Source organism: Mya arenaria, chromosome 17 (assembly GCF_026914265.1).
Source record: "Mya arenaria isolate MELC-2E11 chromosome 17, ASM2691426v1".
In the NCBI taxonomy this organism is placed as follows: domain Eukaryota; kingdom Metazoa; phylum Mollusca; class Bivalvia; order Myida; family Myidae; genus Mya; species Mya arenaria.
Window position 1 is genome coordinate 5,901,865 of NC_069138.1, and position 106,927 is coordinate 6,008,791.

Here is a 106,927-nt window from a genome sequence, read left to right on the forward strand (position 1 = left end):
ATTAGCCTATACTTTTATATGTTTTATTTTATGCTTTAGGTTTCATTCGACAACGTAAATAAATATTCGAACTCCGAAGTTGAGTGGTTTCGTCTTTGTACACACCCACTTCATATATATATTATTTTATATTTTAACATTGCTGTTTCAATAATTTGTCGACGTTATACAATGTTTGAATTTTAATTACTAATGTCGAGTACGCATATAATTCACTTTACAAAATAACAACATGACCGTCCCTAGGTGGTTACTCCAGCATTTAGTTATAACAATATGGGATGCGTGTTTTTTTCTGTGTTGAATTGTACGTTACGTGTCCCCGTTAGGTCTCTGTGAGTCATAAGCATTGGACAGTGTCTTCGTTAATATTTTGACTACTTGGATTGTCCCCGTAGTATCCTATCGTAAGATGCGTCTGAAATTTTTAGATGTTCTATGGAAATAAGAATCAGCAAAGAATAATTGTTTACAGGGTAAACTTAATAAATGTGATTTTATTTTGACGGGTTAGGGAGATAACTTTTTAATACTATTTTGTTCAACGCCTTTAAGAGTCCTTTATGTTTGTTAGATAAACATATATAATGTATTTAAAGATAACATACTCCGGCGTTCTTTTATTATATTCAAAATTTAGGGTTAGCTACAAATTTACTCTAATATTTATACTTTGCTTGAGATAATAAGCACTGGCTTAAATACACCAGTATATTAACCACTGTCGGTCAACAACGCTAAGTTTGGGCGCATTTGAAAAATCGTTCAGTCATTGGCGACAGGCATTCTAGGTTATTCAGCTTCGTTTCCTCTCCAATTCCTGATCGCTAACATAATAATGAACGACTGGTAACTTCAGGGGGTTCGTATCTTGTCAAACTGGTACTTTCTCTTATACAGCGTATTTCCAGCCCTTTTCATCGTCGTAGGCTACGAGCAAATATAGAACGGATGCTGTACTCTTAATTGACGTATAAGTAGGATCCGTTTGAAGAGATTTGATACATAGGATAGTGAAGGTATAGGTTCGTGCAATTTGTGCTTTCAAGATATATTGCTTTTTATGCCATGGAAACCGCGTTTTCTAGTACCATCTATCGTTACATCATCGACCTCATGGTAGATTTGCACTTTGTCTGTGTATTTCGATTTCGTCTTTTTACATGCTGAATCTAAATAGAGCTCCCGTAGGTTATGTTGCCTGTCCAGAAGATTTCGTCGTGTCGTCTCCCTCGTTTCGTTTCCATGAGAGTCGGCGTGCATTGATCTCTTATGCCGCAAACCATTATATTGTCTACTGAATGTTTATAGGCAAAGTTCAGATGTGAACATATTTATATTTCGAGGGTGAATGAACATTAAGAAGTAACGAGGTTACAATTTATAACCGATTTGGCTTCATGTGGTTACAATTTGTTTATACAAAAAAGACTGTATATCGCTATGTAACTTGTCATTTGCGGCCTTACTGAGGTAGAACACTTTTATGTTTTGTGATAAACATTAATTTTGTTTAACGTCATTAGAAGGCAGATCACGTTAAACACAATACTTTAGAGTTATAACCTCCTATTTTGTAAGAAATACGTTATCATCACTTCAATGTAAAACATAGATTTAAAGAAATTAAACACTTAATAAAATATTCGATACATCAATTCAAGATGGTGTTATTCAAGCAACGTCAAATGTTTTGAAACGTCAATCGGCTAAGCGAAATATTGCATCAGTGTTCTACATAATGCCTAAATGGCATGTAAAATTCATCGCAACTAGTAAATATCATAAAAGAAGGCAGATTATAAAGTAGAGGCTCTTATAATGAAACCCTTCTGAAAATAAAATGAAAAACATTTCAAAGTGGTAATTAAGACCTGAATCAAATTTTATAGATATAACGATAAAAAATGTGAGAAATAAAAAAATACATGTTCTGCAAGCTTCAGGATATAGACTCGAAAAAAATAGGTTTGTAGTTGGGAACCATATCTATAACTCCACAGTAGATATTTAAAAGTAGAGAATGTAAGGCAACATATCAACATAATTTAAAAATAAGGCTCAAATTGTCAGCATTTAAACGAAAATTGTCGCGTTTGAATGTTGATTGTCATTGTTCACTGTTTCATTGAGATTATTCAGGGTTGTTTTGACATTTCTTAGAACAAAGCTGTCATTATTGTTGACAGGTTTTGTTGTCCGGTAGTAATGTAATGAGATTTCAAGAGGGCGCATTTAATCTGCTTTAAATTATCTTAATCATCAATATAAATTAGGGATGAAAGCAAAAGGGTTCTAACTTACGTATGTTTGTATACCTACTGGAGGGATGAAACCAAAAGGGTTCTAACCGACGTATGTTTGTAGACCTACTCGAGGGATGGAAGCGAAAGGGTTCTAACTGACGTATGTTTGTTGATCTACTCGAGGGATGAAAGCGAAAGGTTCTAACTGACGTATGTTTGTTGATCTACTCGAGGGATGAAAGCGAAAAGTTCTAACTGACGTATGTTTGTCGACCTACTCGAGGGATGAAATCAAAAGAGTTCTTACTGACGTATGTTTGTAGACCTACTCGAGGGATGGAAGAAAGGGTTCTAATTGACGTATGTTTGTTGACCTACTCGAGGGATGGAAGCAAAAGGGTTCTAACTGACGTATGTTTGTAGACCTACCCGAGTGATGGAAGCAAAAGGGTTCTAACTGACGTATGTTTGTAGACCTACCCGAGTGATGGAAGCAAAAAGGTTCTAACTGACGTATGTTTGTAGACCTACTCGAGGGATGAAAGCGAAAAGGTTCTAACTGACGTATGTTTGTAGACCTACTCGAGGGATGAAAGCAAAACGGTTCTACCTGACATATGTTTGTAGACCTACTCGAGGGATGGAAGCGAAAAGGTTCTTACTGACATATGTTTGTAGACCTACTAGAGGGATGAAAGCGAAAAGGGTTCTTACTGGCGTATGTTTGTAGACCTACTCGAGTTATGAAAGGGAAAAGGTTCTAATTGACGTATGTTTGTAGACCTACTCGAGGGATGAAAGCAAAAGGCTTCTTACTGACATATGTTTGTAGACATACTCGAGGGATGGAAGCGAAAAGGGTTCTAACTGACATATATTTGTAGACCTACTAGAGGGATGAAAGCGAAAAGGTTCTAACTGGCGTATGTTTGTAGACCTACTCGAGGGATGAAAGCGAAAGGTTCTAACTGACGTATGTTTGTAAACCTACTCGAGGAATGAAAGCGAAAAGGTTCTAACTGACATATGTTTGTAGTCCTACTCGAGGGATGAAAGCGAAAAGGTGCTAACTGACGTACGTTTGTAGACCTACTCGAGAGATGAAAGTGAAAGGGTTCTAACTGACATATGTTTGTAGTCCTACTCGAGGGGTGAACGCTAAAGGGTTCTAACTGACATATGTTTGTAGTCCTACTCGAGGGGTGAAAGCTAAAGCGCTCTAACTGACATATGTGTGTAGTCCTACTCGAAGGGCGAAAGCGAAAGTGTTCTTACTAACATACTCTGAAGAAGCAGATAGAACAGTTTCGTTTTGACCATCGAAAAAAAGTGCCATGGATCCATGTATGTATGTGTGTCTGTGTGTGTGTGTGTGTGTGCGTTCGTGTGCGTACGTGTGCGTGCGTGCGTGCGTGCGTGTGTGTATGTGTGTGTGTCATTGAAAGAAAATAAAACACTTGGAGTCAATGCCCTTGTATTAGCAAGATTAGATTAATTATGCCCATTTAACATGGTTTAGGTCATAATTTAACATTACTTGAACAACTTAATTATCAATGCGCAAAACAAGAGGAGAAAGGAAATACACACTGCATACAGAATGTGAAGATAAATCCCAACTTCCTACGTCGCGTTTCGAGTGTTTCGTTCAATAACACAACGTAATCTACAGAGACAAGTCTAGATATCACACCATGCAATATGAACTCGGTTTAGAGGCACATGGTACGGACCCAAACGGAACACAACGAGATTTATCAGAGACTTCATGGAATTATTTCATTTCAAATGATGGTACTATTTATTTACCTCTTCATTTGCTTCTTTTTGATGCAGAGGTTCAGATAGACTGTTAACACACTTAACCCAAATTGAATATGAGTACAGGTTAAAGTGTTCACCTCAGATTTGCATTCTAATAAATTATTCTAGTTATTAGTGATGATCAAACATCTTTAGACACTTAACGCAAATTGAATACGAGTACAGGTTCAAAGAGTTCACCTCTGATTTGCATTATATAAATGATTCTAGATATAAGTGATGATCAAACATCTTTAGACATGTTTAAAAGATACTTATGTCAGTAACAATATTTTTGTAAGATAAATTCATGTCAGTGTGATAGTATTAATAACATTATGGGGGCGATATCCTTTTGTAGCACGCGCTTCATCCAACGTATGACAATACAAGTTATGGTTTCATTTAAATTGTTCATTGACAGCGTTGAAAGGTCAACAACTGCCCAAGAAGCGTGTAGGCTGCTCCAAGCGAGTTCAGAGACCATGATTATAAACAGCCTAAAGTTTGATTTCAGACTGAAGTTGCAAAACTGCAAATCTTCATTTCATTGTAAGATTCTTTCAAGCAGAGTTTCGATGATGACATATGCCAAATTTTATTTTTATTCGAATATTCAACTACTCACATATCAGTTTGGACAGAACGACGATTCTTTGTAATTTAATAAAAGTGTTTTTTTAAGTATGTACATTATGTTAAATTAACACTGAATTTTTGCCCACCGTCTCCGTGGCCTAGTGGATAAGCGTCCGCCTACGGAGCGGGAGGTCGTGGGTTCGATCCCTGGCCGCGTCATACCAAAAGACGTTAAAAGATGGTAAAAGTACTTCCCTTGCCTGGCACCCGGCATTTAAAGGGTAGTGCTTGGAAAATTGGAGTACTCAGTACTGGTGTAACCCAGGAGAGTTGTCCCCCGTGTATCGATGCTTTACACCGAGCGCGTAAATGAAACAAGGGTTCTCTTCGAACAAGAGCTACGATTAAGCACCCGGACTTCCTTGTATCCCTACACTGTCTCTTTAGCGTGCTGTCCCTTCAGCAAAAACAAAGGAGCCCGTTGGAAATAAGTGCTTGCCCTTTCATGGGTTATCCTTGACCGTAAGGTCTGAAGAAGTTCATATAAATACACGCATACGATTTTGCTGCTGCCTCCCTGTCTGCCTTTGTGACCCCAGATGCTATACGTATGCAGCCTGATTGCAGCTCATCAAGTTGACATGTTTCAGCTATCACTCAATGCTGATATACCTTACTACAGCTACCGGGAGAAGTAGGGTCCTTCCATTTTATCATTTCCTTTAACAGTGCGGTTTTCAGATGGTCAACCTTGTATTCGTTAGCGAGATAAACGACTTCGTAAACATTTTCCACTGAAAAATAAGACACTGACCGTTCCAAGGCGGTACCTAACAATTCTTGATAAACATACCTTTTATATATATATATATATATATATATATATATATATATATATATATATATATATATATATATATATATATAGTATGTATACACTGTGTTGTTTGTGGAGTTTTGTGCTGTTCTTCAATGTTTCATGTTTGTGATTTTTTTGTGTTCTATGTCTTTGGCGTTTACCCAGTGCAACTAAACCGGGTTTGTGTTTAAACTTTTTGCTACTGAGCTTGTTTCTGTAGCTTTTTGCATAAATATCAAATGGTAAATTAAATGTAGCTATATAATCTACACGGTGGATAAGCCGTTTAAAAACGTGGAGCAGCATATATGTAAACAGTGTTATTTATACAGACCGAGACGATTAACAATGCGAATGATTTTTTTTGATAATACTTTCAATATGTTACATTTAAAGCGTTAGTGAATAGTTAGACTCTAGATGTCGGCGTTGTGGGTAATATATTATTATTATCATTATTATTATCATTATTATTGAATTTTCTTCTTCTTCTTCTTCTTCTTCTTCTTCTTCTTCTTCTTCTTCTTCTTCTTCTTCTTCTTCTTCTTCTTCATCATCTTCTTATACTTTTATCATTATTATTATTATTATTATTATTATTATTATTATTATTATTATTATTATTATTATTATTATTATTATTATTGGTGGTGGTGATGATGATGATGATGATGATGATGATGATGATGATGATGATGATGATGCCAGGAAAACGGGGGACGCTAGCTCCAATACGGCATTTGTAACTGCAATCCTCCTATCTTCCATAACTAGTGCAACGTCCGCCAAGCCTTTTGATTCACCAAAAATAGACACGTCCAATACTGAAGTTGTTTCTAATAGTGCCTGATTCTGATTTGTACTTTTAAATGTTATATCAACTTTTTCCGTGATTTTCTTGTCATTGTTATCTATGTGCGCAATGTTTAAAGCCGCGAGGGCCATGTTAAGAATACTAAATTCAAACAATTGTCCGAATTGATAATATCACGGAAACTGATAATAAAATACGCTTAAGTCTATAATTCGTTTTTTTCAAATTAACACAATTCCTATGACATTTTAACAAAGTGAGTCCTTTACTCTGGACAAGACATTTGACTCAAATCACAAGATGAGCATTTTCATAAAATTTGAAATAGCAAACACTTTATCAACAAGGAAGTTTAGAATACTGTAAAGATCATTTGTCGTTCAGCCTGTAATTAACGCGCATTTAACATATCCGATTCAACTCTTTACATTCAAAAGACATCTTTATAAACTATTCTTCAGTTTCATATGTCAAAATATTCAGTATTTAATATAACTGATCCTTCAACGAGATAAATCTAGCATGTCATATAAATAATTAAATATAAAGTAGTAGTATAAGTATCTAATATTTTCAGCTATGTATTGATAATCTGTTGGTTTACATTCTTTGCATCAAAACACAACACTGTTACCCTTTAGTTTCGTTATATATATAAGAAAAACGGATAACAGAAATCCTTAATTTCATTGTGTTGTATAACACATATAACTTACAGCTGCTGCTATGGTCCAGGTTTAAAAACATATATCAATTAGGAACGGAGGAGCGTTGAGAAATGATTTTATAAGCGATGAATCTATATTTTGTGTCTCAAATCTTATCTTGCTTACCAGTTAGTATGTCACTTATTAAGTGGAATTCGCATACCATAACTGGATAACCTGTTAGTGCCTGAATCTATAATGCATTTATCGGTAACTGGTAACACGAATCTTAGTTAACCACTTTCTAAGCCACGTATAAAGTTAAATTCGCATATCATAACCAAATAGTTGTAGAAGCCAGAAATATATGAATTGATAAGTAGTAACCCGAATCTTATCTAGTTAACAAGTTATTATGTGTCTTATTAAGTGGAATAAGCAAACCAAATTTGGCAGTTCTGGTCACATTCAAGCCTGTGTTTAGTCTCATGATATGTATCTTACCAAAATATTCCGCAAATATTTATTGATACCTAGATAATTATTGTGAAAATTAGGTGGTTAACCCGAAACAATGCGCGAACGGTATAGGCTTCGTTTACGGCAGTAATATGCCACAATATAAATCGATTGGCGGAAAATTATTTCGATTTAAATAATGAAACAAATGAGTATTCAAAAAAAATAAGAAATATTAGGACTACTGCATTTAATTGAAAAGAACAACACTAAACTAGCATATAATAAATGTTAGATTAAAAGACGATATCAAACAAGAAGTTAAAACATATCATTACAATTTTGTTTGTTCTCATATCAAACACACTTGGTAAAGATTGATCGAAGATTAAACTTGCTATATTGCGGGTTGTTAACATTAAAACGGTTATTTCATCGCCTAATATTTGGCTGATATTTATTTCGTAATCTCAATATTGAAATGCAATGAAGTAAAGTCTGGGTGGAATTATTATATTAACCATTTTGATACCATAAATTGTCAGCTCACAGAGCTTTCATCTGTTTATTCATAATTTTGGGAATTCCACTTTTACCCATTTAAGTTGGATCGTCCATATGTTGCTCTATCTGGATCTGTATTTGTGAAAAATGGGCCATCATATAAGGTCTTTTGTTACGAGCATGGAACACGCGGATTTTGTGTTCGTTCTACACAATAAGTATGGTATAAAACCGTCACGCCGTAATGTAATAGTTTATGACATCACTTCCACAATATCATCCTTTTGACTGTTTGCTGAAGGCGAAATGCCAAAAAGTTGTGATTTTTAAAACAAAAGAGTTTATGTGATTTTAAAATAATATTTACAATGAATCACATTTCAAATAGCTACTAAATAATGGCTTTCTAAAAATAATCTATTCGTTTTGTGAAGAACAAAATATGAACAGATACTGCATAATTCAATCCTATGCAAATTCCTAAATTGAAACAGAAAAATTGAAAATACAATAAGACAAAGAAAAACAACATCCTCACAAAACTTTCCAAATGACAATTGAAAATTACTGTTAATGCAATAGTTTTAAAAATAAAGTTTCTGGTTGAATTAATTAAATTTATGAAACTGATTAAAAACAGATGTACTGTCACCGGGTTGCTCCTCGTCCCCATTCTATTAACTAATTAATACAAAACTCCGAATACATTTTCCATATTTATTCATTTATCAACTCGCTTTACTGTGAGAGCATCTTAACCTTTTTCTTTCCACTCCCAAACAAGAACTAACTACACTACAACATACAATTTCTCTTTAGGCCACGCCCATATAATTATTAACCAACCATCCAAAATACTTTCATTCATACCAGCCCCTAATGTAACCTTCTATTGTCTTTACCTTCCGACCAGTACTCATAAGAACCAATATTTATGCAAATAGCTGCATCAACAAGCTCAGTAGCAAATATTTTAAACATAAACCCGGTTTAATGGCACTGGATAAACGCCGAAGACATAGAACATACAATCACAAACAAGAAACATAGATGAACAGCACAAAACTCCACAAACAGCACAGTGCATACATACTATATAAAAAACTAGGTATGTTTATCAAGAACGTACCGCCATGGAACGGTCAGTAAAGTGTAATTTTACTGGGGATTCAAACCAGTTAATTTGCACAAACCTCACTATTATCCCAACAATCCTTAATAAAGATAAAACGCAAAAGGTAAAGACTTATCAAAGTATGCATTAACTTGAGGAAACTTATCAATAAAACAAATAATAATAAACGTATAGGTAAACCCCAAGTATTTCTATGATTAGAGATTCCAACTCTATCTGCAGACGGAGGAATACAATTCAGAGCACCTAATGCAAAAACATTTCAAAGAAACGATGCAGTTATTGTTTGAAACTAATAACATCACACAGAGTCTGCCTAATAACATAAAAACACACATTTATGTTATATGCTTTGATCTAAGTAGGACAACTGCTTGTCAAGTTTTTTTTTTAAATTAGTTGTGGAAGACACAGTATGTCCAGCAATTAAGAGCAAGTCTAGCAGATGGCTGTGCCTATAATTCCAAAGACTATCAATTACTACGAGGCCATACTAATATACAGTAATTAGTAACTATGATTTCTACATGTGGTCTTGCAGACAAATGCTTAAGTTCATATTCCTAATTCAATTCAATTCAATTTGAGAAAAATATAAATAATCAACTTTGATATAATGAACTGTTTTATAACTCTATGACAGAACGTTCACATTGCATCATTGGTGCATGCCATGATCAATTAGGCATTTTGCCTTTATCCAGATTTATAAAAATGCGACAAATCATTCTGCACCAACAACTGACTCAAATAACGCAGTTTAGTATTCCATGACTTCTCTTCCTCTTATATCATGTTTGATCTTTTCTGGTAGAAGGTCAAACTCTTCCTTAAAGGAAGTGTTCAAGACTTTCGCGCCTTTGTCTTTTCTCACTGCCTTAATAGCTACTCTCTTCATATCCTTGGATGCTGGAGCATACTGATACAAAAGTCGTAAATTACGTATGTTTTCTGCCCAAGGTTTAGAGGGAGGTGGAGATGATCTAAATGAAAACGGAAAAGGAATTGACTGACCGAATTGAGGTGTTAGTACATGGGCGAAACCTATTTCATTTTGGGCTTTGTTTTGAGGCTTGGTATTATTTATTTCAAGAATAAAGTTTTTCACTGTTTCAAAGTTATCCCCGCCTATGCCTTTCATGAGAACTTTCAAATCGGATGTGTTTATTTCAAGATTTCTAATTGCCTTCTTATCAATTATCTTCTCAGACTTTTCTGAAATTGCATGGACTTTTGCCGCTGCCTCTCTGTCTGCCTGTGTACCCTCAGACGCTATACCAATGCAGCGTGCTTGCAATTCCTCAAGTTGCAATGTTTCAGCGATCACGAGATGTCGGTACACCTCCATACAGCAGTCAGGAGTAGTGGGATCTTCCCATTTAGACATTTCCTTCAAAAGAACCTGCTCACAAACGGTTTTCAGATGCTCAACTTGGTATTCGTTGGCGAGATAAACGACCTCGTAAACGCTTTCCGCTGAAAAGAGGAAAAACATATTTTACAAAAAGGGAGCTTTATCATTAAAATTGTATAGTAAAGCAATACGGATTAAAAGATAAAGCTCCGTACAATGTCCAGTTAAACTAAAATGTTTGCCTAATCGGAACAGCGCGAATGTACGCGTTGCTTCAACAACTCAGGTTCAGATCATGTTACATATCAAAGTCGTAACCGTGAGTGTATACACGTTGCAAATACAACTTGGAACAATGAGTGGTTTTTTCATTGTAACGAGTTTGTACACGTAGCTAGTGCAAGTAATATCTGAACACGTGGAACATCGTTGCCAGTGAATTTGTTCTCTTAAACGAGGGCAAAGCTAAGTTTCAGATCTTAACATCGAATAATGCCTACCCCCGGTCCATAGACCTGAAGATTCAAACCCAATTACATTCGCGATTAGCAGAATCCTAACCAGAAGCCGACTACTTCTCCCAAAATAACTTTTTATGCTCCCTAATTGGCCCCAATTGTAGTTGACCATTCCGAAGTTTTTCTTTATTCCCCGTAATAGTTTAACGATATCATGTGATACATTCAATCTCACGTGACAATAACCAAAATATTTTACTGGTTATCGCCACAAAAAAAAAGAGCTTTTCAATCAAAATAAACTAGACCAAACCACTTTAATAGAATTTTAGTATACAAGGTAATTATACTTATTTCTGGACAGTAATTAAATTGGCCATTAGCGGTTGACCTTAGCCGTAGCCGATTGATCTTCGATGGTACCAAGTAACGTATGAGTTTAGCAAAAGGCAGATCCTTTGATAATTATTATTCAAGTCTAAATGCCATTTTTAGCATAATTATGCTAAAGCGATTAACTGTTCCATTTCTTCTCAGAATATCCAATCGACACCTGCCGGTAACGGTAATGAATCTACAATGAAAATAAACGCTATGACATTTTGACCACTTGTAGCAAAAGAAAGGATTGATGACCTAAACAGCGATAAATTAATGTTGGCGAGGGTCATTGTGTTATAATAGTGCCCGCGCCGAAAAAAAATAGGCTCGGGATTTCCCTCGAGTATTTAATCTTGCATGTGAACAATATATCGTCCCATACTGCAGAGTCGACACGGTTAGAGATAAGGGTCCTCGGACTGAGACAATTTCCCACCACCATATTCATCAAATTTGCAACTTTTGATTTTGCCATCTGTTAAAGTCGTTCCGACGTATCCGAAATGCGCCGAGTCTTCGTTAGTGTCTATGTTCAAAACCCTGTTACTTATGTTCTTTACATTCTATTGCAATATTGTTTTAGTATTTGCAGTGGATGCTATCCGCGTCGTGTTAATGTACATTTTGATATATTTTATGAAATATTACATTTCATATGAGAACAGTCCTGTCAGTTTACGATCATCCCTCGTATACAAGTAACTTATATAACTCCCAATCGTAGTTGCAAGTGCACGTTACTTATGGCAGTGACTGTGTATAAAATGCTCATATATCTCACTGTCGAAACAGCGAGTGTGATTACGTTGCCAAAACAACTTGAACACGTTGCTATTACAAATCACAGTCGGACAAGGAAGTGTGAACACGTTGCTATTACAAATCACTGTCAGACAAGGGTGTGTGTACACGTTGCTTATTCAAATCACAGTCGGACAAGGGAGTGTGTTCACGTTGCTTATTCAAATCACAATCGGAAATGTGAATGTGAACACGTTGCTATTACAAATCACTGTCAGACAAGGGGGTGTGTTCACGTTGCTTATTCAAATCACTGTCGGACAAGGTAGGGTGTTCACTGCTTATTCAAATCACTGTCGGAAATGTGAATGTGCACACGTTGCTATTACAAATCACAGTCGGACAAGGGAGTGTGTTCACGTTGCTTATTCAAATCACAGTCGGAAATGTGAATGTGAACACGTTGCTATTACAAATCACTGTCAGACAAGGGGGTGTGTTCACGTTGCTTATTCAAATCACTGTCGGACAAGGTAGGGTGTTCACTGCTTATTCAAATCACTGTCGGAATTGTGAGTATGTACACGTTGCGATTACAAATCACTGTCGGACAAGGGAGTGTCTACACGTTGCTTATTCAAATTACAGTCGGAAATGTGAATGTGTACACGTTGCTATTACAATTCACTGTCGGACAAGGGAGTGTGTTCACTTTGCTTATTCAAATCACAGTCGGACAAGGGAGTGTGTTCACTGCTTATTCAAATCACTGTTGGTAATGTGAGTGTGTACACGTTGCTATTACAAATCACTGTCGGACAAGGGAGTGTGAACACGTTGCTTTTACAAATCACTCTCGGACAAGGGAGTGTATACACGTTGCTTTTACAAATCACTCTCGGACAAGGGAGTGTGTACACGTTGCTATTACAAATCACTCTCGGACAAGGGAGTGTGTACACGTTGCTATTACAAATCACTGTCAGACAAGGGGGTGTGTACACGTTGCTTATTCAAATCACAGTCGGAAATGTGAATGTGAACACGTTGCTATTACAAATCACTGTCGGACAAGGAAGTGTGAACACGTTGCTATTACAAATCACTGTCGGACAAGGGAGTGTGTACACGTTGATATTACAAATCACTGTCGGACAAGGGAGTGTGTACACGTTGCTTTTACAAATCACTGTAGGACAAGGGAGTGTGTACACGTTGATATTACAAATCACTCTCGGACAAGGGAGTGTGAACACGTTGCTATTACAAATCACTGTCGGACAATTGAGTGTGTACACGTTGCTATTACAAATCACTGTCGGACAATTGAGTGTGTACACGTTGCTTTTACAAATCACTGTCGGACAATTGAGTGTGTACACGTTGATATTACAAATCACTGTCGGACAAGGGAGTGTGTTCACGTTGCTTTTACAAATCACTGTAGGACAAGGGAGTGTGAACACGTTGCTATTACAACTCACTGTCGGACAAGGGAGTGTGCTCACTTTGCTTATTCAAATCACAGTCGGAAATATAAATGTGTACATGTTGCTTATTCAAATCACTGTCGAAAAAGGGAATGTGTACACGTTGCTTATTCAAATCACATTCGGAAATGTAAATGTGTACACGTTGCTATTACAAATCACTGCCGGACAAGGGAGTGTGCTCACTTTGCTTATTCAAATCATAGTCGGAAATGTGAATGTGAACACGTTGCTATTTCAAATCACTGTCGGACAAAAGAGTGTCTACACGTTGCTTATTGAGATCACTGTCGGAAATGTGAATGCGTACACGTTGCTTATTCAAATCACAGTCGGAAATGTGACGGAACAGCGAGTGTGTACACGTTCAAATACAACTCACTGCCGAAACAGAGAGTAAATAGACGTTGCAAATACAACTCAATGCCGAAATAGCGAGTGGGTACTCGTTGCGAATACAATTTACAGCCGAAACATCGAGCGCGTTTATATTGTTAATCCGCGCTTGTGTGAAGTTTAAGATTCATTATGTAAAAAAAGAATATTTATCTTTTCAACACTGTTTTTTGCTTGAATACAAAAGTTAAGGCTTCGTGTATGCCTCTATGTGTGAAAAATTCATTTAAAAAGATAGCTGGCAATGTATTATTGCAACGCTGCTTTTTAGGACAGTAACGTAACTGTCACACAATTGTGCTTGTCACTGCTATCATAGTCTGGACAATGCCATCCTCTTGATTTTTACCAGCGTTCTGTCAAGCTAAATCGTGGCAGTGTTTCTGTGAGAGTTTATAAGCGCCACAATATTTCGTGGCAGAGAAACCATATTGAGCTTTTGATCGAAACCCCTTCACGTGAAAGGGACTCGCTCATGCTTTTTCACCGAAATAAGTTTTCCCGGTTATGCGCCTTTAAACATTGACATTATCCTGATTTTACTCTCTGATAACAAAATTGCAGAAAAAATAAAATTAAAGTATAAAAAACCCAGGTTCTAGTCGGGAGCGAACCCACGACGGTACAGTGAAGAAAAAAATAGAAAATTGCTATCATATCCACACTCCCAAAATCACTCATACATAAGCTGACGGATACTTTATATTTATTAAATACATTGGTAACATCAAGTCATAATGTCAATCAAACAATCACGCTACAGCCTTTTGCTGAATCACGTTACTTACGCTTTTCAAAATCGTGAACTTCTAAGACAATATTTTCGCATACTAGTATATCAACATTAGTTGAAGGGTTCCGGCCGTCAGTATCTACGTTTTAACACTTCTAATGGTTTGCAAAATATTTGCATTTTACAAACCATGAAATAGTCACTTTAAACGATTTCGCAAGATAATTGAATCCTTATAAAATGTTACAAGCAAATCTAAATAAAGACATTTACAGAGAAAAGTCTGTTAAACAAATATATGACTATTTATATTAATTTACAAAATTTATTTTTTGTCACGTCTATGTACGAAAACACTATCCATTGGCCATTGGTTTCTCGGATTTTATACCAATTAATAGATATTAGGGATGCAAACGAATATTCGAATATTCGATCAAAAGAATGGTATTCGAATATAAAAATCGGTATTCGAAGATTCGTTTATTTTTTACTTTTTTTCTAAATTTTGTTCCATCTTGAACATTTATTTAACATTTATATTTAAAGATTAAAACGCTCTAATTTACCTTCGTTTCGTCAATACACCCACGCATGTCACCAATTATCGAGGCGCGAGCATCTAGACAATACACAGTGGCGCGTCAAGTGTCAATTAAGGCCCATCATCATGGCGAAATAAACAAATAATTTTACGTGTGCCGTCCCCTACCAATTAGCGGCAATGGGGATTGGAACCTATTTTAAACGATGCCAATTAAGGGTTCGTCATGTCAGCAATAACACAAAATATTTCTTTTGTATGTCAATTAAACTGTTATTTAAAGCAACTGTTTATTATTCTTGTTTATGAATTAAATTCAAAGTGTTTTGTGTAATATAGAATGTACATGTATATAATTTTGTTATCCTAATAATAGCATTATTATTTAAAATATTTCACAATATACTAGTTAAAATCCAAATATGTTGTTTTCTTTATCTTTATTGGTATAAAAACAAGTAACAAACGAAAGACGGGTACAAAATAATAACAAGTCGACGGAAACCAGACCGTTTGCAACGGTGAAGATGCCATGACCTTGACTTTTGATATATCGACGTAGTTTTTGTAATGAAACAATAAGACATACTAGTATAATTCTAGATAACATATGCAAAGTTATTTTGAAATTGCACAATAAAGTTACTACACGTATTACAGACGACGTCATACAATCCGACATCAATAAAATTATTCGGCAAATGTCATACCGGAAGTCATTATTTGGAACGCAAATGATCGATGCAATATAGAAGTTTTTAGACAATCTTGCCTGTGATCGAATATTCGAATATTCGATCAAAAGAATTACCAAATATTCGAATATCAATTTTGCCATTCGTTTGCATCCCTAATAGATCATAAACGGCAACCTACATGTATATTGTCAATACCAAATGGCGATAACAAACGTGTGCAAGAATCACGCTAATTTTATTTTTATCTCGCTTAGAAGTACTTTAAAAGCGCATACATTATTTATCTTGAAACCTTGGCTTGCCTTTTCCACAAAACAAACAGCTCATCGGCTCGATTTAATGCATGAATTCACGTATACTAATTATTAAAAGTATGATCACGTCCGCATCAGCGGGGGTCAATATTAAAGTGTTTTATAACGTTTGAACAATCAAGGAATTAAATGTGCTTCAATGTTACACTTTAAAACAAAACAGTTTACTGTATTCGACTCTCGTCTATATAACAGAACAGAACAGAACAGAACAGAATGTGTATTTAACTTAGGCATATACAGCGCATCTATATAAACTCAAATTGAGAAGAAATGTCATGCATGTAATAAATAATTAATGCATATATATGGATATTTTGGTAACTTTACCAACAATACATCTAGTATGTATACACGAAACTAACACATTTAACAGCAATATATTGTCCTTTCCGATAACTCGATTATCTTTCCCTGAATACTCTTCAAGTGGGCATGCGCAAAAAGCGGAAATTTACTTCCGGGGACTACACAAACCAGGAAGTAAACAGCAACAAGTGAAAATGGAAAGTAAAGATTCAAAACTAATAAAGAAAACGGGCAGGAAAACCCCTAAGTACTGTTGTATTTGTAAAGGAATTTACAGAGGAAAGGTTATTGATGGGAGAAAAGTGTCATTGCACCGTTTTCCTCAGAACAAACGTTTAAAACGTGTGTGGGTGCAGCGATGTAAAACGGTCATGAGATCGTTCCAGTGGAATGAACACAGACGATTGTGTAGTGAGCATTTTGTTGGCTTCAGAGGACCTTCATTCCAGCATACACTTCCATCTATGTTTCCAACTGAGACTGGTGCTACCAAAACCTTCCAGCCAACGGTATTTTTTATTTCTTATATTAGTTTAAGTTCTTCCTTACATGCACCTCAAAATGAATTATGTTATATCAACGGTGCTTAAAAACAATGTCACAGCACTTATTTGTAAATTTTGTAATTTAAGAAATGATTAAAGAATTGTTTTCAAATACAGCCTGGAAAAATGTGTACCATATAGCCTGGCAGATTTTGTACTAAAACATTTATCTTATACAGTTTCATTTGCAATTTCAGCTCCTTGATGAAGACGTAGGTGATGATGATGATGGTGATACGGTCAATGACGATTTAGACCTAGAACTGTCAAATGATGATAGTATACAGCCACAACTGTCATTTGTATCCCCTTCCGGGCATGCCATTGATACCTCTGTCCACCTGCATGATTACTGCATGGGACCAGTACTACAGCCACAGAATCAGTCCTTTAGGTATTGTTCAATATATATATATATTGCTTCTTGTGCTATGAAATCGATCTGATAAGTTAATTACTTCTGATCATTTTTCTTCATTCTTTAACAAAAATAGGAAAATTTAAGTGTTTGTAAATGTTTAAGGCCAAAAAAACAAACATTTGGTTAGGGTTACCAGACTGTACATGTAAGATGTGGTAAATGGGTACATGATCAATTTGTATATGTTTCAGATGTTGTGACACACAGACTGAGAACAACTGTGCAGTGATGGAAGTACAAACTGAAGAAAGTTTCCTGGGAAAAACAGCAGACTTCAGTTCACAAACAGAACATTCTACTAGAGACTTTGGTGTACAATGTCAGCTACCTATGCTCACATATGATGACGTAAAATACAATGACGATTTGGTCAGTTTTTACACCGGAATCCCTAATCGAGTTGTGTTTGAAGCTTTGTTTGATGAAATCAAGGATGAAGCTGAAGTGCGGACATCAAGGCGGAAACTTAACTATAAAGATTCAGATGGAGGACGGCCAAGAACTCTAAGTGTTCTGGATGAATTTTTCATGGTGCTGATGCGCCTACGTCTAGGTCTGTTATTTGAAGATCTAGGTACTAGGTTTTGCATATCCACTTCACAATGTAGTGACATTGTTGAAAGATGGATCAACTATTTACATGTACAATTATCCTTTCTTGTTCAATGGCCATCTCGTGAGGTAGTGAAAAATAACATGCCTGAACAATTTAAAGAGAAATATTCTAACACTAGAATTATTATCGACTGCACTGAAATTTACAGTGAAACATCCAGTTCTCTTTCTTTGAAAAGTTTAATGTACAGTGATTACAAGTCTCACATGACTCATAAGATTTTGGTGGGTATAAGCCCAAATGGTGTTGTAACTTTTGTTTCTGACTGTTGGGTGGGCTGTACCAGTGACAAGAAACTCACAGAAAAATGTGGACTCTTGGACTTGCTTGAAGAAGGAGACGCCATAATGGTTGATAAGGGTTTCACTATTACAGACCTTACTACTCCAAGAGGCATTCATCTCATTATTCCACCATTTAAACAGAAAGGAAAACAATTCTCTAAACGTGAGGTTCTCCTTACAAAAGATATTGCAAGTTTACGAATACATGTTGAAAGGCAAATGGAGAGAATCAAGAACTTTCGAATATTGCATGGCAATATTCCTATAACACAGTCAAGGAGAATTTCTAAAGTGTTCAAAATATGCACATATTTGACAAATCTATGGCCACCACTTGTTCAATAATAACTCATGTGTCAATGAAAGCGTTTGTATATATCAAGCATTAGATTTAGGGATAAAAACTTGTATACTTCTAACTAGAACAATGAAATTACAATTTTGTTTTAAAATCATTTTTTCGAGCAAGTTATATGATAACATATGAGATTACACATTTGATTCAGGTTTGACAAAAATGGATAAGGAAATATGCTCATGTGAATGGATTTCAAGATTTGATTTGAAACATGTATGCATTAACTGATCAATTTATTGATATAATTTTTTGTTTGTGAAACATCTGCTTTGTATTTTGTGGTTTTATTATTTGTAACATTTCTAAGAATAAAAGTCAAAGATCACTTATTAAGTTTGGCTCTGAAATGAGTTTTTTTTTATTTGCCATGTGTAATTGATCTACCACGTACTTCAAATCATTAGTATTGAATTGCTTAAAGGATTTTTCAGTATGAACCATTTTCATATCAGTTTCATAATTGAACTAAGTGGAAATAAGAATAGGCAAGAGTGCCATAGATCAAACTGAAATGCCCGACAAATGTTAACTTTAAGTACATTAGATTAAAAAAACTAGCCCCATGCTAAATATGTCCCAATGTTTAAAGGGACTGTACACCAGATTGGCACCAATAAAGTTTTTTTCTGTAACAAATCTCAGGACAAATTATTTAATAAAATGTTTTACTCTTCTGATATGATAATGGTAAAGAAATACCAAAATGTAAAAGAAAATTGAGCTATGGATTGAACTAGTGTCACCAAAATAGCTGTCCAGTGTTGTATCCACTTTGCTACGAAGGCTTATCCGAAACCATATGAATGCTTAAGCTAATATACCTTACTTGGTTATATCCCATGATATCATCAACTAGCAAATCACGCATAAGAATGAATTCTACTAGGTATACATACCCAGTAAAAAAAAATTAATGGAGAAATATGGAAAAAATAATGCGAAAATAAATTAATTGTATACTACGGTATGTGGTACTTCAGTTAGTTAGTTTCAATGCATTGTACACATTGATACCAAGTTTATGTCAGTTTTTGACAAGTTTCTTTTTTTTTTCGATATTTCATCACACGGTGTATAGCCCCTTTAAGTTTTGCACCCTGCAAACATAAGAAAGTAACACTCATTTGTTGTTTTTAATTAGCAAGTCAGAAAAGGAGAACAACTCGACAGTCTTGAGTTATGGGCCGTGCAGTAGCTACATGCAAACCAATATTCAATTGAACATCTTCAATTGTTTTAGAGTAAAACTCAGCTACTTCTTTAAACAATGGCAATATAAACGCTATCACTATCCTGCACACAAAATGCAATAATAACACACTTGAAAGGTTAAACATATGTCCATTTATTAAGCTCAGAAATACATCCCTGAAAACTAGATAAATGGAAAGGAAAAGTAGAAAAGGTCAAACATAAAACAAGGAAATAATTAAAGCAGATTTACAGCATCGCATAATCACAATATGTTGACAAAAGTACACATACTTTCAAAATACTGCCCAAAATTTAGATTTACAACTTTTTTATTCATGGTTTCAAATTATAGTAACAATACAGTCATTTTGGAGTTTCATTTTGAATATAGTTATGAAAATAACTGAAAGCAAACAAGATATTCACATAAATTGCCATTATTGATCATTCAAATGTACATGTATAAACAACACATAACTAGACGATGTACAAATCAATTGAACAGACTCATTCCCCTTTTAACACGTTGTGCGTACAGTTCAGGAATGTATGATTCAAGGCAAAATCTGTCAAGTTGACACAACATTTTCAGCCAAAATGATTCACAAAATGCAATTCTCTGTATAGAAAGACCTACACATGTCCAAACTACAAAATCACACCATTTCCTCCCGGTGATTCCCATCTGCCCTTGGACCTGGTAGTAATATTTGTGTGTTTCCTTGAGTAACACCTTGCCATTCTCTAACTGACAAAAAAAATCATTGTCTTCACAGCATTCCTCAGGGCAGGCGTTTGCATCCTCCATTTCTTAGAGGCAGGACACTTAATCTCAACCAGACCAACACTTTCTGTACAATGTGAACAGAACACAAGCCCATCTGGACTGGCACCAAGGTAGGGTCTGTCGGCACATACAACTAGACCACTGTCTTTAACTGCTAGTCCTTTGTGGTCAGTTTGCATTGCTTTCGCATACATTCTCTTTGCAGCCTTCTCATGTTTAATTCCATATTCTGTGTACTTGCTTGTGAAATTGGAATACAACATCTGCCGCAGGAGTCCGTCAGGTTCAGTTGATTCTTTCCTACGACAGATGCTGCCAAAGTTTGAAGCTGTTAGGCGTTCTTTTCTGGCCTCTTGCCATTTCCCACTTTTTTGGCCCCTTGTTAAGATTTCAGTTAATTGAATTTCTTCAGCGCTTTGCTTCAAAGAGTCAAAATGATCCAAAAACACTGTCTTACTAGAACTGTCCCTCAAGTTTACACTATCATGGTAGTTGAATGGCACAGAATGTAACACAGGGAGATCTGGTTCATTTTCAGTTGTTTCAATTTCAAAGTTTTTTAACCAGCCTACATTCAACTTCGAACCAACCAGTTTCTGCCTAAATCTGTCAATGTTAACAGTGCATCCATTGATAGAGTTCAGTTCATGGTTTTTGTTTACAGAAACTTTACGTACTGACACGTTGTACAGTTTCTTCTTTGAGAACATAAGATCTTCAGATTTCCTAGGCGACAGCTTACGTTTCCGTGGTGCAGACAGCATGCTGAAGTTGTTCCAGGCACAGGGTTTGGATGTTGGAGCAAGGGTTTTTTTACGCGTCAGGTCTTCAAGTCCATACAGCAGGGCACCAATATGGTTGCAGCATTCACCTTCACTAGATGAAAATAAAAAAATTCATTTACATGTGTGCCTTTTTACTTGTTATACTTACATGTATATTCCAAAACATTAAAGTTTGAAAATGGAGGTGAATACACAGTATTTTACACTTAGTATTTCCTGGTAGGCCATGAACATACAAAACACAAACAGTGCCATAAGTAAACACCAACACGGTGAAGGGAGTTCATTGAATCAATACATAAGCTCGCCTGTTCTTTCATTCAGAAAAAAATAGCAAAACTCAGCTAACCATGAAAGCCAAAATTATGACAGTTATAACATGTGCTTTTTTGTCTCTTGTAACAAGTGTACCAAGTTTGATAAGAAGATATGAAATAGTTTGAAGAATGCCCCAAGTTTAAGTATTTGATAATACTGACAAAATAGCCTAGCGTGTGTGGGTTTGACACCTTTCATCAATGCAGATCAGAGACTTTGATTTATCACAAATTAATTCAACTTACCCAGCTGGACAGTTGCAGAACGCGGAGTGTATGCAGCCAGTCACTTTCGACAGAAGGATCCAGGGTTGGTACTCTGGTGACTTTCTTTTGTCTGCAGTTGGAAATGATGGCAGCACGGAAGCTTGAACATAACAGTGGCTGCACTCTTCGCTTATGAGATGGACCTGAAGAATAAATTATAAATAATATTTTAATTTAAATGACAATAAATAAACAACATACATCATAGAACATATGAAAATTGTACAAAATACATTATTTTTTTTAAAATTAAGATAAGTATATAGTCAGTGTGGTTCGACACATACATGTGCTTGCATCCACCACACCCCCCTTAATTGTGGCTAGCCCCGCCTACATAAAAATGTTGAGTACATTTTTCACACCAAATTATTTTTATGTCCAAGTCAAAATAGTCCCCTTGAGCTAATTATATAACTAGATGAAGTAAACATGGCAGAAAAAACAGCCTCAGACTTATTATAAACTCACTATTTGACATACCTCAACTTTCTGTACATGTCCGTCCACATAATAAGTCCTCGCCTTCAATTGACGTTTCGAGTCTCTTTTCAGTACAATGTAGTTGTATATATCCTTTTCCTCTACAGCAGGAAACAGATCAATAGTGGACTTCCATGCCTTCAGTGTTGATGGCGGTGGAAGACCCTCGCCACATGGGAGGATAAAGCGTTCGGTTGCTCTTCTCTCTCTTTCTTCCCGATCTCTCTCCTCCAGCACGCGTTTGTCAGTTATAGAAAGTCTATATGCGCCTTTTATCCTCTCAATCAATTCGCATTTAAGACCTGATACATTCAATTTCCGGTTCGCAAGGTATCTTTTCAAATCGACGACCTTAAATGGTGTCAACTCATTGTTATTCATACACGCCCCAGTGATCTCATTGTCTACGTCGGCCATCTTGCAAAATGTATTCCCCGGAAGTAGGAAATGGAGTAGCCTCCCTTAGAAATCAGGGGAAGTAACCAAGTTATCGGAAAGGACAATTGTGAGAATGTTTTTTATAATATCATATATTTATGTCTCTTATCTTAAAAACCTAAATACAGCAAATAGCTAATTGTATTAAAACAGCATCCGGATTAAGTTTGCAAATCCGGAATTTTTGCAAACTTATTTTTTTTATTTTTCACCCAATGTTTTTTATTTTTGTATTTTTAAAATGTGTTAGGTAATACTAATAAGAGATATTTTTTGTTTCCTGAAATTTAATTTAGAAATATGTTTTTTTGGCATTTAAAGTCAACTTTTCCAATGGGAGTCCCATTGGAAAATGGCCTTCCCATTGGAAAAATGTTTTTTCCAATTGGAAAATCAGCCCAACATTTTTTGTTGGAAAATTCTCCCACATTTTCAAAAAAGGAATTAGTGATTAATAACAATCATTATCATTAATGGTTATAATGTTATCTAGAAAAAGTGCGTTTATAGTACTTTTTATCATTTTTTGTAAAAAAAAATCCCGTCGACCATTTTTTCCAATTGGATATTTCCCACAATTCAATATGGGAAAAGTCAGGAAATTGGAAAACTCCAATTGGAACATTGTCCCATTGGAATCTTCCAATTGGTAACATTGGCAATGGGCTTAATCCAATTGGAGGTTCTGGCAATAAATTTTAATGGGAAAATATTTCAACTTTCCTAAATCTCTTAAAAGAACACCTATTTATTTATTTAGGAATATATTTGAAGTTTTGTTTTATTGTTTACCTGTGTCCTGACATTGTATCCATCCAATTCCAAGCTAATACTTCTGTGCTGATATCTTAGCGATAAGATTTAAGCATCTTTTAATGAATTTGAATGCAATAAATCATATCAAAAATTACCTGAAGTATTCTTACTCAACCAGTGACACAAATTCCATTTTTTAAATATCTTTACACTAGTTCATCTCCTCAGACGCCATTTTTAATCGATTAAGTTGTGGTTACAAACGACTAAGAACTTATTCATTTTTTCAAAGCTATACTCACTTTTACGCTTGAAAATGTTATTTCGGTTGTCAGTACCTTTACACAGAAAATGTACCATTTTCTTGATTTTTAATGAAGATGTAATTAATTGATGGAAATCCATATGAAATGTTTTACCTAAGATAATAGTTTATTTCATACACACTGTTCTGCAGGGGAGCAGGACCTTTCAACCCCAAGAGGCTTTTTAACCCTTCTAAAAAAGAACACTTTTCAGTTTTCAACCCTTAGACTTTTAAACCCCTATTTCAAAGACTTTTCAACCCCTACCTGTTTGGACTTTTTAACTCCTATAACAAAGACTTTTCAACCCCTAGTTGAATTATTTTAATAACCATATTAAAGACTTTTTAACTCCTAAACCAAAGACTTTCCAACCCCTATTATTTGGTTTTGAGCTGGTCCAAGCTAAACACCATTAAAAATGCTGCAAGGCATTTTAGAATGTTAACATGCATCATGTGCCAATGCCTTCCTCAAACAGTATTACTAGTATATGTTTTAGAAAAAAATATCGAACTGTACAAACATGTAAGGCTGGTGAATTTTGCATTACAAAATAAACGCTATTAATTGGTAATTAATGCCATGTTGTCACTTTACTACATACCCGGTAGTAGTATATAAGCCAGTCATCCTACAAGATAGTAGTGAAGCAAAAATACACATATGATGATTACTTGTAGATCATCTTGTATATGTGGAAAAAATGAACTTGTTATCTAGCTGATTGTAACAACACTTTGTCATTCTTAAAGGGACTCGTACCTCATTGGCACCAAATAATCATTTTCCAGGTAATGTGTCTGAAATAATTAGTTAACTCTTTGATACTGAAATTGCAGAACAAAATACAATGAAAGTATGAAAATAAAGTCTTGTTTTAATCAGGGGTGAACCTACGCTTTTTACGTCATGGACAAATAAATAGCATAACCACTCAGCAAAAGGGACTCATACATAATTTATGGATATTTTGATCATGCATACCTTGGAAGCAACACCTTTTATTTCGTATTTAAAACAAATTTGCTAAAGAACCACATTTTACAAACTACGAGCTATAACTTATACAATAAACTCATACCTGGTTGAGCATTTTTGATGTAGAAATGAGGCACCCAAACTGCCAACAAGTACATATATGCATGCATAAATATTGAAGCAATGGTTAACATCGTCGCTTAAGTATATCCCTCACGCATCAAAATTAATTTTGCAATTGCACTAGTGGCCAGAAGGGGGGGGTGACCCCCCCCCCCCACAACCACAACGTACCGATGTCGTCCAAGTTAACTTTTCGTTTCGAGGCAGGGGATACAGGGTAATCCAGAAGAACTGGAAAAAGGGTTGTGAAATTGCGTAAATTTGTTTATTTTTTTGTTTAGTGACACTGTTATTCAAAATCAATACATACACATATATAACAAACATCAATTGTGACTGATAAACCTTTAACTACATACTAAATAATGCATTTATTGAAAATATTTATTACTGATAACAAGATTGTAACCGTGTTTTTAATAGCAGAAAGCGCAAAAAATATTTAATGATTGGTAAATGCTAAAAGATTTATTGTGGTCTACTATAGTCTCATAAGGTAGAAATACCGTGTGTAATGCTCATTTCTTTCAAATTTAACTCGATATCCTTCATAAGAACCATTGTTTTCGACATTTATTCATTCTTTTAGGAATATTGAAACAACATTATTAATTGTGGTAAACCTTATCTGGCAGTACTTAAGAGTGCATCTTTGACTTTATTACTCGAGTGAATGCACCTTCAAACCGGTTTAACACCAACATGTCACAGTAATCAATACCATCTGTGTTAAGATGTCGGGAATGTGTTAGACGAATGATTTTGTTTTATGGAGCTTTGAAGAGCGATGAATGGCACTAAAGTGGTGCCAAATGGATATCTCAAACACCCATTGGTAATTCATTTATTTTTTTCCATTTAATTTTTTGTCTTGATTTTTGAATATATAAACAGTCAATAAGTAGGACATCTCGTTAAGAACGTTCACTTGAAACAGTCCTCTTCTTATCCACACTTCGACAAGGAGTGGGGCTACTCTGCCTAAATAGCCGTCAACGAGTATTTTAAGAAATATCAAAATAATAAAAAATGGTGTCCCAGTGGTTGCACCAGTCAATTGTTATCATGCCCCCCCCCCCCATAGTCCACCTAAATGACCGTCAATGGGTCTTTTGACGATTTTAAGACTATGGCAGTTACAGGGATACACATGAAATGTCAAAATAATAAAAAAAAAGTATCCCTAATTGCTCATTATTGTAGCTACCCCCCCCCCCCCCCAGTCTAAAATTATAGACGTGCAATACATTCTTCCAATCCTTACTGGTTGACGGTACATTTCCTAACAGGGCACAAATCCTGAACACCGGCTAAAACACGCATTTGTTTACCGTGATCGATTATTCGATGATCTAGATAAATACAGAGGCTTGCCTTGGTCACACTTGCAAAGTTTCATCTTGTTTTGTTAAGCATTTTTCTAAAAAATGCCATTTATTTAATATAGCATACTTTTTAATTATAATTGTATGACCATGTATTTTCGCTTTTCAAGTGTTCGGTATTTGTGCCCTCCATAGCGTATTTTGAAGGGTGATTTACTATCCATAAAATTGAACGATTTTCGACATAATATTGACGAGATCGTGAATCTGTACTTTGACAGCTGTTTTCACATGAACCAAAGATGTTTCATACGAAAGTTTAACTTACTACAACATAAACTCTCCAAGATAATTGTAAAAAACATCAGAAAGTGTTCGGATTTGTGACCTTAGCCAGTAACGTCTAAACGGGTTTGTGCAAAAACCGGGGGGGTTTTGAAAAATATTGAAATTGTATTAAGTGAAGTATTTTATGGTTTAAATTGATCATAAAGGTTTATATTCATACTTTACCATGTAAGTGAAAAGTTATTTTGCATTAAAACACATTATTTACCTTTCCAATAAAACAAAAGTTGACTGACACAGACAACAATTATGCCAAGCGGAACAACTCGACCCAATCGTAATAACTCGGCCACCACTGACAAGCTTCTAGATAGACCTCGAAAATACAATCGTAACAACTCAGCCATGGCCGAAATGTTCCAATTGTTTAAAAATTGTGCCCTGAAGCCTTGCAGGTGCCCTTCATGTATATATCGCTATGTTTTGACAGCAAGAAATGAAAAATAAACGTCAAACTCATAATTATTCATAGGATATGACATTTTTATGTATGGAACTGATATAAAATTACATAATCTGGTAATATTTCTTGTTTTATGATATTTTTGAGATATTAAATGCTTTAACCCAGAATCCCGATCGGAATAACTACCCACTTTTGATACTAAACAATTTGTATGTGAAGGATTTGCCATATCAAAAAAGATACAAAAATCCGTAAACGTACAATTCTTTGGCAGGGTTCGACACTAACAGTAGTCCGGTAGTCCGAGACTACCAGATTTATGGTCGGACTACAAGACATTTTAAGTCAATAGTCCGTCGGACTACTAGAAGAAAGTAAATATCACATCAGTTAATTGAGCATAAAATCTTTATTACGCTTAAACTTGCGTAAAACGTGATGTCAAGAAGCCGATTATCACCGGTAAACACTCATTGTAAAGCTTGCCGAAGATGGCCGGGCAGTTCCGGACAACATGGACTGTTAACCGAATTTCGCGCGCATTTCGTATAGCCTTTCGATTAATGTTTAAACCAGTCAGTAGAATGTCTTTATTTAGAAAGGGAAAAAAACATTTTCACACTCTATGGTGTGTTTTAATCGTCAGACATGTGCACCTCTGCTTAAATGTCAGCAAGGTAGATTTGGGTCCAAGTGGCAGATTTTCTAAATCCCTTGCATTTTCAGTCAAAAACAATGAAAGATACGATGCAGATAAACACTTGACGGTTGTAACTATTTTTAGATTTTCTGAAAATACGTCATGATTATTATGGTTTAGGGTATTGTCAAATGTCGGTGTTTATTTAAAGCAAACAGAAGGAATATTATGTCTGGCTTATGCAATCTTTTAAACTGGCTTTTAGAAGAACAGCTGATAAATTAATCATACTGCCAAAACAGGTATAATGCAGTGTAAGTGCAGACGATGACAGAGTTGTGTGCTTTAATTTTCGCGCCAAAATGTAACATTTTATACATTGAAGCTAGGGCCAATAACAATTAACACCACGCCGATAGCGATAAGGCTACACCTACAGTGTCACATGACCTCCGACAAATACCCAGAAGCAGACGATAATAATACAAAAGTTATAAATGACAATCAGATGAAAAATGCATGGAACATGGTAAAACGTAGCAATAAAACCAAGTATAACATTAAATAAGTTCATTATTATTAATTGTATGCAATGTATAATTCAGGTAGAAAAATGTCTAGACTTTAAAATAATTTATTTCTAAATAACATCGGAATTTTGTTACAGTACAATAACAGTCTCTATTTTAAAACTCAAATAAAGGGAAACAAAACATGTATTAATTTCCTATCCGAAAATCAACAAAAAAAGATGTTTGTATAGATCCATTGTCAAAACTCAATGGATTTCGCTGTTTTTCTTCCTTTTTCGATTCAGAATCACCTGTTTTATACAAGTGTAATGCATTATTATCATTATTTATATAACTACCTTATTGTTTCTCTCAATGAATAAATTTCCGTTTTAAATGACATGCAAAACTGTTCTAACAATAAGCATAGAAATTTTGAAACGACCATAGTCATTATACATGCAAAGGTGTTTACTTTGATTTGCGTCATTTTAAAATATGATTTTGTTTTATCTATACGTATATACTTTTTGTGACCTTAAGCTATATATCAGATATTTAATTAAATTTAATAAAAAAATGTAACTCACATAAATTGAGGTGTCTTTTTCACTAATATGTCAAACAAACTTAAATGCAAATGTATATGCCTCGGTTTTAAAACTTTTCGCACAATAAGGAGACAAATTTCAAAATCAAACTAAATCGCAATATATCATCAATATTGTACACTAATTCTCATAATGATATTTCTTATTTTAAGGCTATTAAAACGGAAATATACGTATATTATGTACGTTTACATTAAGACATTTTGAGAATTGAATTAGTCTACTAAACAGTCCCTTGTTATCAATTATAATTTTAGCGGCATAAAGGGAAAATGTCAGTATTTCGGATTTCTTAAACTGTCTTTACTATCTCTCAATTATGAGACATAATTTGTGTTAAATATATATAACAGCGTAATTACACTACTGTTGATATGTGAGGATTGTCGGAGGTCATGGCGGATAGCAACGGCAACTGATAAGCCCTGCCTAATTTGGACGCTAGTTTGAGTGACAGGCAGCGTCATGTTAATTGTTATCTTACTCCCATACAAAAAATAATTAATAACACTTTCGGAATTTATTTCATCATGTTTTTTTAAGTATTATATGATATGTTGTTTAGATTAACAAAGAATACTGAATAGTAGGATGCCAATAATCAAATATTGTTTATCAGTAGGATGTCTGTCATTTGTGCCATAACTTAGCAACGATCTCAGTCGAGGTGTTTTAGTGTCAAGTGATTTATTGCAACATTTTCCTGAAAGTGACAGATTATGGGGTATTTTAGCATGGTTTTTAGATTTTTAATCTGAGGTATTTTAGCATAGTTTTTAGCATTTTTTTTGGTTTTAAAATTAAATTTAATGGCCAAAAATTGTTTTGAAGAATGTGGAAATTTTAAGATTGAAACAGATAAAAATCATGACCAATCAAAGGGTTATACTGACAATGTTCTAAGAAGGCTAAGTCTCACAAAACACTGAAGGAATCCGTTGCAGGCTTGCATTTTTATGGACTACCATAGTTTTTGCTGGACTACCCAGATTTGGGATCCAGTAGTCCGAGGGACTACCTTGTGAAAAATGTTAGTGTCTAACCCTGCTTTGGTCTACTAAGATTTAGCTTGTGAATGTCATTTTACAGCGAAATCAACAAGTTAAAAAAATACTCATGACCTGTTCCTTATCAATATGAAATATCTTTAAACTTTTAGGAACATTATGCAAAAAAAAACACAACAGTATGTTTTACCTTCGGTATAAGAAAATAACTATTTTCTAATAAAACTACTGTTGAAAAATGTAAGCTAATGAAATGGAAAATAAAAAGATGCTTCCAAACATGCCATATTTTCTTGAGACCATTCAGGGGGATTAATGTTCAAAAGTCTGAAAATTCAGGGGGATTTTGGTAGTATTCAGGGGTTTTTTTTAGCAGGTCTAATTTGACAAAATTTCAAAGTATTTTAAGACGCAAGTACACAAAAACAAATTGCCATAATTTTGAAAGACTCCCGAGGGGATTATGTCCAGAATTTAAGGGGATTTGGGTCACATACCAGAGAATTTTCATCATCGCCATGTAGCATTACGGGCATGACACACGTGCCAATTTACCTTGTCTACCCCTTTTTCCAGCACTTCATCTATATTTTAATGAGACACAGCCATATTGCATAATAAAAGCACTCACTTGCAAAATAGAATACTTCACAGAAAAATATGTTTCAGAGACAATTTAATGGGCTTACCTTCCTCTAAAATTGGATACAAAATCTGCTCATTATGATCATAAATGATGACTTTCAGACTAATAGAGAGAATGGAATGATTTATCAATATTTTTCATTTCAATTCCCAAATAGTCAGATTTGTTTGCTTCTGATAAAAAGCAAATGCATAATTTATTGTTTAAGTTCATAAACATATCATCTTTTGGCATTCATCAAAAAATAAAAAACATCACCACCATAATATTAAAATAAATAAAAGTCATTTCATCCGAATTGTCTACTTTCAGTTTCTCTTCTGGAAGTTCTGTTATTTTCCGATATTTGAGATGAAGGTCATGTCATGTATGTAAACATATTAGTGGGTCATAACAAAGAACAGCATTGTCTATTAGTTATTTTAATCCTTTTCTTTACCAAATAATGTACTGTCACCTTTAAATCATAAATCATTTTGATGACAATGACACATGTTTAAACACTTTAATTTGTTACATCCTCTCTGATTGGATAAAACCTATAGTTTTAACCAATGAAAATCGTCCTTTTATCTGACCAGTCTAATTGACATTTCTTATGCAAATTCTGACAGTTTCAATCAAAACAATGCATGAAATGTGCCCTGCTGACTTATTAAGTGTCACCCAATTGGTGTTGTTAAAACACACCATCAGTTGATAATCCAATTAAGACAAGAAGGGCATTATAACTGCAAACAGGCATATATAATTAAACCCTGTGATAATTTTGCGTAATTTTAAACACACTTTTTTTAATTTCGGGGGATTTTCATCCCCCTCCGGGAGACCGGGGGATGGGTCGAAATTCCGGGGGATTTTTCCCCCTCCGGGGGATATGGCATGTATGTCAGCTTCTGGGTTGCTTTGAAGTTGAACTGCTCACATGAACCCACAAAAGATGTGTAGGTATGTGCTTAACAATAAAGGATAAAACATTAAAATGAAGCATTTCAAGTGGAGGTTTTCATTAGGGTAGTGCTACCTTAAACACACACTTTACAATTATTTTTTTCTCTTTTTTAATCTATTTTCTTTAACCAATGGACTATACAAACAGTAGGGTCAGTCCCAGTATACAGGACAATTATTCAATAAAATGTTTATCCTTTTGATATCATAATTGGTAAAAAAATATCAAAATGTAAAGAAAAAATAACAGAGACCGGGTTCAAACTGTGGTCGCCAAAATTGCAGTCCAGTGTTGTATCCACTGCTATGAAAGTTTACATTTATTTATTTGATTTAATATATACCTAGCTTGGTAACATTAAGTGATAACATCGACTAGCCAATCACACATAAAAATTAATTATACTAGGTATACCCACCTAGTAATCTTTTTTATGGAAAAAAAATGTGAAAAATCAATTAATTGTAAACTATGTGGTACTTCAGTTAGTTAGTTTCAATGCATTGTACACATTGATACCAAATTCATGTCAGTTTTCGACAATTTTCTCTTCTTTCGCTATTTCATCATACGGTGTATAGCCCCTGAATAAAGTTTTACTCTGTTTCATTGAGTATATTTCTTAAAAATCCTTTCTTTGTTCTAATCTGCTAAAAGGTCACAGTCATGTGAGCATCTTTGAGGCCTCTCAGTTATTATAACCAATGCACCAGTCAATTGTACCAATGCACCAGTCAATTGTAACGGTTACTAACCACGCCCCCCCCCCCCCCGGTCCGGGGGTATACTGGGAATAGTCGGGAATTGGCCGTGTTTTTACTTTCTATGTGGCCACGCAGGGCCGGGTGACCGCAGTGGTTTTGTCTTTGAGCCAAATTTAGCCGAGATTGGGCCTTATATAGAGTCTCTGGTGTGCAGGGGCATTTGGCCGGGGTTTTACCATCAGTTCGTTCCCGCAGGGGAGGGGATTAGACCCAGGGTTGGCTGGACCGAAAGTCAAAGTCCCCGCTATTCCCTGGACCTGGGGGCGCCAGGGTTACAATTGACTGGTGCACAACTTATAAGATATTTATAAAATAAATAAAAGTACAGTTAATCAATATATTTTAATTTTAATGTGGTAAATTAACAAAGAATTAGATAGATGCTTTATGCAAAATCTCACAAAGATGTAAAAAATTACTAAAGAGTTCAGGTTTGCTAGTTTGTAAAAATATTTCATGGAATCATGGTAAATTGTTATATTATATGTCCAATGACAGCCCATATATTTTTTAACTACTTGAACCTTTCTTGTTATAATTCTTATTATTATTATTTTTTAGTTGATGTGTGATGCTGATAATACAGAGACAGCTAGAGTGACAGAGTTTGATGAATAAACTTAAATTAAAAAACAGTGAGTACAATAATCTATTTTAACATGTCTTGTGTGTAAAGTGTGATTCCGAAGCAGTAAATATATATATATATATGTATCTTTAAGTTTTGAATCACAAATTTAGATCAAAGATCTATTATCACACAAAACTTAAAGGATATATATGAAAAGTCATGTGAATTGTGCAAGTCATATAATATAAAATTTATATTGATCAAGTCAAGCCATGCCATGTAAAAAAAACTGACATCATATCAAAGATTGTATGAATCATTCTCAGAGCTATTGAAAATATTTAATTGGTTGTAAGCGGACCATGCACGGTAATTTTGAGTAACCCCACCAGCCAATACAATATGGCTAAAAAGGCTTTGATAATATTTTTTATCTAATGTTTATCTTTCCTAAAATATTTATATTTATAAATCTATTTACCAGTATAAATCTGTATTTATTTATTTATTAATGCATTTATTTGCTCACTAATATATACAATACACTTATCGTTGTATAATGTCTAGCTAATACATGTATACAAATATGCATAATATGCATAATTATTGGGGGGGGGGGGGGGGGTCATAATTACCTATGGTGTACTGTCTTGTTCTTACGAAGATATGATTTTGACTAAAATCCTTACTGAAAAGGCAGTGCAGACTGGCCTGTTTAAATAATTAATTAAATCTTAATGGGTTTAAATGTATTTTATTTTATTTTTAAAGATATTTTAGAGTTTAAAAGGAAGAGAGTCTGTTTTAAAGACTAAATGATTATATAGTCAGGATAAAAAATAATTATTTTTCAAAATCAAGTTCAAATAATTTTCCATTATTTGGCAAATGGAAAAAAGCTTTATATATTAAGAATGTTTTACTCGATAGAAAGTAGGCCTAGTATCTTTTGCATTGCAACACTAAGAAAGTAAATATTTATTTTTTGTCTTTTACCAATTCCATCAAAGTCTGTGAGTGGCTCATGATGCTTAGGCCTGCCAATTGAATGGTTTTCGAAATCATAAATTGAGACAACTTATAACTTTTGTATAAAATCTTCAAAGCTTTCAATAACTTAACATGTCATCCACCTTATTGTCTCAATTTAAAAATAGTTTTCACTCAACAACTTACTTATTAATCAGGATAATAATTTGATAATGACTATCACTATCATTCTGTAAGATAATGTACTGGTACATAAATTTAATCCCCAATATATCAGATGAGTGTGATAGTATATGCTCTTAATAGTTGTAGCCCAGAATTATACGTAGGAAACAATAGAGTCATTGGACTGTTACACGAATTTCAATAGCTCGAAATTCGCCTTTTATTTGTACCAGCATGGGAAAACCCTGTTATGTTAATACATATAGCCCGGAAGTAACAAATAAAATGTGAATTTCGAGCTATTGACAGTCCAATGACTCTATTGTTTCCGAAGTAATGTGTGTATATTACAACGGTTTAATTTTGTTTGTACCGGAGGATTAGGTCGGAAAAACTAGAATAGCTATAATTCCGGGCTATATGTATTAATATATATATATATATATATATATAAATGCACGAAATCAATGTGGGATTTTCATTAAGTTTTGGTTAAACCATCTTTGTAACAAATTACAGTTACTTCCAAATTACATCTTATTCTACATAATACAAACTGGAGGACAGTTCTTTTTATTTGGTAATGTTAAGAGACTTGAAGACAAAAAAAAATGTTTAAATTCAGAAAACCTTACACAAAGTAGAAACCTTCTATTAATGTCATTATCTTGAAAAAATGAACATGCCTTTTAGCAAAATTTTTGTATCAGTCTGTGAAAATCTACATTTTGCCTTCGACATGTTATACAATTTAAGTATATTTACATGGAAATTAAGTTCAATTCTAAATTGACAGTCATGTATTTCTTCCAAAATTTTCATAGTATAAGGAACATGAATTTTTTATGAATTTAAGTGCATAACTGCAGATAATGATCATTATCTTAAATCAATTACAAGCCAATTCATAGTCATGCATATAGCCGCCTTTTCAAAATATGATAGTGATTGTCTCAAATGACCAGTCTTTCTCTGTGGGGGGTGGGGGCTGTCAGTCATAAGGAAACCTTTAAAAAGCATATTCATTCAGCCAATCAGATGTCAGGTTCAGTGAAAGGGGCGATGCCAGGTCAAGTAAAAGGGGTGGAGCTAAAATAAATACTGACATTCAATGAAGATAGATCCCCCTTTGGCCTCACAAATATGTATCAGTCACACTAGGGGGTGTGACAGGGTCAAGCCATAATGGAGCCATAGGCAAGCAGACTTTATTAACCCAACAACAGGTGTAATTTTTACCAACTGAGGAAAAAACTTTAGAGGTTTTATTATTGCTCATTTTTTTATACAAATTAAATATCTAACAATGACAAATATAAAATATGATAATTCAAGCATAATATTGACACCAAACATGACACATCTTGCAAATGGTCTTGAATAAAATTCCTACACTTTTTATAATGATAATACATGGGACCAATATCAAAACCATTATCCTGTTAAATAGGACAATGGATTTGATATTGGTAATTCGCAGACAATACAATGTAATTAAGTAAAAAAAATACACAGTATGCACATCTGGCTTCAAACAAAAATTGTTGCTTAGGCCAAAAAAAAGTATTCATAGTTTCCATTTAAATATCAAAAAAGGTAGGCATACGGTAACTGTTGTTTTTTTTAGGACCATGTTTCTTTGGCAAACTGACCTATATCAGGGAATTATTAAGGTCTTTACTAAAAAAGCACATATTGATCAAAACACCAAAAACAAAAAAGGATCAGAAGGATGAAAATAGGGTCAGTTGGGCGGAAACAAAGATTTTTGAATCCTTATTTTGTCAATGATGTCATGTCAGTGATCAAAATGATAACACAATTTAAGCCCTGCATTCTGGAATGTGGGGCTAAATTCTTGATTGTGTTATAGTAGGGCCAAAAATAAAATGATTCGGTTAGGGTTACATCCTTTTTAAAAACAGAAAGAGTAAAAAGTATAAAGGATTACATTTTTAAAATACATAATATATATGCGTTTTCACTTTAAAATACATGCATTGTTACAGTCTTGTTTTCAGTAAGTAACTTTTCCTTAAATGCATTCTTTGGAAAGTAATTTAAGGTTTATTATTCAAAATATATGTTAGTCAACTTGTGTATGTATTGATTTCCAACTTTTTTATTTTTTGTTTAAACTTTATGTATTAGAATTTCTTTGCGTAAATACCTGCTTATGTGATAAAAGACTGCTGACTAAAGATTAGATTTCAGATTTTGATATTTCCATTCCAAATTTAATGTTTTACAGCTTAAACTGCTACTAACAGTTTAAGAAAAATGCATAAAACATCAATTTTGGATGGAAGTATGAAAAGCTGCAATCTGATATTTTGTCAGCAGTCTTTTATCGCTGGTTTGCAGATATTTACGCAAAAATTCGCTTGTTCGAAGACAAAATTTTTAAAAAAAGTTGTCAAAACGTTCAATCTGTGAGGTTGCAGCTTTAATATAAGACTAACATAAATATTAAAAACACATGAGGCCGCTTTAATATTAACATGTCAATATCAAAAAGAAGATGAAAACTGAAAACTATGAGAAAGTGTTTTTATAATTAAAAATAAATTGCTTAAAGCAAATATCTGAAATTAATAATTGTCATGCAAAGCAGCCTGTAATGAATATGAATATTAGATTTTGGCCTTGAACACCTTTTTATGAAGAGTGTTTTGAAGTAAGGATTATCATAATGCTGAACTTAATATTGTACTGTAGCTTTGTAGCAAATCCTTATGATTAAAGTCACTGTGTCTTCCTTATGCTGTGATAAAGATCTCCATAGTAACATTTCTAAACCTAATAAATTAAGTGAAAAAGGGTGTTTATTGGGGGTAATAAAACACATCTTGATAATGGCCAATTAGTTTTAATCTTTCAAGTGTTGGTAGGATGGGAGGGGGGTCTTAACTTTTTGAACTGCCAATATTTTCCTGGTTATTTTGTCCACCATGTCAAAATGATCTGGGTTGTTTTGTCAACCCTGTCTAAATGGGTTGGACGTGTTTTGTCCCCTTAGTCAAAAATGACATGGGATGTTTTGTCCTACATTTTTATAAAGGAGTTCAGAATAAATAACACATTAGTTTTCGTGCTTATGTAAAATAAATGCAAATGACTTTCATTATAAGTTTAAAAAATACTCTTAACGCTGCATTCTCACAGATTTACCATTTTTACAACTTTTTTATTTTTGTCTTGGAAAGAGCAAATTTTTGCGTAAATATCTGGAACCCATTGATGTAAGATTGTTGATAAAAAAACAGATCTTAGATTTTCATATTTTCGAAAATGTTTTAGAGCTTAAAACCTTACTAACGGTTTAAGAAAAATGCATAAAACATCAATTTATGAACTTAAATATAAAAATCCGCGATCTAATTTTTTGTCAGCAGTCTTATTAACTGGTTTCCATGGATTGTAGCGAAAATTGGCTTGTTCCAAGACAAAAATTAAAAAGTTGTCGAAATGTTTAATCTGTGATAGTGCAGCTTTAATTATGGTAGCTTTTCAGTCATTTGCCTATATATGTCTATTTGATTCAGTAAATACTTCATAATATTAAAGCTAGGCTTATTAGGATATGCTTATTTTTCATTGGGTTCTATTTAGCACATAACAGCTTCATTACAAGAATATATTAATTATTATTAAAGCTGCATGCACTCTCACAAATTTACCGTTTTTACAACTTTTTTATTTTTTTTGTCTTGGAAAGAGCAAATTTTTGGGTTTAATAGTATCTGCAAACCAATGATAAAAGACTGCTGACATAGATCATATCGCAGATTTGCATATTTTCGTTTGAAAGCCAATGTTTTGTGGGTTAAACTATTACTAACAGTTAAAGAAAAATGCATGATCTAATTTTTTGTCAGCAGTTTTATATCACTGGTTTTCATGGATTCTTGAAAAAAAAATACTTCCTCTGTTAGCCAATTGAGAACAAAATCAAGAGGTTTTGGGTTTTGCTGTTTATATGTTCTGGAATTTTTCAAAAGCATTTATTTATAGGACTTATGAATTTTATGTACAGCATTCTGTATATTGTCAAGTGTCCTTTTTTTAAATTATATACAACATGTATAAATTTAATGTTTCAGGAAATAACCACCATCTCTCTCAGAGGTCATCTTTCTCATTATTGTGGGAAACCTCAAAGGGCATCAGGAAAACCTTCATCAACCTCTTTGTGCCCAGTGGCTTGTGCAACAGTGTTTCAGAAGTATAAATACCTTTTTAATTTGTGTATATCAATTGTATAATGACTTGTTTTTATATATTAAATATATATATATATATGATTTATTATATATATATAGATGGTTAATCTTATGACTTCCTGATAGTATTTAAGTTGTGAAATATTAAATAATCTTATCATAAAAAATGCTTGGAAATGACAATAAAAAAAAGATATTTGTCGAATAGGAAGTTTCACCTGTCCTGTTTATATTACAAATCATTTTAAATCAGACAGAAAATTCAATATACTTGTTGTATCTCACTGTTGATTTGTCTTCACATTTTGTATTGTCACATCAAGCCTGTTTGAACATCCTAGAGAAGATAAGTGTATAGAAGCGGATATGATATAATAAATATGCATATAAATGTGCTTGGGATTATTTTCAGATTATCATTAAAATGGGGATAATGGATGACTGGCCACACATATGGGGCTATGGACAAGCTTCAGAGCAGGCTGCCAGGTGGTGGTGTTAGTAGTTTATACTCCGGGTCCCGGCGTGAGCACATTGAAGGGTCCCAGAGTGACGGTTCAACCACCCACACCTATCCTGGGCAGAACCAGTACTAGGTGCCTTCACCTCTGCAAGGAACTGACAGCTTCTGTACATGCCAGGTGCAGTGGTACAGTGCGAATGGTCGTAGAAAGGATTTCATAACCAATCACAACAGAGGTCACCTGGTCCGCCCGGGAATCGAACCCGGGATGTCCAATTCAGAGTCCAACGCTCTACCGATTGAGCTGACCGGGCGGACATATTAGCTACATTAGATGACAAGCCATCTATGCTGGACATTCTTCACAATAAAATGTGATGTCACAGGAGCTGTCTATCTCAACAGCTCACACTGTCCGTATTTGACTAAAGGAATGAATGAAGTCACTGCAGAAGTTAGATTGAGGAATGTCCATGTCACTACCCATCATTTGGAAGGAGTTGGATAAAAAAAGTGTGGCCTATGTATTGAAACAGGTCCGATTTCCAGTTACGGACAGTCTTGATTTGTCTGATTACATTTTTGACCAACATGATGGTCTAAAAGAACACTTACTGGTAACTGGTAAAATCATGGCCCAGTTGTTCCAAGAGGCAGGCGAGTGGGAAGTTACTAGACTCCATTTCTTTATGGGTTGATCTGAGGTTCCAGTTCAGTTAAAGTACTGATAGAACACCAAGTGTTTGCCATAATACAGCAACATTTCATTTGTAACTATGTATTTGTTTGAATTGTTGAAACAGTACTGTTTACTTAATAATGTGTATGTATATGAAGAATAATATTATAAATAATTTGTAAGAACCTTTTGATATTAAGTAAAATGTCGATAAGTCTAAATATGTATCTGCGAATCATTTTTGTATATCTGTAAAGATTACATTGCCTATATTCCTCAATTTATATTTTTCTTTTAGCCAGTCAATAACTTTGTTAAGTTCTATCTTCAAAATTGTCGGGACAGGGATTATAGCCCTTAATTAACCCAAATATGTAACATTCAATGCAAAATTGGCTGCAATTAGGCAGTTCAGATGCAGGAACAAACATCACTTGGGTCCTTAATAATAGCTTTCCATCTGACATTGAAGATCCAATAAAAGGAATTTGTCTTGTGACTGTTTATTAACTCTCAATTTATTGAAAGTGAAATTACTTACATGATTTGTAAGAACTAAATTATAATGATATCAAATGATTGTTTAAATTAAATAAAATAGATGATTACATACATGAACTATTTTTATTTCTTGTTTGTCAATATGAAGAGTAATGCAATGGCTTTTGAATTTCATAAAAAAGGATGGAAAAATGTATGTTTATTGTTTAAGCAATTAATTAAGTAATAAAAGTTGTTTTTTTTCTTTTTTTCAAATTGTGCTATCTTATAATACAGATCGTTATTTGTTTAATTTTGGTACAAATGAAGTATATAAGGTATGTCTAATGTTACAAATAGCAAAAATTCAAATGCAAATCATGGTGACTTGACTAAATGTGAATGCTAATTGAATCAAAATAGTTAATAAATAATAATGTTCATTTGAAACAATTGAGAGTATAAGTTTGGTTTGTGTATGCCATATATTCCCAGGGGGGGGGAAGGGGGGGGGGAATGAAAAAATGAAAAGTATATTACTATGCGCAGTGCTATAATAATTAATAAGTAAATGTTTTTGTGATCACAATTTGTCCGGCGTCCGTCTGTCGTCCGTCCGTCCGTAAACTTTTACTTTAAACGACATCTCCTCATAAACCGCTTAGCCAATTTCTTCCAAACTTTACAGGAATGTTCCTTGGGTGGTCCCCTTTGAAAATTGTTCAAAGAATGGAATTCCATGCAGAACTCTGGTTGCCATGGCAACGGAAAGGAAAAACTTTAAAAATCTTATTTTTCAAAACCACAAGGCCTAGAGCCTTAATATTTGGTATATAGCATCATCTAGTGGCCCTCTACCAAAATTGTTAAAACTATCCCCCTGGGGTCAAAAATGGCCCTGCCCCGGGGGTCACTTGTTTTACATAGACTTACATAGGGAAAACTTTAAAAATCTTCTTCTCAAAAACCACAAGGCCTAGAACCTTGAAAATTCTCCTGGGGTCAAAAATGGCCCCGCCCCAGGGGTCACTAGTTTCATTACATAGTGTTATATAGTAAATCTTTAAAAATCTTCTCCGAAACTGTAAGGCCCAGGGCTTAGATATTTGGTATACAGCATCATCTAGTGGACCTCTACCAGATTTGTTCAAATTATTGCCACAGGGTCAAAATTGACCCCGCCTAGGGGGTCCTTGTTTTTACGTAGTGTTATATAGTAAATCTTTAAAAATATTCTTCTCCAGAACCGTAAGGCCAGGAGAATAGATATTTGGTATACAACATCATCTTGTGGACCTCTATCAAAGTTGTTCAAATTATTGCCACAGGGTCAAAATTGGCCCCGCCCTGAAAGTTATTTGTTTTTATATAGTCTTATATAATAAAACTTTAAAAATCCTCTTCTCCAAAATATAAGACCTAGAGCTTTCATATTTGGTATATAGTGTTACCTAGAAGACCTACACCAAAGGTATTCAAATTATTGTCCCGGGGTCAAATTGGCCTTGCTCAGGGGTCATTTGTTTTTACATTGTCTTGTCACTGAACATCTTTTCCTCTGAAAGTAAAGGTCAGAATGACTCCATACTTGATATGTAGCATCCTTACATGGTCCTTTCTCAACTTTGTTCAAATGGTTTTGTTTGGCCCCTTTTAGGGGTCACCAGAGCAAAAAATAGAAAAACCTTTAAACAACTTGATCTTATTAACTGCTTGATGGATCTTCAAGTCTGAAGCATCCTAGCATGGGCCTCTGTCAGGTCTTTCAAATAATTTTGTTTGGCCCCTTTTAAGGGCCACCAGAGCTAAAATTAGTAAAAAAACATAACATTTTCTTCGCATGAACCCCTTGATAGATCTTCAGCAAATTTGGTTTGAAGTGTCCTTGCATGGACCTCTCTTAAATTTGTTCACATAATTTTGTTTGGCCCGGTTGCCATGGCAACCTAAAGGAAAATGTCAACAATTGGTTATAATCATCTTCTTCTCCTAAACCGCTTTGACAATTTTGATGAAACTTCATAGGAATGATCCTTGATTGGTGCTTTTTCAAAATTGTTCAAAGAAATTAATTCCATTTAGAACTCTGGTTGACATGGCAACCTAAAGGAAAAGTGTCAACAATTGGTTACAATCATCTCCTAAACCGCTTGGGCAATTTTGATGAAACCAAGAATGATCCTTGGTTGGTGCTTTTTCAAAATTGTTAAAAAAAATTAATTCCTTGCAGAACTCTGGTTGCCATGGCAACCTGAAGGAAATTATAGGCTGTCGTGTCCGCGCTGTGACTTTCTCTTATATGGACAGATTTTAAAATGAAAATGCCATATGTTTTCAACATACCAAGACAATGTGTCGTGTGCAAGACCCATGTCCCTACCTCTAAGGTGAAAGATACACAAAGTGTTTATTCACAATGGAATGCTGAATATGAGGATATAAAGAGTGTTGGCTGTCATTTAGTATGATTGTTGTTTTTTTTGCTCAGAGGCAATTTAATATAACTTGCAATATGTATTTGACACATAAAGGCAAGATAAACTTTTTATACGCCCGAAGGGTCGTATTATGTTATGGCCTCCATCGTCTGTCCGTCTGTCTGTCCGTCTGTCCGTCCGTTAGCAATTCCGTGTCCGGGCCATAACTTGGTAACTAATAAAGCGATTTTCAAATAACTTTATACAAATCATCACTACATTAAAAGGATGTGTCGCGCGCAATTTCCAGGTCCATACCTTAAAGACTAGAATCACCATGGGGGTGCGTTAGCAATTCCGTGTCCGGGCCACAACTTTGTAAATAATAAAGTCATTTTCAAATAACTTTATTCAAAGCATCATTACTTTAAAAGGATGTGTCGCGCGCAATTTCCAGGTCCACACCTCAAAGACTAGAATCACCATGGGGGGGGGGCGTTACAACTTTGTCTCTAATAAAGTCATTTTCAAATAACTTTATACAAAGCATCATTACATTAAAAGGATGTGTCGCGCGCAATTTCCAGGTCCATACCTCAAAGACTAGAATCACCATGGGGGGGGGGGGTTACAACTTTGTCACTAATAAAGTCATTTTCAAATAACTTTATACAAAGCATCATTACATTAAAAGGATGTGTCGCGCGCAATTTCCAGGTCCATACCTCAAAGACTAGAATCACCATGGGGGGGGGGCGTTACAACTTTGTCACTAATAAAGTCATTTTCAAATAACTTTATACAAAGCATCATTACATTAAAAGGATGTGACGCGCAATTTCCAGGTCCATACCTCAAAGACTAGAATCACCATGGGGGGGCATTAGCAATTCTGTTTCCGGGCCATAACTTGGTTACTAATAAAGCGATTTTCAAATAACTTTATACAAATCATCACTACATTAAAAGGATGTGTCGCGCGCAATTTCCAGGTCCATACCTCAAAGACTAGAATCACCATGGGGGTGCGTTAGCAAATCCGTGTCCGGGCCACAACTTGGTCACTAATAAAGTCATTTTCAAATAACTTTATACAAAGCATCATTACATTAAAAGGATGTGTCGCGCGCAATTTCCAGGTCCATACCTCAAAGACTAGAATCACCATGGGGGGGCGTTAGCAATTCTGTGTCTGGGCCACATCTTTGTTACTAATAAAGTGATTTTCAAATAACTTTATACAAATCATCACTACATTAAAAGGATGTCACATGCAATTTCCAGGTCCATACCTCAAAGTCTAGAATCACCATGGGGGGACGTTAGCAATTCCATGTCCAGGCCATAACTCAAAGACTAGAATCACCAATGGGGGGCGTTAGCAATTCTGTGTCCTGGCCACATCTTTGTTACTCGTCCGTTAGCAATGGGGGGACGTTAGCAATTCCATGTCCAGGCCATAAATCAAAGACTAGAATCACCAATGGGGGGCGTTAGCAATTCTGTGTCCTGGCCACATCTTTGTTACTCGTCTGTTAGCAATTCCGTGTCCAAAAGGATGTGTCACGCGCAATTTCCAGGTCCATACCTCAAAGACTAGAATCACCAGGGGGGGGGGGCGTTAGCAATTCTGTTTCCGGGCCACATCTTTGTTACTCGTCCGTTAGCAATTCCGTGTCCGGGCCATAACTTGGTAACCAATAAAGCGATTTTCAAATAGCTTTATACAAATCATCACTACATTAAAAGGATGTGTCGCGCGCAATTTCCAGGTCCATACCTCAAAGACTAGAATCACCATGGGGGGGGGGGCGTTAGCAATTCTGTGTCTGGGCCACATCTTTGTTACTAATAAAGTGATTTTCAAATAACTTTATACAAATCATCACTACATTAAAAGGATGTCACATGCAATTTCCAGGTCCATACCTCAAAGTCTAGAATCACCATGGGGGGACGTTAGCAATTCCATGTCCAGGCAATAACTCAAAGACTAGAATCACCATGGGGGGGCGTTAGCAATTCTGTGTCCGTGCCACATCTTTGTAACTCGTCCGTTAGCAATTCCGTGTCCGGGCCATAACTTGGTAGCTAATAAAGCGATTTTCAAATAACTTTATACAAATCATCACTACATTAAAAGGATGTGTTGCGCGCAATTTCCAGGTCCATACCTCAAAGACTAGAATCACCATGGGGGGCATTAGCAATTCTGTGTCCGGGCCACATCTTTGTTACTCGTCCGTTAGCAATTCCGTGTCCGGGCCATAACTTGGTAACTAATAAAGCGATTTTCAATTAACTTTATACAAATCATCACTACATTAAAAGGACCTCAAGCCGAATCTTCTTCGGGCGTATAATGCTCCGTTTCGCGGTGCTTTTGTTATGTAGTTGTTCATAGATCAATGTCACATTGGGGGGCATTTGTCACATACTTTGACAGCTCTTGTTCAATATTCTTTGAGAAACAAGCTATATTAATAACAAAGGTTAAACTCTTTTACTCAGGTGAGCGATTTAGGGCCATCATGGCCCTCTTGTTTTATGTATTATTTATTTATCATATGCATTGACAATTGATTATAATATCATAATATATTATTTATTCTTTTATTGTATGTATTCTAGATCATTAAATAAATATAAGTAAATATGCATTCAAATTTCTGTATGTAGTCTTAAATAATAAATGTTGATATTGTTAAGACCAAAATCCGCTGGACTTTAGACCAATATTCCCTGTAATTCAGACTAAAATCCACTGCAAAGCCTCTCAAAAGTATGGTAGCATGTATTTGTGTCTGTCTTTTACCTTAAAGGTTGTACCCACCAGGAATACTTTTTGTATCCTCTCAAAATTCAGACTAGGAAACTGACTTGAGGTTGAATATATAAGATTATGTTTTTCATCATCTTCAGACAAATAGAAAATAGCTATCAGCTAAAATCTTATTCAACAATAAATGTTTGAGAATGCTAAATATTAGCAGTACACATGGTATAAATCTTGTGAAACACATAGCAATAACGTGCTAAATAATGCACGTGAATCTAGGTAACTTGTAGTAGTAGAAGTCAAGTATCATCTTGGTTTATTACAGCAGAAGCAGTGATTACGAACTTCGTAATCACAGCCCCAGAAACAGAAGCGTTTTTGTTAAATCTCCCAGGTTGCGGAAACATGGCACATCGCAGGTGCGGATCCAGGAATTGATGTTAGAGGGGTAGTAACTTAGGGGCGCAACTTTTGACATGTGCTCCTCCCTCAGAACCGAAAGTATATGGCATAAACTGTTTTACGGGAATTTGGGGTTACTCCCTCATGTATGTAGTCGGAAATGGTGCATTATGAGCTTATTTTATTACCTTTGTTTCTCCGATATTGATGAAAACAGTAAACTTCGATTATTTTAGAGGTGGCGCACGCCGGGCGCTTAAACCGCTAGCGCTTCGACCAAATTCCTTGAGCTACACAGTCGGTCCAAGGCCAATTCCCCGCTATTTTGGCGCGAACACAAAACCATCGACTGTCCCCCCGGACCTGGGGTGGGGGATGCTTACCATTGACTGGTGCATTACTTTAGCGACAGCGATAGGTTTTCATATTACTTTTTCCCTGTTTGAATGTAATATCTTAATTGTCTGTTAATATGTTCACTGATAAAACTTTTGCGGCCTGGCACATTGCATCTCATTAGTCATGGCAGTATTCTTCAAGTTCAGGCTTCTTTTTTTCAAAATTCAAAATGTTTATTTTCTAACCCATTCATTGATTTATCAACACCATATTCACACATTCTCATTTACAAGAGGTTTGATAGTGATAAATCAAATGTGTAACGCATGGCACCATCACTCTGGTGAACGAGAATAATTTCATATAGCACAATGTACATGAAATAATGACAGTATGGCGAGTCGTTCCTTCACTATTTTTACCCATAAATACCATAAATTAAGCCTTTTCATACAATAGATCTCCATCACCTCTCCGACTCCTTTATAATTTGTGTAAATATATGAACATAATCATGTGGTCTTTAACAAAGATAGAAGTGTAAAAAAGTTTATATCTTCGACTTCAAAGAACTTCATTAATGCTAATTCTTGACCAAATTTTAGTTGCCTTTAACCTTGAAAATAATCGGTTAAATGGCAAGATGTTTGTAATCAAGCTTAACGACAGCGTTTTTGTGACATTGATGAAAGATGGATTTTTTTGTTTGTCTTTTTTTCAATCGGATAAAAAATTGTACTAGTATCTGATACAGGGTTAATGAAGCAATACGATGGTTAGACGTCATGCTAACCATTGTATAGTATAACAGCGATGAGGAATATGGATAAGTCGACAGTTGACAGGTAAGGACATTGTAAGAAGTGTCATTTTGCTAATTTTTGCTTTAAATATGGCAATATTTTTCTTTATTCCCATTTCCTACATGTTCCCATTACAAAATCTTACCTGTCCTTCCAATTGGAAATTTCCCATTTTAAAACTGAACTTTATTCTCCAATTGGAATTTTCCCATTAACCAAATATTCCAATTGGAATTTTCCAATGTTCATACTTTCCCACTTTGAATGTGGGAATCCTCCAATTGGAAAGATTCACTCATGGGAAGGATTAGCAAACAAATGCCTTAAATGAATCTATCGGTTCTTCATTTTTAATGAATATATTATTTTTCATGTAATGAGTGTAAAATATTCTTAATTAAACAGTCAATTTCAATTTTAAAAATTATGTTCCAAATTCTCCCACAATTTTAATAGAGCCAGTTTTCCAATTGGAAAAGCTTGAAAAAGCCATTTTCCAATGGGAAGGCCATTTTCCAATGGGACTCCCATTGGAAAAGTTGACTTTAAATGCCAAAAAAACATATTTCTAAATTAAATTTCAGGAAACAAAAAATATCTCTTATTAGTATTACCTAACACATTTTAAAAATACAAAAATAAAAAACATTGGGTGAAAAATAAAAAAAATAAGTTTGCAAAAATTCCGGATTTGCAAACTTAATCCGGATGCTGTTTTAACATACATTTTATAACATAAAATAATAATTAAATTTCGGAAGCATCATGATATTTAGGGGAAAAAAAAGGTGAAGTGGATTTTTGCAAATATAATTTTTGTCTAACTGAAACCCGTAGGTAGGACATTTGACGTACATGTTAAAAATAGCGTAAGGTGTACCTACCTGTCACTTGCTCTTTGGTGTTAGGATAGATGCATTTGAGAAAATGTACGAATGTTTGCAACTTTTTATCAGGAAGAGGTATTTCAGATTTTTCTTTCTCCTGGAAGTCGCTTTGAAACATAGCCAGGAAAACTGGAGACGAAAACGCCAATACGGCCTTGGTAACTGGAATCCTGCGATCTTCAACAACAAGCGTTACATCCGCCAAGCCGTTTGATTCCCCAAACATAGACACATCAATGGCTGAAGTTGTTTCTGACAGTGTATGATCTAAACCTTCAGATTTTAGAGAAGTATATTTATTCTGTAGATCATTGTCGCTGTTATTCACAAGCGCCATGGTTAATGTTAATTATTGTTTTCTTAAAACAATCCGAATAAATGTGACTATAATTATTATAACCGAATAAATGTCCGCCTTCTGGTGCAGTTAACAATATATTAATGTACAATAGCCCAATATTTATTTGTAAAGCTACAGAAATAAGTCCACATAAACAACGTTCAATAGGCAAACTAAACTACATTAGATAGGAAGTATCAACTCGTATCATGAGATAGCCTCTGTTGTCAAATAACAAGAATTTGAATTGTTTGAAAAACGAAACCGAAAGTAACATTTACATTTACTAAAACCCGGGTCACCGTACACTGTATCGCGCTCCTTGTTTGCCCGATTTGTTGACAAAATGTTGACTGAAAAAATGTTCTGAAATTAAGTTTGGTTTTGCAAATTTGCTGGACTTAACAGATAAATGCGAGTTGATATAATCATGTAAAAATAAATATATACAAATACAGTAAGCCCTTTTAATCTGCAAAACTGTGTAAATGTTATTTTTAGATGCATTGATGCATTCAAGGACAAACGTACGTAGTACAAACGAAACATAAAGTGTAAAGCTACTTAATGTGCAACCTAAATATTTTGGGAGTTTGAATTGAAAATGTACATGATATGGTTAAAGGTAAGCCTTATCCAATATTTTATTCACCTTAACAATTACACATTAGAAATGTTAACGTAAAATTAAACAAGGTAGATACTTGAGGTATCATATGTTAGACTTTACAAAATTGAGAACTAAGTAAAAAATAAAAGTGACAAGGTGTACGAATTATAAATTTATTCATTTTAAAAATGTCTTTGTATTTTACATGATTCTGTTCGCATGGCAGAACGGCATGTTTCTAAAATAATAGTATAATGTAACCTGAATTGTCTACAACACCGGAACCTGCACACTAAATCACACTTATTTGCGATACCAATTGTGAAAAAAAAATGTTCAACCCTTTCCTCTTCACCACAACTCAATTCAACGCTCGTCTTCATAATGAACTTTTATTAAAACTATTTTTTATGTTGTTTATGCCAATGTTCTAAGATGTTTGAACAACTTTATAGGACTGCTATTAAATGAATACCATTTAAATGATAATGACATGTTATTTAACATCAGTCCTTTTCCATCCAGTACTCGTTATGTTATTTTTCCCATAAATGAAGTGGGAGAGGACAAAAGCAACTATTCTCACATTCGTGTTTGTCTCTTTTCTGGCTATAATTTCATATCTGCAAAAATACTTAGTTTATAATAGGATACACATAAGAAGTGATAGGTAGTAAAGGAACAAACAATATTGTTAATCACTTTACATGAATAAAGCTTTGAAATAGATACAAACGTTGCTTAACACATCATTGTTGATTCACATTTTCATGGAATACTTATAATAAACAGTTCATAATAACTAACACGGACTAAACGAATGCACAAGGCGTACACATCAACACAGACAAAACAAACACACATCAACATATGTATATAAGTAAACGTTTGGTTTATTGTCTTCGAACGGCCATGTTGTCTTATTCCAGCAGTGAATACTCGGCAAAGTTAACACGACTACTTATATTTTAAAACATGGCATAACCCTTTAATGGGTTTCGTACCCACTATTCATTGTTTCCAAAATATACCGAAAACATGCACATTTAATTAGGATAACAGCTTCATATGACGATGTACAAAATAAATGTAATCATTTGGTCAAAATCAATTTATAACACGATTTATAATAGATAATTTGCCATTTAAACATTAATGATCTACCATGGATTAATTTTGACTTAATCAAGTAATATCCGTTTTGCTCCGTGACCTGAAATGCATTTTATTGCGTGAAAATCACATCTAAGTTCAACGTTCTTTGGCTTCGCACTAAGCATTCTCATTTTAAAATGGAACTCATAGCCTATGTGTCCGCAAAAACAGATTATAGAATTGTCTTTTTGAGCAACAATAAAGAGCTACCATTTAAATATTAAAACCGGGAAAGTCATTTTTCAATAGATACACCATTATAAACTTAATAAACGCAATTTGTAAGCAAAAACAAGTTCAAATTGAACGAAAAAAAATCTTTTGAAAATCAATCCTCTGTTCGCATTATGTCTGCTCCTGCTAATATTCGCCCAATACCCGATCACATGTGTATAAGATGCGGATTCCGATGTATGGAATAGACACAGCATAATTCAGCTTACACATGTACGTAAGCGGCTTGCAAATGTCGATGTGTACACATGGGCCACCAGCCTTAAAATAGACTATTTCGAAATGTGTGTGAAACATATTCAGTGTAAATAATACTACTCAAACATGATTGTTCTTTTTTTATATTCCTTTGAACACCTTTGATGGATAATGAAGAAAAAAAAGAAGTAAAAACAATCTTAGTTCTTCTTTTTTTCTTTTAAGTATGTAATCACAGACACTCTTTGTAAAGAAATAGACTGCTGTTAGAACTACTGAGATTATGATATAATCTTAAATATAAACGTTTTAAAGTAACCGAGAGAACGCATGAAAACAGCTTACGATCAGTTTACTGAATCATAGGGCTTAAGGTGTTTCCAAATACTTGGCCCAGGATATAATTTAAAAGTTGGTCTTCATTTAAGGTACCATAATTATCAATGCAATCGTAAATACCCTAGTTTAAACTGGTGTTATGTGTTTGGCTTTTGCTAAACAGTCAGCCAAATGGTATTAACACAACGGCAGAACTCTTCGTCTGGACATTTTCATCCAAGGTACAAATAGGTATTGACGAACCGCCATTAAAGTCTTCAGCTTCGTTCAACAACGGCTAAAGAATCGTGCGTTCTTTAAAATTAGTTGCTTTTAATACGTTTAAAATGAAATTAAAAAGTATTAATGAAAGGACCTTTCCCTTGTTTGCATTGTAAGATATTATATTATGTTGTGTGAAATGCTAAAATTGTTATTACAAGAATCTTGCTTGTACCCATATTCTCTAACGTCTTGAATATCATTTTATGACGCTGGCATATAAAACTTAACTTTTAAATGTTTCAAATTTCAATAACATAACCAATGTTGAAAATAGATGTGTGCCTGATTGTAGAATATATTTTTATCACATGCTTACCCTTGTTTTCCGTGTAATATACCCATTACGAATATTTTTATCTTACACATGTGTAAGATAACCTATCAGACATTTCTATTGGCCAGACTAATCACACGCAACCTAGATATCCCTCCGCATTGTTTGTAAACAAAATGGTTTAAATGCCAACAAATACTTACCGTATAATGAAGCTGTAAAACTTCCGGGAGAGAAATGGCTGACGAATCATAGTGCCAGAAAGCATCTTGTACAAAAACTTTCTGATAACAATGTTCCGCCTACCAGATAATGCAGATTACTAGTCACAGAAATATCCAATTAGTCAACAAATACAGCCACAATAGTGACAAACACCACAAGAACATTTCAAACATCTCCATTTTGACCAACACAAGCAATATGCAATCAATGCCATTTGCTTGCCAATTTAATCAGCTGTCGGTTACCGAAAACACAAATACGAATTCCGCAACACAGACATCTCATTACACATCCCATGGCAGCTAGAACATCATGTTCTCTGGAAACATTCCTGGTGGAAATTAACATCAACATCCATGCAGTACAGAGTAAGGCTTCGCCGTTATCATCTGCATGTTGTGAAACACCATGTACACCAAGAAAACGCTGCAAAATCATCGTAGAAAGCGACAGCGAATAACTTTTAAATCCGTGCACAGTAAAACTTGACAGACCGATGTAGGTCACATAAACCGCGTAAATGCATGTACTCTGAGTGTGACGTCATCAAATTGTGTACTTATTGGGGTTTTTTTGGTTAAAATCGTTCGTTGATCATGTTGTTGGATATTTTACTACACATTTTTATATTTGCGACTTGTTAAGCGCTTAATCAGTTTTTAAAACTTGATAACTGCTAGTTACTTTTGTCATTTTAATTTGGAACTATTTATATGGCGCATCGTTGACATTCTACTCTGAGTACTTTGGCTGTCAAACAATCGGTTCAGAAAGTGGAATTTAATTGGTAATAAAAACATCGTTTGAAGCATGTGATAAAAAAGATCTGACACTCGTTGTCATTTAATTCAAGAATTTTATTAAACTCGTCCATGAAATTTGTTAGTAAGCTCGCCAGAGGCTCGCTTACTAACAAATTTCATGAACTCGTTTAATAAAACCTTGTATTAAATGACAACGAGTGTCAGATCCTATATTTGTTACGAAACATCATTTTATACATCCTTACTTCTTTTATAGCATTTTAACAAATAAGCAAAGTAACATTTCTGTAGAAATCAATCGTTTACAAAGTGAGAAAATACAGTTTAACTTCCTTAATGAAGATTTATCAACTATCTGCTATCTTGCGGGCGGTTAACTTTCAACCGTGTTTTCTTGCTTAAGACGTTTTTGTCTCAATATAAAAATTCAACGATATTTACATTATCTATAGTCGATATGAAAGCATTTAGGTAAACTGAAAACTTTACATTAAAGATTTTTTTCCTTTTAATAGTTTAATACAAAAACAATAGCGTACTTAAAATGCCATATAATTGTTTATGGTATATGTTGTTACCAATTCGTGAATCAGTTCTTTAATTTGACAAATATTTAGAATATACATGTGTGTAGTCTTACTCGAGGGTGAAAGATAAAGGATTGAAAATGGCATGAGGGCAAGCTATTCAGATATCTGTCTTTTAAGGACTTTATCGAACCTGTTAAGAGCTATTACCAGTGCTCTGGATTGATTTTTTCGTCTACAGGTGATGTTTATATAAAATAGCACTTAACATAAAAGCAATACATTTAATGATTTAAAGACAACCAACTTGTAAGATATGCTTATTAATACAATGAACAATACAGGAACAAACCCTGTAGAAACAAAACAACCTTTTATAGGGGCACCAGGCTATGGTCAAAACGAAAATGAACTATAGACACCTACTCATTAACATAGCACACAGACAAATATAAAAACCAACAATAACCATGCAACGTTTTCTCGAGATACATAAATCCATAAAATATGCGCCCATATTAATGTCAATATCAAGGTTATCTGTGCCAAGTTAAGTGGGTAAATATAGAAATAAGTCTCGTTCGATCAAAAATACAGACAGGCGCGATAAAAGTCATAACACACCTACAGCTCCGTCGAGTTTTAGTATTTCATGACCTCTCTTCCTCTTATATCGTGTTTGATCTTTTCTGGTAGAAGGTCAAACTCTTTCTCACTAGTGGTTTTCCATTCTTTTTTCAATTTGTCATTTCTAACGTTCCGAATGGCCTCTTTCTTCGCGTCTTCAGAATCTGGAGCATATTGATACACCAATCGTAACTTTTGTAGGTTGTTTGCCAATGATGAAGGGTCGATATCAAAAACAGCCGGTGAAGTAACGACCGACGTTGTCTGGCCGAAACCACGACTGAACCCTGACATGGAAGTCTGCTGAACGTTTCCAAACATTCCAGTTGATACAGGCTGAGGCTGAATATTTTGTTTTTTTGTAAGGTAATTTTTCACAGCCTGTAAATTATCACCACCAACGACCCTCAGTAATTTTCTCAAGTCGGATGTGTTTATTTCTAGTTTTCTGATCGCCTGCTTGTCAACAATCATTTCCACCTTTTTTGAAATAGGATGGATTTTTGCAGCTGCCTCCCTGTCTACCTTTGTGACCCCAGATGCTATACTTATACAGCGTGATTGCAGTTCATCAAGTTGACATGTTTCAGCTATCACTAAATGTTGATAAACCTTACTACAGCTACCGGGAGAAGAAGGGTCCTCCCATTTTATCATTTCATTTAACAGTACCTGTTCACAAGCGGTTTTAAGATGGTCAACCTGATATTCGTTAGCGAGATAAACGACTTCGTAAACATTTTCCACTGAAAAATAAGACACTGTAGGTTTAAATGTTCAATTAAATGTAGCTATAAAAACTACACGGTGGATCACCCTTTTAAAAGGTGGAGCAGCATTAATATAAACAGTGTTATTTAAACCGACCGAGACGATTAAAAATGCAAATGATTTATTTTAATTATACTTTTGAATATGTTACATTTGAAGTTCAAGTGAATAGTTGGTCTATTAATGAAGTCGGCGTTTTGGGCAATATATTATTATTATTATCATTATTATTAAAAAAATCTTCTCATTCTTCTTATTATTATTACGCTGGTGGTGGTTGTGATGATGATGATGATGATGATGATGATGATGATGATGATGGTGGTGGTGGGGGTGGTGTCGGTGGTTGTAATGCTGATGATAATGATATGATGATGATGATGATAATGATGGCGTTGGCGGGGGTGGAACTGGTGTCGGTGGTTGTGATGATGATGATGATAATGATATGATGATGATGCTGATAATGATGGCAATGGCGGTGGTGGAGCTGGTGTCGGTGGTTGTGATGATGATGATGATGATGATGGTGGGGGGGGAGCTTGTGTCGGTAGTTGTGATGCTGCTGCTGCTGCTGATGATGATGATAATGATGTCCATTTTAAGTAAGCCCATAGTTCCTACCTGTAACTTTCTCCATGATGTTAGGATAGATACATTTGAGAAATTTCACAAAGGCAGGCAACCTTTTGCCAGGAAGGGGTATTTCAGATTTCTCCTTCTCTTGTAAGTCGCCTTGAAACATAGCCAGGAAAACAGGAGACGCTAGCTCCAATACGGCCTTTGTAACTGGTATCCTCCTATCTTCCACAATGAGCGTAACGTCCGCTAAGCCTTTAGATTCACCAAAAATAGACACATCAATGGCTGAATTTGATTCTAGCAATGTCTCGTCCTGACTAGAACCTTTACGTGTTATATCAACTTTTTCCATTATTTCCTCGTTACTGTTATCCAAGTGTGCCATGTTATGTCCGAAAACTCCTTGTTAAGAATATTAAACTAAACAAAATTTCGTAATAAGTACTATGATAGACAATGATAATCTTACTACAGTCTTTATTTGGTTTTCCTTAAATTATTATAATTTATGTGACATTTGCCAAGCGCAGAAAATTTTACTCAAATCACAAGTTTAGCATTATCATAAAATTACAAATAAAGAATTTAAATGCAATATCCACAGCCAAGCGATTTTATCGACATTGAAGTTGGGAATAATTTATCATTGATTGATCAGCGTATTGATTAAGGCAAACTGAAGATATTCCTTTCAACACTGCACATTCAAAAGATATTTTAAAAACACTTGTCCTCTCTTAGCATGTTAGATAACACGGCGATTATTTAGTATTGAATGCATCTGAATCTCCAAGATAAATAGTTTGCTCTAAAGTTCTTGTTTTCGGTTGTCAATTTGTTGCATACAAACACATTTTGTTTGTTTTAACTACGTTAAAATGTGTCGTCAGGGAAGAGGTGAACTTTTGAGTTCACAACTGTTTTCGTCGTCGTAAATTGATATACATTATTTTTTTCAAAAATCATCTACTTTCGGTTTCGTTTTCCAAAGAAATTTAAATTTTACTTTCGATTTCGTTTTTCAGAAAATGCAAACGTTTATTTTTGGTAGCAATGATAATCTCATGGTATCAGTATTGTCTAAGGCAACAACGAGGGCTAAGGCTATTGTTTATTAAGGTATTATTTTCTATGACGGAAGATTGACGTGGTAAATGTCACCTTTGTTTTTATAATTTCGAGAAAACAGTTCTTAAACAGTTAACATGTCCTTTGTAAAAAACGACATCAAGGAAGTACTCGACGAATATGTTTTGCTAAAGAAATCGGTGTCAGAAACAACTTCGGCTGTTGATGTGTCTATGTTTGGTGAATCAAACGGCTTGGCGGATGTTACGCTTGTTGTTGAAGGTCGCAGGATTCCAGTTACCAAGGCCGTATTGGCGTTTTCGTCCCCAGTTTTCCTGGCCATGTTTCAAAGTGACTTCAAGGAGAAAGAGAAATCTGAAATACCCCTTCCTGACAAAAAGTTGCCTGCCTTCGTAATGTTCCTAAGATGTCTCTATCCTAACATCATGGAGAAAGTGACAGGTAGGAACACCTTACTCTTTAATAATAATAATATAATGTGTCAAACTCTACCGTTGGTTTAAACACACATACTACAAGGAATTTTTCCAAATTACATTTCACATTTTTAGAATTATGTTTTTGAGAATTCGTAAAGATTGGTTTCATTTTACCAGGATGCCTATGTTAATCGTTATTATGTTCAATCATTGTACGCATACTGATATGTATAAAAACTTTCCAATTATAACATTTTATATAACTCCTAATTGAACAGTTCAGCCGTCTCTGTAATTTATATTTGCAACGTGTTTGAGGCCGACTGTGAGAGGTATTAGCAACGTAGACAAACATTTTGTTATAACCCCCTCACTTCGAACAAGAGAAGGTATGTTGATTGGTCGTTCGAGCTTGTCGAGTGATAACTCAACAATGCTTGACCATATGGTCCTCAAAATTGAATTTGAGGTGAGCCCTGACCAGCAGATGATGCCTACTGATTTTGAGGTAGGCAGGCCAAGGTCACGGTGACCTTTAATTCGAAGAGCATTGCCTGAATCTATGACACTGATACCTGATTTGGTGGTTGGGCGAGGCCAGAAAATGACATTATAGATTTTTGAGGTCATAAGGTCAAGGTCAATGTTTATATGGAACGTGACTTCGAACGCGAAATACTTGACCATGTCTGCAGCCATGGCCCTCAAATTTGACATGGAGGTGGTGGTTGTGACCAGAAGATGACCCTTTATGATTTGGAGGTCATTAGATTAAAGGTCAAGATCACAGTGACATTGAATGCAAAATGGTTGTCCACGAGATAGCCAGACAATGCATGGTTATTCAACTTAACATAGAGGTTGGATGTGGCCAGCAGATTACCTCGTTCTTGTTATTTTGGATTAGTTACAAAGGTTAATGTCAAAATGATCATGAACGTGATCTTGTCCGAGAAATAACATGACAATGCCTGCATCAATTGTCCTCAAACTTGGCATGGAGGCTAGTGTGTCCCAAAAATAATTTAGACGACATCAGGTCAAATCAGGACGTGTTGTTCCAACGTTGAGTGGTATTAGCAACGTTTACTCCCTCGCTGTCCCGACTTTGAGTGATATAAGCAACGCGTACACACTCGTTGTTCCGACGTTGAGTGGTATAAGCAACGTGTACACACTCGCTGTTCCGACTGAGTGGTATAAGCAACGTGTACACACTCGCTGTTCCGACTGTGAGTGGTATAAGCAACGTGTACACACTCGTTGTTCCGGCTGTGAGTGATATAAGCAACGTGAACACACTCGTTGTTCCGACTGTGAGTGATATAAGGAACGTGAACACACTCGTTGTTCCGACTGTGAGTGGTATAAGCAACGTGTACACACTCGCTGTTCCGACGTTGAGTTGTATAAGCAACGTGTACACACTTGTTGTTCCGACTGTGAGTGGTATAAGCAACGTGTACACACTCGCTGTTCCGACTGTGAGTGGTATAAGCAACGTGTACACACTCGTTGTTCCGACTGTGAGTGGTATAAGCAACGTGTACACACTCGCTGTTCCGACTGTGAGTGGTATAAGCAACGTGTACACCCTCACTGTTCCGACGTCGAGTTGTATAAGCAACGTGAACACACTCGTTGTTCCGACTGTGAGTGGTATAAGCAATGGGTACACACTCGTTGTTCCGTCTGTAATTGGTGAACACACTAGTTGGTTTGTCTGTGAGTGGCATTAGCAATGTGAAACACAATTGCTGTTCCACTGCGAGTGGAATTAGCAACTTGTACGTATCCCCTGTTTCCACTTTGAGTGGTATTTAAACAACATGTAAGCACTCACAGTTCCGATTTTATATACGGTTTAATGGACACCTGCGATAACTCTTGAGTCCTTAGTGTATTTGTGTATGGTAAGTAAGATTCAGTTCTCATTAAAGTGAAAAACATTTTCCATTTTTTCAGCGGAAAGCGTTTATGATGTCATCTATCTCGCGAACGAATACCAAACTGAACATCTTAGAATCGCATGTGAGCAGGTTATGGTGAAGGAACTGTTTAAATGGGAGGATCCTACTTCACCTGGCTGCTGTTTGGAGGTGTATCGACATCTAGCGATAGCGGAAACATGTCAACTTGATGAATTGCGAGCACGCTGTATTGGTATAGCAGCTGAGGCTACACAAAAAGATAGAGAGTCAGCGGCAACGGTCTATCCTATTTCAGAAAAGATGGAGAGGATCGTTGAGAAACAAACAATTAAAAAACATGAAATAAACACAGCAGATTTAAAAGATCTTCTTAACGGCTTTGGCGGAAAAAAAGGTCAAACTATACAAATGTATATTCAGGAAAAACTAAATATTCAGCCTGAAAACAAAACTTCTGGAATATTTGGATCAACAAGGCCTAGTGGTGTTTTCAGTCAGAAACCTCCTTCGCCTGGATTTGGATTTGTTCTCAATTCTACTAAATGGTCAGAAAACCTACAAAAGTTACGATGGGTGTATCAATATGCAGAAACATCTGGAAAGATGAAGAAAGCAGCTATCACACAAGTAAGAAATGACAGGGAAGCGAAAGAATGGAAAGCAGCTTGTCAAGAACAGTTTGAGCTTCTACCAGAAAAAATCAAGCATGATATAAGAGGGCGAGAGATCATGCAATACTGAAACTTGGCTTTAAAAAGTTCTTTACAAATGATCGCTCTGCCATATATATACATATTTCATGATGGTTTCATGGAAGTAGCCTGCATGTCTGACATAAAAAATGGATGCATCTGATGACGTTACTTCCACTAGTTCAGTATATTTTTTCGGCTAGTTAATTATATATATAAACTTCAGCAACATTAGATAACAATATCATTTATTCTAGCAATCAAATAAGAATGTTGGAATGCATGTATACTAAATAGTTTATTCGTGTTTTGGATTCTCTTTCTGATAGGATCGGTTATAAATGAATCATTATAAATGAATCAAAATAAAATATTTCTTTACTTTATTCGACAGTTTTCAATAAATAACAAGGCGTAGTGTTTTTCAGTTCGGGGAATTTACACTTTCAGGCGATGATTTTGTCACACAAAGCCTTCATAAAATTATTTTTTTATCAAATACGATTTCATCATTATTTTCAAAGTTTTAAACTGTTTATTCACTTTTTCATCAATATATAACAAATTCATTCCGTCGCTCCAACATTTCCAGGTGTTGCTATGGTTTCACCCAACTCTTGTAAAAGTTCCTTCCTATAGTCATCAAACCCTCCATCAACTTCGTTGATAGTTTTATCTTCCACGACCCACAATTGACAGTCTGTTTCTCGGATAAGTCGTTCATCGTGGCTCACAATCACGACACCTAGAAGTCAATAATGCAGCAGAATGAAAATAATGAATTTAGGAATATTAATGCTATATCCCTCTTCATGGCACTATTTGAGTGAGACATATTTTTTGCTGTGCCGGGCAACATAAAATCCATAGTATTTTAACCAGTAGCACTAGAATTTATAACATGCTTATTCGTACATTGGACAGATATACCTTAAAATAAACCTTTAATTTCGTCATAAATGGTCTTTCTTCATAAAAATTGTTTCGTAATACATTTTGCTTGCAAAATATATTCAATGTCTAAATTTCTCCCCATTGCATTTGTTATATATCTATTTTCCAAAAGTTTAAATACATGTTCAATTGTTTTTTGTTTTGTTTTTAATTTATGCACTCACCTCCTGTGAAAGCATTTATCGCCTCAGCAAGAGCATCTATAGATTCAATATCCAGGTTATTTGTGGGCTCATCCTGAAACAGACGAAAGGGATTACATAATTATAATCCTATACCTAATTTATACATCCAATCGAAGACTCTCATTTTCAACATCATTTACATGTGACCGTGCGATATATTCGGTGTCGGGAGTCCCATCTCGGGCCATCGGCAAAGTGGCGCTAAGAAAATCAATAACATGACGTATCAACAAATATTTGATTGGTTTTAGTTAAATGTTCATGATAAAAAATTGAATTGTAAACACAATTTTTTTTTTTACTTTATGTAGAGTTTACTTAACAGTATTTTTCTCCGGTTTACGATGTCAAAAAAATCGGCGAGATCGCCATTTTGTCAGAACAATTTTCCAAGTTAATTTTTCAACCTCCCATTACGTATTGGTAAAGTTTTCATCAAGGACAGTGATTTTAATGTCATTTGGTTCTTAAATGTCAGCACATTGAAAATTATTTAGCTAGAGACAAGTAAATAACAGCATAGCTGAATGTGACATTCGTACCCTATCCCGAACGTACCAAAATAAGATTCGTCCCCCTACTATATTGACAGTTCGTTTATAAGGTCATTTTGATTGTTTCAAATCCTTAGCTGTCATGTTTTTTGTTTCATTTTAGATGCTATTTGGAAATGAACTATGTGACATTGACAAATACAATTTTGCTGAGCCAAAAATGATACATTATTTTATGAGCATTTTATTTAGTTATTTTTAGCAATCAATTTGAATGTGAATATAAACTGAGGTGTGTGGTATGGCATAGTTTTCGTATCAGGTGTTACGAAAAGTATCACTTCTCCCTAAAGCCTCCCCACTTCTACCTAAATTGACTGAAGGGAAAAGTCACTTCTCACAAAATTTTCAGCCTAGTGAGAGCCCTGGTCGGGACGTACATTCGTTCAAAAACTTCTGTATTTAAAGGTATAGAATGAATAAGTCATTTAACTTAGTTTTGTAAAATATGGGATATATCTGAACTCGTACTCAGCTGTGAAAATCATTTAGGATTTCCAAGTTGTGTACCAGTCTAAACACATCTCTGTATTGTACAGAACACTCTTGAATAACCTAAGAATATTTAAAATCAGAGTGTTACTAAATCCTTTGCCACCCCACATAGAAATTTACACTTTTAAGCTTTTTTATACAAGCATTTTAACTATTGCCATAATTATGTAAATACTAGAATTCCACAAGTCAGGTGTGTCTCGGACTCTCCATATGTTAATACCCATATATTTTCTAGTTAAATTCGCTATCACCTTGATGATTGACCCTAAAATCAATAGAGTTTGAAGGATCTACACCAAGTCGTTAAAAAGAGATGGTTCAGAAAGTGCAATGCCTAATCTACGAACTATCCCGGACAAAATAATCTGCTATGCATTGTACAGTGTGTATGTACGTTTTCTCCACAAACACAAAGTCCACAAACACCAAGATATAAAAAAAAACATTCATTTATCAGCAAAACTGACAATTTTTGTGTACTATTAAAACTGTCCCAAAATTAAAATCTTTCACTTCTTATATTTGAAGACATAAATTAATCATTCCACATTTCCGAATCTCTCCCACTAATTAGAATCAAAACATTATTTTTCTTTGGCCTAACTACCGTATACAGATTACCTGACACAATTTAGCAAATTTCATTTACAACTAAATACTTACCAAAATAACAACATCAGGCTGTCTGCAGGTAAGATCAGCCAACGCAAGCCGGGATTTCTGACCGCCGGACAGGTCTCTGTTCTTGATGGTGTGGGCGTGTCCTGGAAGCCCGAAGCTCCCCAGGGTCTTACGACTCAGCTGATACTCCATGTTAAAGTTCCTCTGAAAAGTTGTTTAAGGGTTTATAAAAGTATGCCAAAAGCATTCAGCTGCAATATGGCTTCATTCAACCACCCAACCATATGTTCGTTCCATCATGACTTTGTGTATAGGAATGCCAAATTGGACATGCTACAAAAGTGACTGCATTTTCAAGTACATTGTAACTATATAATTGGCACAGAAACTGATTTGGAAATTTTAATTGTTTGTATGTCTCGTGGGAGTTAAAGTTTCATAACTTATTGCGCAAAACTCTTTAATGTGACTGAAAAATGCAGCCAGTTCGGTCTTGCAGGCAAGTTGAATGTGACTGAGATTTGCAATTAGTTTAATCTTGATGGCAATTACAACATGACTGAGAATTGCAGCCAGTTTCAACTTGAACGCAGTTTGAATGTGACTGACAATTGCAGTCATTTTTATATTGGATAAAATTTGAATATGACTGAAAATTGCAGTCAGTTTCATGTTATAGGAACTTCGTATGTGACTGAGAAATGCAGTCAGTTTCACCTTTCAGGCAATTTTATCTAGTTTTATCTAGTCCTTCTTTGGATGGGATAAATGTTGGAATATGTTGGCTTGACTGAGAAATAGTTTCAAAGATCCCAGAAAGAAATATCCCATTACAGCATATGAAAAACATGAAAATCTCAACTCATTTTGCAGAAAACATCAAAAGTTATTCATATCGTATATATATGTTATTACTCTTGTTAAAGCTGCACTCTCACAGATTGAACGTTTTGACAACTTTTTTTTTATTTTTTGTCTTGGAACATGGCTGGAAACCAGTTATATAAGACTGCTGACAAAAAATTAGATCGCAGATTTTTATATTTTATAAAAAATTGACGTTTTGTGCATTTTTTCTTAAACCGTTAGTAACGATCTGATTTTTTGTCAGCAATCTTACACAAAAATTTGCTCTTTCCAAGACAATTTTTTTTTTTTGTAAAAATGGTAAATCTGTGAAAGCGCAGCTTGAAAACCACATTATTATCCATATTTTATCATTACAAGATATATCTTTAGCAGAGGCTAAATTTCAAGTTCATCTCTTGACTGATTCACATTTTCTTTAAATATTTAAAACTCCAAAAATTTAAGCAATCTACTGTAAACAGTATTCAGAGCTACAGACAAGTTCTGACTTAGTGTATTGTACGTCCTTATGTAATAGTGTAAAGTGTAATGCACAGCTTGGTTTCATTCAATAAAGTGTCACGGCACATTGAAGTGCAAATATGCATGTATTTGACTAACAAGATATGCTTGATCCTTCATGGATGATAATAGAGCCAAGTTGCCAATCCTGAAATTTCTGCATGGGGTTCAGGGGGCCGCTTAAGGCCCCCGATGGGTCCAGGGCAAAGCCCTGGTGGGGGGATCAGGGGGGCGAAGCCCCCCGAAGCTTTCCGTATTTCAGGGATTCTAATACCCTTTTTTGCCTTAGAATAGTGTTCATGGAGTACACCTTTCGGTTTGGTAGATATAATTATGTTCAACACGAGACATCCACAATCAGAACAATTATCAGGAATCTTAGCAGTGAAGTTTAACACCTTTGTCTTTAAACAAAGTTAAATTTACTTTTTTTACCTGAAGTCACAGGCATAAGACATGTACCTGACATTTTGGTTCAGTTGTCCACTTCCCATAAAACTCAACTGGCTATGATCAAATGCCTGTGTATGAACAGTCTACACTGTGGAATGTTTAATTTATAATAGTGAACAACATATCGATTATCATGCTTGCAAATGTTTATTGTAAAAGTGTTAATTATTCAATTTTAAGTATCATATAAAGAGTATTTATTCCATTTTCTGCACATTTGATGAGAATATATTGTTATTAATTATTATATATATTATTCCAAGTAATATCCAAGCGGGACTTAAATGCTTTGGCAGCGTAGCCGTTGTGGACATGGTGGACTTTGACGTATTCTGGTCCCTAAGCCAGATTTTTTCCCCTCTTGGTGTTACATGAGTCCAGTAGTACAAAAACTTGATTGTCCCATGGCAGTTCAAGTCTCTCAAACAGGCTTTCAAATTCTATGAAAATTGATTCAGAATCAGCCCTAGTGATTTTTAAGGAGGCCAAATGTCTCAACACTATTTCTTTCTCTATAGCAGAAAAATAGCTGCAACAGTTTTCTCATTGCGTTTGTTGACTTGTCTTAGTTGAAACAAAACCGAGATCCATTAACCCCCACATGTTCATCATTGAAATGGCTAGCCACTCCGTAAGTCATCTTGTATGATGCTGTACACCTTTGAAGTTTTTATTCGCTTTTGTATCTTTGGCAAGTGTCTTTAGTAAGGCACACTACTGTGGTGCCAGGGAGCATGTTCAGCCATAAATCCAAGTATCATGGCCTCTGGATTGAATTGTCAGTCATTGACAGGAACAACTGGATGCACTGGCTGTGGTGTCTGTTCATCCCTGACTTTTGTAACCATCAACATACCTGGAAATACAAATTACAACTATAGAATTTAAATCTCACTCAAACTGGGTCCTCAAGACGTTTTGTTGAACTGTCTAAATAGAAAATAAAATGACTGCCTCTACGTAATATGTATTACTACTACAAAATATGTATTCATTTTTTTTTTAAATTTGAACCAAACCAATTTTCATTTGAACCTCCCATTATGGTCAACAGCCACTTCTTATTGAGAACAATGCTTCAAACATTATGAGAATAATAAAGAAACGGTTTACAGCGTTAACTTCAATCAGCCAAATAAAAATCGATTATTATGACACAATCCGAATCGGGATGTCCGAAATAATGCTACATGCGCAAAATTCATTATCAGTTTGATCACTTTCTATTAACTTAAAAAGAAACGTTTCGTGAATTTCTCTTGAAAATAAATGGCAAATATACCCTTAAAATCGACGAATCGATGTTTTTAGAAGTTGGTTGTGGTCGGTTTTTTTTCCAATTTTCCAATACCCGTTTATTCGTCTTCGTCGTCTGTCATATCCGGGTACGACCATCCGGATACTGTCTTCTATCCCCATCGGTAATTTCCGTAATCACCGGATGCTATCTTAACCAATCATATAGCTCGATTGCCAAGACGTAAATAGGTTCGTTAATTTCCGGCTTTACACTTCCGGAAAACTCACCTTTCGTACCCATATTGTTCGAACTGAGCTCGATTCGCTCCTGTACCCCTCCCCCCTAGAAAAAAACTCAACGGATTTACATTAATCTCAAAATCGATCCGTGAGGCCTTAAATCCGGAATTCCGGATTAATCCGGAATTTTATCATCCCATTTCCTTAAAGGGCTTCCTTCTTTCTGAATTTTCAAACACAACACTAGTCAACAAAATTCACAGCGTATCAGTTGAAGAGATTTTACACAGGTTTGGAGGCCATCTTCGATTTGGTCAAAACAGATGTTCACAAAACAGTCGTAAATTCATTGTTGTAGCGATACACCCAGGTGACCCCTGTATTCATAACAATTCTTTTTCATACTGGTACCAACAGATGTTTGATTTTATAATTGGGCGAGTTTTAAGGCATATTTTGTACGGACACTTATCTGAAGCTCAGAGTATCTTTGATAAAGTATATTGAAGAAATACAAACTTGTAAATGTTCAATAGGTGTTTCATCAGGGTTCAACTGGTCTGCTGAATGCTGATCATATTTGCCGATTCTCTGGAAAACAAATTTTCACAATTATTTCATATTTATGAAGAACATACATGTACATACATTTTTAGTTCACTAAAAAAGATTCATCCTTTGTAACAGGTATGTTGAGGGTTTGTCCAGTCAGCCCAGAGGTTAACATACTCACATCTCACCGAGGTGTTCCGGGTTTAATTCCCAGGCTAGGCCCACATGAATTATGTTTGTTGTCACCAAGCTGTTCAAATGCTTTTTTTCTGTTTTGGCCTAAAAAAAAATACATTTAGTTCGGGTAACCCGAACCTACCTACGGAATAGGCGCCGACCCTACAGTTTGAAAAAGAAATGAAAAACTAAAAAAAAATATATATACATTTTCTTTATTTTGTGCTTTTCAATATGTAGTTTAAAACCTTAATTGCTTATTTAGAAGATAATTTTAACACCATTCTCCAATGATGAAAATGACATTTTTATATAAAGCCTAAAAAAAAAAAAAAAAAAAAAAAAAAACCACCTACCCTACCTATTTTTGAAAAGGATGTAACCCTAACCAAACAATATATTTTTTAGGCCTTACTTCAGTTTCCCACGCAACACAAAAACACTCTCTAAGAACATTTGGCTAACAACAGTGATTAATATGTCATAATATTAAAACATGTTTTACAATTATTGTAGAATAAATAATTTAAAGTAACACTTAACATGCATTTAATTAGCATAACATCGGTGAACCTTTTTCATGCATTGATTGCAAATCCACACCGCTGCAATGGCTCACAAAAGAAATAATATGAGATCATATGTACCAAGTTTCAGAAAGATCCTTAATTTAAAACTGAAGAACTACTTTGCTCCACAAATGTATTGTGACAGACCACCTGCCTTACCCACCAACAAAGCACATGTCGACTCCAAAATATACCATTTGCAATCTTTCTCAGTGGAATATAATAACAACATACACTCAAATTGTTTATTTAAAAATCATAAAAAAATCAATTGAACACTTAACCAGTGAGGGAGATAATTATAAAATTTATTTCAAATAATATTTTTTTCACTTGGCAATCTAAATAAGTATCGGGTAACATTTTCAAGACAATATAATGCTTTCCAGACAAACTTTTACTTTCCAGCCAAACCTTAACTTTCAAGCCAAACCATTTTTTTTAGCCAAACTATTACTTTTCAGCCAAACTATTGCTTTCAAGTCAAACTATTGCCTTCCAGCCAATCTTTTGCTTTAAAGCCAAACTATTGCCTTCCAGCAAATCTTTTGCTTTGAAGCCAATCTATTGCCTTCCAGCCAAACTTCTACAATGTACCTTCAAGCCAAAATATTATTGCATTCTAGCCAAACCTTACCTTACCAGCCAAACTACTGCTTTCCAGCCAAACTACCACTTTCCAGCCCAGTTTATAGCTTTTCAGCCAAACCATTACTTTCCAGCCAAACTACTGCTTTCCAGCCAAACTATTGTTTCCAGCCCAGTTTATAGCTTTTCAGCCAAACCTTTACTTTCAGGCCAAAGAAGCGCTTCATCTTTCAAGCCAAACTTTTGCTCTCCAGATAAACTACTGCTTTCAGCCAAACCTTTACTTTCCAGCCAAACTATTGCTTTCCAGCCCAGTTTATAGCTTTTCAGCCAAATCTTTACTTTCCGGCCAAAGAAGCGCTTCAGCTTTCCAGCCAAACTTTTGCTCTCCAGATAAACTACTGCTTTCAGCCAAACCCTTTCTTTCCAGCCAAACCTTTACTTTCCAGCCAAACCTTTACTTTCCAGCTAAACTACTGGTACTATTTTCAGCCAAACTAATGCTTTCCAGCCAAATCATTGCTTTCCAGCCAAACCTCTACTTTCCATCCAAACCATTACTTTCCAGCCAAACTAGTGGTACTGCTTTCAAGCCAAAACTATTGCTTTTAAGCCAAACCTTTACTTTCTAGCCTAACTTATGCTTTCAAACCCAAACAGTTGCTTTTCAGCCAAGTCTTTACTTTCCAGCCAAACTATTGCTTTCCATATAAACTATTGTTTTCCAGCCGAACCTTTACCTTGCAGCCAAACTATTGCTTTCCATATAAACTATTGTTTTCCAGCCGAACCTTTACTTTGCAGCCAAACTATTGCTTTCCATATAAACTATTGTTTTCCAGCCGAACCTTTACTTTGCAGCCAAACTATTGCTTTCCATATAAACTATTGTTTTCCAGCCGAACCTTTACTTTGCAGCCAAACTCTAGCTTTCCATATAAACTATTGGTTTCCAGCCGAACCTTTACTTTGCAGCCAAACTATTGCTTTCCATATAAACTATTGTTTTCCAGCCGAACCTTTACTTTGCAGCCAAACTATTGCTTTCCATATAAACTATTGGTTTCCAGCCGAACCTTTACTTTGCAGCCAAACTCTAGCTTTCCAGCCTAACTTTTACACATTTAAGCTATAAAAACTAAACAAAATTCATAGGTTTGTTGATAAGATGGCCTGTTTATATTAAAAGGTTTTCTTTACATACCAATCTGTGGTTTTTCTGCAATTCACCTTGTTGCTGTGAACATAAATAGGTTTTATTTGAACACATGCACATATGATGTGGACAATGAATAAAACTTTTTCCTTGTCCACATCATATGTGCCACAAGGAAAAAGTTTTATTCAAACAAAAACACATATATATCGCCACCATTTGAAGACAGCTTGAAAATTAAATATCAGTCAAATATTGAGAATTACAATTTTCAAAATCAAGCCCTTTAACCTGTTGTCCTTACAAAGTAACATTACAAACCATATGCCCAAATGGCAAATATACAATTATGGAATGATCTGATCATGCATTTTGGTGTCAATCTATTAAAAGGGAACTTTACAGGCACAACAACACTTACAGGTTCCAAGTCTCCAACTAGCAGCTTCAGGAAGGTACTTTTTCCAACTCCATTCGGGCCGACAATTGCCACTGTACGAAGAGTGAGATATGTCTGTACACAATCTGCTTAAGGTAGTCATACTAGCCATTGGCTAATAAATCTGATTCATGCTCATAATAGCCAATCAACCATTGGCTACTGAATCTGATTCATGCTCATATAAGCCAACGAACCATTGGCTACTGAATCTGATTCATGCTCATATTAGCCAACGCACCATTGGCTACTGAATCTGATTCATGCTCATATTAGCCAACGAACCATTGGCTACAGAATCTGATTCATGCTCATATTAGCCAAACTAGCCATTGGCTAGTAAATCTGATTCATGCTCATATTAGCCAAACTAGCCATTGGCTCATAAACCTGATTCATGCTCATATAAGCCAAACTAGCCATTGGCTACTAAATCTGATTCATGCTCATATTAGCCAAACTAGCCATTGGCTACTAAATCTGATTCATGCTCATATTAGCCAAACTAGCCATTGGCTCATAAATCTGATTCATGCTCATATTTGCCAAACTAGCCATTGGCTACTAAATCTGATTCATGCTCATATAAGCCAAACTAGCCATTGGCTATTAAACCTGATTTATGCTTTTATTAGTCAAACTAGCCATTGGCTACTAAATCTGATTCATGCTCATATAAGCCAAACTAGCCATTGGCTACTAAACCTGATTCATGCTCATATTAGCCAAACTAGCCATTGGCTATTAAACCTGATTCATGCTTTTATTAGTCAAACTAGCCATTGGCTATTAAACCTGATTCATGCTTTTATTAGTCAAACTAGCCATTGGCTACTAAATCTGATTCATGCTCATATAAGCCAAACTAGCCATTGGCTATTAAACCTGATTCATGCTTTTATTAGTCAAACTAGCCATTGGCTATTAAAATTTATCAGTGCTTAAAGTAGCCAAAATAGCCAGTGGTAACTAAATCTGAAAGTTGCACTCTCACAAATTTAACTTTTTTTAATTTTGTTGTCTTGGAATGAGCACATTTATGCGTAAAAAATCTGCAAACTAGTAATAAAAGACTGCTGACAACAGATCAGATTGCAGATTTTTATATTTCCTTTTGAAAATGAATGTTTTATGGCAAAAAGCATTACTATCGGTTTAAGAGAAATGCATAAAACATCAGTTTTAAACTTAAATATAATAATCTGCAATCATTTTTTTTGTCAGCAATATTATATGATTCATTTACTTGCATTTTCGCTTAAATTGGCTCGTTCGAAGACAAAAAAATAAAAAAGTTGTCAAAACATTCAATCTGTGAATCTTAATCAGAGCTTAATCGGTGATAAACAGTATCGGCAGCCAAAATAGCAATCGGCTACTAAATCTTGACAAATACCCCCAAATGCCGCCTGGACACAGGAATGGCAAACCATTCCATTGAAAAGAGGCCATAACTCCAAGGTTACTGCACACTGCATCTTCTTTTATCATGCATGTATTGTTTTATTTAAATCTGTTGAGTAATTTAGAAGTTACACTGCTGACAAGAAAAACTAGCTGATTCTCTAGCTGATCTCTTCTGGAATAAGACATCTAGAGCATTCACGAGCTTTTCTTTCAACACGATCATCATCAAATTTTACAAGTACATATTTGGGCTTGAATGCATCCTTATCCACCAGGGAATAAATCCCGGGACTGTTCCTGTAGCCGAATTAACAAGTCCATCTGACAGGTCAATATTTGTAGTAAGCAGTACTGTGGCAAATATGCCATACTTAAGTTCTGCTGGTATTCCACTCACATCTGGTTCAAATGAAGCATGCTGGATTTGTTTTGTTTGTTCATCTTTCCAAGTGTCAATTACTTTTAAGGTAAATATTTGCTCAATTAGTTCTTGAAGGATCTATCGAACTTGACCTGTATCTTCTGATGTTACACCTGTGTACCAAAAAATGTTCAAATCTGTCAAGCCTTTCATGAGTTATCATCCGGAAACCATTTTTCTATTTTTAGTAACAGTGACCTTGACCCCACCAGCCCCAATATCAAACTTGATCTGTATCTTCTGATGTTACACCTGGGTATCAAAAATTGTTCAAATCCGTTTAGCCTTTCATGAGTTATCGTCCGGAAACCGTTTTTCTTTTTTTAGTAACAGTGACCTTGACCTTGGCCCCACCAGCCCCAATATCGTACTTGACCTGTATCTTCTGATGTTACACCTGTGTACCAAACAATTTTCAAATCTGTCAAGCCTTTCATGAGTTATCGTCCGGAAACAGTTTTTCTATTTTTAGTAACAGTGACCTTGACCTTGGCCCCACCTGCCCCAATATCGAACTTGACCTGTATCTTCTGATGTTACACCTGTGTACCAAAAATTTTTTTCAAATCTGTCTAGCCTTTCATGAGTTATCGTCCGGAAACCATGAAAACCGACAGACCGACTGACTGACAGACCGACAAGCTCACTCCTATATACCCCCTCAAACTTCGTTTGTGGGGGTATAATGATCAATTGGCCATGTTCTAGTAAATATGTAAGTGATGATAACATGTGTACCAAGTTTCATGCAAACATCTTTAATAATTTGGGAGTTACGGCCATGATGGTGATAAGGTCATAAAATTAGCTTGTAATGTTAACACATACCTCTTGAGCTCATGTCGATACCAAAATCCAAGTCTTTGAAAAGGGGAGGGGCTTTACCATAGCCGAACACGCAATCTGAAATATAACATTCAGGAAAACATTTATCAACAACATTCTCATGACATACTATATTGTTTTTTTATTATACATTGATTGCCTGATCAGAATGGTAACAGGTTCTACTTGTGCAGTAATGTTGGAGATAAACTGATGCTGTAATTTAAGATACGAATGGTAAGCATGACTAATTCAACAGTAAAGCAATATTAACGAGGGTATGGTTTGTTTGTGGTATTATTGTATGTGGTGTAAGTTTGTTTTCAGTGTTTGTATTTGTGTATGTGATGTGAATATGATTATGTCTATAGTTCATCATCGTTTGAGTCCTTGTCTTATGCCCCTTTACAGGGTTTACTTCTGAATTTTTGACTCCTGGGTATGATCCTGTTGTATTTTTCATCGTATCATGAAAAAGTTACTACACCCTACTGTCAAGATTGAAATATACATAACTCATGCTATGCTCTTGTTCTGAATGATTTGAATAACTCAGGTAGTAGGTTAAGAAACTATTATATCATTTATAGAAACTATTATATCAATTATAGAAACTATTATATCAATTATGGAACAACATTCCAGTCGGATGGATACCCCTTGCGCTCAATCAGCATATTTATTTACATCCCTCTCACTCAACATTTTATTAATAAGCTAAGCAAATTATGTACAGCCCTCAAACTTAATGGCTGTACTTTTTTTTAAATGACCAGCTTAGTGTGAGTAAGGGAAGCTGGTTAAAAGGGCTTATAAAATACAAAATAATACTGGCTTCGACTTTTCATACTCATTTGGTTAAGAAAATAAATTGGCATAAAAACTTGATAGATCTACTCACTTGAGATACCAAGAAGTTGACAAATGAGTTGAGAGCAGGTTAGAAACTGACTTTCACTATGACTGTTCCTTTGATTTAGCATAAATCAGTATAAAAACATGTAAGATATACTCACTTGAGATACCATGCATTGGAGGAATTAGTGGAGCAGAGTTTTGGAATCTGAACTTCGCCATGTATTACTTCAACTTAGCATAAATCAGCATAAAAACTTGAAAGATATACTCACTTGAGATACCAAGAATTGGAGGATTTAGTGGTGCTGGGTTCGGAAATCTGAACTTCACCATGTATTCCTTCGGCCTTTGTAGTAGTTCTGTCTTCTTTTCCTCCTCAGCAAACATTTCCTGCTTGGAGCGATTCTTTTGCTGTTTTCTTGTGAGTGCTTCTTTTGCTTTAGTTTCCTAAAAGAAATGCATATGATCATACTTGTACCATGTCTGAGAGTGGTTTCTTTAATCTTGCTTATCAGGGCTGTCTCTTGACACATTTTGGGGCCAATATAAGGCTCCATTCCCTAAGCCAAGGAATATACATCTTTCCAAAAATCTGGTTAAAATTCCTCTCCATAATCTCAAAAAATTTAACCTTTGAAAAAATGATTGCAGGTCAATGTTAATTCAGATTTTCATTTATTATTGATACTACATCGTGTACTGTGTACGAATACAGAACACTGAATTTCCCTTTCTTGGGCATGGCCTTTTATACCAATTATGGGAAGCCACCCTAGCCCTTTTTGGGGGGGAAAAAAGCATGTTTTTTTCAGTTTTTGGCAGATTTTCATAGTACTTTTTCAAACATTTTTGGGAACAAGTGGAGTTACATAACAAACAAAACAGTAAATATATCACTCAGTAGTATAATTTAATCACTCAACTGTCATTATATAAAAACAATTTTTTTTTCTTTTGGAATAATGGGAATTTCAGAGGCTATTTTTTATATAAAAAAACAGGGATTGGCCTCTCGGAAGTAGCCCTGTTTCAACTTTGGCAAAAAGGTGTAAAGTCACTAAACGTAAACAGACAGACCTGGCTTATAAATCAACACCCATTATGGAATGTTCAGTAACATGATTTATACCACACAATTTGCAAATCTACCAGATAAGCACACAGAAAAGAGAACTCTGTACTTACAGCTTGTTTCTTGGATTTTCCTGATGCTTTTTCCTCTTTAATTTGTTTTTCCTGTTTCTCAAAAGCCTTCTGCTGTTCTTTCCGTTTCTGCACCAACATCTTCTTGAATGTACCTGAAATATATGTGTATCATTATTAGGCAGCCAAGCACAAATGTTTCCTTTTACATAAATATATATACAAATATGTGATGCACTTCTTGCACTGTATATTTCATTACATATTGGGCCGATCGTTGAGAACTTTGTTAAAGTTAACAATGCTGTTTACGTCATCAGGTTCATGGATACACTTGTGACCTGCAATATTTCTCAAAAGATTTAAGACAACCGTTTCCGCCATACTTGTTTATATTTAAATATGTGAGCATTTCGTCAAATATTTCACATATAAGCCCAAAAGGTGCTAAAGTTGGAAGAAAATTGCAAAATAAAGCGACAAAAAAGAAAGACATTTTGAACAATTTTAACTCCAAACAGACTGCCAGGCATTCAAAATTCATATTATTGAACACCAGATTTTCAGACAAGCTTATGAGACTAAACAACACTCACCGTAGTTCCCCCGATAGTAGAACAGCTTCTGTTGATCCAGATGAATAATATCAGTACAAACGTTGTCAAGGAAACTCTGGTCATGTGATACAACCAAAAGCGTCTTCTTCCACAGCTGAAGGTAGCTGCAAAAAGGTATCATATGATAAAAAAAGGGGAAAGAATATAAAAAAAAGATAGCAAGAACCTTGTATTAAATAGCCGAAAAGACACAAATATTTAATGACTGGTGGGTCCCAAAAGATTAACTGTGATCAACTATTGCCTCATAAGGTAGAAAAACTGTGTTTTCTGCACCTCTCTTTCAAATTATACACAGTATCCTTCATAAGAGCCAAAGTTTTTAATATTCATTCATCCTCTTGGGTTAATTAAAACAATCGTGTTAATTGGGGTACATCTTATTTGGGAGTAAGAATGCATCTTTAAACATGTGCATTCACACACAATATATATATATATTTTAAGTAATCCATGCTCAAATGTATGCCTAGACTATCAATTGTTTTCTCAGATATGAGATATATGAATCAAGCAGAGTTCAAAATGCAGCCCTGGACTTATTACACAAAATAAATAGTCTTATACATTGTATACATACTTATCCAGCCAAATGACAGCATTCAAGTCGAGATGATTGGTCGGTTCATCCAACATCAATAAAGTCGGCTCTAGAAACAAGGCCCTGGAATCAGCAAGGAAATACACATTTTACTGTGACATAATCCCACACATTTACAGCCAAATAATCTTACATAATTTAATGTGAAAAACTGACATTTTTTCTGTAAATATTGATATTTTAAAAATGTGAGATACTGACATTTTATATACAAACATTCTGCTGTGAATACAAACATTCTGCTGTGAAATACCAACATTTACTGTGAAATGCTAACATTTTACAGTGAAATACCAACAATTACTGTAAAACACTAACAGACTGTAGTAAAATGCCAACATCTACTGTGAAATACCAACATTTTACTGTGAAATACCAAAATTTTACAGTGAAATATGAACATTTATCACATACAAAGTATGAAAGTTATTGAATGTTGTCATTGACGACATGGTAAAAAACGGATAGGCCACACTCTAACCTTGAGATAAAATTTACGTAACTCTTTGCAAACGTGCATAATTTCAATTACTCGGGAAGTGCGGCCCCCCAAAAAATGGTTTTGTTGGGGTTACATCCTTTTCAAAAACAGGCAGGGTAGGTAGGCTTTTCATTAGGCTTAATTATAACATTATTGTCATCATTGGAGAACAGTGTTTAAGTAATATGTTGTATAAGGTTTTATTCTACATATACAAAAACACACTTATTTATTTTTTTAACCACTGACTATAAACAAGAGGGCCATGATGGCCCTGTATCGCTCACCTGTAGCTTTGCTAAATAAAGTGAACATTCTGACCTATTATCATAAAGATCCAATGAAAAGTATGGCCCCTAGAGGCCACTCTTTTATTTGTCCCACTGACGTTCACAAGGTTTTTCTAATAATTGACCTAGTGACCTAGTTATTGACTGCGTATGACCCAATATCGAACTTGACCTAGATTTTATAGAGATGATCATTCTGACCAAGTTGCATTAAGATTAGCCTAAAATTGTGACCTCTATTGTGTTCACAAGGTGTTTGTACTAATTGACCTAGTGACCTAGTTATTGACCGCGGATGACCCAATATCGAACTTGACCTAGATTTTATAGAGATGATCATTCTGACCAAGTTGCATTGAGATTAGGCTAAAATTGTGACCTCTATTGTGTTCACAAGGTTTTTGTACTAATTGACCTAGTGACCTAGTTATTGACCGTGAATGACCCAATATCAAACTTGACCTACATTTTACAGCGATGATCATTCTGACCAATCTGCATTGAGATTAGGCTAAAATTGTGACCTCTATTGTGTTCACAAGGTTTTTCTACTAATTGACCTAGTGACCTAGTTATTGACCGCGGATGACCCAATATCGAACTTGACCTACATTTTATAGAGATGATCATTCTGATTAAGTTGCATTGAGATTAGGCTAAAATTGTGACCTCTATTGTGTTCACAAGGTATTTCTACTAATTGACCTACTGACCTAGTTTTTGACCCCAGATGACCCAATATCGAACTTGACCTAGATTTCATAGAGATGATCAGTCTGACCAAGTTTCATAAAGATTAGGTCAAAATTGTGACCTCTGTTGTGTTCACAAGGTTTTTCTACTAATTGACCTAGTGACCTAGTTATTGACTGCGGACGACCCAATATCGAACTTGACCTAGATTTCATAGAGATGATTATTCTGACCAACTTGCATTGAGATTAGGCTAAAATTGTGACCTCTATTGTGTTCACAAGGTTTTTGTACTAATTGACCTAGTGACCTAGTTGTTGACCGCGGATGACCCAATATCGAACTTGACCTACATTTTATAGAGATGATCATTCTGACCAAGTTGCATTGAGATTAGGCTAAAATTGTGACCTCTATTGTGTTCACAAGGTTTTTCTACTAATTGACCTAGTGACCTAGTTTTTGACCTGGGTTGACCCAATATGGAACTTGACCTAGCTTATGTTAAGATGATCATTCTGACCAAGTTTCATTAAGATAAGGCTAAAATTGTGACCTCTATTTTGTTCACAAGGTTTTTCTAATAATTGACCTAGTGACCTAGTTATTGACTGCGTATGACCCAATATCGAACTTGACCCAGATTTTATAGAGATGATCATTCTGACCAAGTTGCATTAAGATTAGCCTAAAATTGTGACCTCTATTGTGTTCACAAGGTTTTTGTACTAATTGACCTAGTGACCTAGTTATTGACCGCGGATGACCCAATATCGAACTTGACCTAGATTTTATAGAGATGATCATTCTGACCAAGTTGCATTGAGATTAGGCTAAAATTGTGACCTCTATTGTGTTCACAAGGTTTTTGTACTAATTGACCTAGTGACCTAGTTATTGACCGTGAATGACCCAATATCAAACTTGACCTACATTTTACAGCGATAATCATTCTGACCAATCTGCATTGAGATTAGGCTAAAATTGTGACCTCTATTGTGTTCACAAGGTTTTTCTACTAATTGACCTAGTGACCTAGTTATTGACCGCAGATGACCCAATATCGAACTTGACCTAGATTTTATAGAGATGATCATTCTGACCAAGTTGCATTGAGATTAGGCTAAAATTGTGACCTCTAATGTGTTCACAAGGTATTTCTACTAATTGACCTACTGACCTAGTTTTTGACCCCAGATGACCCAATATCGAACTTGACCTAGCTTATGTTAAGATGATCATTCTGACCAAGTTTCATTAAGATAAGGCTAAAATTGTGACCTCTATTTTGTTCACAAGGTTTTTCTAATAATTGACCTAGTGACCTAGTTATTGACTGCGTATGACCCAATATCGAACTTGACCCAAATTTTATAGAGATGATCATTCTGACCAAGTTGCATTAAGATTAGCCTAAAATTGTGACCTCTATTGTGTTCACAAGGTTTTTGTACTAATTGACCTAGTGACCTAGTTATTGACCGCGGATGACCCAATATCGAACTTGACCTAGATTTTATAGAGATGATCATTCTGACCAAGTTGCATTGAGATTAGGCTAAAATTGTGACCTCTATTGTGTTCACAAGGTTTTTGTACTAATTGACCTAGTGACCTAGTTATTGACCGTGAATGACCCAATATCTAACTTGACCTACAATTTACAGCGATGATCATTCTGACCAATTTGCATTGAGATTAGGCTAAAATTGTGACCTCTATTGTGTTCACAAGGTTTTTCTACTAATTGACCTAGTGACCTAGTTATTGACCGCGGATGACCCAATATCGAACTTGACCTAGATTTTATAGAGATGATCATTCTGACCAAGTTGCATTGAGATTAGGCTAAAATTGTGACCTCTAATGTGTTCACAAGGTATTTCTACTAATTGACCTACTGACCTAGTTTTCGACCCCAGATGACCCAATATCGAACTTGACCTAGATTTCATAGAGATGATCAGTCTGACCAAGTTTCATAAAGATTAGGTCAAAATTGTGACCTCTGTTGTGTTCACAAGGTTTTTCTAATAATTGACCTAGTGACCTAGTTATTGACTGCGGATGACCCAATATCGAACTTGACCTAGATTTTATAGAGATGATTATTCTGACCAAGTTGCATTGAGATTAGGCTAAAATTGTGACCTCTATTGTGTTCACAAGGTTTTTGTACTAATTGACCTAGTGACCTAGTTGTTGACCGCGGATGACCCAATATCGAACTTGACCTACATTTTATAGAGATGATCATTCTGACCAAGTTGCATTGAGATTAGGCTAAAATTGTGACCTCTATTGTGTTCACAAGGTTTTTCTACTAATTGAACTAGTGACCTAATTATTGACCGCGGATGACCCAATATCGAACTTGACCTAGATTTTATAGAGATGACCATTCTGACCAAGTTGCATTGAGATTAGGCTAAAATTGTGACCTCTATTGTGTTCACAAGGTTTTTCTACTAATTGACCTAGTGACCTAGTTTTTGACCCCAGATGACCCAATATCGAACTTGGCCTAGATTTTATAGAGATGATCAGTCTGACCAAGTTTCATAAAGATTAGGTCAAAATTGTGACCTCTATTGTGTTCACAAGCAATTGTGAACGGACGGACGGACGGACGGACGGACGGACGACGGACGAAGAGTGATCACAAAAGCTCACCTTGTCACTACGTGACAGGTGAGCTAAAAAAGGTAGGGTCGGCGCCTATTCCTTAAGTAGGGTAACCTGAACAAAATGTATTTTGTTTTTTTCGGTTCACTATATGTTATGATGAAGCTATCCATACCACCTTGTACATGTGTACCAAAAGTACAGCAACACCCACCTCGCCAAGGACACTCTCATCCTCCAGCCACCTGACAAACTCTTTGTAGGTCGATCCATCATACCCACAGTAAAACCCAGTCCAGACAGAAGTCTACGGGCCTTAGGCTCGGCTGCATCAGCACCGATCGCTCGCAATTCTTCATAGACCTGTACAAGATACAAGAATCTTTATTGAAGGTACAAGAGACAAGAATCTTTATATGAAGTTGGGTATATGATAGAAAAACATAAGCTCAATGAGCTATTTTCCGACATAAGAAGAACAATTTCCCATAATTTTTTATGTGAAAGAGCACCATAAGTGATCCTTCATGCCCAGGGTGAAACCAGGCCCAAATTTCTCAATCCTAATATATTATATATCCCAGCAATATCTATATATATATCTACAATAGTAAAATTTGAAATTGCACTGACCTGATTAAGCCTTTCTGAGTTTTTTGTATTCCCTGCCTCGGATTCTTTCATCAATTTCTTCTCTTCTTCCAAAAGTGCCGTTCTCTTTGTGTCTGCCCTTAAAACTGTTTCAAGTGAGGGCGTGTCGTCTGCGACTACCTCTGAAAATGTGATGTTTGAACAGCATTTTATGGGCATATTCCAAACATTTTAACCTTTAAGTTTACTATTCACATATTAAGAAAAATTAAATGTGGTACATCAGTGCATGAAAACATTTGGTCAGCTGAAATATTTCATTACGTTGTTGCTTTGGCCATATTGTTCACAACAGCAACTGAACACTGCGAAAGAATGAATAAACTCAAAAGAGAAAATTGGCAGAAATTAACCTGGTAACCAAACACAAATTACGAGAGGACAGAAGAAAAACAACCTGCCAGTTGAATTGATGGTCGCTTATGGCTAAATACATTTGTCGCCTATTTCAGGCCCAACCAATAATCTTCAATTATAATCGACGATCAGAACATCACTACGCCACAACATAATAAATCAAAATAAATCACACTGTTTATAGCTGAGCACATCAATATTGGTCTAAATGTTAAATGCCTTTTCTGATATATGAATCATAATAGGTGTCCCTCCTTTACACAAATTTCTTCGCAACATTAAAATAAATATTATGATTTGACAATACTAACCCTGTTCACAATAAAGCACATCTATATTGGGTGGTATATTTAAGGCCCTCCCTGCTATGTGCTTCAAAAGAGTTGTCTTTCCATGGCTGAAAATAAAATGAATATAATTCTTCAATTTTATAACACAACTAATGTGTATACTTATTCAGATTTACTAACAATTACAACATTACAGAAAACATAAATGCTATACATTTAAAATTGATTGAAATCTTTCTGGAACAGGTTTACAGATTATGAATTTAAGATTATGCAGCAAAACAGGCAAGAAATTGTAGTGATTTTGGTCAGCTGGTTTTTGGTCAGCTGGATATTTTATTACGGAGGTAACTTCATTTTTACAGACAATAGGTTCTCCATTTTGTAGAACTAAACCCTGAATTTGGACACTATTTAAAACATATATTTTGGAATAGGAAACCCATATTTCTGTTTCTGTCATCAAACTCACACTTTCCAGTACTGTTCTATCATAGAAAAGCAGGTAAAAGGTATGACGAAATATAAGGAGAAAGTAAGGTTTTTTTGACAAATGACTAGAAGAAAGTGGTTTGGACAAAAGAGGAAAAAGGGTGTTTCTTTGATAAAACAGAAGGAGAAAGAAGGAGCTTTTTGACGAATTACTAGGAGAAAGAAGAGGGATCTTTGGACAAAATAGTAGGAGAAAGTACACGTCTTTTACAAGAAAAAGTAGAAACACAAAGGATTTTTTACATTATTTTTTTAGCATGGTTCTTCATGTCTTATACCATTAAGTCATAAAAAGTAGAAACAAAAAGAAATGACATACCCATTGGGTCCGACCAATCCATATCTTCTGCCGGCAGTAATGTATAAATTTGCGTTTACAAACAGGTCCTTCCCTCGTGCCGATATGGAGAAATTCTCCACCTAAAATGTAAAAAATGAAATGACAAAAATATTTTAGTAGTTTTGCTCGAATTAGATATAGAGTAAACACAAAATCCTAGCTGATTACAATTTATGACAAAAATTAAGGTTAATGTTTAAGTTGATTATGAAAAAAATTTAACGCTGAAACAAACACAATTCTGTTATTAATCCAAAGTTTGAATTTAGATATATCAGGCTGTAACCCCTATATATATGTAAATCAGGCACTCACTGATTCTATGACAAAAAAATGTCAAAACGGTTTAAATCTGTGAGAGTGCAGCTTTAAGGCTTATTACCTTTATATCTTGTTGATTTTCCAATTCCGTTTTCTTTGCTGACTTCTCAGCCTGTGACACGGAGAACTGGTGGATGCTGTTAGGATCCAGGTTGTCGAGTTCTTTCTGATATTCCATCTAGCATCGGAAATAAGATGAAATTAAGTATTACATTTTATTAGGTGTAACAGTCATTCCACAATTTTCTGAAACTTGATGATCAAATAATAATCAAGGTTATTTTCGTCAAAAATCGCTGAGTGATATATAAACTGTGACCAGTTTGAAATATTTTTATTAAAAACATACTAAATATCATTGTGTAGCAGTTGACAACCATTTTCATAAATCAAACAGACATTTCAACACTTTTAATAGATATTTAAGGCATAGCTACTTATCAGTACCTAACAATTCAATAAATTATAAAATTATAAATTTCTAACCTGCTTTTTCAATTTCTTCAGCTCCTTTTTGCTCAGTTTTGGTTTAACTGTGTCATCTTTTTCGCCTGTATGAAAAAATTATTCTAACATTTTTATAAGAACCGAGTAACATGTAGAATAAGATTGAGATCTAGCTTTTGCCTCTCATTCTATAATTCAGATAAAACAAGAGTGCTGTGGAGCAATAGCCAATGCTCATCTGTTACTTAAAGCTGCACTCTCACAGATTGCCCATTTTAACATAATTGTTTTTATTTATTGTCTGGGAATAAGAAAATTGATGCATTAATGTCTGGAAATCAGTGACATAAAACTGCTGACAAAAGATCAGATCACAGATTTTTATATTTACGTTCGAAAATTGATGTTTTATGGCAAAAAGCATTAATAACGCTTTAAGAAAAATGAGTTTACCAATTGAGATCTGTTGTTAAGTGCCAGCTTATATAACTGAATTGAAGGCATTGATGCCAAAATCAGCTGATTCTGAGACAAAAAAAGTCAAACTGGTCAATTTGTGAGAGTGCAGCTTTAACAGTTGAAAAAGGAGCATAACTCTCTTAAGTTATGCCAGGCCTTACTACACATGTGCATATTTTCTTCGCAACATGTGTACCAAGTTTCATTTACCTTATCTGAAAGGTTTTTGAATTTATGTTAAAGGTTCAAGTGTATGCACAAGTTCATGAGCCTTAAAAAAAAATACATGTGATTTGGATTAACCGACCCTACCTACGAAATAAGCCCATTTCATTTCTATTTTCAGTAATGTTGTGTGTGTGTGCTTTAATATGTAGTTTAAGCCTTATTCACAATTCTTCAGTGATGACAATTATGTTCTTACATTTAAAGAACTCCGCGAGTCAGATGTGTTGCCTGATCATTTATTTACTGTCGACATTATAGCCGTTAGATTGGCATTTTATTCATTTAGACAATGATGTTGCCATTTAACTTTCAAGTGAAGATTGCATTTTAACTGAAGGTAACAACATTAAGCCAGGAGCAAGCAATTGGTTATATAAGCAAAAATGAGCACAATAAATACTGAAGTCAATGACATTGAGATACAGCTTTTGTGCACTGCACTCTCCCTCAATAAGATCTATCTACCTATAAAGTGTCAAGTTGGTAACGCTTATAGTTTTCGAGATATGCTCCAGACAAAATTTAACAACAAAAATTAACAAAGAGCAATAACTGTGAAAATATGGAAGCAAGAGTTACGGTTCTTGTGCAATGCACTTGCCCTCAATGAGATCTATCTATCTATTAAGTTTCAGGTTGATACCTCTAATAGTTAACGATATATGCCCCTGACAAAATTTGAGCTTGAAAATTAACAAAGGGCAATAACTCTAAACATGCAAGAATTACGGTTCTTGTGCACTGCACTTGCCCTCAATGAGATCTATCTAGCTTTGAAGTTTCAAGTTGATACCTTTTATATTCTTCAAGATGTGCCCCGGACCAAACATGGAGCATGAAAAATAATAATGGGTGATTACTCTAAAACTAAGAAAGCAAGAGATACTATTATTGTGCACTGCACTTGCCCTCCATGACATCTATATACATATGAAGTTTAAAGTTGATAACTCTTATATTCTACAAGATATGCCCCGGACAAAACTTTAAGCATGAAAATTAACAAAGGGCAATAACTTTAAAAATATGGAAGCAAGAGTAACAGTTCTTGTACACTGCACTTGCCCTCAATGATATTTATCTACGTATGAAAGTTGATACCGCTAATAGTTTACGAGAAAACAGGACATGACCGCCACCGCTGACGACAAAAGTAACCCCTATATGTCGCCTAGTCAGTCGACACAAAAAAGGATTTAACCCTAACCAAATAACTTTTATTGTTTGCCCTAACAAATAATGACACCACAGTTGTGACAGTACCTCAACTTCTTAACACCTGACAACCTTAAAAGTCATGCTTTACTTTATACATACCGTTTTCATCATCTTCGTCGTTATCTGAAATTTTCCCAACCATGTCACGATCCATTTCTTCATCCTCTTCTTCAGGTTCTGGTGAAGGTTTTCTCACCTAGAAATGAACATTTTGAAGTTTAAAGGGACTATACATAAGATGATACCATTGAAAGAAAAAAAATGACGCGGATTTTGCTTATTTTCCCAAAAGTTTAGTGGGTTGGTCTACCATGTAAATCCCAGCAAATTTCAAAATGGCATCAGTATATGTATCTGTATTTATCCTGTGCATTTCACATGCTTAATACACACACTACAAACTGGGAAAACATTTTGCGCTATTTTTTAACAGGTAAACTCAGCTGGGACAAGGACAAAATATTATTTTTTGTAAAATTATCTTCCTCATACTAGTTCATATATAAATGTTATTTCTAGGCTTGTTTTAAGGAAACACATATCTATTAGCCCATGTTGGGGCCATCTAGTGTCTTGTCCCTTTAATAAATCCTACCCACAAAATCAATATGTGAATCGTTCATGCCAGGTGAACCTATATTATTTTGGAACCACTTGAAAGTATTTTTTGTGCAGAAAAAGATTATCTAAAACATTTAATGAAATTTCTGGATTTTTGAGCCTTCAAAACATGCCATTTATACGATCAGTGATTTTTTTTAAAAATATTTTTACCGCCTGTGCCTTGCAAATTGGGAAAAAAAGTCCAGATTGGGAAAAATTCAAAATCATATAAAAATAGCAAATATAATGGCAAATATACATGTTTTAACCTTTTTATGCATACTATATGCTTTGAAAGTGTAAGTCTTGTCATGACTTTGTTTATTTTTTAAGAAATTCATTGCTGTTTATTCACTTACATGCATAAATATATCAAATTAGGAAAAAAAAATAAAGTTTTGGGAAAATCGACGTTTTTTCGCAGGTGGAAACAGCCTTTAGAAGGCACTAAATTGCACCAAAAAAATCACTGTACATGTCTGATTTTAGTTGAAACAAATCAAGTACAGAAATGGTAAATTCAGGCTTCTAGACCGATTTTGATAATGCAGGACCGATTGCAGTTACAGAAAATGGCTAAAAATTGGCCTAAAAATTGTGTTTTTTTTCAATTTTGGTCCAAAAGGCTAATTCAGTAAAAAACAGATATATTGTAATACAGTACACAAATAATAATTGTCATATCACATACCTTAACTACTAGGGGACATCCTATTATAGCTAGGGGACATCCTTTAGGGCAATAACGGTCTGTGTTAATTGACTTTGCTGTTTTCATTACATGAAAGTAATTAAAGATTCGCCTTTTTCTATTTTTTGTGGGGAGGGGGGAGGCGGGATCGATGTCGCCAGACCCAGTCTGATTGAGGTTCCAAACTTTTAGAAGTCCTGCACTAATAACTGTTACTTATGATCTGGTTTCAATTATTTCGTTTTATTTATAACCTAGCAAATACATTTCACATGATATCAAAATTGTATGGTGTCACTGTGAGGCAACAAAATGTAATATTAAGTTAAATGACCCCAGTCATTGAAATTTGATATAAAGTATCAGAGGATTTGCAAGTCTGAGACACTCTTGTCAGGTCAATTCAAATTTCATTTCTATATACAAGAACACAGAGCTAGATATAAGGAACAAGAGCTGTCACAGTATGTGACGAATGCCCCCGAATGCGACATTGACCAATGAACAAGGTTAGTACATGAAAAGTTGATCTTGCCTTTACGTGTCAAATACATATGGCAAGTTATTTGAAATTGCCTCTGAACATACAAAATACCACCCATATTTGACAACCTACACACTTATGTCCTTATAATCAGCATTCCATTGTGAATAAACACTTAGTGTATCTTTCACCTTAGAGGTAGGGACATGGGTCTTGCACCCGACATGTCGTCTTGGTATGTCGAACACATGTGGCAAGTCATTTTAAAATCTGTCCATACAAGAAAAAGTTACAGCCCGGACACGACAACCTATACTCTATGTCCTTATATGCAGCATTACATTGTGAATAAACACTAAGTGTTACCTTGACCTTAAAGATAGGGAAAGGGGTCTTGCACGCGACATGTTGTCTTGGTATGTCGAACACATGTGGCAAGTTATTTAAAAATCTGTCCATACAAGAGAAAGTAACAGCCCGGACATGACAACCTATACTCTATGTCCTTATAAGCAGCACTCCATTGTGAATAAACACCTAAGTGTGACCTTGACCTTAGAGGTAGGGACACGTGTCTTGCAAGCGACAAGTCGTCTTGGTATGTGGAACACATGTGGCAAGTTATTTTAAAATATGTCCATACAAGGGAAAGTTACAGCCCGGACACGACAACCTATACTCTATGTCTTTATAAGCAGCAATCCATTGTGAATAAAAACCTAAGTGTGACCTTGACCTTAAAGGTAGGGACACGGGTATTGCATGCGACATGTGGTCTTGGTATGTGGAACACATGTGGCAAGTTATATTAAAATCTGTCTGTACAAGGGAAAGTTACAGCCTGGACACGACAACCTATACTCTATGTCCTTGTATGCAGCACTTCATTGTGAATAAACACCTAAGTGTGACCTTGACCTTAAAGGCAGGCACATAGGTCTTGCACGTCACACGTGGTCTTGGTATGTGGAACACATGTGGCAAGTTATTTTAAAATCTGTCCGTACAAGGGAAAGTTACAGCCCGGACACGACAACCTATACTCTATGTCCTTATATTAAGCAATCCATTGTGAATAACCACCTAAGTGTGACCTTGACCTTAGAGGTAGGGAAACGGGTCTTGCACGTGACACGTTGTCTTGGTATGTGGAACACATGTGGCAAATTATTTTAAAATCTGTTCATTCAAGGGAAAGTTACAGCCCGGACACAACAACCTATACTCTATGTCCTTATATGCAGCACTCCATTGTGAATAAACACTTAGTGTGACCTTGACATTAGAGGTAGGGACATGGGTCTTGCACGCGACACGTCGTCTTTATATGTGGAACACATGTGGCAAGTTATTTTAAAATCTGTCATTACAAGGGAAAGTTACAGCCCGGACACGAGTTATTGAGTCAGACACATGGACGGACGGTGCGATTTTAATATGCCCACCTTCGGGGGCATTAAAACCTGAAAGCCACGCAGTAGTAAAATGCCAGTATTCACTTTCGAAAACTGAGTTTTTCTGCATTTTTCCAAAACCTACACTGATCTCTGTTTTATTGTGAGCTATCTTTTATGACTCATTTTAAGGCATTGATGCCAAAATCAGTTCATTCTGAAATATAAATTAAAAGTCAGAACTGTCAATGGGTGAGAGTTTAACACATGTTGAAGGCCAATTGCTAAATATTAACCTTTAAATTGGAAGAATCTTACCGGCACTTTTCCTGTTTTTTTCTTTCCTTTTTCTTTTGGCTTAATCTCTTCCTGAAATAGACGATAATTATTTTATTAATTTGGTTGTAGGACAGTTTGCTGAACTATAGGCTGCATAGTCTTAGAAATGAATGCACCAATGATGTAATATGTATCCGTAAAGATCACATCTTGATGGCAAGGTTAAAGATTTACAGTGTGCGACATTAATGATAGCCCGATCACCTGTGGCAATGAAAAAAATGACCCGGGCTCTAAAAAAATCCTTTAAGATCACCCGACTGGCGATGAAATCATCGCACTTACAGTTGCCGGGACAAATACGGTAACAATCCAACGCCCAGACAGTTGTTCCATATATACAGAACTCAAGATGCGTTTTTTTTTGTTTACCGGTGGGCTACTGAAAACTGACTCAGGCTACAGAAATCTTAGTCTGTTGCCCCATTGGATACCAGGTCAAAAAGGTTAATTTCGCACACTGAATTTATGAAAAATAGTAAATCAAGGGCCAAAATTTATTGATAAATCAAAGGCCAATCTTTTTCTTCAAATAGTCCAGTTAAAAGAGAAACAACAAAAACTTCAAACCTACCCGCACCTAAATAAATGGTGATGGAATCATGAAATAAACTATTGATTAATGGTGACCTTAATTACTGTTTTTACACAGACCTCTGGTTCAGGCTTTGTTTCTTCCTCCCCATCATCATCAGCCAAGAACTCTGCCAGCTCTTTCAACTTGCTCTTTTTATCCTTGCTCTGAAATATTTAAGAAACAAGTAATGTAACTTTGGGTAGTCTTACCAATGAGTATAATACAAGATATCCAGTGTCTCTATTTGTTGCAGTTTACTGCCTTCTCAAGGCTGTCGACCCTTGCAAAAAAATGTCCAAAAATGTTATAATTTTTTCCAAATTTGATATTGCAGATTATGTTGATGAATAAAAAACAAATGAACTTCTTGAAAAATATACAAATCCTGACAATACGAACTCTTTCACAGCATTATGTATACATTAGAAGGTGAAAACATGTATATTTGCCTTAGTATTTGCTATTTTGTATTTTTCCCAATCTGAACATCTTTTCCCAATTTGCAAGGCACAGGCAGTATTAATATTTCCAAAAAATAAATCACTGCTATCAAGCATTTTATTTTTTTAAATTCTTATAAATATTAAAAATTTATGAAAATTCACAAAAGTAATCATAATTGTAGGGTTCAACATTTTTCACAAGTTAGTCCCTCGGACTTCTGGATCTGTAATCAAGGTAACCTGCAATGGAATTCTTTTGTGAGGCTTTGCCGTCTCCTTAGGACATTATTATTATGGCCCTTTGATTGGTCATGTTTTTTTTTATCTGTCTCAATCATAAAATTTCCACATTCTTCTACCACTTTTGATTTTTTTTTTAAAAATTGGCCTTCAAATTTGATTTTAAAACCCTAAAATCCCTGTTAAAATATCCCATAATCTGTCATTGTTAAGTAAATGGTGCAATTAACAACATGTCAATTCACTTGAAACCTCGACCAAGATCGTTGCTTAGTTACTGCACAAATGACAGAAATCCTACTTATAAGCAATATTTGATTATTGGCATCCTACTCATCAGCATTCTTTGTCAATCTAATATAATCATAATGCTTTCAAAACCTAATGAAAAATAAATTTCCCAAAGCCTCATACATACATGTGATAATTTCTTGGGTCGATTCCGGGACACTCGTCGTAATGTCAACGCACACTAGGGGGGTCCGGGGGCATGCCCCCCGAATTTTTTTTTAAATGGGGAATGTCTGTGGTGCATTCTAGAGCATATCTGGGGCTATTTTAGTCGTTTTTAACGTCGGGAAAATGTACGTATTTTGACTGCCAAGACATATTTTTTACTTGACATGGTTTGTTTTTTTCTGTATTTTCTTGAAAAAACAAAACCACAAGATATTTTCCCAGGCTTTAAATGAAGTGCTAACCAGGAGGATATGCAGTCTACTTTCGGTTTCATCAAAATAGGAAATAAACAACTATACGGGCACCTGTATTTCCGCGCTTTTGAGAACATGTGACGTGTCTGTCACATCAGGAGAAAGACCCGCGGTTTCTGCAGGGCGTGATATTTGTCGGTTTGAACAAGAACATCGACCGAAGGATTTCAATTTTATTGTGTTTTATAATCATACCAGCATGAATTAATAAAAATGAATAAATAATACAATAGATTTTCTATGTGTAATATGTATTTCAATATACACAAGATAGTTCGGAAAAAAGTTCAAAACACTAAAATTCCTTATAGACGCGTAAGTTGTTTAAAGTTGTTTAAAGTATAATGACGTATCGACTTTGAAATTTGAATGGAATATGGGATGCTTTCCGTGTTTTAATTTTGTATTTTTACTCATTTTGTCACTTTCTTTGAACTTACCTTCATGCTCGTTTGTCGGTAAAATGTGTGAAAAATATCAATTCATCAATTAAATAAGACCAAACAAATCCATATGAAAACAATGAATTTGTATGCAAGAACCCTCCCCGACTCGTTAAGCACAACAATAGGCCAATAGATCAATTATCGGGTGATTGACAATGACCTCGACGACACACGTACCAATTAACGGATTTGTGTCAACATGTCCTGTGTTTTAAGACCAGTGTCCCAGACAGGCAAAATAGCTGACTTACATTGGTAAAATTAAGATAATCGATTCCGAGATATTTTTTTTCGTTTTTTTTTTATGACTTTCCAGGACAAACATGCACCCTCCGTGACTCCGTGACAGAGATACGATTTCCGGGATAATCCCGGACATCCGGGTCGTTATCACATGTATGGCCTCATATATAATTTTCATTATGGGAGTAAGAAAAAAATGTTATTGGTCCAAGCTTCAAAGTTTATGACATTGGCGTGAAAATTAACATACACAATTATGCAGCTGTCTGCACTCACACATACCTGTTTGGGCAGTCTGATTGATTTATCAGCTGCTATACTAAATAACAAAGTTTTAGTTTCACAAGCCACTGCACACATAATCTTTCTTCTGTTTGCTTTATCAAAAACACCGACATATGACAAGATCCTGAACCATGACATATTTTCTGAAAATCTAAAAACAGTAACAACCATAAAGTTTTTGTTTACGTTGTATCCATCATTGTTTCCGCCTGATAATGCAAGAGAATTTAGAATTTTGGACTCAATCTACCAACTTGACATTGGCAGAGGTTCACTTTTGCTGGCTTAAAAAAACAGACCATACAGTACCAAAATGGTTTTCCCCTTTTAAATAAATACTTTCTATAGAGTAAGAATCAGGTTTAAATATTGAGCGATAGGCTATAATACAAAATGCGCGAGAAATTTGGAAAACAGTCCACATTCTCCGTAACTGCTTGGCCATCTTCGGTTACAAGCTTTAGAATGAGTGTTTATCGGTGATATTCGGCTATTTGACATCCAGTTTAACGCAAGATAAAGCATAATGAAGATTTTTGCTCAATTAACTGATTTAAAACTAATTTTTTCTAGTAATCTGGCAGATTATTGACTTCAAATTTCTTGTAGTCCAACCAAAAACCTGGTAGTCTCAAGACTAGGCCAATCAGCTTCTGCAGTGAGCGACATGCAGGTAGCTTTGTCCCACCTCTCAACCACATTTTTTGTATGTTTGGACACAACTTTATGGTTGTTCATCATCTTCTATATGATATTGCAAATGGCATTTTTGTCAATTGGTAAAGCTTGGGTGGGCTTAGTAATCAATACAGCCCAGTTCAGTGGACCAATATGTGCCACATATTATCTTAATCAAGGCTGTATATATACTTACAATCTTGGCAGTATCGTCTGCCAATTTGGGCCATATGACCAACCAATCTTAGCAGTCTTGGAATGGGTATAAATAAATAATCAGAGCCCCATGCTAGTGTCAGGCATGCGTGGTAGTCCACCTTAATGGCCGTCAACGAGTATTTTGACAATTTTTTTTACTATGGCAGACTTGTGACGTCCACCATCCCAGCAAAAAGTAGTGAACGGTTCTTGCGCAGATTTCCCGCGGCCACAATTTTGAAATTATCTCCATTATAAATTCTACGAAAAATATTATTGCCTACTATTAAACACATCTGACAGGTTGTGTACATGTATAAAATAGTTTTCGTGAAACAGAATATATTTATGTGAAAATAACGACTCTAATAACAAATATAATCCAGTTTAAAATGATGTGGTCTCTGTCAGGTTTATATACTGGTTAGCGACCGCTTTTTGGCCGGCAATGGAGGTTTTTACTATGTAACTTTTGACACAAGATAGCTATTACGATAAAACTACTCAGGTTGACTTTTCTGACAAAAACTGTGTTATTTGTTTTTAAAAATAGCTAAGGATTCCAGGGTTCCCGCTGGCGATCGCCATTGTCGCCATTCGCGACAAAATCGCAAAAGTCGCGACAACTTTTCAAATTTGGCGAATTTATGGCGACAACGATTTTTTTCTAAAATATTTTCTTAAAATGACGTAAGTGGTGACCATGCGGCCTGCATGATAATCGATTCTGTCACTGTCATAAATCAAGCGCATCTGCTGGTGCGACAACAAAAATTAATCCGATAATTAGGGCAAGCAGTCACGGCCCAGTCAACACCTCGCTAATTATTGCAGAATTTTATTGCTTTCACGGATAAACAATGACATCCTTTAACTGTTATACATGTCTCTTATTAGCAAACAATTTTAATATTTAGCTCAACAGCCTTGTTGTTGCGTAATTATCCTGTTAGTTTTAAATATGCAAATCGTAGAATTTTATGTTGTCGGAAAGTCACATGATATGCAAATTTCGTAATGACGTTTACGCGCTAAAAATAGACTTGCTTTCGGTTTTGTCGCAATTTGTAATTGCTATAAATGCAGCATTCTAAGAGTTCAAAAAGTGTCAAAAAGATTAACAGAAATCAAATAAATAGGATTAAACCCCATTTGATAAGGCTTCTAATATGTTGGCTGGAGTAAAGAGTAGGTAGACAAATTTCTATTAGGAAAGTTATGGCCCTAGTTTGACAATTGAATTTTGTCAACAGAATAACAATTTGCTATTAATATCTTGTGCTTCATGTACAACAAAATGTTATGATTTGCACGACAATGTGCTAATTAAATGCAATTTAAGGCTCTTAACATGCTTAAACCCCATGAGCTTCAGGGGGCTTTGCCCCCTTGGCCCCCACAAGGGCGCTGCCCTGGACCCATGGAACCCTGGATTCCAAATATTCCCACATGCAAAGTATCCCTATAATTTCGCTAAAATAAGCACCCAACTGTACCAATTATTCGCCCACCCAATAAATTTGCTGTTATTATGATGTTTTTCATATGTTTCTTCGAACATTTTTTTTTTATTTTATTTTACCAGTTTAGCGACTGTTTAAAACGACAATTGATCAATAAATATAATATGTTAACTATTATACACTGTTACTCGATAACCAGTATATATATTAAACAATTTTGTCATTATTATTCAACATCGATGCACCATATCACCATATATTCTTTCGCCTGTTGTTAAATTGTAAAATGTGGTAGCGTAACAGCGATACATAAGAAATGTCAAACTAATAAAAACAATATCCCTGATCGCTCATTATTGAAGCTACGAAATTACTATAAACCAACAACTTTGTTGAAAACACTGAATCGGTTGTTTATTTAAAAGACTTACACGTTCCGATGTTATAATCAAAATGGTAGTTCAAATCAATTTTTAAAATTTATTACTAAATGCGTTTGTTTCTTACAAATTAATCAAATAAAAAAGATACAAACCTTTTTCGTTTTCTTTTCCGGTTGGTCACCTGTTTTCAAGTCTTTCATTCTTTCTTCTAACTTTTGTTCCGCTTCTTCGTCTTTCCAGTCATCGTCCTCACGTTTCTTTCCCTTATTTTTCTTCGGCATTGTGTATTATTTCAAAAATCTGTCTGTTTTTTTTGTAATTTTAGTTGAATTTCACAACATGTGTCACTCCCCGATAAAAACCGAACTGCTCGAGTGGTGGTAAAATATTTTGTGGAAATAACAAAAGGCTACATTACACTAATTAATGAAAACAGACTGGATTATAATATGGCAAGCATTTTCGATTGAACGAATATCAAAAGTTGATCTAATAAATACCTGATAGTATCAGCAAATTGTTAAATCAAGAGTTAAAATATTGTGGCAAAAGGGACAGTTTCTCTCGAGAATATGTTTCTATTGTAATGGTCCGCTGTAGGAATAACCGAAATCCCGAAAACCTGGGAAAACCCGAAAACCCCGTAAATGTTCATAAGTATATACAATAGAGTTTGTGAGGTGGTTTGTACGCCCGGATTCAATACTTCATTGTGTTCGTGAGTTGTCATGCCGTACGTAGTGGTTGGAGGTTGGAAGGGGCGGGTGGGGTCGGGCTAAAACCCGGGAACGGGTTATGAAAATGAAAGGGGTTCCCGGGTTTAAGCCCCCACCCCCCTCCTCCGATGTAGGCGGCGGATGTGCGTTCATGGTATAACATTCCGTGATAAACGGATCGAAGTACGTTCATATAGTACGTATGTTAACTTGGTTGGTAATATGCAAATTAGCAAAGCCTGGGTTCTGTATGTATTGAGGATTAACTGTATATAAAGACCAGCGGACCCCTTCAGGATCGAGCATGCTTTTATCCGAAGAGATCTGTTTGTGTTTGTTTAACGTCGCACATTACACTATTACCAAAAGGAGATTTATTTATAAAAAAAATGTCTTGAGCCATACACGTGTACACTAAATGGACGGAGAAACAGGCTTTATGAATCCACCCAAACACAACCTGTTCCTCCGATTGCGCCATTAACTTTTTGTTACATTTTGATGCCTCAGGTGACAAGTTTGGTATGATCTGGGACCGTATTTAATAAACAATTTAGATTGAACTTAAAATGAAGATAAGAAACTACGTGTTTTGATTGGCCTGTATATTTAGCTGACCAATAGGCTGAATGGTATCACTGAGGCATGTATTCAGGTTAAGGATAAGATCAATATTGAATACTGGCCCTGAACTCGGGTTTTTGAACAACTGATTAATAATGCACCAGTCAATTGTAACCACGGCCCCCAGGTCCGGGGATATACCGGGGATAGCCGGGAGAAAGGGCCGTGTTTTTACTTTCCAGGTGCCCCCGCAGGGCCGGGTGACCGCGGTGGTTTTGTCATAGCTCCAAATTTAGCGGAGATTGGGCCTTATATAGAGACTATGGGGTGCGGGGGCATTTGGCCGGGATTTAACCATCAGTTCGTCCCCGCAGGGCGGGGATTTTACCCGGGGTTGGCTGGCTGGACCGAAAGTCAAAGTCCCGGCTATTCCCCGGACCTGGCTTGGTGATGCGACGGGGAATCGAACCTGCGACCCCTGGATTGATAGTCATTTGTGTTACCAACTTACCACTAGACCACGGATCCGCCACGGTTGAGCCATATAACCACCCGATCAGTCTATAAATACCGATCACCTGTTAAATCACGCATTTGTTTACCTCGATCGATAATTCGATGATCTAGATCGATACTTATGCTTGCCTTAGCAACGACTGCGAATATAACTTCTTCATGTGTTTATCAACTTCATAAAAATTTGAAATATAGAAAAAATATGAGGCATATTCCAATATGTGTAAAATATAAAAATGTTTAAATAGTAAATGAGCAATGATCGAGTGGATTCCTTCACTGTTATAAACATATTCGAATGTTTATTGCAAAACTGTGGTGCAAAAGACCACCACATTTGCCACAACGATGTCATGGATGTCAACCAGTTACTGAAAATTTGGATATACACATCATTCACGCGTGCACCAAACATGAGCGTGAAAGGTGGCGTCTAATCACTGTCATGGAAATGGACATGGGCCTTGCGCAAGAACTGTCGTCAATGGATAGCGTAATGTTTTTCTTAGCACTTCTTGGGGCAGAACTAAGTGTACAGAATTACCAAGCAGTGCGAAAACAATTCTTGAGACGATCGTTTTTATTTATTTATAACTGTCTCGTGAATAGTGCATAATTGTGTTCGATACAAGACTTATACCTTAAGTTTGATGCAAAGGATACAAACACAATCTCAATATGCATGTTGATATAATATGCTAATTTTTGTGTATGTACATATATCATGTATATAGATATCATGCCTTCATAGTAACTATTTATACATAATATGAATATCACCGTTAATGGTGGAAATAAAGATGAGTTGAGTTGAGTTGAGTCGATTCTACAGATTTGGATTTCACGTCGATTTCCGATCATTTTTCAAAAAGATTCTTTTATTGACCAAATTCAATAAAATTTGAAATATAAACCCTTTATGAATTATATTTCAGTATGTGTACAATAAAATAAATGTTAAAAATAAATAAGTTATGAGTGGATTTTACTTTTCATATGGAATTCACGTGAAATCCAATGGATTCACCCCGCACCCGTATGCATATATATATTGGCGTGCTATTTATTTCAACTGAAACCGTACGTAAACAACACTAGCGGATGAGGTGAATAACTCCATAAATTTAATCATACTAGGCCTTACATATTACTACTTTTCTATGTAATCTCTTTTAAATATCAGAATACAATTTACATTCAAGAACACATGGGATTTCAAAAAAATAAAAACTTCGTTTACATGACTTTTGAATAGTTTCAGTACACTTAATACTGTTTGTACAAATATGTTTACTGATAAAGCTACGTAAGGCATCAAGAATGATAAGAATAAAAACATTGGACGCAGTGCTTTTGGAGATAAAAGAAGACACCAGTAGACATGTATTTACAGCTGACAGGTTTCATTTTATGTATGTTACTTTTTAATTGAACGTAATTTATGTTATTTGAGTATATTGTAGCAGGTTTAAAATCAAAAGCATTATTATTAACTGTACGTAATTTATTTTATTCGAGTGTATTGTTACAGGTTTCATTTCGTGTATGTTATGTTTGTTCTAAACTAATGGTTTTCGAGTGTATTGTTACAGGTTTCATTTCGTGTATGTTATGTTTGTTCTAAACTAATGGTTTTCGAGTGTATTGTTACAGGTTTCATTTCGTGTATGTTATGTTTGTTCTAAACTAATGGTTTTCGAGTGTATTGTAACAGGGTTAATTCCATGAATGTTATTTTTGAACAGTACTTAATTTATGTTACTAGTACAAATCTTTATTTATGGTACTATAGTGTATTGTAACAGGTTTCATTTCATGTACGTTATAATTTGACTTTACGTAATTTATGGTATTCGAGTGTATTAAAACATTTCACTTTATGTTCATGTATGTTATATTCGAACTTGACTTCATTTATGATACTAAAGTGGATTGTAACAGGTTAAATATCATGTATGCTATTGTTGGACACTACATAATCGTGTTGTACTATAGTGTTTTGTAAAAGGTTTCATTTCATGTACGTTATTTCTTACTTTACGTAATTTATGGTACTATAGTTTTATTGTATCGTAACGAGCTTCCATGTTGTTAAATATGATGAATATATGTAACGTCATCAGCAAAAATGAGTCACGTGGAGAAAAGAAGCAAAGTTTTCATTTCTTTCGAGGTTTCGTGCACCATTAGCAGGCAATCATACCTCTATTAGTGTATTTACGAAAAGAGTCATTAATCTAATTTTACATATTGTTATAAGCTTTTTTGTGATTCCTATTTCTTGCTTAAAAAACGTTTTTGTCATTAGCATGAATACCTCAACAGCACTTTTGTTTGCATATGACGTCACAATTATGTGCACTGTTTTTTTGGTCAAAATGTTCTTATTACTATTTCAGTGGCATTAGTGCAGCACCAAGCATGGGGTTTCTTAGAGTCGAACCACAAGCCTATACGTAAGGATCAGTTCTTACATGCAAATGTAAATGTGACAGTAGTTTTTCATTGATGTAAAGTGTAAAAGAAACTGGAGATTTTCAGGTAAAAATCTTCCATGAAATTGCAAACGACACAGGTGTCTTATTTTTAGGGATAAGTTATTCCATGTAAATGTGCAAGAAACAGGAGGGTTTTTCAGAAATAAGTTCTTCCATGCAAATGTGAGAAATAGGAGTTTAAATCTGGGATATTTTTTTCATTCAAATGTCAAGGAAAGAAAGATAGGTATTTGGAGATCGTTTGTACATGAAAATGAAATAAACCTATGGTAGTTTTTCAACAAAATTATCGCAGAATAATGTTTCAAAACTAGTTGTATCAATAGCTATGTGTTTGTTATTCATTTGAACACAGATCCTAGCATTGTACATGCCGGGAGGCTAGACTTTACCAACACAGTACATGGTTCATACAAATCTACAATTTGAGAATGTTATTGTTGAAAGAGTTATTGTTGTTCCATAGAAAAGTAGTAAAGAAGATTTAAACAAACTCCCAATTATTAAGGAATTTTATTTACAGTCGAACACCGTTTGCTCGAACTCGCTTGGCTCGAATTCCACGTTAGCGAACTAGATGTAAAGACTGATTTTTTTTACTGAAGGTAAGTATCCCCGCTTAGCTCGAATTGTCCCAGGCTCGAGGTATCTTCGCCGGTCCCTTGGAGCTCGAGCTAACGGGGCTCGACTGTAGTTATCAAACAGTTTGTTTGTAGTTTGCAAACGTATGAACAACATTTCTATTCATGTTTTAGTGATATGCCATTGCGACGACCTATCGAGTGACGTCAGCGAACATTGTACAAATAACAAGAACGACATTTGTAGGGACAGCGGTACATTTGGAACGTTCGCAGAGACGCGGAAATGGTTTATAAACGGGAAGTGGTATATAACTAGAAGGTAAGTCAATCACAGGGTATATGCGAGTTATACAGCGGAAATGGTTTATAAACGGGAAGTGGTATATAACTAGAAGGTAAGTCAATCACAGGGTATATGCGAGTTATACAGCGGAAATGGTTTATAAACGGGAAGTGGTATATAACTAGAAGGTAAGTCAATCACAGGGTATATGCGAGTTATACAGCGGAAATGGTTTATAAACGGGAAGTGGTATATAACTAGAAGGTAAGTCAATCACAGGGTTTATGCGAGTTATACAGCGGAAATGGTTTATAAACGGGAAGTGGTATATAACCAGAAGGTCAGTCAATCACAGGGTTTATGCGAGTTATACAGCGGAAATGGTTTATAAACGGGAAGTGGTATATAACCAGAAGGTAAGTCAATCACAGGGTTTATGCGAGTTATACAGCGGAAATGGTTTATAAACGGGAAGTGGTATATAACCAGAAGGTAAGTCAATCACAGGGTTTATGCGAGTAATACAGCTGAAATGGTTTATAAACGGGAAGTGGTATATAACCAGAAGGTAAGCTATTCACAAAGTTTATGCGAGTTATACAACGTAAACGTTTATTTAAGGGACAGCGTAAAAGGTAATCGACGTCGTACATCGTTACTATAAGAATGACCTACAGCATAAAACAGATAAGAACCATATAATGCAAACAGTAAAGACCATACAGTGCAATATGAAAAGAGCGTGCAGTGCAAATAGATAGGTAAAGTACAGAAAAAAATGCGAGTGAAGTATTGTTTAGAATAAAAACAGTAAAATAATAATGAACAGCGATCAAGATAAGAAAAGTATAATCAACAAAGATAAGTCATGTAGAAAATAGAAAAAAAACAGCGCTTAGATTTTTTTATTTAGTACACCGTAGAACGAATAAGAAACGTATCATAAAAAGGAGATAAGCTATAACATGATAAAACATAGTGAATTATTTGCGTAGAATAAATGATAAAGTTGCGCGTGGATAGGATAAGTTTCATAAGTTTCAAGTTTAAAGTAAGAATCAACACATTTTGAAAACAAATGGTATATTAAATGTGCAATGAAAAGGGGATATTAAGTATTATTAAGCGTTATCAGGTTATACATAGCATACAAAAATGAATAACGTATGTAACATAAAGCGAAAACATCTTTGTTTCCATTAACATCTCCAAAAAACTTATGGTAGAAAGATAGGCATAACTTTTTCTGTATTCATTTTTTTGGGAACCGGGATTCTGTACCAAGCAAACCTGTACAAGGGTATATCACAGTGTAGAATATTTTAGATATAGAATGCTCCCATTTTAACATTTTCACTCAAAAAAAATCCAAAAAAAAATCTTCAATGACTGCAGAAACACTGTAGGGTCGGAAGGAAAAGAGGATGGGTCGGGTTATCGAAAACAAAATTACGCCTCACAATGACAGGTTATATACGCATTCGGAGCTCCTCGGCCATTTTTTTCAAAAACAACCTCGGATGTATATGGACGGTTTACATACTTAAAAAGTGGTACGTTTAAGTCCGCTGCAAATAGATCGCGTAGTAATCTTATTTAGTAGTTAAAATTTATGACTTAACTCTTGGGAATCGTAATTATGTTTGCAATAATACACTTCACTGGCAATCAATTTTAACTGAGAGCAATGAATACAACTCTTAAACACGACATTTAATTAATGCTTTTATTAAAAAAAATACGGACTACTTCAACAGATGTACCGGTATACATCCGAGGTTGTTTTTGAAAAAATGGCCCGAGGAGTTCCGAATGGTTATATACGGTATAAACAGAAAAGCAATGTACAAACTGTTGTGAATTATTGGCTGAAAGTGATACATTATTGGTGTAAGTAATAAGTAAAGTGTTGCGCAAAAAAGGATTTTCGCTCAGCGTAACAATTTGAAAATAAGTCGAAACTGATTGCTTTCAGTAGGCATACAGCCTATCTCTAAAGTTTCATGCATGTATGTATGGGTACCTAAGAACTCTTTAAACTGTCGCGTTGTTTCTATTCTACAGGTTGTTTTATCAGGAGCGTATTTGATTTGCTGCTTTTTGAAAATACTGTTTTATGTCAGTTTTGTGTGTCACACATATTGTATGCCTTGAATTCGAAAAAAAACACTAGAAACTTGAAGTCCACGGAAATGAGTGTTATCTAATGGAGAATGCGTATTTTATATATCTTACAGCGAGGCAACAGAGGGAAGTTGTCGTACTCGTTGGTATGAAACGGTTTATAATCCGGCTTGTGTCGGTTCCTTTACGGGAAGGCCACCCAACGGCACACTCTGCTACCAATGTTGCGCCACAGAGCTGAGAGGGGAACCGTATTACTGTCTGAATAATCCAGATGCCAACACAGTAACATACCCTACAACGACATCTACCACTACCCCGACTACTACTACTATTACTACAACAACTACTACTACAACTACTCCTACTACTACTCCTACTACTACTACTACAACTACTACGACAACGCCACCACCTACAACTACAATTTCAATGAAAAGTATGTTGTAATCAAACACAGTTACCAAAAGGTGCTACGATTCGCTTAGTATTTTCAATTTGAATGTTTGGTTATTATTACAAAAATAGTTTTAATAAGAGCCATACGACTTTAAATAAAAATGTCCGTTTTCTTTTAAGGTCGAAAAAATGTGACCAAATTACCTGGTTCTGTGTTCAACACTTACGTTTTAATTATTGTTTTGTTGGCGCCTCGTACAAAGTCTTCATTCATGAGTCATAATTGCCTGCATATCTGCAATTACTTATATTGCTTAAAGAAATAAACGTATCACAGTTTACATATTGACTGGTCGAGAGTAATCACTTGGTGTTTGTAATTGAAACCGGTAAAAAATATCTAAAATACGTATCGCAATATATAGTCTTTAACATAAACTATCTAAGGAACAGTATTTAACATATATTACGTCTCGATCTACAGTTCGACATAAAGAACATAGGAAATGTGTGAAATTCGACCACTGGGACTGAAAAACGAGGTCGACATAGCGTAAAAGTCGAGATAAAAAAATCGACACAAACAGATTTATTTTATATAGAATAAGAAGGAATAAATTCGGGACCGGGAAAAAAGTCGACATAAACGGAATGTCGACTTATCCGATGTCGACATAGCGAGGTTCGACTGTATGTATTTCTGACTATACTATTTGTTGTTCTCTACCAAAGGTCAATGTGAAGTCTGTGGGATAAGTAGCGGACTGAACTGCACAGACCCACGTCACGTGGCTTGCGGTGATACGGAGCCATTCTGTATGAACACGCTGATATCAGATGGTGACAACATGACAGTATCCGTTCGCAAGACGTAAGTGTTAGCTGCAGAAGCATGAAAAACCTAATGCACTAGTCAATTGAAACCACGGCCCCCAGGTCCGGGGAATAGCGGGGACTTTGTCTTTTGGCCAAGCGAATCTCCGGTGAAATCCCAAGCCTGCGAGGACAAAATGCCGTTAACCCTCCCGCCAAACGCCCCCGATACCCGGGGACATCCTTGGTTAGGCCCATTCTCCGCCATGCCCGGCGCGAAAACAAAACCACCGCATTTGCTCGGCACTGTTGGGTTATCTGAAAGACAAAAGCACGGCCCATTTCTCCCGCTATCGCATGTCTACCCCCGGACCTGGGTGGGTGGGTGGTCGTGGTTACAATTGATTAGTGCATAATAACATATGGATTATTCAACGGGTAACGCATTCAATACTTAAATAGTATTTCTACTGGCACATGTACACTGTTAAAAATAATTGTGTACCAGTGGCAGTACTCCGAGTGACAAAAAAATTCAATATCGTAACATTGACAACCATAACTGCCTCTCTGACATGTGCAAATGTGCATGTTTCTCGTCTTCAAAATGTCAGCCCCGCTTTGAATATGACATTTTCCTTGCGCAAAACATAAGTATTAGCCGACGGATAACTTTAAACGTGAACTTGTTAATGTAGTTGTGTGGCCTGATTTTTTGTTTGTTTATGCTGTATAAAAATTTATCTACTGCATTTATCTATAATTACGCAATAAAGTTACACTACATTTGTATTTAAACTTCTTTTAAGATGCACTATTACTCTAAAAAAGATAAAAAAATATTTAACAGATTCAATACAATTGATTTAATATACCAAAAGGGATAACAAATATCGAAAACAATGGTACTTCTGAAGGATACCGAGTTTAATTTGAAAGAAATGTGCAGAAAAAAACACGGTATTTCTACCTTATTGAATGATAGTAGATCGCAGTAAACCTTTAGCATTCACCAATCCTTTAATAGTGTTGCGTTTTCTGCTATTAAATACACGGTTATAATATTGTTATCAGTAATTAATGTTTACCATTAATGCATTATTCATTAAGTAGTTGAAGGTTTATCACTCAAAATGTATGTTTGTTATACATGAATATGTATTGATTTTAAATAATAATTATATCATTTTAATTATAATGGTACTGATGAAACTGATGGTGGTATGAGGTGGTTGTTAAGATATATAATCGACCTCTTATAAAACAAGGCTTTAGTGGCGGAAATTTCCAACCTTGCTTAAGTGGCCACCTGTCTTAAGCAACCACTTTGACCTTTCCCCAAGGTGGCTACTCAATACAGGTTTGACTGTATCAGTGCGTAAAACGTGAGTGTAAGCTGCAAAAACATGAACACACTGCAAGGTTACTTATTTCTCTTTTTTCTATTTTTTCTTCATCGTGATCATTTGACCGATTCAGACCCAATAAGTACGGAATGTTTCTCTTACTGTATGGACTCTTAGTTTCCGATGATGTCACATCGACATAACCATTGAGAATACTTTAGTTAGGGAATTATTGGATAAGCACTTATTAATTTACAGATGTGCAACGGAAACAGAGTGTTACTATGACTCGTATCTAGCAAGAACCTCTTCCCCACATTGCGCAACCCTATCCGGTGCTTTCGATAAGAAAGGGGCGTGTCACTATTGCTGTCAATCAAATTCAGGGGACGCAACTGCTTGCAACATCAATCCAATTCCAGATAAATTGGCTAGTTTCGAAAATCACGGTACGTTTATAAAGTAAAGTAATGGACTAGTATATAATATATTCATGTACCAAAGTAACCATATATTTCCGGTACGTTTATAAAGTAAAGTAATGGACTAGTATATAATATATTCATGTACCCAAGTAACCATATATTTCCGTTGTAGACAATCTGTTTTAAAATTGAAAAGAACATCGTAGAATCTAAAATTGAAGAGAACATCGTAGAATCATATTAAAAGTTTTCTCCCTTTAAATGAATTATCAAAATAATTTGTGGCATCCCCCACTGCATTATACAATAACAAGTATACATGTATAAAGAAATAACCTCCACAATATGTTAAATTGATCAGAAAAATCGATAGGACAACATTAAATGTCTTTAAAACGTTATAAAAAGGATTACGAAAGTTAACTTTCCCACCATATTTACATTCGAAGCCACCGAAACCAATCTGTTACATTTACTCTTTTTTGTCTATTCATTGTCCATATTATCTCTCTATGTGTTGTCGCACATGTGTGCTTTCTGTGTGCTTGTTTTATTATTTACAAAACCTATGATTGTATGTTATTGACTACTATATGACCGCCAATCTGTTGTATGTCCTACGAGTTGTTTGTTTATTCATTGTCAATATTATTTCTTTATGTGTTGGTGCACATTTGTGTTTTGTGGGTTTTTTTATTATTATTAACAGAGCCTTTGGCTGTATGTAATAGACCAGTATAATGCCGTCAATATGTTGTATTAACTTCGAGTTGTTTATTTATGTATTGTCAATATTATCTCTTTTGGTGTTGGCGCACATGTGTGCTTTGTGTGTGTGTGTGTGTGTGTGTTTTATTTACGGACCCTCTGATTGTATGTTATAGACTAGTATATTCCCGCCAATGTGCTGTATTTCCTGCGAGGTGTTTGTTTATTTTTGTCAATATTATTTCTCTATGTGTTGGTGCACTGTGTGTGGTTGTGTTTATATTATTGGCATAGTCTATGATTGTATGTTATTGACTACTATATGGCCGCAACTCTGTTGTATGTCCTGTGTGTGTTTGTTTATTATTGTTAATATTATTTCTCTATGTGTTGGTGCACATGTGTGTGCTTGAGTTTATTTTATTGACATAGCCTACGATTGTATGTTATAGACTAGTTTATTGCCGCCAGTCTCTTGTATTTCCTTCGAGTTGTTATTTTATTCACCGTCAATATTATCTCTTTATGTGTTGGCGCACATGTGTGCTTTTTGTGTGTGTTTGTGTTTTTTTTATTTACAGAGCCTTTGATTATACATGTATCTTTAGTCTATTTGACGCCAATCTCTTTTATTTCCTTCGAGTTGTTTGTTTATTTTTTGTCAATATTATATCTCTATGTGTTTGCGCTCATGTGTGCTTTTTGTGTTGATTCACTGTCAATATTATCTCTCTATGTGTTGGTTAACATGTTTTTGTGTGCATTGTTTTTGTTTACGTAGCCAATGGTTGTATTTAATATATTGCCATCTGCGGATAACACTTATCTTATCTGATCGTATGTTAGGTTCAGAAGGAAGCAGATGTGAGGTTGGTTCGAATGGAAACTATCAGGTCCAAAAGTGCGATAACTCTTCTCCAATGTGCATGAATACAGTAATCAAGTCTTCGAACATGACGGTTATAAGGAAAACGTAAGTGCAAGGAAGGTTTTCTTTACACATCTTTATTGTGTCAGCAAAACTATGAATACGAGGTGTTGTAAATGGAATATCTATGCCTCAACTTCCATTCCTTCAATTAACGGCCTTTCGGCAATTACGAATATTTTCGAAAAATCGCAACATATTCGGTTCGTGAATCATCGCGTATTATTATAAAAAAAACAACAACATACTATTGTTTTGAATCGTGTTAGCAGTCAACGAAATGTTTTAAACAACATGTTGAAAAAGTTGATATATGATTTGATAAATGTATAGTTGTCATTCGCGTTTCAATTTGACGTTATACGTGCCTGGTTGAACATTTTTTAAATGACGTCACAAAAACGTGACGATTTTATGTTTATTACACGATTTTCAAGTGAACACAAATAAAAATGACAAATTTCTTTAATTTCAGCATTTAAAAACAGAACAATTAATAAATTTCGGTGTAAGATCGAATCTTATCTAACCGAGTGAACATAGTTGCACAGAAAGCAATATGTTCACCAGTTCCTTTTTAACTTTCCAAACAACTTATTTTTACAATTTAATGTCCACACAGGTGTGAAACAAAAGCACTTTGCAACACAGATTGGTGGATTCTAACAAGAACACAGCGTCCCGATTGTTTGGTTTCAAATATGACGTCACTTGCGGTTAATGGCGATGGAATAGTGTGCCATTATTGTTGTTCATCAAAGGATGCGCATGCGTGCAATGTGGATGACATACCGAGCGATGCGATAACCCATTACCCCTCGACAAACACTACAGGTAAGCCTTCAACGATATACACATATATTTAGAGGTTAAATTAGTAAATGTTCTATATAGGGTAAATAATTTAAGTTTGCATAGTTATAATGTGAATCCTATAAATACGTGTATATCATATACCATAAACGCGCATTTCATATTCAGCGTAACGCAATCATTTATGTTAAAAAGTCGTATGTAAAACAATATCAAGTATGGCTTATAAGCCGCCTCGGGTCAGTGGTCAACGTGGGCAGCATGGGGAGCTTGTCCAAACACATGCACCAACTGGTTGGTAGGTTGGTTGGTCGGTCGGTCGGTTGGTCCGTCAGTCAGTCAGTTAGTCAGTCAAGCAGTTAATTAGCTAGCTAGCTTGTTATTCAGTTTGTCAGTTTTCGTTTATTTACTTACACATTCATAATTAATTGATATACTGAAATTTTGATAATAGTGTAATTTTTTAGCGTATTTTATTCTGTTTGGTGTATAGCTTACCTAGTTCCTTGTATTGCTACTGGATTTGTCACTATTCTCTTTCCATTTTTCTGAGTTTTGGTAAGACTAAACCTCATGCAAACTAAAAGGCGTTTTTATGTATATTTTCAATATCCACCGTTTGCCGAAATATTACAATTATTTATCATTACAGGTGATGTTGTAATCGGCTAGGCTGTAAGGGACCAAATCGTATTCCCGATATGTTTTTCTGTTATAATAAATACGTACAATTAGGGTAATAACTCTTTTGAGTGTTTTTGTTGTTGTTTTTTTGTCGAAGAAAAAATACATGTTTTTTATATTTTGTTCTTGTGTGGATGGTGTGGACGTGTAGAAAAAATGATAACGTTGAGTATAACCCAACAAAAAAAGAGAAAGAAAAAATATAAACTCTCTTTTCATTTTAATATGATTCAATATATCATGGATATAATGTTGCAATGTATGATATTTATGTTGAATAAATATGTTTAAACTAACTCAAAAACTGTCCAAGATATTAAAACTATTCGCACTGAAACTTGGTACAAATGGAATCATATGAGAAACAGACGAGCGTTGGCCGTTGCTCCAAACTTTCGTTAAAACATACAAAACTATAAACAGGAACATCGTATCCCCTTTTTGTTTTCGAACAAACTTATGGCACTTGAATAGTTTGTCTTAGTTGCACTGGGGAAAGTCTTGCATCCATTTGCCATTTAGACATTTGTTGTCTTGGAACGAACCGTTCCCACACATTTGGCGTACTGTAACAGCATGCATGACCAGTCTAGGACAGGGGCGATCAGTCCTTAAATCCGTCACGCTGTTGACACCGGTTGGTAATTTGCAGTAATCTGAAAAGGATATACATGTATAATGTTAACTTGCTCTTTGATATATAAACAGGAACATGAAAGATGTCATAAGAAAGGAGCATCACCGACAATTTCGATTTCGAATTTCGTGAACAATAAATCGCCTCTTGGTATTTAGAGGCTGTTATAATTAAACATATTTCTAACGACCTGCACCACGCCTCGTTTGGTGTATAAACATCTGTCTCGACTGCCACACAGTCTTTGAAATCACAAAAATATTGACTACTTTTGATCTCGAGTTCACTGGCAGCTTCTGGCCTTTTTACATTGATCCCGCACGTTTTCGATAGTGGGTAACTGTATCAAAATCAATTTAAAAACTACTACTTACTCTACACTTAGCTCGACTTCGAAGCCATCAGCCATTTGAATACCAAGTCTGTCTTCTTTCAAAATTGAGCGCAGCTTTATTAAATTAAATCTAAAAACTATGACTTACTCTTACACTCTGGTCGACGTGGCAAACACTGGCCATTGTAGCACCACGCCCGCTCTATTCCAAAGTGTGGGTAGCTGTTCTATAATAAATCACTAAAACCTACGACTTACTCTTACACTCGGGACGACGTGGCAGCCACTGTCCATTGTAGCACCACGCCCGCTCTATTCCAAAGTGTGGGTAGCTGTTCTATAATAAATCACTAAAACCTACGACTTACTCTTACACTCTGGTCGACGTGGCAGCCACTGTCCATTGTAGCACCAAGCCCGCTCTATTCCAAAGTGTGGGTA

General features: G+C 35.3%; 6 protein-coding genes and 1 long non-coding RNA gene across 7 annotated transcripts; 4 read left to right on the plus strand and 3 right to left on the minus strand.

Annotated features, from left to right (window-relative positions):
* Positions 1-8,224: 8,224 nt before the first annotated feature.
* Positions 8,225-48,138, minus strand: LOC128224121 (uncharacterized). Its single transcript, XM_052933805.1, has 2 exons — positions 47,531-48,138; positions 8,225-10,522 (listed from the first exon to the last, which is right to left on the minus strand). Exons 1-2 carry the CDS (start codon positions 47,868-47,870, stop codon positions 9,807-9,809), a joined length of 1,056 nt encoding a protein of 351 aa, XP_052789765.1. The 5' UTR covers positions 47,871-48,138; the 3' UTR covers positions 8,225-9,806.
* Positions 16,653-18,919, plus strand: LOC128224118 (uncharacterized). Its single transcript, XM_052933803.1, has 3 exons — positions 16,653-16,973; positions 17,207-17,403; positions 17,622-18,919. The coding sequence occupies exons 1-3, from the start codon at positions 16,659-16,661 to the stop codon at positions 18,673-18,675; spliced, it is 1,566 nt and encodes a 521-aa protein (XP_052789763.1). The 5' UTR covers positions 16,653-16,658; the 3' UTR covers positions 18,676-18,919.
* On the plus strand, positions 25,706-40,349 carry LOC128224123 (uncharacterized). The gene is made up of 4 exons (XR_008259438.1): positions 25,706-25,959; positions 32,897-32,970; positions 38,165-38,286; positions 38,697-40,349. It is a non-coding gene; the product is annotated as an uncharacterized LOC128224123 (long non-coding RNA).
* Positions 48,139-52,256: 4,118 nt separating the features above from the next.
* LOC128224119 (uncharacterized) lies at positions 52,257-55,350 on the minus strand. Its single transcript, XM_052933804.1, has 2 exons — positions 54,486-55,350; positions 52,257-53,836 (listed from the first exon to the last, which is right to left on the minus strand). Exons 1-2 carry the CDS (start codon positions 54,826-54,828, stop codon positions 53,106-53,108), a joined length of 1,074 nt encoding a protein of 357 aa, XP_052789764.1. The 5' UTR covers positions 54,829-55,350; the 3' UTR covers positions 52,257-53,105.
* Positions 55,351-55,473: 123 nt separating this feature from the next.
* On the plus strand, positions 55,474-58,798 carry LOC128224122 (uncharacterized). Its single transcript, XM_052933806.1, has 2 exons — positions 55,474-55,973; positions 57,917-58,798. Exons 1-2 carry the CDS (start codon positions 55,649-55,651, stop codon positions 58,621-58,623), a joined length of 1,032 nt encoding a protein of 343 aa, XP_052789766.1. The 5' UTR covers positions 55,474-55,648; the 3' UTR covers positions 58,624-58,798.
* A 147-nt stretch (positions 58,799-58,945) lies between these two features.
* Positions 58,946-92,479, minus strand: LOC128224117 (ATP-binding cassette sub-family F member 1-like). Its single transcript, XM_052933802.1, has 21 exons — positions 92,267-92,479; positions 87,100-87,186; positions 86,425-86,475; positions 83,034-83,130; positions 81,069-81,133; positions 80,644-80,760; positions 80,241-80,341; positions 79,451-79,536; positions 78,765-78,904; positions 78,346-78,494; positions 74,022-74,105; positions 73,421-73,545; positions 72,867-72,979; positions 71,954-72,128; positions 70,827-70,901; positions 68,153-68,223; positions 67,780-67,812; positions 65,209-65,280; positions 61,429-61,590; positions 59,693-59,765; positions 58,946-59,319 (listed from the first exon to the last, which is right to left on the minus strand). Exons 1-21 carry the CDS (start codon positions 92,393-92,395, stop codon positions 59,141-59,143), a joined length of 2,184 nt encoding a protein of 727 aa, XP_052789762.1. The 5' UTR covers positions 92,396-92,479; the 3' UTR covers positions 58,946-59,140.
* Positions 92,480-95,255: 2,776 nt separating this feature from the next.
* Positions 95,256-105,580, plus strand: LOC128224799 (mucin-5AC-like). Its single transcript, XM_052934851.1, has 9 exons — positions 95,256-95,322; positions 96,310-96,366; positions 97,164-97,311; positions 99,513-99,838; positions 100,531-100,669; positions 102,216-102,406; positions 103,937-104,063; positions 104,641-104,852; positions 105,484-105,580. The coding sequence occupies exons 1-9, from the start codon at positions 95,292-95,294 to the stop codon at positions 105,501-105,503; spliced, it is 1,251 nt and encodes a 416-aa protein (XP_052790811.1). The 5' UTR covers positions 95,256-95,291; the 3' UTR covers positions 105,504-105,580.
* The last annotated feature ends 1,347 nt before the right edge of the window (positions 105,581-106,927 follow it).

Excerpts from the sequence above, each read along its gene's own strand:
- LOC128224118 (XM_052933803.1), top strand. The coding sequence starts at position 16,659 with ATGGAAAGTAAAGATTCAAAACTAATAAAGAAAACGGGCAGGAAAACC. Across the intron at positions 16,974-17,206 it reads CCAAAACCTTCCAGCCAACG|CTCCTTGATGAAGACGTAGG; the intron begins GTATTTTTTATT and ends TTGCAATTTCAG. Across the intron at positions 17,404-17,621 it reads CCACAGAATCAGTCCTTTAG|ATGTTGTGACACACAGACTG; the intron begins GTATTGTTCAAT and ends TATATGTTTCAG.
- LOC128224121 (XM_052933805.1), bottom strand. The coding sequence starts at position 47,870 with ATGGCGCTTGTGAATAACAGCGACAATGATCTACAGAATAAATATACT. Across the intron at positions 10,523-47,530 it reads CACCAAAGAGCAAGTGACAG|CGGAAAGCGTTTACGAGGTC; the intron begins GTAGGTACACCT and ends TCCTCTTTTCAG.
- LOC128224119 (XM_052933804.1), bottom strand. The coding sequence starts at position 54,828 with ATGGCACACTTGGATAACAGTAACGAGGAAATAATGGAAAAAGTTGAT. Across the intron at positions 53,837-54,485 it reads CATCATGGAGAAAGTTACAG|TGGAAAATGTTTACGAAGTC; the intron begins GTAGGAACTATG and ends CTTATTTTTCAG.
- LOC128224122 (XM_052933806.1), top strand. The coding sequence starts at position 55,649 with ATGTCCTTTGTAAAAAACGACATCAAGGAAGTACTCGACGAATATGTT. Across the intron at positions 55,974-57,916 it reads CATCATGGAGAAAGTGACAG|CGGAAAGCGTTTATGATGTC; the intron begins GTAGGAACACCT and ends CCATTTTTTCAG.
- LOC128224117 (XM_052933802.1), bottom strand. The coding sequence starts at position 92,395 with ATGCCGAAGAAAAATAAGGGAAAGAAACGTGAGGACGATGACTGGAAA. Across the intron at positions 68,224-70,826 it reads TATCGACATGAGCTCAAGAG|TGGCAATTGTCGGCCCGAAT; the intron begins GTATGTGTTAAC and ends CTCTTCGTACAG. Across the intron at positions 67,813-68,152 it reads TAGTTGGAGACTTGGAACCT|CAACAAGGTGAATTGCAGAA; the intron begins GTAAGTGTTGTT and ends TTATGTTCACAG.
- LOC128224799 (XM_052934851.1), top strand. The coding sequence starts at position 95,292 with ATGTATTTACAGCTGACAGGTTTCATTTTAT. Across the intron at positions 96,367-97,163 it reads GTCGAACCACAAGCCTATAC|TGATATGCCATTGCGACGAC; the intron begins GTAAGGATCAGT and ends TTCATGTTTTAG. Across the intron at positions 102,407-103,936 it reads GGCTAGTTTCGAAAATCACG|GTTCAGAAGGAAGCAGATGT; the intron begins GTACGTTTATAA and ends ATCGTATGTTAG.